Raw genomic sequence first — 119,795 nt, forward strand, 5'->3', positions numbered from 1 at the left:
GGAGATAATACACCAATGCTTAGAAGAGAAAACATTTGAAACACCATAGATATTGAAAGCTGAAGGACACCTTGCAGATGATCTAACTCAGTGTATCTCCAAGTGTGGGACACAAAATGCCTTCAGGTGCTGCCTACTGGCTTGCAAATCATTAAATGAAATGGAATCACATAGTGAAGAAATCAGTCATTTTTCAATTAGTTTTCAGGTTTTTACTTTATCAAAGATAATAACTCAGCTGAGGTAGCCCTTAACAGCCCTCTAACTATTGGTTATTTTAATCAAGAGAGGAGGCCTAGGGCTCAGAGTCTCCAATAGGCAATGGTCTCCTTGTAGCATTTAATAAAATTGTTTTGTTTTCACTGTTTTTTGTTTTTTACCAAGATCTTGGAAAGCAGTATTGATTTTCAATTTGTAATCGTAATATTAAGTTTCTTTTAAAATATATTCATTTAGAAAAAAGAAAATGAGTTCAAAGAACACCTTAGGTAAATAGTGTAAGTGGTACTTCGATGTGGAAAAGAATTACGAAAGTGGTATGCATAATCCTGAAGCTGGGAGAACACTAATCTAATTTGATGAACTTCACACTTGAATTTAAAAACAATGAGAAAGGAATGCCTCGGAGGCTCAGTCAGTTAAGCGTCCAACTTCAGCTCAAGTCACAATCTCATGGTTTGTGAGTTCAAGCCCCACATCAAGCTCTGTGAGCCTTCCTGGGATTCTCTCTCTCCCTCTCTCTGCCCTTCTCCCACTTGGCGCTCTCAAAGCTCTCTCTCAAAATAAATAAACCTTAAAAAATAAACAAATAACAATTTTAAAAATGAAACAAAACGGATGAGAGAGATACGCATGCATGTGGGGTGAACATACACGGTGTTAAGATAAAACATAAACCTGTCACTTGTAGGTAGTATAGGTAGTTAACTCCTCCGAACAGACAGACGCATTTGCAGAAACTGTAAAAGGATGAGGCCATCAGGTTAGAGCTCACAAGCTTCAGTGACACATCTCTTAGGAACCTCTGTTTCTACCTGCATATTCAACCCACAGCATTACCAGAATCAGGGCATTTTTCCACCACTTCCTCCTATAAGACAATCCTTGGGGATTTCCCACCATTTACAGATCTTTCACGCATTTTTTGGTTTGTGACCAGAAAGGATAATCCTATAAGATGAATACAGAAAATTTACATATAGCATTGTATACATTTATAGAATAAATAATGGTAATAAATGGCAATTCAGCATGATCTGGATTAATTCAGATGTTGCCAGGAACTATGGACATACAGTATGCATTTACTCTGAGTCAGCATGCGAGAACTGTAACCATTAATGTAAAATAGCTTTGGTTGAGCTCAACAAATGTTTATTAAATGCCAATAATGTTTAATAAACACCAGGAATTATGCTACGTGTTAAGGAATCATGATCAAAAAGATTCAGGCCCTGCCTTCAAGGCATCCACAGTTGTATAAACTAAGAATGAGCCATAGTATATTTATGAATTTTGTCATAATTTATATAAACAGTTTTACTTTGAATTACTTTATTTAATACTTATAGAAACATTTTGATGAAAGATTTTATTGTCATCTCCATTTTATAGACAAGGAAACTTATGCTTAATCAAGTTGAATTGCCCAAGATCATTATTTGCAGTATTAGTAAGCAACAGAGAAAAGCTTTCAACGCAGGAATCCTGCCTGCATATCAGTACTCTTCTGGCAATATCAGCCACCCAAAATTATTCTTCTCAGATTTCTGCTTCTGGCTGTAATGAAGTAGCATGTGCTCCCGCTGAGAACAACTTGAAAAGCCGGAAAAAATACAAAAACGAAATCTATTTGAAGGCATTAAATCTATTTGACATCATTAGAAAATTGCCTTAACAGCTAGGATTTGAGTACAAGATGACAGAGGGGAGGGAATCTGAAAAATGAGCCCTACCCAACAGAAAAACAATGCAGAAAATCAATGAACCCAAAAGCTTGTTCTAGGGCGGGGCGGGGGGGGGGGGGGGGAAGGGGGATGTGATGCTAAAATTCACAAGTTCCTACCCAAAGTGATGAAGAAAAATATGAAGAGAAGATACAGGTCACCAATATCAGGACTGAAAGAGAAGACATCATTCTAGACCTGAAATACACTAAGGATAGAAGGGTATATTGCTAACAACTTTATGCCAATAAATTTTGACTACTTAGATGAGATGGACACATTCATAGAAAGATACAGATTATCAAAAACTGACAGAACAAAAAACAGAAAACTTGAACAGCCTAGTATCAACTAAAGAAACTTAACTCACTGTTAACAACTTCCAAAAGAAACTCCAGGCCCAGAACACTTCACTGGTGAATTCCATCCAACATCTAAGGAAGAAATAACACCAAACCTACACATACTTTTTCAGAAAACAGACAAAGAAGAAACACCAAATCATTTTAGGAGGCCAGTTTTCTGATTCCGAAACCTGACAAATACATTAAAACCAAATAGAATTATAGAATATTATCCCTCATAGCACAGATGTAAAGTTTAACAAAACATTAGCAAATTTAATCCAATAATTTATATCTAATATATTGGATAATATATACCCTATATTGACAATGGATCATGATCAATGATCTTGGGGATGCAGGTTGGTGTATCATTTAAGTCCCATTCAGAGTCCAGAGTGCTCAAGACCCAATCAGTAGAGAGAAATCACATAGTAACTAAAAGGGAGAAAGTTTGATAGAAAGAGCTACTGATTTCAACAAAGGAGTAACTACAGAGACATAAAGACAATGCTACAGAACGCACTAACCCTGAGGAAAAGTACCCAAGGAAAAACAAGCTTAGAAGAGAGCCTTCATCCCAAGGCTGGGATGCAGACCTAACTGGAAAAGATGTGGTTATAGACTACGGGATGATGAAAAGGTTCTCTGGGTGGCCCAAGTAGTAACTGGTCCACAGGCATCAGACAAGCAAGGAACACACTTCCAAGGTCCGGGTGGGCCAGAGCTGGTGTGTGGGCATGAAGTGTTTGCACTGGGCCATGGTAGGGGCTGAGATGAGAACAAATTAATTCTTTGAAAGTCTAAGTGAAACAAAGACATTTCCAGACCAAAAAAAAAAAAGGTAATTCATTGCCATAGACCAACCTTATAAGAACTATTAAAGGGAATTCTTCAGGAAAAAGAAAAATGATCCCAAACAGACATACAGAATTTAGGAAGGGATTAAGAGCACCAGAAAAGGGAAACATGTAAGTAAACCTAAATGAATGTTGACTGTATGAAGAAAACACTAATATTATCACTACTAATTCTGTCTTGTATCTGTATCAAGTTAAAATGCGTAACAACATAAACATCAAAGGTAGAGGTTATATGTTCCAAGTTCCTGCCGTTATGTGAAAGCATCAATTTATATTAGGTACTAGCAATTAAAAAATAAGTGCAGCAATAATTTCCAGAAATAAAGAAAGTATAAAGAACAAGTTGACTGGAATGATAAAAAAAAAAATTAAGCCAAAAAGTAACAAAGTAAGTAGTAAAATAAAAGCAAGTAATAAAAGAAGAAAAAGGAGCATAAAACAGGTAAGACAAACATTAAGTTGATAGAATTCAAAATATATCAGCAACTGAATTAAGCAGAAATAAATTACTCAATGTAAGAACCAAGATTTTCAAAGTGAAAATGAAATCAAAGCCAACTGTTTCCTACTTTCAAAAAGACACTTTAAACAATAAGGACACAGAAGTTTTAAACATATGGAAAATTATATATCATGAAGACACTAATCAAAACAAAGGTAGTATAACTACCCATATATTAGAAAAGAAGACTTTTATACAGAAAGCATTACTAAAGATAAAGAGTGATATTTCATGAAATAAAAGTGTCCCCTTCTCCTTTCTGTAAGAGTCTGTAAGGCTGAGTATATATAATGATTCTATAACCTGCATCCTCTAATAATTCCTCAATCTCTGCAAACTCCTTTTAACAATGCTAAACTTGTCAACTCTCCAGAATGATTCCTAAATCTGTGCAGCCAGTTTTTCTGTGAGCTGCTCTAAAATCATGTCTTACATAAAGTTGACTTCTAACAGATTGAACAAATCTGAATACAAATAAGAAACTCACCAATATCAGATGACAGGCGGACACACCACTGTCTCTCACTGGAAGCTGTGGAAAGTAAGTTGTAGACTCGTGTCAGTGAGAAGAAGTTCCACCAGCACCTCACCCAGCTTCCCAGGAATCAGCCTAAAGCCAAACTGTACATAGGCTCATAGTAGTCCTTCTACAGTGCTTATCTCCTCAGTGACCGTGGATCTACCAGATACCACAAAGCCCAGGAAATACCTCAATATTCCACGTGGAGCTCAACTAGCAATGGGCAGTCTGGATTGGTCATTTATAGCAGTTATGGCAGGGGATGATTTGTAAATGAGATGTGCTTCTCTCAAAAAAAAAAAGTATTATAGTAAGGTATATATCATGAAAACACGAATTAAAATAAAGGTGGCATGACTATACTAGTATTAGAAAAAAAAGAAGACTTTTAGATAACAGGCATTACTATGGATTAAGAATGGTTTTTCATAAAAATAAAAGTGTCAATACAACACAAAATTATCTATTCTAAAATTGTATGCATCTAATAACACAGTTCAGAAATACATAGAGCAAAACCTGACAGCACTAAAAGAAGAAATAGACAAATCCACAGTTACAATAGATTTTAACTTCATCTCTTAGTAACTTAAAGAATAAACAAGACCTTTTGGGATGAGCACTGGGTGTTGTATGGAAACCAATTTGACAATAAACTTCATATATTGAAAAAAAATTAAAAAATAAAAAAAAGAATAAACAAGAAAAAAATCTGTAAATATATAGAAGATCTAGATAACCTGATTAAGAAACTTCCTATAGTTAACATATACAAAACACAGAACCAAACAATGGCAGAATACTTATTATTTTCAAGGCATAGGGAACACTTATCAAAATTGCCTATATGGTAAGCCATAAAATATGCATTAAAATTTTTCAAATATCAAAATAATTCAGAACGTTTTATGAATTCAGTGGAATTCAGCTAGAAAATAAACAAAAGGTTATCTAGTAAATTCTTCCAAACATTTAAAAGGAAAAAAGAACAAATATTATACGAATTCTTCCAGAGAAAGAAAACCAATGCAAATTTTTAACTAAGTCCTAAAGCCTGCAAAATCTTTATAGCCTAATCTAACAAGGGCATTGTAGGACAATAAAGTAATATGCTAGTATATGGCTCATGAACCTAGAAGCAAAATTCATTTTTAAAGTTAACAAATTTAATCCAGAAAAAAAACATAAGAAGTATAATACATCATGACCAAGTTGGGCTTATTCCAGGATTACAAGTGTTTAACATTCAATTATAATTACCATACTTCACCACATTGACAGAAAAAGAGGGAAAATCATATAATTATCACTATAGATGCAAAAAAAGCACAGTTGATATAATTCAGCACCCATTTATTTCTTATTTTTATTTTTTTAACATTTATTTATGAGACAGAGAGAGACAGAGTATGAACGGAGGAGGGTCCAAGAGAGAGGGAGACACAGAATCGGAAACAGACTCCAGGCTCTGAGCTGTCAGCACAGAGCCCGATGCGGGGCTCAAACTCACGGACAGCAAGATCATGACCTGAGCCGAAGTCGGACGCCCAACCGACTGAGCCACCCAGGCGCCCCTCAGCACCCATTTATTAAGAAAACTCTTAGCTAACTAGAAGGAGCTCTCATAATCTGATAAGGAGGAGTTCACATCTTATTTAAGGTAAAATATTTAAAGCTTTCCTCCTAAGACTGGGAAGAAGACATGAATGTCTATGGTCACCACATCTACTCAATGTTTTAACCAGACAAGAAAAGAAATGGAACAGAAGGGATTTTAAAAAGGCCTAAAATTGTCATTATTTACAAATAACATATTTGTGTATCTAGAAAATAAAAAATAATACACACTTAGTAGAATGAATAAATGAATTTAGCAAGACTGCTGGAAAGAAGATTAATACAGCAAAAATCAATTGTGTTTTCTAGATATCATTAACAACCAATTAGAAAATTTTAAAAAATTAAAGACATCATTTACAATACGAAAAACCTGGTAAGATGTACAAGACTTCTACCCAGAAAACTCCACTAACTTTTAAAAACTAAGGAAGACCCAAATAAATTAAGGAACATACCAAGGTCATGTAATTAAAGACTGAAAATCCATAAACTTGGTATATTTTAATGATGCCAAATCTCCCTAAAATTGACCTACAAAAAAAATCCCAGAAAGTGTTTCTGTGCATATTCACAAGCTATCTAAACTTTATATGAAAATCCAAAGGATCATTAATAGGTAGAATCATTCTCTTTCGTTTCTTAAAGAGAAATAGTAAGAAAGAGAAGTAGAATATATCAAATATCCAAGCTGATGATAAAGCTACAATAATTTGGACAGAATGGGGATTGGTGGAAAGATAGACAAATAGATACATAGAACAAAATAGAGAGTCCAGGGGTGCCTGGGTGGCTCAGTCAGTTAAGCGTCCGACTTTGGCTCAGGTCATGATCTCACGGTTCATGAATTCAAGCCCCACATCGGGCTCTGTGCTGACAGCTCAGAGCCTGGAGCCTGCTTCAGATTCTGTGTCTCCCTTTCTCTCTGCCTCTCCCTGGCTCACCCTCTGTTGCTCTCGCTCTCTCCCAAAAATAAACATTAAAACAAATAATAAAAAAGAGAGAGTCCAGAAACAGATCCTCACATACACAGATACAAAAGTGACACTGACATGCCATGGACAAAGGATGATGTTTTCAATAAATGCTGCTGGATTAACTGGATATCCATATACAGAAAAATGGATCTTGACCTCTGCCCCACACCATTCAAAGTAATGAATTCCAGGAAGATTTTAGATCAAACGAGAGAAGACAATAAAGCTTTAAAAATAGAACATGTAATATCTTCATGCTATTGGGGTGCACAAGGATTTCTTAAACAAAATGCATATTCACCAAATTTCACAATTTTGTTCAACTGGATTATGTTAACATTTTAAAATTCAGGAAAGCAGACAAAATCATTAAGAGAGTAAAAAGGCAAGCCATGGTCAGAAAAGAGGCTTGATACACATCTATCCAGCAAACGGCTCATATCAACAAAAGAATACAATGGACCACCTGGAGGAAGAGTGAGTGAAGACTTGAACAGATACTTCAAGAAAGAGGAGATATCCAAATGCCCACTAATTATATGAAAAGGTGATGATTCTCATTAGCCACTGGAGAAATGGACAGCAAAGCCACAATTACATGCTCACCAGAGTGGCCAAAATTAACATTTTTAAAAATCTGACAATACTGTCATAGATCAGTTTCCCAGGGAAACATATTCTGGCACTTTCAAATTTGTATGCAAGGAGGTTTACTAGGGACTGCTCTTGAAAATATCTATAAATTGTGAGGGAAGTAGGATTGGACAGAGGGGAGAATCCTGCAGTACAGCCCTTCGTTAATCTTGCAAGAAACTTTCAAGTTGGGATGGCCCTTGGAAATTGCCTCTACCCCATCACCATCACCACAGCACCATCACAAACACCACAGATCATTGTACGTGCTACTCCCGGCAGAAGGTGCGTGACCTTGGATGTGGAAACACTCTTTGCCTAAGGGAAATTCACAGATGCACCACCACCATCACCAACAGTTAAGTGAATGAGCACTTTGGTCCCAAAGAAAGGTCTAGGTGGAATACCACAGAATTCCCTATAAACATCAAGTATTGGTAAAGATAGAGAACAACTCATCTCTCACACAGTGCGGATGAGAGTATAGTTTGGTACAGACACATTGGAAACCACCTGGAAATATCTAAGAAAGCTGAACATGCATACTCTATGACCAAACACATACATATTGTACCAAAAGACAGGTACCACAATGTGCCAAGCAGCATTATTTATAATGGTCAAAACTGGAAACAACCCAAATGCCTGTCCACAATATAATGGGTAAATAATTGCCGCACAGTCATACAAAGAACACTATTGCTGTCCAAAACAGCACGGATGAATTTCCCAAATGTAATGTGGATTGAAAGAAGCCAGACCCAATAAAGTGTGAGGTGTGATTTTATAATTGCAAAGTTCAAAGACAGAAAATATATGTTAATAGTAGGTAGGATAATAGGTAGGTAAAGAGTCATTCTCGTGATATGCCCAGCACAGAGGAAGTCGGACCCAATACAAGTCGATGTCTCCAACTCCGGGTCCTGAAAGATACCAGTAATGTGTATGTGGCATTTCCCCCAGCCAGGATAAAATTTTTACATTCCATCTTCCCTAGGCTTCCCTTTATATTAAAACAAATTTTTTTTAATGTTTTATTTATTTTTGAGACAGAGAGAGACAGAGCATGAGCAGGGGAGGGGCAGAGAGAGAGGGAGACACAGAATCGGAAGCAGGCTCCAGGCTCTGAGCTGTCAGCACAAAGGCCGACACAGGGCTTGAACCCACAAACCACGATATCATGACCTGAGCCGAAGTTGGATGCTCAACCGACTGAGCCACCCAGGTGCCCTGGCTTCCCTTTATATTTAACCAGAGGAAGGAAGAAATAATAGAAAAGAGGAAGACACTAGAGTTTTTAGTTTGTCATATGTAGTGTTTCTTTACTTCGTCCAATAAAACTGTAAATATCACTGACGTCATTTTACACCTTAAAAATTATTTTTAAGCTGTAAGAGAAATAAAAGAGAAATGTAAATATAGACATTCCCTATATGAATTTATAATTGTATATAAGCATTAGTGGATTAGGAAGTGGGAGGCTGACATACACGTAAAACACTAAAACGATAATATCAGAAATCATGTGATATTGCACTCAAAATGATCCATAGGCAGAGATGGAGACAGGACATAGTAAGATGCAGTTTTTTGAAGGGGCTGAGCTTAAGAGATTTAGTTGGAGGGGGTGCAGACTGCTAGTTGCTTGCCCAATAGTCATTTTTTATTTCTTATTTAGTAAAAGAGAAAAACCTGATTTTATTTGAGGCCACAATCTGCACAATCATCCCCATTTTCCAGCTTTTCTTACAGCTAGATATGACCAGGTAGCCAAAGCGCCGTATGGCACATCTAAGCAGAGCACAGGATGGAGCGTCTGGGAATATCCTAAAAGGTAACTGACTCAGGGCGCCTGGCGGGGCTCCATCAGTTAAGCGTCCGGCTTCGGCTCTGATTGTGATCTCATGGTTTGCGGGTTTGAGCCCCACGTCGGGCTCTGTGCTGTCAGCTCAGAGCCTGGAGTCTGCTTTGGATTTTGTGTCTGCCTCTCTTTCTGCCCTTCCCCCACTCACCTGCTGTCTCTCTCTTTCTCTTAAAAATAAACATTTAAAAAATTTTTTTAAGTTAAAGGACTCAATAGAGCAGTGTAACTACTCTGCTTTTCCTCACTTCCTTCCTCCTGCTGTCTGGCATATGATAGCTGGCACTCCAGCGGTCACTTTGGACCATGAGGCTAAGATAGCAGAACAGAGAGGAAGAAGGAGCATGGGATCCCAAAGACCATGGAGCTCCAACACAAGCACCAGGCTTTGAACTCCTCCTGAGAGTAAAACAGATGATCTCTACCTCAGGTGTATAGAACTTTCTATTCAGGTATTAAAATAAGGTGTGGACTTAATGGTATGATGGGTCGTACTGGCTCCCAAGAGCCAATTGTTTAATTTTCAGAAACATCTGTGAGTCGGCTGTTAAACACTTCCATTTTAAAAAACAAAGCTATATAGATGTAAAGCTAAATAAATACCCTATTCAAAGGCAATAAATACTCAAAAGCTCACTATGTCCTAATTATTTTTATGGCCTTTTACCATTATCCATGCCCTTGACATTTACATGTGTCTATGTGTATGGTAGAAATACTTCATAAGGTGTCACTGTACATCTCTTCCTAACTCCAAATTCCACGATTTCATGTTGGTAGCTTAAAACTTGCCATGATGGAAGTCTTTGCCCATGGAACCCAGCAAGTGTTAAAAATCAGGGCTGCTTCTTTTTTTCTTTTTCTCTCCCTTTTGTTTTTTGTCTGGAGAACTTGTTGGGAGACACTTGCTAGCATACTACGAGTGAGGTCAATACTATCCCTTGTGATATTGTTCGTAATAGTAAAATCCTGGGGGCGCCTGGGTGGCTCAGTCAGTTAAGCATCTGACTTCAGCTCAGGTCACGATCTCGTGGTCCGTGAGTTCGAGCCCCGTGTCGGGCTCTGGGCTGATGGCTCAGAGCCTGGAGCCTGCTTCCGATTCTGTGTCTCCCTCTCTCTCTGCCCCTCCCCCGTTCATGCTCTATCTCTCTCTGTCTCAAAAATAAATAAACGTTAAAAAAAATAGTAAAATCCTGGAAACAAACCAAAGGTCTGTCAGTAGGAAGCCTGTTAAAAATCTATGGGTATATCCACACAGTATGGTATTCTGTAGCAGTTCAAAGGAATGAGGAAGACTTCTTTATACCAACAACTACACAAAGGACTATTGAATAGAAAAAGGAATGAGCAAGATCTCTGTATCATAATATTGAGTGGGCAACAGAATAAATGGAGAGGAAGCGAGGCTTAGAAAATGTTACCTTTGTGTAACAAAGGGCAGGAGAATAGAAATATATATATTTGTGTATGTTTTCTGAAAAGAAGCAACTGAAGGATAAACCAAGTATCAGTAGATGTCTACAAAGTGTTCCATAGGTTGAGAGGGAGAGGGGACCACGAGTAAAATGAGAATTCTCTGATTATGCTGACTTATAGTTTTGACTGAACTATGTAAATGTTTTACAGACTTTACAATGTATTAGATTTTTGAGGGTACCTGGGTGGCTCAGTCAGTTAAGTGTCCAGCTTCAGCTCAGGTCATGATCTCGTGGTTCATGGGTTCAAGCCTCATGTCGGGCTCTGTGCTGACAGCTCGGAGTCTGGAGCCTGCTTCAGATTCTGTGTCTCCCTCTCTCTGCCCCTTCCCTGCTCATGCTCTGTCTCTTTGTCTCTCTCAAAAATAAATAAAAATGTTAAACATTTTTAAGACAACTTTTTAAAAAATAAAATTTATTAGATTTTTAAAAAAACAACTCCTAAAATTTCAGAACAAATGGAAACCCATGGTCCTAACTGCATATCGAATTGATGTCATAACCACACAGGGAAGATAATTTCTTCAAGTGACTATTACACACAGTAATTTGGCTGCATATATCTCAAGGGATATGTTCTAGGGACAAAAAGAACCAGAAGAAATCTTAAGCTGCATTCAGTGGTCTTATTATTAGAAGTAACGTTTACACATATATATATTTTACTATTACGTGTACATTATAGGATTAGGAAATCAACACTTGAATTAATGTATTTAAGAACCAAGATTTTCAAAATAGTGAAAAAAGTGATATGAGTAAATTGAAGAAGTTTAATCCAAACTCTGTAGTGTTACTTTTGAGTTGGCTCACACACATTAGGATGGCTACTATGAAAACAAACAGAGAGAAACTAACAAGTGTTGGTGAGGATGTGGAGAAACCAGGACCCTTGTACATTGCTGACAGGAACGTAAAATGATCCAGCCAATATCGGAAACACTATGGCAGTTCCTCAAAATATGAGACATAGAACTACCATATAGAATTCCACTTCTGATACGGACACAAAAGAATCAAAAATGGGGACTGGAACAGATATTGACACACCCATGTTCACACCAGCATTATTCACAACCCAAGTGTTTATCAGTGGATGAATGGATAAACAAATACAACGGAATATCATTCAGCTGTAAAAAGGAAAGAATTCGGACACATGCCAACACAGATGACCCTTGAGGATGTTACACTAAGTGAAACAAACCGGTCACAAGAGCACAAACAGCCATAGATACAGAATGTAGAAAGGGGGTTGGTTGCCAGGAGCTGGAGGAAAAAGGAGTGGGGAGTTAGTATTTAATGAGTAGAGTTTCAGTTTAGGAAAGATGGACAGTGGTAATGGTTGCAGAACAGTGTGAATGCATTTAATGCCACAAAACTGCAAATTTAAGAACATACATTTAATTAATTATGAATAGTTTATGATAATAAAAAAATTGGATAGGAAATATCAGTATGAACTCATGATCTGTCTCTTTCTATGAACTATGTATTCCTGAGTGCTGTGCACTAGAAGGCCCAGAAACACTGAGAACCTGCTAGCAATGAGCGACCCCCATCACCAAGACTGTAATTTCTAAATTCTATTCTCCACAAAAAGGAGCCCGGAACCTTTGGAGAAATGGCTGATTCCAGTTCCAGGGCAGGAGATGTATGAGAGGGTCTTGGGACATTTTGCTGATCCAGAAAATAAGAACACAGGTTCTTGCTAAAAACACAGGAGCCAAAATGAAGGGCTCCCATTAGCCAACGATAGGACAATGTCAGCAAGGAAAAGAATCATGACTGTAACCGCCTGAAACCTATAAATCCATGTTTTCTTGGGGATGCCTGGGCGGCTCAAGGGGTTAAAGCGTCTGACTCTTGATCTCAGCTCAGGTCATTATCTCACAATTCATGACACTGAGCCCTGTGTCAGGCTCTGCCCTAACAGCACAGAGTCTGCTTGGGATTCTCTCTCTCTCTCTCTCTCTCTCTCTCTCTCTCTCTCTCTCTCCCTCTCTCTGCTTCTTCCCCGCTCGCACATGCGTGCACTCTCTCTCTCAAAAATAAACAAACATTACAAATAAATCTATCTATCTATCTATCTATCTATCTATCTATGTGTGTGTGTTCATAATATCACTGATTAAAAAAACAAGGAAACAAAACATCATCAGTCGCCCTTGGAGGCTGCTAGCATACCAATGCATGATCGAGAAAAAAACCAATAAAGGGAAAAAATTAACCACAGATCCTGCTTTTTCTGTGCAAACTCTATTTCAGGGTAACCAAGTAGTCGATGAGGTAAAAATTCTTTTTATAGAAGAATTCCAGCAAATGTATTCAGAGGAATGATAGAATTAGAACAAATTAAATAAAATGGTAAGCAACCATCACTAACAGATGCCAAAGCTATATTCAAAAGGTTGATGGTGAATTTATCTCAGATGAATCAGGCTGACATCAGAACACACTGTTCATTCGATTTTAGCATTGCCAACTATCAACTCTCTACATCTAACCACTCTCCTAGAGGAAAACAGTGGACACAGAGAAACGTGAATTTGCCACCATGAAGAAGCAAACAGCCAAATCCAGAATGTGGGGAATTTTGTAGGACAAATGCCCTAGTCCCTTCGACAAACAAATGAGATGGGAGGAGGGAATCTGTTGTAGAAAAGAGACTTTAAAACATTAACAACCCAATGTAATGTGTGGATGCATTTGGATCCTGGTGTCCAGAGTATTGTCCCTGGTTCCAATTTGCCCTGGGGGCCTTCACGGTTGAAATCTGCAGTTGGGAAGACGTATTCTGCCCTTTCTCTTGGCCTCATTAGAGCTGAGGGACATTTACCACAGCCTCCGTCTCTCCTCAGCTGCTGCTAGAAATAAGTAAGCGAGTCTCTGCATCGGGCCAGTTCACATGGGACCTCCCCTCCTCCCCGCCCAAGACTCTGTGGGTCACCTTACACTGTGATGACCAGTCATGGCTCTCAGTTCAGCAGCCCAGCCACCAGGAACCCAGGGTGGCTGGGAACTGAAGCCTCAGATCCTCTCCCTGCCTGACTACCCTTCCTCCCACATCTGTGTTGATGTGGCTGCACCCCAGACTGGTAAGGGATAGCCTGGGAGGCAGCCCCCTAATGGGCAGTTAGGGACAGAACTGCCACCCTGTATTCTCTAACATATACCCCCTTCTTGGACAAAGCCTGGAGAGAGAAAACAGCACCAGCACCTCTCTTACTCTCCCTTTGCCCCCGCCCATATCCCTTGGCCAAAAAGGGGTGAGAGCTTCTTCTAATGCTCCTATGTATTCATCCTGCTGCAACAGAGTGGCAGCTGCTGTAGGGAACAGGGTGTCTCTATTTCCTACACTATAGGAGAATTCTATGAGATGGATCTTCCATGCTGGGGTTTTGGTATTCTCAACGTGGAGATGAAAGAATACGAAACATTCTTTCCCATGATAACAGTCTTTCCTGCTACGTAATCCCACACTTCCGGCAGAAATGGAATGTTAGCACACTTTTTTCTTTAAATTGCTACTGTAACCAATCCTCATCTCCCAAGCATAGCAACACCTTGGCCTAGCAGGGCAAAGAACCTGTGCTCGCACATTAATAACATTGATATTACTACTCTTACACACACACACACACACACACACACACACACACACACAGATTTAAGTGGAATTAAAATACGCATATTTTGGGGCGCCTGGGTGGCGCAGTCGGTTAAGCGTCCGACTTCAGCCAGGTCACGATCTCGCGGTCCGTGATTTCGAGCCCCGCGTCAGGCTCTGGGCTGATGGCTCGGAGCCTGGAGCCTGTTTCCGATTCTGTGTCTCCCTCTCTCTCTGCCCCTCCCCCGTTCATGCTCTGTCTCTCTCTGTCCCAAAAATAAAAAAATAAATAAAAACGCATATTTTAAGTTTCATATTTTTAGGTACACAAATAATAAGTGACTATAGCCTTGTTATAAAAAAACAACTCGCCCACAGTTTTACAACTTACTTTTGCCATTTCAAAACACCTGCATGTTTACCATTTTCCCACGTAACTCACTGTTTTCCTGAAATACGCTTTTCAATACCTGAATGGTGCTCCATTGCTAAGGTATCAAATTGATATTAAGTGTATCTGTGCCTACTTAACCAATCTTTAGCGAATTCACTTTACTATCACGTAGTTTGATTGCTTCCCACCGAGCAGGAATGAACAGCCTTTTTTTGGGTGGGGGGAATTTGTAGAGGTAGAATGATTAAGCTAAAGAATTTAAACACTCTTGATGGAAGATGTTACAAACTGCCTAATTATCCTCAGAAAAGTCATAGCATTTTTTAGGTGTACCAGCACCATGGGACACTGTCCATTTCTGCGAACTTTCCCTAAGTTTCCAATTTATAATATCAAAATTACACATTTTAAGATATTTTCTGTTAAAACACCCTTGTTTAGCTGGCAAACAAATACTGACTTAAATTTTCGTTTCCTCGAGTGCTAATGAGATTGAAAATTTGTTCATGTTTCAAATACGTATTGGCCATTTGTATTTGTTACTTCAAATATTATCTTCAGATGAGGAAATCGAGGTTCGGGGAGGTTAAATGACTTGTTCAAGGACACACAGTTTCTATGTAGCAGATACATTTTTCATATGTAGATATAGAGACACAGAGATAGAGATAGATAGATATAGATAAATATAGATTCTAAAGTGAAATAGAATTGTTCTTCCGTTTGCCAGAGTAGGCAATAAAGCCCATGGGCAAAGTTCTGTTGAATTCGGATCTCAAGGACATCTAAATAATATATAAGTCCCTTCAGGCCAGATCGTCTTTATAAAATATTTCTTAGAGAATTGCTGTGACCGTTTAATGAATTACAGTTCTTCTATCTTTTAATTTATAATTGCGAGATGAATTCAATAAGGAAGAGATTGCTAAAAAGGGCATCTGAATATGCTGACAGCATCCTTCTTACTATCCATCAGTCATGAATGGCCGCACAGCCGTAGATGCTGAAAGAGACTCTGGTCCCCATGACCTCCTTCTCCCCATTACCACAGCATGAGGACAAACCAACCGACTGCATATGTTTTATGATGGTAGAATGCAACCAGCATACTATTTCTAGAGTCGATCAGATGCTGGTGCCTTACTTTTTGTCTCTGAATGCTTTTCATTCCCGTCCTGAGTAATATATAAGTCCGTGCTGTCACCTGATGATGTAACCTTGTATGGAAAAGTCAAAGTCTCTTTTCTGTAATAACTAACAAGAGAGCCCACGAGTCAACAAGTAAGGGGAGAAATAAAGAAAGGAACCATAACAATAAAGGAAATGCCCGCGTTACTTAAATGTTAAAAAAAAAAAAAAAAAGCACACTGACAAAATGTCACATATTAAGAAACGGCCAAAGGATTATATCAGCAGGGTGAAGGGATCTGGGGGGAGGGGAGAGATGTTAATACCTATTGGAGGGGGAAAATCCGAACAATTCTTTCTACGCGGCTTTAAGGTCTTACCCCAGGAGAGTGAAGATTTTGTTCCAAGACCTGAGTGGGTCAAGTTCGCCTGGAGGGAAGGACTTACAAGAAAAATGCCTCCTAACTCTTGTCCAATTTGAGATTATTTGTGTCCATGACTATCACAGGCAATGCAAATAAAGAAATAAAACTTACGCCTTAAGGGTCTCCGATCTCCCCCCTCCCCAAAGTGACGCTTCCTATACCTACAGGTGATGATCTTATCTTTGCCTAAAAGAAGGCAAATAAATCACATTAGGAGCCACCAGCAGCAACGGAGAGTGACCTGAAGAGCTTGACCACTGCCCCATAAAATGTAGGTAGCTTGCATGTGAGCACAACACGTCAGGACAGCCCGGTGGCTCCTGGACGTGGACGGATGGATTCCTGAAGATCTTGCAGAAAGTAACTCAAGCGATGTCGCTGTAACAATTCTGTATTTGTTCCTCATCTAAGAGATGATGGTGTCATGCACAGAGTTGGTGTATTCAGCTTGCACCAGACCGCCTCGTCCACCTTGATTGTCCTCTGACTAAAAGAGAGAACTGAAGGAAGTCAACTAACCTTCTTTTTGCCCCGGATTCCTCAGCTGTAAAACGAAGTCGATGACGACACACGGTATCTCATGTGACTCTTCCTACATTCCCATGAGGGAACAGTAGTCCCTACTACATCCAGTTGTTGGGAGGATCAAAGGAGTTAATCTGTGCAAAGTGGTTGGAAAGGTGCCTGGTACATGCTAAGTGCATTGTGTCTGCTTACTAATTATTTTTTATTGCCAGCTAAAGTGGAATTTCCATGGAACAATAGCATAAACACAGTTTATAATTCACCCGCTTTGAACTTTTGAGATTCTTGACTTTTATTCTTAATGTAGGAGATTTTTATTATTTCAAAATGAGTGTATATACTTTGGTTTTATTCATCTTTCAACATTTAACTACCTTATTTAAAAAAAATTTTTTTAATGTTTATTCATTTTTGAGAGACAGACAGAGCAGAGACAGAGCATGAGCAGGGGAGGGGCAGAGAGCAAAGAAGACAAAGAATCTGAAACAGGCTCCAGGCTCTGAGCTGTCAGCACAGAGCCCAACGCGGGGCTCGAACTCATGGACTGCGAGATCATGACCTGAGCCGAAGTCGGATGCTTAACCGACTGAGCCACCCAGGCGCCCCAATATTGTACTACTTTAAAACTGTGTAACGTACATAAGCATATGTGGCACCTGGGTGGCTCAGTCGGTTAAGCGTCTGAGTCTTGACTTCAGCTCAGGGCATGATTTCACGGTTGTGAGATCGAGCCCCGCGTGCACTGGGCTCCACGCTGAGCACGGAGCCTGTTTGGGCTTCTCTCTCTCTCTCTCTCTCTCTCTCTCTCTCTCTCCCTCTCTCTCTCTCTCTCTCTGCCCCTTGCCTGCTCATGTTCTCTCTTTCTCTCAAAATAAATAAATACACATTAAAAAATAAGCATAAAGCAAGTATGCGCTGTATAGGCGTTAGGTGTGAAAATGTAGATTGAGAGTCCCTTGCAACTTTAATGGGCAATGACTAGTTGTAAATATGCAAGGATTCTCGTGGGTGGGTCCGAAGCAGTTCAGGTGTGGTCCTGACAGGCAGGCCACAAAAGAGAGGGAGTGACAGATGCCTGCTCAGGTGGGCTCCAAGCAAAACTAGCGAAGGTACTTGTGCACCAGGCACTAAAGTCTTTCACACACATTGTCTTCAACTCTTACAAGACCCCCACGAGATACAGAGTATTAATGCCTCCATTTTGCAGATGTAGAAACTGAGACCAAAAAAACTTAAGCAACTTGCTCAGAGTTCCCCAGCTCGTAAGTGGTAGTGCTGGGATTTAAACCTAGTTGTTCTTCAGTACACCTCAAAAAGTCGTGATGTCCAAGAACACCTTTGGTTCTTCCACTGTTTTCTCTCCTGAGGTTCTGTTTATCTCTTAAATACAGCCCTACCCACAACTGTAACGGGCGAGAGTGTGCTCGTGGTAGACGCTTTGGGAAACGCAGAAAGAAAGCAAAAAGATTCGAACCAGGTATTATTCCCACCCGAAGATGACCAGCGTTAAAACTTTGGCATATTTCCTCCTAGGCTTTTTTTCTAAGCACTTGATTGTATTTTATAGGTTTGTTTTAGGTAGCTCTGACCAAATTGTATACACAATTTAATCTTCCTTTTCTCCCCCTCATATTATTGTAACCTGGGCTACGTTGTGCAATTAGACATTGGATACACTTCCTTTCTAGAGGCTGCATAAGGCACGACAGCAGGACAGTCCTGTAATATATTTGCCGTTCCTTTCATGTTGGACATCTGAGTATTTCTAGCTTTTTTATTGTGGGATGAATATCGCTGTCCCCTCTTGCTTGATAGTTTCCCTCCTGACGTTTCCTCAGATCCTCCTCAGGCTCACAATGACCTTGATCTCCCTCTATCCTTCCTTCTCTCAAAATGTACTTTCTGGAAAGGAGCTGACAAAGTCATTCATACTAAAGTGTATGTGGCTCATAAAGCTGAATTAGTGTCTCTTCAAGAATGCTTGCATCAATTTCAGCCAAAGGAATGAAGCTCTAATTGTGGGTTTTTAGTCATCAGATCACCTAGCCGAGGAGCTCTCCCCCCCCCCCCCCCCAATCAGCGAGTAGACTCCAGAATAACAAAAACGTGCAGGGCTTACTTTATGTTAGGAAAGCTGGTGAGAAGGCAGCCTGGAGCTGCGGAGGTGCTGATGTGGGAAAGGAGAGAAAAGAGTTTGTATGAGTGAGGGTGAAATAATGGGGTAGAAGAAGGAAAGAGAACTCGAAAATTCACTTAGCCTCGCAGAAGACATTTGGCACCACTTACCTGGCTTCTCCATCTCCCCTGTTGGCCTTTCCAGCGCATTTGGCCTTAGGGACTGGCCCGCCCACCGTCTCCCAGCACCGCACAGCCGGGCGCTCAGACCTAGTCACTCTGCCGAGGCTCACAGTTCGGGGGCCTTCGGCGGCCACAGAGCCAGTCAAGTTGTAAGAGGGCCCACTCCAAGCCCTGTGTCCACAGACACTCCAATGGGTGCCTCACCGCCGGCTACTCAGAAAGGAGAGTTCATGATACGGGCAGGAGCTGGAGGGGGGGGGGGCGGGGGCAGGTAGAGGTAAGGGTTCCCCACGTCCTGTTCTGCACCCCACTTCACCCCCAGCACCCCCCCCCCGCCCCTCCCGCTAGGGGCTTCAAGCTCTCCAGGCTGGGGGCAGATCCTTGGCTCCGGCGGGGAGCAGAGGGGCCCCACTGCGGGCCTCAGTTTCCCTCAACTCTCCCCACTGGTCAAGGGGGTCGCGGCGCCCAGGGGTCGGCGTGGAGACCTGGGGAGGCGGGGCTGGGCGGGCGGAGGCGCAAACCACAGTGGCTCCGCCCCTCTGGGCCAGGAGGGGAGGAAACCGTGAATCCGAAAAGCTGGTCTGGCAGGACAGAAAAAGAGAGGGAGGGAGGGAGGGAGAGCGAGAGCGAGAGTCCAGGTGCAGCCTGGGCGGGCGTGGCGCTGCGGGCTCCCCGGGACCCCGGGCGCGCGGCGCTCGCCCCCACGCGCAGCCGGCCCGCCGCCCCTCCCTCCTCCCTCCTCCCTCCTCCCTCGCTGGTTGGCCCGCGCGCCGCAGAGCGCGGCGGCGGCAGGAGGAGCTGGGCGCGCCCGACGCGCACGGCCGGCGAGGTGGCCGGGGCTGCGGGCGCGGCGCGCGAGCTCAGGTGGCGGCGACGGTGACAGCGACAGCGACAGCGGCGGCCGCAGCAGCCGGCGCGCACCCGCTCCCCGGCGCGCCCGCGTCCCGCCCCCGCCGCGCCTCCGCCGGTTCCCCGCGCACAATAGCGGCCGCCGCGGCGGCGGCTCCCGGCCCGGGCGCCCGCCATGGGGAAGCCGGCGAGGAAGGGATGCGACTGCAGGCGCTTCCTGAGGAACAACTGGCTGCTGCTGTCCACCGTGGCCGCCGTGGTGCTAGGTGAGCGGCGGGGCGGGTGGGCGGCGCGCGCGCACCCTCCCGCGCCCCCGGCGCCCGGGCCGCGTGCGGGGCCCCACGGGGGCGAGGGTGGCGGGCGAGGCGCCCCCCGGGCCTCGGAGCCGCGCCGGGGCTCCCCCGCGTGCGAGCCGCAGAGCTCCTCGGGGACTCCCGTTTGGGGGCTCCCCGAGCCGCGGGTGCCCGCTTTACCCAAAACGGTCCGAGGGGCTTGGAAGGGGAAGGGGGGCAAGTAGCTCTCGGTTCTTCCCGTTTGGAAGCAAACGTGCTTTATTATGGTTTTAATCCTCTGTGCTTTCCGCGCCCCCCGCTCCCCCCCCCCCCATTTTTTCCTGAACCATGCTGCCGGGACGGGGTTGGAGGGTGGATTACGGTTCTCGGTGGGACTGGAGGAGGCACCTTAACGTCAGGGATGGCCAGGGCCCCGAGGGGAGGGAGGGAGAGGGTGTTGCCGCTCACCCTGGGCCACATTCTTGCCGGAACTCAGGGGGGTGCGGTTATGGCCCCCAGGAGGTCGTTGGGGGAAGAACGATCCGAGAGCCCAGATTCCTCCGTTTCCCACCCTGATATAGCCAGAATAGCCTCCCGGAGCCTCCTTGCTCTCCACATTGCTTTTCTATTGAAAAGAATTTTCAAGTCCTGTTTGCTTGTTTTTAAACAAGGGGGTATTAAAATGATTCACTCCTGACAGATAACTGGACTGAGTTGATGTCTGAGCCATTGCTCAGAGGTATGAGTTGTTCCTATTTAGATGATGAATTTCTGTCCATTTGTCTTACAACTTGGGCTCTGGGCTGCTCCCCATCGGGGATGGAGTCTCCTTTCCTCTCTGAGCTCACACAGGTGCAGACACCCAGCAGGTGAGATTCTTTGGAAGTCCCCATCTTCCCTTTGGAAACAGCTGGGTTTGCTGAAGGGGGGGGGGGGGGGGGGGCGGGGAACAGCGGCTTCTTCCCCAGGGATGCTTCTGGATATCAGAATATTTGGCACTGTGTCCTCCCACTCTTGATGCCCCTCCCCCAGAAACCTGTGGAAGTTATAGAAACCTCAGAGTCAGATTTGCTTCTCCAGAGCCTTGTGCAAAATCAAGTCAGATTTCTAGTAAAGAAGTAACATCCTGAAATTGCCTTAGCAGAGGCCATTTGTGGGAGGAAAGGAGAGAAGCAAGTCTTTCTTACCTGCTTAATTCTGTTTCCCCCAAGGGCCAGTGGCTTAGGGGTTTTTAGGGAAGGTTTTTAAGGGCAGGATACTGCCCCTCTACATTTAAATAAGAAACTACAGAGAGAGGGATTTGATTTCCATGCATCCAGATAGATGCAATATCCTTGTGTGTTTTCCTGGTAATAAGAGTCCAGAATTAATTGTTAAACCCTTTTTAAGGATGGTTACTGGATAACCCAAGGCTGGCATTTCCCTCCCAATTCCTTGGGAGAGTGGAATAATCCTGCCTCTTTAGCCGTAGGATTCTCACCTGGTGAAGAAGTGTTGCACATCGCTGTTCAGTGTACCAATTCACTAGAGGGTGGTTTGGAAAGGATTTTGAGCAGTTGTTCCCTGGCCTTCGGAACCCGTTGCATAAATACATCTTCAGTGTCAAGGGATCACGTGCCCATTTTGCAGATGTGGCCTTTGGCATCAGGGCACTTTCCAACAGTTTTTAATCTGGTTGAGCCCCGGGAGCTTGATTCAGACACTCTTCTGGAGAAAGGGAAACCACCACATAAAAATTTGAAGTGCTCCACTGAAGTCTTTCTGGACTTACTCCTCCAGGAGCAGCACAGGGCAATCCAGAGGGTTTCTGCGCCTGGTCTGAGAAGTGCCAAGCCTAGGGCCACCCCCAGTGTGCCCATCCCTGGAACCCCACCCCCACCCTCTGTCCTGGGATCTTCCTTTTCTTTCTCCAGAGCACTGGGTCTGAGTGCGAATCATACCTCTGTTGGTGTAGTCTGCACTAGCTCAGTTTAACCAGAAAGAAATTCCAGCTAACTTATGACAGTGAGGCTGAGTCCACATATAAACTGAGAGTAAGTTTATTTTTAAAACAGTCTTAATTGTTACAGAAAATCACAAGCATGGTCATGTAGCCTCCTTTCTGGACCTTTTTTAAGAAGAAGAAACTGTTAGGGGTGCCTGGGTGGCTCAGTCGGTTAAGTGCCCGACTTGGGCTCAGGTCATGATCTCACGGTTCGTGGGTTTGAGCCCCGTGTCCGGCTTTGTGCTGAGAGCTCAGAGCCTAGAGCCTGCTTCAAAATCTGTGTGTGTGTATGTCTCTCTCTCTCTCTCTTTGCCCTCCCCCACTTGCACTCAGTCTCTCTCTCAAAACTAAATAAACATTAAAATAATTTTTTTAAAAAAAGAAGAAGAAACTGTTAAATGTATTAACTACCTTGATAGAATGTCCTCTTCTGATTATAGCCATCCAAATGTTTGGTCCCTGCTGTAATTCAGCAGACCTGACACGTTAAGATATTTTGATTATTGAAATGAGGGACGAAGGTTTTTATGAACTAGCTTAAAGCCTCTGGTTTTTCAAGACCTAGGATGTGAGGGGAAATGCAATTAAAGAGCATTCATTTTTTTAAAAAAGAGATGGAAAGGATAAACCATTTTGTTTTGTGCCCCATAGCCTGATTCTCAGTTCACTTAGACAGAAATTCTGAGGGTAGAATTTTTGTGCTCCAAGTGGGAATTCTGTCCAGGCAGAATCACTGTGTGTAAAAACTCTGGGTCAGAGCATTCTGATTCAGGTGATCCAATAATGATCATATCATGTACAGATCTTCCTCCACTTATGATAGGATTAGGTCCCAAATAAGCCCATTGTAAGTTGAAGATATTAAGTATCATAATTGAAAAATGCATTTAATATGCCTAACCTACCAAGCGAGCACCGTGGCTTAGGCTAGCCTAGCTTAAATGTGCTCACAACATTTACCTTAGCCTGCAGTTGGGCAAAATCACCTCACACAAAGCCTGTTTTATAATGTAATTTGTTGAACACGGTACTGAAAGTGAAAAACAGTGGTTGTGGGGTACAGAATGGTCGTGAGCGTATCGGTTGTTTATCTCCGTGAAGGCCTCGCCATCAGAACTGCAGCTTGGCTCCCACTGCCCAGCCCCACGGGGGAGAGAGGATTGTACCACATCTCTCTAGCCCGTGAAAAGATCACAATTCAAAATTTGAAGTCTGATCTCTGCTGAAGAGGCATCACTTCCACACCGATGTAAAGTTGAAAAACCACAAGTGGAATCATCATGAGTCAGGGACCGTGTGTGTAATGTTTTAGATTAAAGCACTCATGAATTGTTCACCCCACTCACAACATAGAGCTTGATCTTTCTGTCCAGGATGTGCTTTATGTCAGTCATTTGAAACACCTGATTTCCACCTTACGGCTTTTCAGGAAAGGAAGTAGATGTTATTTACATGACAGAGCTGGCGAGCTGATTCATGCTGAATAATTTTCTTCAGCGTGCTCAGGAAGCAATCATTTATAGATTCAGATTCCACTGTCTGAAAGGGAGGACAATTCTTTCACGTTATTAGTGATACCCTTGCTCCTTGTCTCCTGCACTAAGCCTCTGGTAGCATACATTTGGCAATGCTAAGTTGAGTCCTGGTAAATGCTCTCTTCCTGCTTCTGTGTGTCTGTGACAGAGCTGGCTGCTGCTCAGGCTGTACCTCACCTGCACAGAGCCTTGTGTGTGGCGATATTCCAGAATGCATATCGTCGTTGATAAAGCTCTTTTGGTCTGGTAGCTACCATGCCTGACGCTGCTGGGCCTTTAATTAGCTCAGCCTGGAATATACCTGCAGCAGCGAACACTTAAACCATTTGTTCATTCAACAGGGACTGTTCTAGGGCCTGGGGCACACAGCACTGAACAAAACAATAAAAACCCTTTTCCTGGTGGAACTTACATTCAAGTGGAGGGAGGTAAATAGAATAAATAGGTTAACTACAACATGGAGTATATTAGATGGTGAGAGCACTCTCCAGTAACATAAAGCTGGGAGGGGGGTGCAGTTTTAAATAGGGACACCCCTCCCCCCCCCCACCCGGGAAGGTAACAACTGACTGCAGACTAAGAAGAGGTGAAGGAACATGTGCTCCAGTGTCTGGGGAGCATCCTGGCTTGTTTGAAAAAGAACAAGAGGCAGGAGGCTAGGAGGGGACAGAGCACTGGGAGACTGCAGGCTCCTCTAAGGACTTTGACTTTTACTGGGAGCTGGGAAGCCATCGAAAGGTTTTGAGCAGAGCTGTGACAGGGTCTGGTTGTATTTTAATCAGCTCGCCCTGGCTGCTGTTTTGACCACAGACTGCAGAGGCAAGGGTGGAAACAGAAGCTGGTTGAGAAGGCTAGTGTGCTTAAGCTACTGTGTATTTGACTTATTATACCTCTCTAATCTCATTTCCATCATGGCTGATGAAATATTAGGAAATACTTGTGAAAAAAGTCAATGACATGGGAATGCAAGCTGGTGCAGCCACTCTGGAAAACAGTATGGAAGTTCCTCAAAAAACTAGAAATAGAATTACCCTACGACCTAGCAATTGCACTACTAGGCATTTATCCACGGGATACAGGTGAGCTGTTTCAAAGGGGCACATGCACCCCCATATTTATAGCATCAGTATCAACAATAGCCAAAGTAGGGAAAGAGCCCAAATGTCCATCAATGGATGAGTGGACACACACACACACAATGGAGTATTACTCGGCAATCAAAAAGAATGAAATCTTGCCATTTGCAACTGTGTGGATAGAACCGGAGGGTATTATGCTAAGTGAAGTTAGTCAGAGAAAGACAAATATCATATGACTTCACTCATATGAGGACTTTAAGAGACAAAAAAGATGAACATAAGGGAAGGGAAGCAAACATAATATAAAAACAGGGAGGGAGATAAAACATAAGAGACTCTTGAATATGGAGAACAAACAGAGGGTTACTGGAGGGGTTGTGGGAGGGGGGATGGGCTAAATGGGTAAGGGGCATTAAGGAATCTACTCCTGAAATCATTGTTGCACTATATGCTAACTAATTTGGATGTAGATTTTAAAAACTTAAAATTAAGACAGCCAATGACTTTGCAAAAATTGCAACTGTAAAGTAGGTATTCTTATATATACAGGCTTACATAGATATAGTTAGAGGTATAGGTAGAGCTATGAGGAAACTATAAAGATCCCTACATGCAGGTGAGGAAACTGAAACTCAACAGTGGAGGACTTAGTCCCGGTCACCTCTGGCTTGCTCCCCGTCTCCCTGTCATACCTGGTCCTTGCCGGCTCTCCTGGGAATCAGAAGTGTGGCTGAGTGACGTATCAGGTGGAAAATAACCTGCACCGTGCACTTTGGTCTGTATTGTCCTTCTCTCCCCCTGAGACTGGGAAGGGGAAGAAACATGCCTCCAGGACTCCGGGAAGGGCGGGTTGTACCCTTGGAAGAACACGTGCTCCAGAGGATCTTGCCGGACTCATCAGCTGGGCTGGTGTCTGCTCTGGGCTCAGACCTACTCAGAGCCTCATGCCTCTGTTCATGAGGCTGCCCGGCTATTCCTCCCACTGCAAAGTCTGCCTCTCCTGCCTTTTAACAGAGAGGCTCGGCATGACTGTAGCAGAGGGTGCGACGGAGGAACACGTTCAACAGAAAGAGCAAGCCTGCTGAGGAGGCAGAGCCAGACCCTGGAGGACCTAGAATGCCACGCCAATGAGTTTGGACACGGTCTGAGGGTTAGGTTGGCAAAGACACGATCAGAGCCGTGCTTGAAGAAGATCATTGAGGCAGATGGGTGTGCAGAATGGATCCCAGGAAGGTAGCCTTGCAGGTGGGCAGGCTACCCAGGGGATTAATGTCCGTGTCCGGCAGGGAGAGAGGGGTCCTGGGCTGCGCAGCAACAATGGGAGTGGAAAAGAAATGACGCTGAACTCTAGATGCTCAGCAGGTTATCCTGATGGAGTATGGCTGAATCTGGTCCTCTAGGGGAAGAAAGTGGCAACCTCTAGCAGGAGAGGGAATCCTAGAAGTGCCACAGGCTTGTTAAGGAACTGTTGTGCTCTCCTCCTGTGCAGAAAGAATATCTGCTGGAGGTGCCTGGGTGGCTCAGTCGGTTGGGCGTCCAACTCTTGATTTTGGCTCGTCGTGATCCCAGGGTCATGGGATCGAGCCCTGCATTGGGCTCTGTGCTCAGCATGGAACCTGCTTAGGATTCCCTGTCCCTCCCCTGCTTTCTCTCTCTCTCTCTAAAATAAAAAACAAACAAAAAAAAAACCCCACAAAAACCAAAAAAAGAAGGAATATCTACTTGTATGTATTATTCTGCAGTTAGAATATATTCTCTCTCTCTCTCTCTCTTTTTTTTTTTTTTTTTGCCTCCTCCACTAATCTGTGAACTTCCTGAACCCATAGCACCTGTGACAATGTCTGGTAGATGCAATACATTTGTTGATTTATTGAACCATTTATGGCCCAGAGAGTAAGACATTGTCCTTGTTTATGGAGTGAATAAATGAGTCCCAAACTTGGTTTGACCCCCATTTCCTCCATAACTTCTCTTCTGCCCACTTTAGCATCCTCCGATCTGCATCAGTGACCCAGATTAACACTTAGTCTACATATGTATCAAGCATGTTAATCTTTTCTTCCTCAAAACTAGGTTTATAGGGGCACCTGGGTGGCTCAGTTGGTTGAGCATCCAGATGTGGTTCAGGTCATGATCTCCGGTTGTGAGTTCAGGCCCCGCATCAGGCCTGCTGCTGTCAGTGTGGGGCCCGTTTCAGATCCTCTGTCTCCCCCCCCTTTCTGTCCCTCCCCCACTCTCTCTCCCTCAAAAATAAACATTAAAAAAAACACAAACACTAGATTATAGACCCCTTGAGGGCAGAATCACTCCTACCACCCCTAACACACACTGGAAGATGAAATGAGACAGTGAAGTAATGAAACTCATGCTTAAGAGCTATGTAAGAAAGTGTACCTGATACTTAAACTCTCTGGGCCTTTGTTTCTTTTTTAATTTTTTTTTAACGTTTATTTTTGAGACAGAGAGAGACAGAGCGTGAACAGGGGAGGGGCAGAGAGAGAGGGAGACACAGAATTGGAAGCAGGCTCCCAGGCTCTGAGCCATCAGCCCAGAGCCCGACGCGGGGCTCAAACTCACGGACCGTGAGATCATGACCCGAGCCGGAGTCGGACCCCCAACCGACTGAGCCACCCAGGCACCCCATGGGCCTTTGTTTCTTATCAGAAAGAAGAGGGGTTCAGATGAGGCAGAGGAGAAAGATTTCATGCACGTGCCAGCTCCCCTTTATAGATAGTAGACTGCCGTGTGTGATATGAATGTTGAACAGAAGAATTGGAAACAGAAGTTCTGCAGTTGATTACTGATGTCTGCCAAGGGCTTAGGAGCAGAGGGTAGGGGCATGTGTGCCACATGCTTGTCGACCTTGGGTTAGAAAATCTCTGAGGTTCCTTCTAACTCTGATCCTGTAGCTCAGATTATACCATCATTCCTCAGTGTATTGCTGGGAGCCACAGGACCTCTTCCATAGGGCACAGGGTGTGAAAAGTCATTAAGGGAGGAGGAAATGACCTTGATGTTGAGTCACATATAAACCTCTGTGAATTGGGTTTAATAATGTAAACTGGGGGTGCCCAGCTGGTTAAATCAGTAGAGGATGCAACTCTTAATCTCAGGGTCCTGAGTTCAAGCCCCACATTGGGCATGGAGGCTACTGTAAAAAAAAAAAAAAAAAAAAAAAAAAAAATAATAATAATAATAATGTAAATTGTATGTGGGACTATAACCTGGGCGGTGTTCCAGGTCAGCATTAGATTACTCAGGAATATGAGGTCTCATAAACTTGTGTTGTTGCTCTATATGCATACATATCTTACATGCATCTGCTTAGTTAAGAACCTTAGAGAGGAGGCCCTTTAGCTGGCTAGAGTTCCACATATTAAAGAATTAAGAGAAGAATTTTGGGCTTTGAATGTCTATGCCTGATGCTTTCATTTTTTAAACCAAATCAGAACCAAGACGAATTTGGGACTCCCTGAACAGATTCTGATTTTTGGTTCTCTGCATGGTGTATACCTCAAGTCTATAAGACCAAAACCCCACCTGAAGTTATGCGAGCCCAGTATTACAAAATGAACCTTTAAAAAGTTATCGCAAGCCTAAGACTCCGCACACCTTGTGTTGTACACATTCTATCTGTAGGGAGGACTTTGAAGGTACATTGCTAACGTCCAGCGAAGGGAAAGATGGTGTGTGTGCTTGTGTGTGTGTCTGTCTGTCTATTCAGTTTTTTTTTTTTCTTTTTAACGTTTATTTATTTTTGAGATAGAGACAGAGCATGAACAGGGGAGGGTCAGAGAGAGGGAGACACAGAATCCAAAACAGGCTCCAGGCTCTGAGCTGTCAGCACAGAGTCCTACGCGGGGCTCGAACTCACGGACCGCGAGATCATGAACTGAGCCGAAGTCGGCCGCCCAGCCGAGTGAGCCACCCGGGCGCCCCTGTCTATTCAGTTTAATAGAAAAGAGAAGGTTGTCTATATTCAGTATCTTGTTAGATACTGGTTAACGTGAGATGTGTTGGGTTTTTTAGTACAAAAAAGTTCTGTAGAATCAAAGTTACCCACCTGTCAAACATTTGAGCAGCAAGCAGAAGAAATAAAGGACACTTGAGGGGTGCCTGGGTGGCTCGGTCGGTTGAGTGTCTGACTTCAGCTCAGGTCATGGTCTCATGGTTTGCGAGCGCGAGCCCCACATCGGGCTCTCTGCTGTCAGCACAGAGCCCACTTCAGATCCTCTGTCTCCCTCTCTCTCTCTGCCCCTCCTCCTCTCTCTGTCTCAAAAATAAATAAACGTAAAAAAATTAAAAAAAAAGAGAGGAAACTTCGCACGAAGACAAGCAATGGGGAAAACTACCGTGTGCCGCATCAGAATACAGTAGCTCGGACGGCTAAAAACCCTGGATGGGTCAGACAAGGTGTAAATAAGTGGGATTAGGAATCAGCTATCGGAGAGCATATGCGTGCTCCCGTGAGCACTTGCTTGTGAAGAAAGGAAGCTTTCCACATTAATTACTTGCGACAACTTGTGATTACCTTTACCAGAGCCGAGCCTCAGTGTAACTGTCCCGTGGGGAGTCCGACCCGCTGGCCTCATGTTCGCCTGGGGACCTGCACATCTCCCCTGTGTGCGTGTTGCTGGAGACCCAGAGTCACGTATACTGTGGGGACTCCAGCACTCTCGAAGAAAACGAATTCATTTTCGATGACATCAAGTGGCCCATTTAAACACCCCGGCAGCGGTGTCTGTTGAAGTAGCAAGTGTTTTCAGTGGTCTTCCCTATTGAGAATGTTAAACATACATCTAATAGCAGAGAATATTGGAGACAGTTACCGTTAAGCCAATAGCTCACTTTGGAGCTATAGTTTAGCTCAGTGGATAGATTTAGAAGGAGCCAATTCATTATACTTGCTGAGGAAACAGCCCAAACTACAACAAAGAGTGCTCTGTTGCCATTAGTACACCCCACAGTAACACCTCTGTTGATGGAAAGGAAGTGTTTCGGTGACTCACTCGTTGCCAGAAATGTTACTACCCTACGTTTGAAAAACATCTGCCAACTGCCTGTTCCATTACCAGAGGTAGAATATATCCTTTCCAGCGAATGCTCCTGCACTTTCCGGGATGGATGGACCTTGTCCCAGCCCACAGGCGCTTCATGCTGTGCGTCCTGTGTTGTTGCGGTCCCAGCCCCGGGCCCGGTTGTGTGAGTTCTGGGCATACGCTCACCCGGAACAAGACCCAGGGCCAGCTCCTCCACACCCAGGCTGAGGTCTCTGTTCCCCCAGCCCTTCTTGGTCTAGGGGTCCCTAACTGTGTCCACAGATAGGACGGCACATCTTCATGTGTCCAGGAAGGGTCCTGACATGAGCATCATGTGACTCTGTGAGGTCCGCATGTTGATGCCAAGTGGTGGCCTCTGGGGCTGGAACTTCCATTCAGAAATGACATAAGCGAGCATCCACGCTATGTGCTTATTCTTATAACTGTTCTGAGACGATTACCTGGGTTCAGTGCTCTCGGGTTTTTAAAACTTCATCTACTTACTCAACTAAGGAGGAAACCCTTCGAGAAGAGCGCTTAAGTGAGATTATACAATCAGATTATCTTTCAACCGCTGTTCTGTTGCTTGAGAGTTACCAGGTTACTTATAATTCAGTAAAGAATGAAGTCAACAAAAAAAAAAATGCATCGTCACCAGAAATATCTAACCATGGAAAGCCCAGTCTCCAAACCTCTTCCCATTCCTAGAAGATAAACTGATTTTGCTCAATTTCTCTGGGTATTTCCTAGACTTAGTTGTCTTCTGATTCCCTTAACCACTTTACGGGTTTCATACAAGATTGCCCAAATTATGAGACAATGAGGGAGACACATTTTCTCCTTTGAAAAGTTACTTCTCTTGTGGTTAACCAAGCCTGCTATTTGCTAATATTTGTCAGAGGGTTACTATGAGTTTTATGCACATTTATTTCTCATTTGACCCTTGATACAATGAGGCAAGAAGTTTACCCTTTTACAGATGAGGAGAAGGAAACTTAAAAGCTTTAAGTCCCGTGGCTGAGGTCATAGTCAAAGCTGGGATTTGCACCCAGGACTGTCCAACTCCCAGTCTAAGGTTCTTTTACCGTTAAGCAGGCTCCTTCCTTCCTAGCAAATCTTGATACACCTAATGGGTAGTTCAAATTATTCTTATAGATTTCACTCTTGTTCAGTATCTAACTAGAGCCTTTCCTCCCATTTCTTCCTCCATGCCTTGCCTGTTTCATGTCTCCTCTTTATCCTGGCCTTAACTTGGGGCAGTCTACAGTGGTTAGCCTTTCCCCCATTCTCCTCCACAAAGCCTTCTATTTGAACTTGTATGCTAGTTGAGCTTGTCTACTGATTGCTTTCCCTGGGTGTGTTGTACTTTGCTGCTCTGATGCCTTTTTATTTTTGCTTTTCAAATTTTTATTTAAAGTATATAGTTAACATGTAGTGTAATATTGATTTCACGACTAGAATTTAGTGATTCCTCACTACATACAACACCCACTGCTCATCCCAACAAGTGCCCTCCTTAATGCCCATCCCCCATTTAGCCCATCCCCCCCACACACCTCCCTTCTAGCCACCCTCAGTTTGCTCTCTCTATTTAGGATTCTCTTATGGTTTGCCTCCCTCTCTGTTTTTATCTTATTTTTCCTTCCCTTCCCCTATGTTCATCTGTTTTGTTTCTTAAATAACACATATGAGTGAAATCATATGGTGTTTGTCTTTCCCTGCCTGACTTGTTTCACTTGGCATAATACTCTCTAGCTTCATCGATGTCAATGCAAATGGCAAGATTTCATTCTTTTTGATGGCTGAGTAATATTCCATTGTGTACATATACTACATCTTCTTTATTCAGTCATCAGTTGGTGGGCATTTGGGCTCTTTCCATCATTTGGCTATTGTTGAGAGGGCTGTAAGCACTGGTGTGCATGTGCCCCTTGGAAACTGTATTTTTGAATCCTTTGGGTAAATTCCTAGCTGTGCTCTTGCTGGGTCATAGGGTAGGTCTATTTTTAATTTTTTGAGGAACCTCCACACTGTCTTCCAGAGCGGCTGCACCAGTTTGCATTCCCACCAGCAATGCAAAAGAGATCCTCTTTCTCCGCATCCTTGCCAACATCTGTTGTTGCCTGAGTTGTTTGTTTTAACCATTCTGACAGGTGTGAGGTGGTATCTCGTCGTGGTTTTGATCTGTATTTTCCTGATGATGGCTGCTCTCATGCTTTTGTTCATGTGTTTCACCTACTGTTATCCTACCCATCCTTGAAGGTGGATCATCTAATTCCCACTTTTCCTGTGTAGACCTCTCTAGCCACCCAGCTGGAGTTAATCTGCCTTCTCTGTGCTCTGGTAACCTTTAATTTATATCCCCAAGTCACACTGCGCTTGCACCCCCTCCCCCCAAACTCTGCCCTGTGGCAGACATCACCAACTACTTACTTACAGCACTCTTTACCACGGAGCTCAGTTATGGCCCCAGAAGCCCCAAAACTATCCTCCAGGCAACCACTGTCAATCAAAGGAAGTTGGCATGTGAGATGAAAAGCGTTGTCTATGATTGGGAAGATCTATTCGTTTAGCCATCGATTAGGAGCTCAATTTAATGGAGCAAGTGTTGATGTTACTGGGGTTCAAGTCTGTGTTTTGTCCCAGAGTGTCAGGCAGTGTGCATGCAAATACAACAGCAGTAGCCCAGGTGGTAAATGCTGCAAGAAAGCTATGTCTCGCCTTGGGCCTCAATAGAAAAGAGGCAGAATTGAGAAGGAATTCTGGAGAAGGCTGGGAATGGCCTAGAGCAGGTGTAGTAGGATTCCTGGGCTGGAAGATTGGAAATATCACAAGCCCAGGTAGAGATAACCATGTGAGTACAAAGGCCCATCTCCAGTCTTACGTCCGATCTCAGTATCGTGTGCAACTACTATGTGAGAAATGTATTGTTGTGTTTTTACAACCTCTCTTTCTTAGCTCATTTTCCTGAGGATAGAAGAAAGTGCTGTCTCATTTGGGTCTGTCACCCTGACAGCATCTAGCTTTGCACCTACTTCATAGAAGATGCCCCCACATCTTTTCTTCACTGAGTTTCTTTAAAGCAGAGGCAAATCCTTGGTGAGCCTCTCTCATGGATCCCCTAGTCAACTGCTTAGTTTTATGGGTTCTTGAGTGAAGACCCTTGGGAACTCCTATCGCACACGTGTCACCCCAAATATACTTTACTTCTAGTTTGGGGATCCCAGAATAAGAGGAAACCTGGCCACTAACAGTGTTGAAGCCATTTTTGTGTGAGCTCCGCATGGCCTCAAAGCTCCCAGACTGGAGGGCATCTCCTCACCTTGAAGAAGGTCCGACCTTTTCAGGAAACCAGCACCAGAACCAGCCTGATCTCCAGGGAGTTCTTTTTTTTTTTTTTTTTTATCTTTTTTTTTTTTAAGGTTTATTTTTGAGAGAGAGACAGAATGTGAGCAAGGAAGGAGCAGAGAAAGAGAGGGAGACAGAATCTGAAGCAGGCTCCAGGCTCCAAGCTGTCAGCAGAGAGCCTGATGCAGGGCTAGAACTCCCAAACCGTGAGATCGTGAGCTGGTCCAAATTTGGCTGAGCCACCCAGGTGCCCCTCCGGGAAGTTCTTTGGACTGATTACAGAAGATCCATCAGATCTCACAGAGTTGGTCATGGCATAAAGCTGAATCAGCCTTGAATGATAGAGCTTTTTTGAAAGTGCTATTTAGCGATTCCTGTCTTTTTGTGCATTTATTTCCAACACACACATCTTTTTACATCCTTGTCCAGATTCTGCCCGTTTCTCTCCCTGTCTGGAGATTATTTTCTTTGATAAGGAATTAACTAGCCTGTCTGTGCTGCCTGTTCCAGTAGACCTTGAGCTTGAGCTGCTTGGATAAACACTAGATTTGGTCATTAAAGAGCCTGAAGATGGGATTTTACTTTTTTTATTGGCAAAAGTTAATTGTCAACCGGGAGATGTAAGAGGTTGGCTCCATTTCTGCTTCCTCTTCATTGATTCCTTTCTTACACCTGGAAAATTTCCTGAGCTTTCATCACATAGAGAAGCTTCTGAGTTCCACGGAGGGATGAATGGCAATGTGACCAGTTCAGAAGTCACACACCCTGAGAAACATGCCCAGGTCTCCTCTGCAACTGGTTTGCCACCTGCGCTGAACATTTGTATTTTCCAGTAATTTCCAACCGGCTTGCTTATTTTGGGGGGAGAAAAAAGTTTGCATCTACTGTTGTGTAAGCAGAAACGATTGAATTGGTTGAATGCTTTTTTAACCTCAAGTAGAATAACCACAGAAGACAGGACTTAGTGACTCCAAGATCTAGAACGCTCAACTTCCCTACTGTAGGGCTGGGCCCCGAGCTTTCTTAGACGTTTGAGAATGCTGCTCAGTGCTCTGGGCTCTGGAGAAAAGGGCTGGTGGATCACAGCAGGTGGGTTTGCAGCTGTGGCTGTTTACTTAGCTTTCCTCTTTCTCCACCTTGACGGGCTTCCCCCATCCCACAGGCACCGTCTGTTGTCCGTGAGAGCAATACGGAGAAAGGGGGCTAAAGAACTTCACAAACATAAAATCTTCTGAGATCCCCAAACTAAACAAAACCCTTAAAGTATTACTGTGAAAAGATGATATTCCCCATGTTTGATTTGGGGGGGGGGGTCTCGGATGGTCATCTTAAATACATTTATAGGTCTTTCCAGACTGTCCGTCTAACCCGTTGTTCTCAAATAAGCTAATACGTGATACTTTATAAACCTGTCAAATGCTTTATAAATGTTTGTTATTGTCTCTTACTGTCGAAGGGAGGGGTGCAAAAGGTGAAATTTGGATCCTGGGTGCAGCATTATTTGTTGAAGACACAGTATCATCTTTGTGTGTTTTCTGGGGCCCTGCTCTCATCCTGTGTGAAAAGGCATCTGGGCTCCTTTTAGTGACTATCTCGCATGTTTAACATTCTAAACATGACTGTTCTTTCCTTTCACAAATAATAATCAAACAAGTTGGCTGTCTTTGCCTTCTTTCTTCAGTGAAGATTAAGAGAAATATCCAAGGTATTTATAGACAGATTCCTGACCCAACCTTTTCACGCAGGGAACCGCTTTCATTTTGAATTAAGAAATACCATAAAATTCTTCAAATGCGTCTTAACTCACTTAAATAAAAGTGAGTATTTCTGTGGTCCTTGTGGGGGTGGGGAAAGATGGTTCAGAATAACAGCTCCGTGGAAGTTAGGGCAGATAGGTAAACAGCAGCGAGGCAGCATGGGGAGGAATCATTAGAGACCGAAGTTCAAGGTGACACATTGTCCAAGCAGAGGTGAGGAACCGCTGAGGAACATCGGGGAGTCCCAGTGACTTAGACTGAGCCTTCTGAGTGCAAGGTTCCTCAAACTGGAAATTCCAGGCTTGGGGCAAGTCTAGAAAATCCAGGCTGGCTGGCTGCCTTCCTTCTGCCAGAGGTCCTTCTCTTTCTCTACTCTCCAATTGCTCATGACTAAAACCAGCAGTGGGGAAGACGGTTGGTTTTCATTTACTCATGGGGAGCAGGCTTTCTGAGATTGTGTAATGAGCCGAGAAGGTGTTTACAGGAGTTGTAAAACTGGTTATGATAGAGAGGTAGTGCCCAGACATCTAGTGTTAAACCTGAGGAAAAGGTGTGTCCCCCAACCAAAGGATCCCAGGGCCTCTCCACACCATACGAGTCCAGGTGAGAGAACTTACGATTCCTTCAGTGACTTGGAGGCCAAGTATCTGCACAGGTACCGAAGAGGAGAGAGAATAGAGTGTAATCACAAGGTGGATGAAGGTCTTCCATAGACATGGCATAAAACCAGCCAAGAGGTGACATCATCCATGAGATTATCAGATATGGTAGAAAATGGGAGATTTTAGGACCCATAAGTCATGTCGTGGATGTCTATTTCAGAAATACCCCGAGCTTACAACTGACATATCTTTGAGGGAGAGAGAGTCTGCTTGTTCCCACATTGAAAGGTTCACCCACAACTGGCCTCTCAGCCAATCATGCCCACTATAGAGACTACATTCCTGGTGGGCTGGTCCTACAATGACCTCATCCTCATTTGAACTCAAGGGGCTCTTTGGACTCCTGGGACCCCAAAACCTTGGAGAAGTCCAGAGGCATAGGAACCAGGCACCCCACTTCACATGGGTGCATTATCATAGCCATTGTCAAAGGAAGACAATCCTACAGGTCACGAGTTCCTAGAGATGCCATATTTATGATGCCCCTCTGGGTTGGATGGCCCTGGACAATGTGGCAGAATTTGTATCCACATTCCTGTGGCCCAGTTGTCACGCCCAGCCAGTCGCGTCCCCTCCGCTATTTTCTCCTGCCTTTTGTAAGTAGGTTTGTTGGGTAAAGAGTACAAAATGCAGTGGCCTCCTGGGCACGTGCAGTGGACGTCAGTTATGCATCCCTGGTTCTGCTCAAGGCAGCAGGTTTGATCAGGTAGCTGTGGAGGGTCAGGCTCGGTGCTGGGGCAGTGGGAGCACAGAAGTGAGCCTGCAGTGGTTATGCGTCAAGAGCTTCAGATGAGGGGATGGGCCGAGACTGAGGTCTGTTAGAGGGGATACTGGATCCCCTGAGAGGTAGCTCAGCAGGGCCAAAGAATAGACTCATTCCTCCTGGGGAGACAGCCCAGCAAAGGCTTTCTGGAGGAGTTAACATTTTAACTAGGTTTTGAGGGGTGAATAGGAGTTCACTAGGCAAAGATAATAACAAAAGTTTTTCCTTAGAGGGGAATCTCTGCAAAAAAGGGCACAAAAAATGGGGCACCTGGGTGGCTCACGGTCATGAGATTGAGATAGGGAGAGAGAGTCCCAAGCAGGCTTGAACTCATGAACCACGAGATCATAACCTTGAACTGAAACCAAGAGTTGGGTGCTTAACCAACTGAGCCACCCAGACACCCCTCAGAAGTATTCAACTGAACAGAACTTAATCGGGGGACACTTACTGAGTTGAGTAGGGTAAGACACCCAGGGCTAATTCCTGTGGAAAGCTCTTTGCTCCTCTAAGCCTGAACAGGCAAGAGGAGGGGACAGTATAACCACAGCCCAGTGAGGGTTGGGGCTGTGGCAGAGGGGCCACACGACAGGACCCATGTGGCCGCAGGAACTCAGCCCCTGCTAGAGCCATGGCAAGGTAGGCAGTAAATAACTCTGACCTCCCTCTCTCTCTGAGATCTACAGCTAGTGCCTCTCCTTGGCTAAACTCAGCCAAAACCAGAGGACAGGGAACCCTGAGTATGCATTTGGTAGAGATCAGCCTCCTGGGATGAGAAGCAGAGCAAGGAAGCACAGAAGTTAAGTCTGAGAGGCAAGTAGAGAATAACCAGCACAGAGCCATATGGCATTGAGTGCTAAAAGGTTTTCTTCGGCCCCGCTTATCTAAAAAAAAGTGTTGAAAAGATACCAGGTCTGTGAATGAGGGCCGAGAAGTAAGTTTGTTACTATACAGCTGCGTGACCATTCTCCTGCCTTGCCCTGCCCCACAGGCCCATCCTCTTGGCCTCCATGTCCAGAGAGCCTTGCCCCCACATCAACCAGCCTTTTTTTTGCATGCAGACGGGCAGCTGTGGTTGACGGTGGAGACACCCAGAATACCAGTGACACCTTCTGCCCCATCTGTAATTTAGGACTCCTCTAACTGGAAGTGACAGAAAATCCAGGTCAAACATGCTTAAGCCAGGAGGGTGGGGAGGGAGTGGAGGGGAGGGTGAAGCATAGAATTTATGGCTCAGATAATTTAAGAGCTCAGAAATAGTAATTGGCTTCAGGTACAGCTGGATACAGGGGTTCAAAAGTACCATCCTGGCCTGTTCTGTCTTCACACACAGTTTCTGCACACCTGTATTCTCACCCTCCCACAAGGCTCCCGTTGGTGCAAGATAGTTGTGAGCACAGCTAAGGGTTTCTATTTCCCTCTTCTCTGCCCAGCAGAAGAGAGAAAGTTTCTGATCCTGTAGTTCAAGCAAGACTCCCTTGCCCAGGCCTGAGCCTCAGGCGGCCCTAATTGGGTCACATACCCATTCCTCAATCAGTCTTGGGATGAAGGGAATGTGATTGGTTGGCGGGGGGCACGGTCACTCCTTATCCCGCGCCGTTTCACCCACTCTGAACTGGTTACAGGTTCAGCTGCACCTAAGACAGACTGAGAGACACAAGGTGTGCTGTCAACAGCAGGGACAATGGATGTCAGGTGGCAGTTACCAGAAATGCCCTGCCTTTTATCTTTTGTGTTCCTAAGCTATTTCCTGAGTGAAGTTAGTACATAATCATAGGTCAAGTTTTATTGAATTCATAGTGCTACAGACACGTTTGAAGTTGTTTAGATATTCACCATACACCTTGAAATTGATGAATTTGGGACAGAAACCACTTTATTTTTTTGATGTTATTTAATTTTTAATTTTTCTTTGGTGTTTATTTTTGAGATAGAATGTGAGCAGGGGAGGGGCAGAGAGAGAGGGAGACACAGAATCTGAAGCAGGCTCCAGGCTCTGAGCTGTCAGCACAGAGCTTGACGTGGGGCTCGAACTCACAAACTGTGAGATCATGACCTGAGCTAAAGTCAGACGCTTAACCGACTGAGCCACCCTGGTGACCCTCTTATTTGTTTTTTGAGAGAGACAGAAAGGGCGAGCAGGGGAGGTTTTACAGAGGGAGAGACAGAATCCCAAGCTGTCTTCAGGCTCTACGCTGTCAGCACAGAGCCTGATGTGGGGTCAAACTCACGAACCATCATGAGATCATGACCTGAGTTGAAGTTGGATACGTAACTGAGTGAGCCACCCAGGCACCCCCAGAAACCCCTTTAAAATCTGAGAGAGGGGGAAAAAAATTAAGCAAGGATGACAGTTGAATTTTTGCTTTAAACTCTTAAATATTCTATTTTATAAAAGCTTACAGTTAATATCATATTTAATGGTAAAAGTCTGAATACTTACCCCCTAAAATCAGGAATAAGGCAAGGATGTTCACTCTTACAGCTCATATTCAATAACTCACTGGGTGCAGAACCAGTGCTATTTCTTGCAGAAATAGGGCAAGAAAAAGAAATAAAAGGCACAGGTTGAAAAGAAAGAAAGAAAACTGCCCCTGTTCACAGGTGACATGATTTTCTGCGTAGGAAGTCCCAGGGAATCTATAAAATAACTCCTAAAACTAATAAATGATTTAGCACATTTGCAGAATACAGAGTTAATTCACAAAAATAATTTTTTTATTAAAAAAATTTTTTTAATGTTTATTTACTTTTGAGAGAGAGAGAGTGCAAGTGGAGAAGAGGCAGAGAGAGAGAAGGAGACAGAAGATCCAAAGCGGCCTCTGTGCTGAGAGCAGAGAGCCTGACACGGTGCTCGAACTCATGAACTGGGAGATCAGGACCTGAGCCAACGTCGGACGCTTCACTGACTGAAGCACCCAGGCACCCCAAAAATCATCTGTTTGATACACTAACAATGTAAAGTTGGAAATAGAAATTATTAAAATATTATTTATAATAGCTCCAAAAATAAAAGATTAAGTATATATTTGACAAAGTATATGTGGAATCTGTAGGCTGAAAATTATAAAACACTAATGAAGAAATTAAAGACCTAAGTAAGTGCAGAGACACACTTGTTAGTGGAGTAGAAGATTCACCACAATAATGATTGAACTCCCCCCACAGTAATGTGATTTATAGATTTAATGCAATTCTGATCAAAATCCCAGCAGTGTTGTTCTTTTGTTTGTTTGTTTGTTTTTGTTTTTTTTTTTTTTGCTACATCAAACAAGAGGATTCTAAACTTTATGTGAAAAAGCAAAGTAGTGGGGCGCCTGGGTGGCTCAGTCGGTTAAGCGTCCGACTTCGGCTCAGGTCATGACCTCACAGTCTGTGGGTTCGAGCCCCGCATCGGGCTCTGGGCTGATGGCTCAGAGCCTGGAGCCTGCTTCCGATTCTGTGTCTCCCTCTCTCTCTGACCCTCCCCCCATTCATGCTCTGTCTCTCTCTCTCTCTCTCTCTCAAAAATAAATAAACATTAAAAAAATTAAAAAAAGCAAAGTAGCTAGAACTACTAAAAACAGTTTTGGAAGTTTTGTTTGTTTGTTTGTTTTGTTTTTTTTGAGAGAGAGAGAGAAAGTACAAGTAGGGGACGGGGGCAGAGGGAGAGGAAAAGACTCTTAAGCAGGCTCCATGCCGAGTGCAGAGCCCGACATGAGGCTCGATCCCAGTACCCTGGGATTATGACCTGAGCCCAAATCAAGAGTTGGATGTTCAACTGACCGAGCCACCCAGGTGCCCCAGAACAATTTTGAAAATAAGAAGGAAGTTTAAAGAATTACACTTTACTATTCTAAGACAGTGATCAAGACACTGTAGTATTGGTGAAGGGAGAGACGCATAGATCAACGAAACAGAATAGAGATCCTGTAAATAGACACATGCAAAAATGCCTGATTAGTTTTTGAAACAAGTGCAAAAGCTATTCCAAGAAGAAATGATAGTCTTGTAAGCAGACGGTACTAGAACGACTGGACACCTTTCTGGCAAAAAAAAAAAAAAAAAAAAAAAAAGAACCTCCATATAAATGGCACATTTTATGCAAACATTGACTCAGAGTGGATCACAGATCTAAAAGAAAAGGGTAGGGGTGCCTGGGTGGCTCAGTCGGTTGAGCATCCGACTTTGGCTCGGGTCATCTCACGGTTCGTGGGTTTGAGCCCCACCTTGGGCTCTGTGCTGACAGCTCGGAGCCTGGAACCTGCTTCTGATTCTGTGTGTCTGTCTCTCTGCCCCTCCCCCACTAGCACTGTGTGTGTGTCTCTCAAAAATAAACAAACATTAAAAAGAAAAGGGTAAAATATAAAACTTATAAGGAAAAAAAACAGAAAAATCTTCATGACCTAGAGTTAGATAAGAGTCCTCAGATATCCAGAGCACAAGTCATAAGAAAAAAAAAGTGGTAAGTTGGACTTTATAAAAATAAAAACTTGTTTTATGAAAGATATTAAGAGAATGGACACATATGAAATCTTCAACTTATACATCTTAAATATATGCAGTTTTTAATTTCAGTTATACTTCTACAAAGCTGGAAAATAAAAGGTAACAATCAACAGACTAGGAGGAAATAATAGATCTGAACTTGTATCCAGAACATATAAAGAATTTTCAGGGGCACCTGAGTGGCTCAGTCGGTTCAACATCTGACTCTTGATTTTGGCTCAGGTCATGATCTCACAGTTTGTGGGATCGAGCCCTATATCGGACTCTGCACTGACAGTGCGGAGCCTGCTTGGGATTCTATCTCTCCCTCTCTCTATGCCCCTCCCCTGCTTTTATGTTCTCTCTGTCTCTCAAAATAAATAAACTTTAAAAAGAGAGTTTTCAAAATTCAAAATTATAAGAAAACAGCCCAGCATTAGAAATGCGCAAAAGATTTGAATGGACACTTCACCAGAGAGGATACACCAATGGCAAACACACAAAAAGATGTTCAGCATTATTAGCCATTAGGGAAATGCAAATTAACTCCGTGTGAGATGGCACTCCATACATACTAAATAGCTAAAATAAAAACACAATAGCAAGTGAGGAGGAGAATGTGGAGTCACTGGTACTCTTACACATTGCTGCTGGGAATGTGAAATGATACAGCCTCTCAAAAAGACAATTTGGCAGTCTCTTATGTAGAGTTCTACATACTCTTACCATATGACCCAGCAGTCCCACTTCTGGGTATATGCCTAGAAGAAAAACTTGTATTCACACAAAAAGTAGTACACACAATGTTTACAGCAACTCTAATCATAATCACTCAAAACAGGAGACAACTTAGATATCCTTCGATGAGTGAATGGATACATACACTACAGTACTTTCATAAGATGTGATCTATTTGGCAAGAAAAAGGAACATACTGTTGACATGGAAGAAACTTAGATGAATCTCAACGGTATTATGCTCAGTGAAGGAAGCCAGTGTCAGAAGGCTGCATAAAGTATATTCTATTCACATGGCATTCTTGCAACAAAACCATAGTGATGTTGAACAGATAAGTGCTTGCCAGACATTAGGATGTGTGCGTGTGTGTGTGTGTCTGTCTATAAAGCTATATAGTATGAGGGAATTCTGTGGGGTGATGGAGCTATTCTATAATCACATCCTAATTTTGGTGGTGGTGGTGGTGGTAAGAATTGTAGTACATGTTAAAAGTCATAGGACTATATGCTAAAAAAAATGATAAACACTGACATACACAAGCCTCAGGGGTCAGATTGGTGCACACAGGTGCATCGTTTGCAAGAGGAGGTCTATGTTTAATGCTGAGGAATTTCTGCTTTCTGGTATGCCATTCCTGTGAAGAGCAAAGCCTCCTGGGGCCTGATGCTGCCCTCATTCCCACCAAGGATGCTAATCTATTGGTTCTGATCACTGTGGGGCGTGGACAGAAAGGGAACCTCTCAGCTCTGTATCTGCCACGCAAGCCAGGACCTGCTGCTTATCTGGCCCCGGGGGCATACATGTCACAGGGATGGTGGAGGAGGTTAGGCTTTGCAAACACCCTTGAGCTGTGTTTTGAAAAATGGCAATGTTTGCTAAAATGGCAAATGGGTAAGGAGGGAAAGCAGACGTGGCAGAGACCACAGCACGGGACGGAACTGAAACACGGCTGGGCTGGGGCTGGACCACGGAGCTTGGGAGCCACTCGTGGTGCGAAAGCATTGAAAAGGCTTTACCCAGGAGAGTGACCCGGCCAGATTTGCTTCTTGCAAAGACCACTCTGGCTTTGGTTCTGAGCATGAATTGGAGGAGAGAAGACAGGAGGCAGGAAGGTGTCAGGAAGCTGAGGAATTAGTCTTGGTGAGAACTGAGGCGGTCCTGAACCAAGGCGGGGTCAGTGAGGTTGGGAGGGAGGGAGAAGGATCAGAGAGCAGTTTAGCCAGTAGAATCAGAACCTGGAGGCTCCTGGGTGCTCTGGACCCATAATGGGACACCAGGTCATCTAGAGTGTCCCCCAAGTAGGCCACTTTGGACCCACACTGCTTCAGGATCTCACGTGTGTCACTTGTCCTGTGGGGTCTCAGGCACGGTATCTTACTTCCTGTGCCTCAGTTTTTCACCTGAAAATGTACCGCATGGAGTTGTAAAGATCCATCAGAGAGAGTTAAACTGAGACCAGCCTTCTGTAAATGTTTGCAGTGACAACACAATTTAGGGAGGTAAGGAAGGAATTCTTCCAGGCACCTATGTCTATGTAACTAATCACTCCCAAACTTAGTAGCTTAAAAAACAATCATATTACCGTCTCTTGTGGTTGAGAGTCAGCGAGGCTCAGCAAAGCAATTTTCTCTTGGGGTTTCTCTTTGTGACAGCAGAGAGATAGTGGCTGGAGCTAGAGTCAAGTGAGGGTCCATCACTTGTCTGCTGCCTGGGGCTCTTCTGGTGTCTCTCCTCTCCTCTTCTCTCTCCTCAACCCAAGCTCCGAAATGAACCACCTTACCATCTTGCGAGACCTTCCCCCCCCCTCCCCCAGCCACCCAAACCATGCATGTGGGATTCTCACTCTTGTCCTGCCTTTGCTGTCTCCCCCTTCTTGATGGAGCTCCTTTTCCAGCCTCCAGCCCAGGAACAGCCTGCTGACTGCCTTATCTCCCTGCTCTGATCTGTCCTGCACACCTCAGGTTTATCTCCAGCCTGGCCGCCTGGGCCTGCCTGTGCTTTGTGCCTGCTCATTATCTCTCCTAATAGCTAATCGTAGTATCTTACTTTATAGGTTAACAGTGGTTCATCCCATATAATCCTGGCAATGAGCTTGTTGATAAGGAAGAGACTTAAGGGTCAGAGAAGTATGCTCTCCTCCCCGGCATTCTGGGCATTTCATGATATTCGATTTTAGTTTCTGTAGTTCCCTACACCACCCCACTGTGGACTGAATGCACTCTTCAGGAAGCACTGTGGGGTCAGACAGACCTGGGTCTCCAGGCTGGCCATGTGACCTTGAGCAAGTTTCCTGACCTTTCTTGTATTACTTTATCTGTAAATTATCTGTGTCTTTATCTGTAAATTAAAGGCTTGTTAGGGGGGCCAGGGTGGCTCAGTCAGTTGAGCGTCTGACTTCGGCTCAGGTCATGATCCCGTGGTTCATGGGTTCAAGCCCCACATCGGGCTCTGTACTGACAGCTCAGAGCCTGGAGCCTCCTTCAAATTCTGTGTCTCCCTCTTCTCTGCTCATCCCCTACTCTCACTCTGTCTCTCAAAAATAAACATTAAAAAAAATTGTTTTTACTAAAAAAATTAAAAATTTAAAAAAAGTGTTAGATTTGAAGATTACAGAAAATAATGGACTATAAAACTGCTTAGGAAAGACTACACTTTCAGGGGTCATTTTTATAGTTTGTTAAAAGTGCTTAGGACAGAGGCATTTGAATGTTTCTTCCCCCTTTTCCTTGGTTATGGGGTGTTTCCCCCACTCTCCTTCGTCCCCAGAAGCAATCCCTGCCTGTTGAATTGTATTCTCACATCAAAGGCTCATCTGAACTTCAGCCTTTCTTAATCCCGGCTAATGGTTATCTCAGGGCGGCCTTGAATTCTTACAACTTTGGGGCAGCTCTCCTGCAGGCCAGCAAGGTCTCTTGTCTGTGATCTCTGTGCCCGCCCCCTCCTGCTTACCCGAATGTGTGGTCTCAGGGGCAGGAGCGCCACCTTCTCACTAGCTTCACCCCGCCTCACTGCCCCTGGTGCTGCACAAAGATGACACTCACAGAACACGTGTAGGACTCAGGGCCACCAGACGCTTCTCGAGGTCATGGTGATGGTGATCGTTTCCCAGTCGTGCGGTATTTGCTGTCCTCTGAGCAAGGTGGCTCTCCCTTGTCTGATTTGTCGTGTTCCTATACCATCTTCAGTGGGAAAACAGGAATGAGAGACAGCTGGGGGGGGCGGGGGGTGCCTGGGTGGCCCGGTCAGTTAAGCGTTGGACTCTTGATTGCAGCTCAGGGCATGATCTCAACAGTTTGTGAGATCGAGCCCTGCACGGGCAGAGCCTGCTTTGGGATTCTCTCTTTTCCTCTCTGTCTACCCCTACACCCCTCACTCTTTCTTCCCCTCCCCTGCTTGCACTCACATGCTCATGCTCTCTAAATTAATTAATTAATTAATTATTTAAAGAGGAAATTGGCTTGTATTTGATGTGACCTCACGGAGTTTACCAATTGTTTTTAAGCTTATTTATTTGTTTGTTTATTTTGAGAGAGAGAGAGAGAGAGAGGATCCTAAGCAGGCTCCACCCCCAGCGCAGACCCCAACCCAGGGCTTCATCTCACGTCCCTGGGATTGGGACTTGAGTCGGATGCTCAACCTACTGAACCATCCAGGTGCCCCTAAGCTTCACATTTAAAAATTGAGTGGTTTCACACCAAGACTCAGATTCTTAGTTTCTCTTCCAAAAACTGAGGAGACGAGGCCACCAAAGACCCTCATTTCCACATGCCAGCGCTGGGCTAGAGCGGTCGGGCCCCCACAGACCCTGAGTCACGCCTAGGTCACTGCTGTTCTGACCCCCTAACCTTGGATGTTTGTGATCTTGGATGTAAACTGAAAAATCATTAAAATGTATTTAAACTCTACATTTAACAACGGATCAGTTCCTCATTTTGATTTTAGGGCAGGTGACTAAGAATCTACAGTGACGGAGGTCCCAAGCCCTGTGCCACCGCCGACCATTTGTCACTGCCGTGGCTGTGGTTTCTTCAACATCAAGGAGCCATCAGTCCCATTCTGTCCATCGGGGAAGAGGGACAAATGTCAGGTCACTGCTTCCACAGTCACCTTTCAACAGTAGTCCCTCCCCTCCCCAAGGAGAAAGGTAGAAGTGACTGGGAAGGCCCACCCTCCCTGAAGGGAGAAGGAAGAAGAGGAAAGGCAGGGGCGGGGGGGAGAGGGGTGCTGGGTGGCTCATTTGGTTGTGTGACCCACTCTTGGTTTCGGTTTAGGTCATGATCTCAAAACTTGTGAGTTGGAGCCCCACGTCAGGCTCTGCATTGGTAGCTCGGGGCCTGCTTGGGATTCTCTGTCTCTCTGTCCCTCCCCTACTCAAGCTCTCTCTTTGTCTCCCTCTCTTTCTCTCTCAAAAATAAACATTAAAAAAAAAAGAGGAAGAGAATCTTGTTCACTTTATAGTTCGTCACATTTAACGCCTCCCCCCCACCCCCCACCGAGACTCAGGTCAGGTATCCTTCCTTCTTGACTGATGACAACACTAAGACACCAAGAGGCTACTGTTTGCACTCTGTCCCAGAGCAAGGACTTAAGTAGTGAGCAGAGTTTGGGTCACTTGTATCTAACTTATGTCACGTTCCCCCTATTCTGTCTGCCCCTTCCTACCATATTCCTGAGACTGGTGTCGGTGGGTATTTACTGGTTTGAAGACAATTAAAAGCTAAACTTAAAATAAAACGTGAGTTTCTGCCAGCTCTAAAGAGAAGTTTCTGTTCAGCCCTGCCCTGGGATTGGGTCCTCCAGGCCTCAGAATTTTCCACTGAAATATCTCTAATTGCATAGTCTTCAAGGAAATAGGACCAAGTGAGAATACGATAAATACACTGCAAAATAAAAACTTCTTCCTCGAAGTTTTTAGGTGAAGCAACCAAAAAGCAAAGTCATGGCAGCTACGTGTGCGGTAGAAATGGAAAGAGATTCCAGATTCCTGAGTCTTCTTTCCCTTATGCTTCTTTGCGTTTGGTTTTTACTTGCACCAGAGTAGAAGTTAATTTGGAAAGCTGTGTTCTGTCTACTTTTGCTGCTGTTTTAACCTGTTGCTCACTTCCTGAGCCTTCCAGCCGAGGGCCAGGCTAATTCCTCTGCATTCCTTATCCCACTTAACCCTCACCTGCAGTCTTGGGAAATCTTACTGCCAATCCCTCTCTGGCTGATAAGAATACTGTATCTTAACAGGTTTAAGTAGCTTACGCAGGTCACACAGCTAGTAACTCTCAGAGCAGAGTCAGCTCCAGATCTGGGTGACATACTCACATGTCCTTTTATTTTTAATTTTTTTAATGTTTATTTATTTTTGAGAGAGAGAGAAACAGAACATGAGCAGGGGAGGGGCAGAGAGAGGGAGACAGAGAATCCGAAGCAGGCTCCAGGCTCCGAGCTGTCGGCACAGAGCCCGACGCGGGGCTCAAACCCACAAGCAGTGAGATCGTGACCTGAGCCGAAGTCAGACGCTTAGCCCATTTTTTTTTTTTAAGTTTGTTTATTTATTTTGACAGTGCATGTGAGTGAGCAGGGAGGGGCAGGCAGAGAAGAGAGAGAATCCCAAGCAGGTTCAGCACTGTCAGTACAGAGCCCAACGTGGAACTTGCAGTCAAGAACTGTGAGATCACGACCTGAGCCAAAACCGTCAGTTGGATACTTACCCAACTGACCCACCCAGGTGCCCCAACATACTCACATATCTGAAATGACCTGTGTCTTCACCTAGACTCTAAACTGCATGAGGACCAGGACCATGATTGTATCATCCAAAGAACTTAGGGAAGTATTTGGATGCAGCTGGTTGTGAGTCATTAATTAATGACCGCTGATTTTTTTCTTGGCCATTAGTTTGATTTTTCCTTTCTTGCAGGGATTTTCAGGTCACGCTGTTCTCAGAATGATCCCGGTTTTCTGTTGATTGTTTTGATTGATTTTTCTACCCTGTAATTGAAAATTAAGCTCCCATACATCTCCTTCGTGGGCTATGATCTGCAGTCTGTAATCACAACTTTTCTTTAAATTGATCATCTTCTTTTGAGCTGTTAATAAACATGTCTGGTTTCATTGGAGGTTTCAAATAGTTATTTCCAGATGGTGAGGCCTTCAGATCTTAGAAGCTCATGCATAGCCTACTAAGTGGAGGTTTGAACAAAATACCACATTTTTGGCAATATTTGTGCTATTAGTATGATGATTAAAAGAAAAAAACAAGTTTCCCTATATTTTTGTCTCTCTTCCACCCCATGAAAAAGCCACCAAATTGTCAGCCAATCAAAATGGAAATGAATCACAGTTAATATTATTATCTGCCTTTCTCTTTTTCTGTTTCTTTTTAAAATCAATTTAGCTTTTGAATGTGTATGTGGGGTTTTTTTTAGTGTTTATTTTTGAGAGAAAGAGAGAGAGTAGGGGAGGGGCAGAGAGTGAGGGAGACACAGAATCTGAAACAGGCTCCAGGTTCTGAGCTGTAAGCACAGAGCCTGGCACGGGGCTCAAATCCATGAACTGTGAGATCATGACCTGAGCCAAAGTCGGAAGCTTAACCGACTGAGCCACTCAGGTGCCCCCCACTTTAATATTCATTTATTTTTAAGAGAGAGAGAGAGCAGGGGAGGGGCAGAGAGGGAGACAGAAAATCTGAAGCAGGCTCCAGGCTCTGAGCTGTCAGCACAGAGCCTGACACGGGGATCAAACCCATGTACTGCGAGATCATGACCTGAGCTGAAGTCGGATGCTCAACTCAGGCACCGCTGTGTATGTGTTTTATTAATTGAGATATACTCCACATAATATAAAATTTAAAAGCAATTCTATGGTTGTTAGTATATTCACTGTGTTGTACAGCCATCACCACTAAAGTAATTTCAGGGCATTTCCAGTCACGCCCCCCAAAAAGAAACCCCATACCTATCCCTCACCCCCATCCTATGGCAGCCACTAATCTGCTTTCTGTCTCTATGGATGTGCCTGTCCTGGATATTTCATATAAATGGGATCATATATAAGATGCAGACTTGGATGTCTGCCTTGCTTCACTGAGCATTAAGTTTTCCAGGTTCATCCAAGTCCTAGTGGGTGTGAGTACTTCAGTTCATAGCTGAGTAATGTCTCATTACCTAGAGATCCCACAGTTTCTCTATCTAGTCATAAGTTCATTGACATTTATTACTTCTCACTTTGGGGCTCTTATGAATAAGGCTGCCATCAACATTTAGGTACAAGTTTTTGTGTAAAGGTATGTTTTAAATTTCCTTGAATCTGTACTTAGTGGAATTCTTGGGTCATGGAGTAACTAGGTTTAACTTTTCAAGGAACTACAGTTTTCCGGGGGGGGGGAGGGGGGGGTGGTGGTCGATGCACTGTTCTACATACCTGCCAACAGTGTAGGAGCGTTCCAATCTCTCCACATCTTCGTCAGCCCATCATTTTCTGTTGTGTTCATTTGCTTTTTGAAGAGCTCCCCCCCCCCCCATCTCGTTGTAATTTCCATTGGACATTTCTCTAACAACTAACAATATTGAACCTCTTTCTATGGGATTAGCAGCCATTTGTGTATCTTCTTTGGAGAAATGTCTATTCAAATCCTTTGCCCATTTTTCAGTTGTTGAGTCTTAAGAGTTGTATGTATACATTCTGGGTACTAGACCCTTATCAGATACATGATTTGTATATCTACGTTTCTTGAATCAATTGCAAAGCAAAATTTTCCAAGAAGATCTGCATTTTGCTGCCATGTTGCGGTCTCTACGAAGCCCTACCTCATATTTGATTATTAGTATCTGGAGCATCACCCGAACTTACATTAAGGTTTGGGGAGATGCCTAGGTGGCTCAGTCTGTTGGGCGGCCAACTTCGGCTCAGGTCATGATCTCAGAGTCTTTGAGTTCGAGCCCTGCGTCAGGCTCTGTGCTGACAGCTCGGAGCCTGGAGCCTGCTTCAGATTCTGGGTCTCCCTCTCTCTCTCTGCCCCTCCCCTGCTCACGTTCTGTCTTTCTCTCTCTAAAATAAATAAACATTTTAAAAAATTAAAAAATTAATTAAGTAAATAAATAAAAATGCTTTTTCTTCTGGTGCCGAGATCCTGAGACTTTTATTGCAGGAACATCCAGAAGTATCAAGAGGAACATACTTTACTTACATTTAGTGCATCTCCTAGGGGCTTTGTACGTCATTGCTTTAACCCTGAAATTTTTTGATAGAATAAAAGGAAGTAATTTTCCACTGAAATAAATATCATAGTCTAAGGGAATAACTTTGTAAGTTTATTTTTAAATTTACATATTTTATGTAATATGTACTTCACATATTTTATGTGAATTTCTCCCCTCCACCTCTGACCCCACTGCTTTCGAGCTCGGCGACCATGACTCCCCTGTGAGAGCCATAACTGTTTTAAGGATTTCATGAGAAAACCTACGACGCGTATATGGCCTCTAGGAATAGCTCACATCGCCTGAGTACTTACTATGTACGGTTTATTCTAAACACTTTACAGATAGTCTCATTTTTTAATCTATCAGTGGCTTTATGGGGTTGGTATTTTATTACACCTGTTGTTACAGATGACAAACTAGAGGCACCGGGGGGGGGGGGGGGGGGGGCGGAGATAAGTATTTGGCCCGAGAGCACACAGCTAATTGGTGAGGCCAGTGTTTGAACACAGATCATCTGACAACAGCCTGCCTCCTAGAGTTGGTGCTGAATTAGTTTCTTCCTTCAAGATGTCTCACATGATTTAACATGCCTCATTTCATCATGTAGATTAAAGGCCCTTTGATTATGCATTACTCTCATCTCTGTTTCCCTCTCGGCCAATGTGTTTCAGGAATTAGGTGGCCTGTAAATGATTGTTGGCTAATTGATCCCATGAGGTTTCACGGCAGTACTTGGAACAGCAGCGAATGTTTTAATATAGCAAGGCTTTCGTATAGCAAGATCTTTCCTGTATTCTGTGGGACTCTCAGCTTTAATCTTCATGAGCTCTCTTATCCATCTTAAAGTGGACATATTGGAAAGAAAAGGAATAAATAATTGGAGGTACTGTAACATCTAATAGTATGGTGGTTGAGCTAATATGAATTAATCCCTACCATCTCAGGCCCAGAAATAGAACACCCTTCTCCATTTCAACATATAGCCAAACCTAAACTCAAAAGAAGTCAAGGAAAATCCTCATGTAACAGCAATTAAAAGGAAACATTTCAAAGCCATAAGTGTAAAAAAAAAAACAAAACAGTGACGTAGTGATGTCAAGGCCTAGACCTAATTATAGGCCTTAATGATGGGAGACAGGGATTTTTATGTCCATATGGGAAAAAGAGCTATGATCTTGGACCATATGAGTGAAGGAGCTAGAGTCTTATCAGACCTCTGTGTAAAGCCTGGATTCTCAAAATTTGGCCCTATACTTTAGCCTTGTGTCGGGCTCCGTGTTGACAGCTCAGCGCCTAGAGCCTGCTTCAGATTCTGTCTCCCTCTCTCTGCCCCTCTTGTGCTAGCATGCGTTTTCTCTCCCTCTGTCTCTCTCTCTCTCTCTCTCTCTCTCTCTCTCAAATATAAAATAAAACATTAATAAAAATAAAAATTAGTCCTATGCTTGAAAAGAATACCAGAAAAATTCTACCCAGTGGTTTAGGAAAACCTCAGGAAAGCTTGCCATCTGGCCATGGCTGTGAGTAACCAGGAAAGAGGGGCACCTATGAAAAATTAAAATGCACACTTAACTGGGTGTGTGATCTGAATTTACACCACCACAGAATGCCACTTCCTAAACTGAAAAACTAATAGGAGAACTGTCCCAGTGGTCTTGAAACTCCAAATCCCCAAGAGAAGTAGGTATCCTACTCCAAGAAAGCCACCCCCCTCCCCAAAAGAGAAATCCACAGTCAAAAATTATAAATCGCACAAGGAAATGACACAAGTTAATATACACACTACAAGCAAGAGAATGCATATTCCAAATATTGGAGATAATACAGCAATCTGAAATAATACTAAGTGTGTTTAAAATGATTAATGAGAGTGGCTCCTGGGTGACCCAGTTAAGCATCCAACTTCGGCTCGGGTCATGATCTTGCGGTTCATAAGTTTGAGCCCCACTTCAGGCTCTGTGCTGATGGCCTGGAACCTGCTTCGGATTCTGTGTCTCCCTCTCTAGCCCTCTTCTGCGCTCGCTCTCTCTCTCGCTCGCTCAAAGAACAAACATTTTTTTAAAAGTTTTAAAATAATTAAAAAGAAACAGATGAAGACAAACCATAAAAGACTCTTAAATACAGAGAACAAACGGAGAGTTGCTGGCAGGGTGTTGGGTGGGGGGATGGGCTAAATGGATGATGGGCATTAAGGAGGGTACTTGTTGGGATGAGCACTGGGTGTTATATGTAAGTGATGAATCACTAAATTCTACTCCTGAAGCCATTATTACACTATGTTAACTAACTTGGATTTAAATTAAACAAAGATAACAAAAAATCAAAACAAGCAAAAAGAAATAGCTGAGTAAAAACTTGGAAATAGAAGGATACTCTGAAGAGGATACAGTAAGTTCCAGAAATTAGAAACTTGGCGGATGAGTGAAATACCAAGTAAGTGCGACCCATGTCAAGATGGATAAGCTGGAAAGCAGGTACGAGAAAATCAGTCAGAATGAATGCATCACAGAGATAAGGAATATTAAAAAGCCCCCAAATCCTCATATATTTGGATACCTGTGAGCATATTTTTAGATAATTTACAGTTCTAAGAAGAAATCACAATAGTGATTGGAAGACATTTAGAACTAACAAGTTATTACTATATAATAACTTAGAGAACACAAACAGAATTTAGAAGAAAATGTAAATTCTTACATGCATATATAGAAAACAGACATGCTAATGTGCTAAGCAGTCAACTCACAAACCTATTCTAAAACAAAAATTCTAAAAAATTTTCTAAAAAAAAATTCTAAAAAACATGGAACAAAATCATTGGGTAAGAGCAGAGTTTAATGGTACAGAAAACAAAAGCAAAATAGTGTGGTATGGAGTACTAAACAGCACATAGTTAGGATGGATGTACCTGTGTTAATATGAATAGGTCTCAAACATAGAGTGAAAACATCTCAAAAGGAAAAGGCAGGCTTCAAAAGACTGTATCCAGACTCATCCTGCATAAGTCAAATTTTCAAACACATAACAAATGATATTACATACTTTAATGGATAGAGACCTACAGAAAAAGCTGTTATGGACCCTCAACAAAATCAGCTTTCTCCCTGAGCCAGACTGAATTCTTAATGGTAGGTGGTGGACAAATAGGGAGGTATGATTCAGTGTAAACTATCATCATTATTGACAAAGCACAGACCACATTTCCTGTTGACAGGGGACAGATCCATCCATGAAGGAAACTGTTTATCATTTGCATTAATAACAACATTGTATTCTTTTCTTAACTCCTCCCCCTCAGGTCCTCTGCACTCAGTACTTGGCATATAATTAGATATTAATAACTGCATACTTGTTTTTGCTTTTTCTTGAACTTAGATACTACAAAGAATGCAATTAATGTACTTTCCTCCCTTGAGCCTGAAAATGTGCGGTAACTCAAGCCTTTGTGTCATAATTTCTGCTTGTCCCCTTTGGTTGTCGGGAAAAGTCACTAACATTCAACAAAATTGTCTGCAATTGAAACGTGTAACAGTTGGGCAGTGGTCAAGAAGCACGTGCCTCCAAAGCGGTATTATCCAGCGCTTAAAACAGATGGTGCGTAGCGTGAGAAATTGCCTATGATACAATGTTAAAGGAGAAATACCAAACACAAAACAAAACTGCTTGTGTGCTGTATAATACAGATGAACTTTGAAAACGTACTAAGTGAAAGAATGCAGACACACATGCCATGGTATCAGTCAGGGTTCTCCTGAGACACAGGATCCCCTGTGTATACCTCCATGAGACTTATTTTAAGGAATAGGCTCGCATAACCGTGGGTTCCGTGCAAGTCTGGAATCCAGAGGGTCGGCCAGCAGCTGGGGCAGGGCGTTGGACCTGCTGTCTTGAGGCAGAAATCCTTCTCCTTGTTTTTGCTCATCAGCCTCAGCTGATGGGATGAGACCACCTAGATTATCAAGGGTTATCTTTAGTTAAAGTGAACTAATTGTAGGTGTTAGCCACGTCTGCAGAATACCTTCCCAGCCACACCTAGATCGGTGTTTTCCTGAGTGACTAGTTCTACAGCCTGGCCAAGATAACACGTAAGACTAACCATCACAGCCTCATGTTATAGGATTCCATTGATAGGGAATGTCCAGAAACGGCAGATCACAGAAAGAGGTTAGTGGTTGCCAGGGGCTGGGAGAAGGGGGGTTGGAGAGTGGCCGCTAGTGGGTAAGCCTCATGGAAATATTCTCGAATGAGATAGTGGTGATGGTTGCCCAACATTGTGAATATACTAAAAACCCCTGAGTTGTACATTTTAAAGATGATAAATTTTATATGAATTTTCTCTCAATAAAAAATTGCCCCCAAGCCCTGACATTATACAGCCATTAGGTCATGATCTCACAGTTCGTGAGTTCAAGCCCCACATCAGGCTCTGTGCTGACAGCTCAGAGCCTGGAGCCTGCTTCAGATTCTGTGTCTCCCTCTCTCTCTGCTCCTCCCCTGCTCACACACTGTCTCTCTCTCTCTCAAAAATAAAGATATAAAAAAAATTTTTTTTTTAATTACAAGATATAGGGGCGCCTGAGTGGCTCAGTTGGCTAAGTGTCCAAATCTTGGTTTCGACTTAGGTCGGGGATTTGAGCCCCACATCGGGTTCTGCGCTGGCAGCACAGAGCCTGCTTGGGACTTTGTCTCTCCCTCTCTTTCTGCCCCTCCCCTGCTCACTGACTTTCTCTCTCAAATAAATAAACTTAAAAAAATTACATGAGAATTCACTTGAAGGGCTTAGCACAGAGTCTGACATAAAGCATGTACTCAGAAATTGTTAGGCATTATGTTACGATTAACCTTAATTGTATACCGAGAAATGAAAACAGCTTCACTTTGCATATATTTGAGTTGGTGAGATTGGGAGTGAATTTCCGAACTCACTATTTCCAGTAGAACTGTGATAATATGGCTTGTGCAGTAAATACATTTTTTTAAGGGTTTAAAAATAAAGTCTTACAGAGGCATCTCTGTGGAGCCAAAGTTCACATAAAGAGCTCGCATTGATGGAGCGCCCCAGCTCCAAAGAAGATGAGAAAGGGGTACAGATACATTTCAGTGGAAGGACGGACAGAGAAACCGTCCTCGCATCTATTCAGTGTGTGCACATAGTCATTTGTTAATAACTGTACTCATTCCATACTTTTTCTTTTCTGGTTGTTAGCGTTCATCTTAGATTAGCTCCCAAAGGGCAAGAAGGCGCATTGCGAATTTCCCTAATAGGGTGTGTAGCGTGATGGCATGGCTGATAACTATTTCAGTGATAATTAAAAATATTTTTTCCTCTGCCAATAGTTCTTATTTAATCAAGCCGAAATCAGTCTGTGTACCAGAGAACTATTCTGGGGCTTTGATTAAAAAGCCACAGAAGATTTTAATCTCTTTTCTCTGAAAATACCCTAAAAACAGGAACAATGCTGTTTTCATAAATCTGACTCAAATGCCATTCAACTGCTCTCCCTGAATTAATTTTCATACCTACAGAAAAACCCACGTGTGCAGAAAAACGAAGGCTGGATAAAACCTGGAAAATGGGGGCCAGGGGGAGGATATGTTGGTTTAAGTCATTATGTGTGACTTTTATTTTGATTTCTAGAATTATTTCTTTCTAAACAAATTTTTTTAATGTTTATTTTTTAAGAGAGAGGGAGAGAGACAGAGTGTGAATGAGGGAGGGGCAGAGAGAGAGGGAGACCCAGAATCCGAAGCAGGCTCCAGGCTTTGAGCTGCCAGCACAGAGCCCGACTTGGGGCTCGAACCCACAAACCGTGAGAACATGACCTGAGCCGAAGTCAGACGCTTAACTGACTGAGCCACCCAGGCGCCCCTCTAGAATTATTTCATGAACAATAATTTTGTATAAGCTTAGAGTGAAAAGAATCACCCCATTTCTTCCACGGTAGGCTACTGGACGGGCAGCTCTTTGAGACGCCATGAACTTGAAAAAGAAACCGGTAGCCGAGGTCTTAATTGTCTTCCCCCCTAGTTTCTTCCATTCTTCTTACGGATGCACTTAGCATAAAAAGTGGGGAAGGCCCGGCCAGCTGTAGGAGCTAATGTAATGGTCATATGAGCCCATTTTAAAGCTGAGGATACCAAGGCTCAGAGGTTATCACAGCATCTTGAGCATTAGAAGGGACCTTGAAGGCATCTCATCCAAGCCTTTTGCCCTGAGGGGAGAGGTTAAAATTGTGGCCCAAGTTACACAGCTTGTAAGTTGGTGGAGCCAGAACTCGAACCTTTTGTTCTAACATGGTGTTCCTCCCCAGCTGCCTCACTACTTGCTTGGGATCTTCTTGCCTTTGTGAGGGGAAGCTGCCCAAGAATGAGTTCCTGGTAATTTCTGGGGCTGCAGAGGTCCTGATGACAGTTCTACCCTTGGGCTCCCTTGTCGGCCCTGCCAAAGGCCTCGGTAGAGCTATACCTACCATTCAAGGACGTTCTTGACCTTCCCCTTCCATAGTTTGGGAGTTGCCCAGCCAGGTGGGTCTGACCTACCTCCAGGTGGGCTCTTATTCTCGGCAGACTTTGACTTTGGAGACCTCTCTGAGCTCTTGAATCCAGTCCAAGATTCTGGCTCTGGATAAGGGTAGAGAAGGATTGTGCCCTGTGATATCCTGACCTCATCTTGGATCCTGGAAATTCTGACTGTGATTTTTCTTACCAGGCATCCGGTTTTTCCAGACTGCTTTGAGACCAAGATAAAACATACCCATTTACAAGGTGTAGGTCCTGGCTGAGGTTCTTCACCAGCTACTTCTTACCCCTGAGGGTCCCGGGGTGACATCTCTGGCCCAGGGTTCATCTCTCAACTGCTTCTCCAGGTCTTGATTGGTATTTATAATCCCCTCCTTTTTCAGGAAGGAAGGAAGGAAGGAAAGAAGGAAGGAAGGAAGGAAGGAAGGAAGGAAGGAAGGAAGGAAGGAAGGAAGGAAGGAAGGAAGGAGAGGGGAAGGAGGAAAGAAGGAGAGAGGGAAGGAAGGAAGAGAAGGGAGAGAGAAAAGGAGGGAAGGAAGGAAGGTGAAGGGAAGGGAGAGAGGGAGGAAGGAAGAAGTTAGAATTTGTGATACTCAACTTTAAGAACATACTTGACAGAAAGTTTTCATGACTAAATATAGTAACCTTTTTGTGGTGATCATCACCTCTGACAGCTTTGACATGGCTTTTTGTGGACTCTTATCTCTCCCATAAAAACCCCCATCTGGATAAAGGCTGAAAAACAGCAAGTGTATTCCTTTCTAATTTCCCCGCATTTATTTGAGGTGGAAATGATTAGAGGCACAGTTAATCACTAGTAATATAAACCCTAAAATTGGAGCTCATGGGGTTCTTTTGCTATTCAACAGAGTGCTTCTGTGGCTGTTTTTTGAGCACAAGACACATCTCCTTTCTTTTTACATACAGAGCCTTCTTTGACGTACAAGCCAAACATTTACTGGAGACAGCCTGAATAGTATGAGAGAGAATGTCTGTTTGTTTTTGTTTTTGTTTTTTTTTTAAAAAACACTGGATCCTACAGGGTATCCTTACAGTGTAAAAGAGGTAGGTTTCATATAGAACAGTGGAACATAGGCAATTTATGAAGTAGGAAGTGAGCACAACAGGTTTTTTTCAATTTGCTTAAAATATTTTGAATCCTTGGCATTCTTAACTATTCAGGAGTCTCTAGCCCTGGGTTTTGAAATATGAACCAAGGAGGGTTGATACTGAAGTTGTGTGTGTGTGTGTGTGTGTGTGTGTGTCTGGGCAGTAATATGAGAAATGTTTGTGTATGTTTGTTCCAAAAATATTTTAAAATGGCTGATCAGAAATACATTCAGAAATGCTTGCACAAAATAGATCAAGACAGAGGTGGAATTTGTAGGAAAATAAAATTAAACCAGCGATAAGGTTGCTATGCAGATATTCCGTGTGGGGTTATTTTATTTGGCCTGCTAACCGCTGCGGGAAGTACAGCAGAATTTAAATGAAGACTAGTATTGATTATAATTCACATCTCTTTTCATTGACCTAGAGTTAACTGTGCCCACGCAACTATAAACTTTCACAGACTAATTATCTGAGTTTGTAAAGGAGCATATCCAGTGATCTCCTCCTTGACTCTTTCTGCCCTTTGTCATTTTATTTCCAATTAACATATCACCCTAGAAGGTGGATGGAGGAAAAGAGATGTACAAATCATCCCAGCCCATCTTATCTCTTGGTTTAAAAAAGAGAGGGGTGGAGGGGAATGGGGCTCCTAGCTGGTGACTCTTGATCTCAGGGTTGTGAGTTCGAGCCCCATGTTGGGCATAGAAATTGCTAAAAAATAATAATAATAAATGTAAAAAAAAATAAAAAATGAGGGGTTGGGAAAGGGCAAAGTGTGGGAGTGGGAAAGAGGCAGTTAGATGTTAGGACCGTTTGAAATTTGTGATTCATAGTTACCAAAGCAGCACAAGAAAAGAATTCATATAGACACCTATGAAGGCAAGCTTTCAGAGAAGGTGCACTTAACCCTTGAACAACACAGGTTTGAACTGTGCAGGTACATTTACACACATTGTTTTGTGGGGGTTTTTGTTTTTTGTTTTTTTCAGTAAATACAGTCCAACACTGTAAATGTATTTTCTCTTCCTTACAACTTTTTTTTTTTTAATTTTTATATTTGAGAGAGAGATAGCCAGATCACATGCAAGCAGGGGAGGGGCAGAGAGAGAGGGAGACAAAGAATCTGAAGCAGGCTCCAGGCTCTGAGCTGTCAGCACAGAGCCCAAAGCAGGGCTTGAACTCACAAGCAGTGAGATCATGACCTGAACCGAAGTTGGACACTTAATGGACTGAACCACCCAGGCACCCCATGACTTTCTTAATAACGTATTTCTCTAAATCACTTTATGATAACAATACAGTATACAATACACATAACATACAAAATACGTGTTAATTGACTGTTTTTGTTTATCAGTAAGGCTTCCAGTCAACAGCAGGCTGTTAGTAGTTACGTTTTTTGTGGAAACAGAAGTTATACGTGCATTTTCAAATGTGTGAGGGTTGGCGCCCCAGACCCCAGCATTGTTCAGGTGTCCACTGAATAACATTTCTTGATTTTGAACATTTTCCGACACTCACATAATTATAAGCCTCAGTGTCCACAATACTCAGATTCAGTAGCCTCTCGATTAGACCAATTTGGACACATTGTTATCTACAAATTACTAGAAAGGATTGGGGTGCCTCGGTGGCTCAGTTGGTTAAGCGTCCAACTTAGGCTCAGGTCGTGATCTCACGGTTTGTGGGTTCGAGCCCCGCGTTGGGCTCTGTGCTGACAGATCGGAGCCTGGAGCCTGTTTCAGATTCTGTGTCTCCCTCTCTCTGCCCTCCCCCACTCATGCTCTGTCTCTCTCTGTCTCTTAGAAATGAATAAATGTTAAAAAAAAAATGTAGACATAACTAAAAGGGATTCAGAGAGCCTTAGACAACACATTTGTTCAACAATGTGTGAATATATCAAACCAAGAGAACATTATGCTATTAAAATTACAGAAGATGCATAAACAAGGAGTATCATAAAAACTACCACGAGAAGAGTATATATGAGGAAATGAGAAAAATGAACACTGGTATGTAAACTATAAAACCTAGGACACCTAAGCTGCCTCGCTGGCTGAGTTAGTAGAGCATGTGAGTCGTGATCTCAGGGTCATGAGTTTGAGCCCCTGGTTGGCGGAAGAGGTTACTTTAAAAAACAAACGAATAAGTAAAATGTAAAATACCTAAGGTGGACCAAGAATAAGGGGAGTGTGTAAAAACAAAATAATTATATTGGGTTGAGTAAAATGATGAATTTCGTTTCCTGCCCAGAAGGATTTGGGACGTTTTGTCATTATAATAAATATAATTGAAGGAGGAAAGAGAGAAAACCAAAAGCTTTCAAGTGAAGAATATATTTTACAGAATTACGGAATAAATGTGTACTTTTTATTGATTAAAATGTTTGTTTTTTAAGCGTCAAATTTACAGACTCATGGAAGGTCATCTAAACTATTTTAAATGCCATTAAAATGTGGGGGTCTTTGGCGGGTATTTTTCCATAGAAATGCATACAGGAGAACTCAATGCTATTCCTCTTTTCTTTTTTCTGATCTTGTTTCTCTTAGGGATTGCCATCGGCGTCTTGGTTCGAGAATACAGCAAGCTGTCTAGTCTGGAGAAGTTCTACTTTGCTTTTCCCGGGGAAATTCTAATGAGGATGCTGAAACTCATCATTTTGCCGTTAATTATATCCAGCATGATTACAGGTACCTTGAGAAAACTGATGGTTCTCTGTGATTATTTAAGGAGCTGTCTCTTAAGTTGTGCTTTTCTAATTATGAAAAAAATTGAAATGCATTTGATGTATCTCACGCATCTCTCTCTCTCTCTCTCTCTCTCTCTCTCTCTCTCTCTGCTTACTTGGAAAGTATATATTGGCTTGAGTGGGAATATTTCATTACTCACAAAGTGCCACTGCTCTACCTAGGGCACTGTCCACCATAGCTTACAGCTTCATTTGGCCGGCCATGGGTTGTCTTGTGAGGAAGATGCCATTTTCTTTTTTCTTTTTTTTTTTTTAATATTTATTTATTATTTTTGAGAGAGAGGGTGAGCAGGGGAGGGGCAGGGAGAGAGGGGGGGACAGAGGATACGAAACGGGCTCTGGCCCAACAGCAGAGAGCCCATTGTGGGGCTTGAACTCAACGAACTGTGAGATCATGATCTGAGCCGAAGTCAGACGCTCAGCCGCCTCAGCCACCCAGGTGCCCCGCAAGATGCCATTTTCAAACATACTATAAATAACACTCTATCCAGGACACAGAAGTAAAACAAAAACAAAACAAAACAAAACAACATATTTGGCCACTGAAATGTCAACCATTGTCCCCAGGCGAAATGTGGTTGTCAGTTTTGAAATTGTTTTTGGTAGTTCACTCATCTGTTTCCCACCTGCAGCCGTCCTAGCCCCCCCTCCACCCACCCTGGGCAGCTGCCCTCGGAGTCTCTCTGCCTTCCCCGCTGGGCTTCTACTCCTCCGCATACCTGCCCTTGAAAACTCACAGCCGCATGCTGCGGGAAACGTTTCATTATGGGTTTGCACTGCATTTTAACAGCCTGGCATTTTCACATCTGAACTTGTGACACAGTTGGCTTTGGAAATGCTTTCTCCCTTAGTGGCCATTCTCTTGCAAGGTCCCTCTAAAGAGCAGGCTTCCCGCTGGAGGTGGAGAGTAATTTGGCTTACAGAAATGTCATTTGTGTGGGTGTGGTGAGCTTCTCAGTGCATTCCAGAGTCTCTCGTACTTACCTTCGTTCTGGCAATAGGTAAAATGTGGCCCGCCCCTCACTAGTATTGTCTGCTTGAAAAAATTTAGGTTTTATGTAACCGCGCAGTTAGGAATCTTGACGTGTCCTTTTCCAGAACATTTTTCCCCATTGCCACTACGACAGCCTGGGGCTTATCTATGGGGAGCCCTGGATGTTAGCCTTGGGTGGGGGCAGGGGGCAGGATCTGCTGTGCCCAGCTATAGATACGGCTTTTGAACTTTTCAAGTGCCAAACTCCAGTCACATTAGAATCTCCTGGTCTGGGTGTTCTTGGTTTATTACCAGCCTAAAAAGAGTGTTTAATTATTTGTATGTATGTATTTAATTGTGTTTTGAAACGCCCGGCTTCTTTTAGGCCCTGGCAGCCTGAGGGCCAAATCAGCAGGCCAGTGTGTTGTACCATGTATTGTTTATCTGTTCAACTTTAAGTTAGTGTGAGCATCTGAAACTTGCAAGATTTCACGTAGGCATCTGGATTTCTGGCTTCCTCTGAAAAGAATTAAGATCACAAAACACTGGACCCCTGTACCACCCCCCCCACCCCCCGCCCCAAGACCAACAGTGATCTGGAGCTAAGAGACAGCTACTCTATTTAGTTTGAAGCTAATACGTTTGAGGATACCGCAGCCCCCCTACCCTATCATCTGACACCTTGTCCATGGTGCTCATTTACCTGCTGGCCCAGTAGATGTTGCCTTTATCACCCCTTAGAATTTTCTCAGCATCGAAATTCTAAATCTCTTCTGAGGCTCCTTTGAAAAGATGATGAGAGCTTTGGACTCTCTCCCAAGAAAAACATTCACAGTTAAACATATAATACTATGCTTGGCAATGCACTTGCACAAGGTACATAAATCACTTGATGATCAATACCACTGAAAACTTGGGTCTGTGGAGGAATGTATGGAAAGTTGATCCAAATTAGGCAGCAAATCCAAGACTCGTGGGTTAAACCGGGTTTCAGAAGAAGAGGTAAAAATACATGTGTGAATATACTAGTATAATATGTGATGTTTGAAATATGTATCAGTTTTGGCAGTCAACATCTAGTGGTATTTTTGCAGTCGGGCTGTTTTGTGTGCTAGCTCAGTTTTGCAGATAATCTAGGAAAATAATTTGCAACCCTCAGCACTCTGCTCACCACGTAGCCCAGCTGCTTTTTGAAGCTGTATCACAGGTCTGGACATTTAAAAAAAAAATGTTTTTAAATGTTTATCTATTTTTGAGAGAGCACAAGCAGGGAGGGGCAGAGAGAGAGGGAGACATAGAATCTGAAGCAGGCTCCAGGCTCTGAGCTGTCAGCACAGAGCCCAAAGCAGGGCTTGAACTCAGGAACCTTGAGATCATGACCTGAGCCAAAGTCGGACATTTATCCAACTGAGCCACCCAGGCACCCCCTTAACATTTCTACATTTTTCCTTTACCAAACCGCTGGCAATTAAGAGCAAAAGAGCGCAGAACCGCTACCCCATTCTGTTGTCCTGAGCAACAAAATAGTCAAAAGATTCAAAGGACATGAACCAAGCAGGATGGAAACAGTGATCTCATATTCATGGTTTAAATTGTCAGATTAAGGTAATATGACTAGCGCGGGCAAGGTTGTGGGAAAACAGGCTCATTCATACATTTTCAGTTTGGAACAAATTTGGTGGGGGGCAACTTGGAACATGTTCTGATCTCTCTACTTTGTAATTCTGCTTCTCAGAATTTCTCGTAAATAATCAGATATGTTCAAAGATTTAGGTACAAGGATGTTCATGGTAGCATTACTTTTATAATGGGGGTAAATTATAAGTAGTCTCACTGGAAGTTATACACCTAAGCTATGAGTCTACAACTATTAAAAACCTTGTCTTGGAAACATTTAATGACATGTGGATATGTTCTAACACGGTGTAAAATAGGAAAATAAAACAAATTACACAATAGGATGTTGTATACAATCCAAATTTTATTAAAATTTATGTGCATTTTTAAAAGTTGGGATGAAAACCAAATAGTTAATAGCAGTTAGATATGGATAGTAAGAAAACATGACTCATTGCCCTTCCTTTACATTTTCAAGGTGAATACGTGTTTGTTTTCTTAAAAACTTATTTTTTTTTTGTTTTATTTCTTATATTTGAGAGACAGAACATGAGCAGGGGAGGGTCAGAGAGAGAGGGAGACACAGAAGGTGAAGCAGGCTCCAGGCTCCTAGCTGTCAGCACAGAGCCTGAGGTGGGGCTTGAACTCAAGAACCTGGAGATCGTGACCTGAGCCAAAGTCCGATGCTTAACCAACTGAGCCACCCAGGCACCCTTTTGTTCGTTATTTTTGTTTGGTTGGTTTTGCATTTTCTTTCTCTCTTCTTCCCTCTCTCTCTCCCTCTCCTTCTCTCCCTTTCCCCCTCTCCCACTGTCTCCCAGAGTGGGATGGGTTCTGCTCTGTGTCCCACAGCTCTGTTCCCAGCACCTGTAGCTCTGCACCACCTTTTCCGTGGTGCGTGGTCCTTCCTCCAAACCCTGCGGTGGTCCTCTGCCTCCCCAGTTCAGCACAGAGCCAGGAGTAGAGGATGGCTGTGGAAATGCACAGGAGGAGCAGTTTTCACATTTTAGAAGCCTTTATAAATGCAGCGGACCAATAGCTTATTTTATACACTTATTAGGACAAAGAAAGATGCTTGTTGGAAGCTGGGGAGAGTTAAATGGATGTCCTAAGGACACACACATTAGAGATAGAAACAAAATTGAGCCTACGATTAGTAATCTGTGCTTCTGCATAAAGGAAACTCTCTTGATGGATTAACACATAGGAAAATTAAAAAAAAAAAAACAAACCCTCTGCCATGAAAGCCTCCGCTGACATAAAAATAGTTCATAGCTATTTTTTTTTTTTAAACAGAAGCATCCTTTTTCATGTAATGAATGAGGGTAATATGTCACATTAATCGGGGAAATTTGAATATAGGCTTAGATGGTACCAAGAAATTATTGATAATTTTGTTAGTGGTGATAACGGCATTTTAGTTATGTAAGAAAATGTCCTTTTTAATGCATATGGAATTATGCAGGGATAGAATGACAGAATGTCTAGAATTTAGTTAAAACAGGAAAAAAAGAGAAAAGGCACAGTAGATGTAATCTCAAGGCATTTTTAGAGACAGGCAGTGTAGGCACTAACAGAATCCTTCCTGTAATTGACATTCTGAGGATCATGCTCCTCTGGGTGTGCAGAATATCTGTTTGGGCCCCCTTAACGTTTAGGTTTCTAAGCTGTGCTTGTATCAAACCACTGGGGAATTAGCAAGAGAATTGTGGTTCTGGAAAGTCCTGGTCCAGGTCTCACCACCAGTGAGTTTAAATTCAGAGCACATTTTCTTGAATACACAGATGATGATGACCTAGGCCTCCCATGACCAGCGCAGGAAAGGGAACGGCCCCTCAACCCGTCTCCCAGGGGTTCCCTGAGCATCATTCCAAGATGGCACCTTAGCTGTGCTCAGGATGAGACCCCCATCCTTTCCACTGCAGCCTCTTGGCCGCCGCCACTGGGCCAGAAGTGCTCTGCCGGTCACAGCTGCCTCCTCTGGTGTCTCCAGTGACTGCGGCCACACCTCTGACCCTGAGGAACTCTCCTTTTGCTCCTCTCTCCTAAGATAGGAGTGAGAATTCTTCACAGGCTGTTCCTTGGGACAAAGCTTTATGGAAGTTTGGGGAATGAAAGTAGGTGAAACACCAACAGTGCCATCCGGCCTCTCTCTTAAGAGGGAGGCCTTAAGAGGTCTGCCCCGTTGCTCAGCTGCCAGCCCGTCCCTCCACATGATGTTCCAGGCGTTGCCATCCCCCGACACGAGGCTTTGAGAAGGAAAAATTTCACCATCACATAGGTCTTCCTGCCCCAGCCCGGAAGCAAACCAAGTGGAAACCCTCGTTGTGGGTGCAAAGCGGTGATTTGCCTTGTGGACCCCATCAGGACACTCACTCCAGAATGGATACCATACACACCTGCTGGGTTGGGGCTTACCCACCCAACCTGCAGGACGTGGGAGTCTGTCCGGGTTGGGCTGCGTTGAGTCCATGCCACTGCCGGTGCAGTTCATCCTGAGAGCAAGATGCTTACTCCTGCCTGTTCCTGTGGCACCTTACTCTGGATTTCCTCCAAATGTTGGCTCCTCAGAAGCACCCACACTGTACTTTGTCCTGTGGGGTTGCAGTCCAGTACATTGCAAATTTATACCAAGCCAAGAAAACTCCCTCCTTTCCCTCCATCCCAAACCACTGAGTCTCTGGGTCTTAGCACTGATTTCACCTCTTGGACAAATTATGTACCAAACATGAGACTTTGGTAGAGAGCACCTGCATTCTGTATGTCGATGAACCTTCCCCTTTTGACAAGAGTGCTGGTTGAGTATTGGATTTACGTCTGTGGGAAGCTTCTTCAAGGATAAACGGAAGACTCCACCCTTCAGCGATTAAACAAAAGAAAAAAGAAAAAAAAAAAACTTGTTTCAAACTTTAAATGGTTGTCACTCCAGCAGCCCCTATACGTCAGGACTTCAAATTTTTAGGGCTTGATCTCCACTCTAAGGCCTGAAGTTTTCCACTACTTTTTAACCAAGAAGAAAAAAAAAAAAACCTTATAGAGGTTTAGATATAAACAATATTTATTAAACAGCAGTCAGATGTAAAATACACATCAAGTAGGGATCTGCACACTTTTTTTGGTAAAAGGCCAGATAATGAATATTTTAAGCTTTTCGAGCCACATGTTCTCTGTCCAGCTTCCCAACTGGCTGCCACGGAAAATCACCCGTCAACAATATGTAAGTGATGGGCATGGCTGTGTGCCAAAAATGCATTTATTTGCAATAACAGGAGGCCAGCCAGCAGCTGGCCAAGATAAAGGATAAGGCGAGATTCTAACTCTCAAGGTACAGTGCAGTTGAGGTGGAATCCTGGTGGCAAAATAAACCAGCATGGCAAGGAAATACTGCTATCAATCAGTGAGTGAAATTCCCCGAAGAGGCAGTGAGGCATGGAGCTGGGAGCAGGGTAAGTGAAGTCGGTCAAGGTTTTTGGAGATGACTATTTAAAAAAAATTTTTTTAATGTTTATTCCTTTTTGAGGGAGAGAGACAGAGCGCAAGTGAATTAGGGGCAGAGAGGGAGAGACAGTGAGACACAGAATCTGAAACAGGCTCCAGGCTGTAAGCCGTCAGCACAGAGCCCGATGGGGTCTCGAACTCAAAAGCTGTGAGATCCAGACCTGAGCCGAAGTCGGACGCTCAACCAACTGAGCCACCCAGGTGCCCCAGAGATGCCTATTTTTGAAATTCAGGCTTTGCAGGAGAGAACACGTTGGATTGGGTGGGCTGGGGAAGGCTTTTTTTTTTTTAAGCGATGTATTCATTTACTCGTAAGCAGCTGTGAACCTGGGTACTATCCCGTGTCCTCCGATGGAAAGAACCAGGCCATGTCCCCCCCTCCCTGAAACGGGGTTTGATTAAATTCAACATTAGTTAACCCCACCTGCGTGAAAACAGATAAACAGAAAACTATACCCGTGAGAGGGTGGGGTTCCTGCCACTCACCCGTTCATGCATCCTGGGACTTCTGGCCAGGTCTGTGAGTCCCCTTGTGGCCAAGAAGGTGGAGGAGTGGAAAATGCACATGTCACTTGGTTGTACAGTTTGCCGTGGGGGATCTAAGAGCATTTAATGTCAGCTTCTGCTGGTGGGAGTGCAGGGAGTATCGGTGCTCTTTTGGAACCATTGGTGGCTTCTTAGTTTCATCTCTAGAAACTTGCCATTTCAAGGTGCCCTTTAAACTTACAATTCCATGCTGGGGAAGGCAAGGTCGTAGCCCCAAACCATACAGGCCACGAATGAACTTCTTGCCTTATTTGCAACATCTGTAACCACTGGATTCTGCCTGAATTTAAGTGCTTTTTTTTTTAACCTTCCCAAGCCTTGTTAGGGAACCGAGAAAATAAGATGAGCTAAGCAGCTTTGTACACATGAATTAAGCATTTTCCTAAGATCATCAGGAAATTCATGTTGAGTTAGAGCACAGCTACTGAAGCTAGAGGACTTCCTGTATTAATTTGATGTCTCCATTGCCTTTTCTGCAAAGAAGAAAGGGGCACCTGATGTATAAGGAATGGAGTCCCCACAATGAGCATGCCATTTGCCACAATAATAAAATGAAACATGCAAGCCGTGTCAGTCTAATTCTGAGCTAGTGAAGCTGGAGAATCAACCATGAATGAGCTTGACTTCTGCCTCTGCTGTTACTACACTGGCTCACAGCTCCACTCAACTCTAAGTTAACCTGTTGTGTTTTTTTTTTTAATTTTTTTACGTTTATTTATTATTGAGAGACAGAGCATGAGCATGGGAGGGGCAGAGAGAGGAGGAGACACAGAATTTGAAGCAGGCTCCAGGCTCCGAGCTGTCAGCACAGACCCCGACGTGGGGCTCAAACCCACAAACTGTGAGATCATGACCTAAGCCAAAGTCGGACACTTAACCAACGGAGCCACCCAGGCGCCCCAACCTGATTTTGTTTCTTAAAAAAAGGAGTGAAAAACCATGCAGGGATTCTAAGAAGCCTCCTATATGTTGAATGCGTGGACCTGGGATTCCACCCCTTCCTTCCTTCCTTCCTTCCTTCCTTCCTTCCTTCCTTCCTTCCTTCCTTTCTTCCTTCCATCCATCTATCCATTCATCCATCCATCCATCCATCCATCCATCCATCCATCCATCTGTCCGTCTTCAATGTCCCAGGCTCTGTGCTAGGCACACATGATACAGATAAGTCCTGTTCCAGCAAGGGAGAGTGAATACATTGTAATGTGGTATGTTAAGTGCTTTGGGAGAATGAGGACACTGGGGTGGAGTTTTGAAGAAAAGATAAGAATCCAATGAAGGGGGTAGGGGCTCCAGGCAGAAGAAAACAGCAGCTTGCATGGCACATTGCCAGGACACTGAGGCTTTGAGCAGAATGCTGGGCACATGAGGAAGAGGAGTGGATTGGAAAGATGAGCAGGTGCTTCGTCAGGGGTCTGTCTAGGCACGGGGAAGGAAGTGACAGCAGTGACAGCCAGAAGTGCTGTTCTCTGCAAAAGAACACCCTGATCAAGCATCAGGTGGGGAAGTATTAAACAAAACAAAACACAGTGACACTTGTTAAAGGTAGTAAGGCCGACTTTATTCGGGACCATCATGATAGGTGGGGATGCTGCGTGGTCCGATTTCGCAGTGGGGGAGAGAGATGGGGCTCAACTCTATCAGCAAGTGAGAATTGATAGCCAAGGAGCAGGGTAGGGGGATCAGTGGATGGAAATTTATGAGGAGGAAACATCAGGGGTAAGGGGGATTCTAGCTAAACCAACCTAGTAGGATTCTTGCTGAAGGCAGGCCAGGGTGACCAGACAGGCTGGGGAGGGGGGGGGGGGGGGCGGAGGGGGAGCCTGATCAGGTACGGAATGTGATCAGATATGAGGATTCTGGTTAAACCGACTTAGCACAGTTCTTATGAAAACTAGATTTTGCAGGAAAATACACAGATGGGCGTAGAGGTTCAGGAGCCTGACAAAGTGTGGTCAAACAAAGAAGTCTGTCAGTACCGATCCTAGAGGGGCAGGAGAGTCTAGTGGTTAAGCATACCAGACTGCCTCGATGTGAATCCTGGCTCTGCCATTTGGTAGCTGTGCAACCTGGACACTCAGCTGTAAAACAGGGAAATAGTAGTACTATGTCATGGCATGCCTGCTACCGTCAGAAGTTTCTAGAAAGTCCCGGCATTGGCATGACAAGCTATTAGAGTTGAGACGCACAGATGAAAGTACATATGATGGATTTCATTCTGGAAAGGAAAACACATAAAAAGACTTACTGTTTGTAAAACACTAGGGTGTAACGTTCACCAGCATGCAAGTGGCTTCTACCCAGAATCCTGAGCTACCAATTTTATAAGGAGGAGAAGCAAAAAGCTCAATAATAATTAGGTTGTAGTTAAAAAAAAACAAAAAAAAAAACCAAAAAAACGAGACTTTTCACGGAGCTGTTAGCCATCCCGATGTCAAAGCACTCGTATGGACTTTGAAGAGAATAGCTGAGTCCCTCAGATCCTCTGGAATGTGTTTAATGCCCTTCCTGAACCATAAGCCTCCTATAAACGCTCGTGAGGTCTTCTGGAAAACTGGTCCCAACTACAAACAGCACCAAGGTCTGTGGTATAAAAAATGTTGGAAACAGCCCCCTGGATGGCTGAAGACCAGGAGACCAGCATGCTGCTTCGTGACACATTTTGAACATCAAATGTGGACCTCCTGACGGAGGCTGCCAAAGTGACCTTTAGTTGGTTCTGACCGAGGGCCACTTTATCTTGTTAACTTCACAGAGTAGTCTAGGGTGGTGATGTAACCTATCTTCAGGGAGTTCTTTGTATTGATGCCTCTTAGAAAAATAGATGTCATGGGCAAGGCGTGCACAGAAATATATTTTGTATGCCCCCTCTGCCTCTTCTCTTCCCCTGTCACAGCCCAGGAGGATTAATCCAGGCTGCAGAGATGGCCCTGTGTCCTGGAATAACAAAGCGAGATCATAGCCAGCCTTGTTTACCCTAGAGAATGTGTTCATTTAGTCCTCGTAGCAACCCAAAGAAGTAGGAAGGGAGGTGGAACCTTATGTCCATTTTCAGAGATGAGGGCAGTTCCAAGGACTGTTCCAAGATCACACAGATCATAAGGGCAGCACCAGGGACTGGTACAGCATTCCATTCTGGGACATTCTGCTGTCCAGGGACCAGAGAGAGGGGCCTGGGGCAGGCAACCATACCTAACTAGCTTACTCATTCAACCAGCACGTTTATCAAGCTCCTCCTACGTGCTGGGCACTGGCTATGCTTTGGTGAACACGCAGCTATCTGGGTCTCCTGCCCTCCAGGGAGCTCACTCTAGTGCAAAAGATGGTGTGTAAATAAATAATGAGCCCAGTGACAAAAATTGTGAAAGGTGATGTGAGCAGGGTGTCAGATGAGGAAAACAGAGGAGGCTGGTTTAGCCTGATAACTCAGGGAAGGACCCCAAGGAAAAGACTTGAAGGTAGACAAGTGAGGAGTAGGGGACGGCAGTCAGGCAGAGGGAGGCACCCACCAAGCGTGGCAGGGAGCTCAGTCTGCTCCCGGGGGATGGGGCTGGAGCACTAAGCAGGAAGGTAGCCCCGGCTGGGCTGGGCAGGCGGGCTCCCTGGGGACAGGGTCTCTTCAGCCAGGGTGAAGATCTTCCAGTTGATCATCAGTGTCCTTGGAGGTTATACCAGAGTGTGAAATGGCCTGGTGGGTGCTCTTTTGCACCCGTGTGATGAACGAATACAGAAGGATTCTGGAGAAAGTGAGGGAACAGGTGAGCTAACTCTTGCTAAGTGCCTTCCATTTGATTAGCCCCGCCCCTCAGATCATTTTTCATTTAGCAACAGTGGAGGCTGTCTACTGAGTGCAGATTAAGTTCTAGGCACTGTACCAGGTAGGTTATACGTACTGTTTCTAATCTTCACGGCAGCCATGCAAGATGAGATCGTCCACTTTGCTCCTCGCAATTAACCCTGTAGGAGGTAGAGGCATTGAAAAGCTGCATTTTTATAGATGGAGAAACGGGAGTCTGGGAGGAAAAGGCTGGGCTGTGATTGGAGCCTGTGCTGTTGTTCTCCATGCTGGTGATAGAGGGGTAGGAGTCCTCGGCATAATAGGGTTTTAACTCCTATGCAGCAGTGAGTTTCTTGGATGTTGTGTCCATTCCCAATTGTGAAGTGCCCACAAATGCCAGACCAAAAACACCTTCCAATAATGGAGTTAATTTTGACACCTTAATGACAAGGTGGGGAGAGATTGTCACGAAAACTTTGTTCTCCAGTGGGTGGTAGCTTAATCAGTGAGCCCTCGCAGGAGTCTTTTGCCCTTGGGTGTTTATTTTTAAAACGTGCTATTGTTTAGCCCGCTGCGACTGCTTCCTTTGTAGTGTTTTTATAAAAGGTTCTAAAAGATTATTACAGCTCTGGCCAGGAGCCAGTATCCCCAGCTCATCAGAGCCTCCTCCCAAGGTAAAAAAAAAAAAAAAAAAAAAAAAAGCAAGTGTGCTGTCTCAAAGAGCTAGCAGGTCCCCCTAACTTCCAAGGACGACTCGGGATAGTATCCCTGTTTCTAGGCCATAGTCCAGCCTCAGAACTGGTTTGAAAGGACAGTGGTGGACTCACTGGAAACCGGACTTGTTAAGGAAATAAAAATGCAGTGTTGAAAATTCAAAACTAAATTGATGTTTAACTCATTAAAGTTAAACCGCTTGTTAAGGGTGGTAGGGTGGACTTTATTCGGGACCACCATGGCAGGTGTGGGGACCCCTGCAGTGGGATTTTGCATTGGTAGGAGAGATGGGGCTCAAGTCTGAATATAGCATCGCAAGAGGGAATTGGTCGCCAAGGAAGAGGATGGGGTGGGGGGGTCAGTGGGTGGAAAGTCACTAAGAAGGAACATCAGGGGTACTGGGGCATTCTAGCCAACTGAGCTAACAGGATTCTTGCTGGGAGGCAGGCCAGGGTGCCCAGGTGCCACCTGGGAGACGGTGGAGGATGGGGAAGCTACCAGAGGTGGAAGGTGGGGTTCTGGCAAAACTAACTTAGCAAAGTTCTTGCTAAACCTGGATTTGGCAAGAAGTACACAGATGGGCCCAGGAGAAGGTTCGGGAGCCCGACTAAAGTGCGGTCAAGCAAAGAATCTTTGTCTGAATCCTGCTCATCTTTTTCTGCCCAGTTCAGATGCTGTCTGCCATATCACCTCAGCTCAGGGACACCTCTGACTCCTCTAGAAGCCGTGGTGCCCATCCCCTGTGCCAGCACTCTGCAAACGTCCCATGTCTTTTTTTTTTTCTTTTTGTAATCCAAGTTACTTACACGTAGTGTAATAATGATTTCAGGAGTGGAATTTGGTGATCCATCACTTACAGAATAACACCCAGTGCTCATCCCAACAAGGGCCCTCCTCAGTGCCCATCTCCCAGTTAGCCCAGCCCCCCACCCACCTCCCCTGCAGCAACCCTCAGTTTGTTCTCTGTATTTAAGAGTCTCTTAGGCTTTGCCTCCCCGTTTTTGTCTTATTTTTCCTTCCCTTTCCTTAAGTTCATCTGTTTTGTTTCTTAAGTTCCACATATGAGTGAAATCATATGATAATCTGTCTTTCTGTAACCGACTAATTTCGCTTAGCAGAATACCCTCTAGTTCCGTCCACATGGTTGCAAATGGCAAGATTTCATTCTTTCTGGTCACCGAGTAATATTCCACTGTGTATATACACCACATCGTCTTTATCCATTCATCAGTCGATCGACGTTTGGACTCTTTCCATACTTTGGCTATTGTCAGTAGTTCTATAAACATTGGGGTGCATGTGCCCCTGGAATCAGCATTTTTGTATCCTTTGTGTAAATACCTAGTAGTGCAATTGCTGGGTCAGAGGGCAGTTCTGTTTTTAATTTTTCGAGGAACCTCCATACTGTTTTCCAGAGTGGCTGCACCAGTTTGCATTCCCACCAGCAGTGCAAAAGAGATCCTCTCTCTCTGCATCCTCGCCAACATCTGTTGTTGCCTGAGTTGTTAATTTTAGCCATTCTGACAGGGGTGAGGTACTATCTCATTGTGGTTTTGATTTGTGTTTCCCTGATGATGAGTGATGTCGAGCATCTTTTCATGCAAAGCATCCAGTCTCTTAAATGGATGGGAGAGATCCAGTTTTTTTAAATTTCCAGTCTGTCACAGATCAGTAACCTTTGTAGACTATAATAAAAATGAATTATGAGGGAAAGATATAAAAAAATGCTAGCCCTACTTTTGTGATTATATTTCACAAACTTGAAGTCCGTGTTCAATTACTGTTAACATCTTTAAACCCTTACCTCTGGCTTCTGTACAGACCCCATCACACCTGCCTTGTGACGTGTTAGTGTGCAGGCCCCTCTCACCTGTCAGTTCCCAGAGGTGGGTGGCTGCTCCCAGAAGAAACAAGATCTGGGAATGAACCACAAAGAGAGGCAACCAGGCTTTGCCAGGCATGAGGCATGGCCTGAAAGGGATCAAGGTGGCTATTGAGATTTGACAGTAAAGCCCCGGGATAAAGTACGGTGATATCCCACCTGTTTGGGAGGAAAGTGGCCATGCCATTTGACCTTTTCCCCAGTAAGTGACGGGACTGTTTTCTTAACTGCTATGTCATGCTGCCTCTTATCCACGTGCTACAAAATTCTAGACCGGTGCTGCCTCCCAGAATGTTCTCTGTGTGTGCCATCCATTGCAGTAGGCACGAGCTTCGTGTGGCCAGGGAGCACTTGAGATGTGGCAGGTGTGACCGAGGAGTGATGGAGAGGTGCTGTCTCCAGAGTCTAACATCTGGAGTAAGGTACCATTCTGGGACATCCGTTGAGCCAGACCACATGTTCTCAGCAGGAGCAAAATTGCTCCCAAGGCAGCAAAGGCCAAGTTTTTGGGATAAGGGGAGCAATGTACTCTTTTTATGCAAAGAGCACATGTATACATTTAGTACCTAAACAGTGTCCTGTAGTATTGAAAGATCATGGGACAGGTGTCTAAAAAGCTGGGGGAGGGGCGCCTGGGTGGCTCAGTCGGTTAAGCGTCCGACTTCAGCTCAGGTCACGATCTCGCGGTCCGTGAGTTCGAGCCCCGCGTCGGGCTCTGGGCTGACGGCTCAGAGCCTGGAGCCTGCTTCCGATTCTGTGTCTCCCTCTCTCTCTGCCCCTCCCCCGTTCATGCTCTGTCTCTCTCTGTCTCAAAAATAAATAAACGTTAAAAAAAATTAAAAAAAAAAAAAGCTGGGGGAGGGGCAGGGAGAGCACACAAAGATGAGGGGACATGAGAGGCAGAGAAGCACTAAGATACTAGGTACTAGTACTAAGTACTAAGATACTAGTACTAAGATACTAAGATACTACCTCACGTGGAGGTAGGTCACATATAAAAAGTGTTTTTGTTGGTCTCCCTGGGAACTGAACCAAACTGCCCCGTACAAGTGGTTTCTAAGGAGACTACCTGCCGAGCTCCTAATCACTGCCACAGGGTGAATCTCTGAAGTGGGCTCACTCTGTAAGGAAGGAACTACCTGTACAAAGATGCAGTTCTTTCTGAGGGAAAGCATCAAATACAAAATTCTTTTTGTCTTTTTAGGTTTTATTGATTTGTTTTGAGAGAGAAAAGCATGAGCGGGGGAGGGACAGAGAGAGGGACGAAGAGAATCCCAAGCGGGCTCCACAGTGTCCGTGCAGAGCCTGACGCGGGGCTCGAACTCACAAACCGTGAGATCGTGACCTAAGCCGCAATCATGCGTCGGACACTTAACGACCGAGCTACCCAGGTGCCCCCACACTAGCCAGATCCCAAGCGCACCTGCCACAGGTAGCTTGTGGTCACTACAACAGAAGCACACAGAGGAAGCACTTCACCATGAAGGTTCCGTGAGGCAGCACTGGTCTAGAATTTCACAGCACGTGGATAGAGCCAGTGTGAGAGAGTGGTTAAGAATATGGCCTGTGGGGGCGCCTGGGTGGCGCAGTCGGTTAGGCGTCCGACTTCAGCCAGGTCACGATCTCGCGGTCCGTGAGTTCGAGCCCCGCGTCAGGCTCTGGGCTGATGGCTCGGCTCGGAGCCTGGAGCCTGTTTCTGATTCTGTGTCTCCCTCTCTCTCTGCCCCTCCCCCGTTCATGCTCTGTCTCTCTCTGTCCCAAAAATAAATAAAAAACGTTGAAAAAAAAAATTTTTTAAAAGAATATGGCCTGTGGCAGTCGGTTAAGCGTCCGACTTCAGCCAGGTCACGATCTCGCGGTCTGTGAGTTCGAGCCCCGCGTCAGGCTCTGGGCTGACGGCTCGGAGTCTGGAGCCTGTTTCTGATTCTGTGTCTCCCTCTCTCTCTGCCCTTCCCCCGTTCATGCTCTGTCTCTCTCTGTCCCAAAAATAAAATAAAAAACGTTGGAAAAAAAAAAAAAAAAAAGAATATGGCCTGTGGGGGCGCCTGGGTGGCGCAGTCGGTTAAGCGGCCGACTTCAGCCAGGTCACGATCTCGCGTCTGTGAGTTCGAGCCCCGCGTCGGGCTCTGTGCTGACAGCTCGGAGCCTGGAGCCTGTTTCCAATTCTGTGTCTCCCTCTCTCTCTGCCCCTCCCCCATTCATGCTCTGTGTCTCTCTGTCCCAAAAATAAATAAAAAACATTGAAAAAAAAATTTTTTTTTTAAATAAAAAAAAAAAAGAATATGGCCTGTGGGGTCGAGTCTGGATTGGGATCCCAGCGTCCCCACCAAATGGCGAGGGATAAAGGAGGTGACGCATTCCACGTGTACCACTGTGCACGACACAGTGTGTATGGTCACTGTCATTTTGATTAGAATTAAGCCTCAGCATCATTGCTATTATTAGCAGGTGGGGTGTATAGACTATCCAGACAAGCTTTCCATGTTCAAGTTAAGTTCAGGAATGTTCCGGTGACTTGTGGAGGTTTTCAAAACAGGCTGTTGCCCTACGTATGTTCCCAGCCTCTGTGGTGGCCCATCACCTCTACCCCTGGCACCACATGATAAATGGTCCAAGGGCCTGGAATTGGGGGGCCAGCCCTGCCCCTCATCAGTGATGGCTGGAGAGGTAGAAGGGTAACTCTAGAGGTAAAATGTACAGAAGTACAGTTGTTGGTTCAAATACATTTCTGGTTTGTTTTTTTTTTAATGTGTGGTTTTTTTGTTTTTTGTTTTGAGAGAGAGCATGAGTGGGGGAGGGACAGAGAGAGAGGGAGGCATAGAATCCAAAGCAGGCTCCAGGCTCCGAGCTGTCAGCACAGAGCCTGACATGGGGCTCGAAGCTGCACACCGCAAGATCGTGACACGAGCCCAAGTCGGACGCTTAGCCGACTGAGCCCCCCAGGCGCCCCTTGAGTTACATCTCTGATCTGTCCAGGAGAATTATAGGACTAAGGTAGATTTGAGGAACGGGAAGTAAAGCCCTTCCCAAAGTAACTACAATACAATCGCTGTCCTCCAGCAGAGGGGAGCTGGCAGACTGCTTTAGGGGATGTATTTGTTTAAGATACTTCCCACCAAGAATCTCATTATTATGAAGCCTTTTATTGCCAGCTGGGTCCTGGAATAGAAGCAGAGGCAGCAGCCCATGGCCAAATCATTAAGACAAATTAAGACATATTAGCATATGCTGGAAACAATTACCTACATAGATTTAATTTGTTTCACTGCTGGAAGAAAACCCCGAGAGGGCACAAAACACATACCCAAGAACAGTTCTGCAGCTCCCCTCTGAGCCTGTCACTCGTCCGTACCTTCGGGGCTGGGAGCTGCTGAATTTAGACATCGACTCGAGGACGAGACATCTGAAAATACATCCTCGTTTGGACCAGGGTTCCATGGGCTTGTACAGGTTATGTGGAGTTTTGTGGAATTGGTGATTTTGTTTTTTAAAATCAACCATTGGTATAAATAATTATTTTGATTGTTTATGAAAATAATGCACAGAGCTCTAAAATGGAATATTCAAGCACAGTTTTATATTCATATAATATACTTAGCAAACTTACATATTTTGCATTATTATTTGCTCTTTTTTTAAATTTTTTTTATGTTTTTTTATTTTTGAGAGAGAGAGAGACAGAGTGTGAGCAGGGGAGGGGCCGAGAGAGAGGGAGACACAGAATCCTAAGCAGGCTTCAGGCTCTGAGCTGTCAGCACAGAGCCCAACGCGGGGCTCGAACCCACGCAAGAATGGTGAGATCATGACCTGAGCCGAAGTCGGCCGCTTAACTGCCTGAACCACCCGGACGCCCCCGTTTGCCCTTTTTTTTAAGAGACTGAAGCTCTAAATAGGAAATCGTTCATTCATTAATGAATTGTGGCCTTTGGTGTCTCCTGATTGTTGTCGTCGTTGCTACTATTTCTTGAAGAGTCGTTATTTTTAATCGTCTTACCACAAGGAGAAGAAAGTCTTCTCGGCACACCAGAGTGCATTTTTCCCAGAGAGAATAGAACCCAGCATCGGGCTTTTTCTAGAATGTGTCTGTTGCGATATGCCCCTCACATGGGAATGACAGTCTTGTCCCAGGGGCTGGTGAATGGGCCCTTCCAACATCCTGAGGTGCTCGCTAAGTTGGCCAGAACCCCTTCTCTCAAAATATTAGCTTCCAGAGGAGCAACCAGCAGCCAGAAGAATGGCATGTTTGCAGTGGGAGCCGATTTGTCCTGTCATCGTGGCGATGACCAGCTTCCTTCCAGATTGGTCCTGCACATCGATTATGTACAATTATATGTGAGAAGCACAAGTCCCACCTGAGAAAAATAGGCGAGGCTTTTATAGTGTGAGGAGTGAAAACAAAAGCCACCTGTGCCTGCCACAACCCCCCAGTTTACTACCTTCTCCTTGGGTCACCTCACAACAGCTCCTCATCTTTCCCGCCACCCTGCACTTCAGGCTTTGCTAACAGTTAAGGCACAAGTCACACGTGTTGAAGATTCAAGAAGTCATTTTCTGTGATGATTGTTTGATTCATAATGTGATTCTTGTTTTGGAAACAGGGCAGGGTAGAGCCTGAAATGTTCCCCTTTTTTTTTTTTATAATTTTTTTTTAATGTTTATTATTTTTGAGAGAGAGAGAGAGGGAGAGGGAGTAGGGGAGGGGGAGAGAGAGAGGGAGACACAGAATCCGAAGCAGGCTCCTGGCTCTGAGCACAGAGCATAGAGCCAGATGTGTGCTTAAACTCACTGATGGCGATATCATGACCTGAGCCGAAGTTGGACGCTCAACCGACTGAGCCACCCAGGCGCCCCTGAAACCTTCCAATGACAGCGTGCTGAAAGATGGTCTGGTTGCTTCACCACTTACCTGTCTTCCACATAGTAGCTATCCAGTCAACCGCGTCATTTGTCTCCATTTATAGGGGCATCTTCAATGGAAGGCAAGGGTTTCTAGCAAGAAGGGATGTGTGCCTCCCCCTCTAGGGCTATGGTTGGCATTCTAGACAGCCTTTCCCCTTCCGGACTACATCCAGTCATTTTATAGGCCACCCAACACCATTTGAGACTACAGCTAACAGTGTGGCCCTAGGTCTCTTCAATAAGAAATTTAAAAATTGGAAAATTTTTTTTTATATCCTACCTCTTTAAAATGGATATTTTAAGTTGTCTCACAATCAGAGCCATACACAATAAGGCTGTTAACATAGAAGCAATTTGGAAATCATGAAAAGAAGGAGAAAATGTGCTGGCCAGGATAAATAATGAAAGTACTGTGATTTAGTATTGAAGTTGGCCCTGAGACTATCTTAAAGCTCCAACAGTAAGTGGATGATTAAATACATTATGGTACAGTCACAGAACAGAAGATTATGTGGCCATTAAAATTCCTCCTGAAGAATTTGTAATAAGAAAATGCTTATAATACAGTATTGAGAAGAGAGGATCAAAAACTATAGAATTCACTCAGCTATGTTTACAAAAAAGAAAAAATATTGACAGGAAATTTTTCAGAATATCAACTATGACTGATGGAGTGATTTTTATTTTCCTTTTTTCAGACTACTGTATCAAACACATTATTACTTTCATAGTCACCCATAAAAGTTATCTTGGGTGCCTGCGTGGTTTAGTTGGTTAAGTGTCCAACCGTGGCTCAGGTCCTTACCTCGTGGTTCATGAGTTCAAGTCCCACATCGGGCTCTCTGCTGTCAGCACAGAGCCCACTTTAGATCCTCTGTCCTCCTCTCTCTCTACCCCTTCCTCACTCTCTCAAAAATAAATAAACATTTTTGAAAAAAAAAAAAATAATAAAATAAATAAATAAATAAATAAACATTTCTTTTAAAAAGTTAACCTTTTTGGCCGACTCTGAGCTTCCTGGCAGAAAAGGCAGAAAGGGAAACAATCACGAGTTTTACAGTATTCATTACGTGATGAAAAGAACTCTCCGTTCTTCAAGATAAAGTTTTTTTCTGGATACTGAATTCCAGAAGGGGTTTATCCTGAAGGCTGTGGAGTGATGTGATGTACAATCCTCGAGATTCTCTGAGCAGATGCGGAAGGGGAGCTCCTGTCTCGTGACCAGCCCCACGAGGCACTGGCCACGGGCTGAGGTGGCGGGATTATGGGGAAGGGGCGCCTGCACCTCACCCCTCTTCCGTCTCCATTCTGTGTTGGCAGTCTTGAAGCCCTTCCTTTGCCCGTTGCGTCTCATGCGAGATGGGCCTAGCAGTTGGCAGAGGACAGCCCTCAGCCCTTCATTTCACACCTTGAGGATTGAATGACCACCAGGCCTGGAAATCCGTCTTTTAAAAATCAGCGTGATTTGGGGCGCCTGGGTGGCTCAGTCGGTTGAGCGTCCGACTTCAGCTCAGGTCACAATCTCACGGTTCGTGAGTTCGAGCCCTGCGTCGGGCTCTGGGCTGACGGCTCAGAGCCTGGAGCCTGCTTCCGATTCTGTGTCTCCCTCTCTCTCTGCCCCTCCCCCGTTCATGCTCTGTCTCTGTCTCAAAAATAAATAAAACGTTAAAAAAAATAAAAATAAATAAATAAATAAATAAATAAATAAATAAATAAATAAAAATCAGCGTAATTTGGGGCTTCTGGGTGGCTCAGTCAGTTGAGTGTCTGACTCTTGATTTCAGCTCAGAGCATGATCCCAGGGTTGTGGGATCGAGCCCCATGTCAGGCTCTGTGCTAGGCATGGAGCCTGCTTAAGATTCTGTCTCCCTCTCTCCTTCTCTGTCTCCCTCTGCCCCTCTCCCATTTACACACACTCTCTCTCTCTCTCACTCTGAAATAAAATTAAAAATGGACAAAAATGTCATTTGACTTCTCCCCCCTCGCAGGTGTTGCTGCCCTGGATTCCAGCGTATCTGGGAAAATTGGTCTGCGTGCCGTCATCTATTATTTCTGTACCACGATCATTGCTGTGATTCTAGGTAAAACCTCTTTCTGATTCCTTATTCTTCTGTAGAATTGTGACTCTTCCTTTAAAAGTAGTTGGGCTTTTTTTTTAATGTGGTTTTTTTTTTGTAATTCAGAAAGTAATATTGTCAAATTACCACGAACCTTTTGGGCTTCAGGTCTACACAACACCTTTTCTATGAAGAAAATATAATACTGACTCAAGTTCAGCCATGGTGCTGCTCATTAATGCCCCTAGCAAGAAACAGGGTGACAGTTCTGTGCCTTTATTAGAAGGAAGTGAAGCCAAGAGCTTCTGTCATAGTGGAGTTGAGTCTAATGGTGAAGTATTTCCAAAAAGGTAACATTTCAGTGCATCTCAAATGGCACGTGGTAGTGAGAGCTCACAGCAACTTGCCAAGTATAAATTCCACTTGAAAAAGGGAGAACGTTCTGATAAGGGAATATAGCTGCTCTCGGACCTCTGGCATTCTTTTACGAAGAGAGTGCGGCCCATCCTTTGTGACCTGGCGTTTTAAGGATGCCCTGCGTGGGAAGAGAGGACTGGATGGTACTCAGATGTTGCAGCCGCGTGACCCTGCCACTCTGCATTAAGAGACTGTTGGGATGAGGTGAGGCAGTGGGGCTGGTAGGCCGGGCACCTGGGAGGGCCTGAACCCTGCCTTAAACCAAAGCCGCGCCTCCTCAGAAGGTTCGTGAGGGAAGCGCACATGAAGGAAAAAGCGGGTGTGTGTCTCTCCTGCCAGGTCGAGTGGAAAGAGGGGACCACACCCACCTTGTCTTTGTATTGCCCACCGACTCCTCCCACCTGCGAAACCTACCTGCTCTGGTCCTGATGCCCTGCCCACTGTGGATCGGCGTTGCCCTTGGGAGGAGTGATAAAGGACACAGAGACTTTCTTCTTCACCCCCTCCAGTCAGGCAGCCTCTAATGACTTGGGGTGTACTCCAGCCTCCCGCCTCTGCTTGGACACCTCAGAGGACAAGAACCCATTACCTCCAGGGACCAAAATGGTGCCCTCAGATACCCACCCCCTCCGTTGAGACGTGCCTTACAGCAAGAACTGTCTCCCCCTGTAACACCTGTTTGTCCTCCTTCCACCCCCTGAGAGTCACAGGGAACACTATTTTTCTTAACCCTGACCCTTTTTTGGATTATACAACAGCCTTCCAGATATCTGAAGGCTTGTAGTATGAAAGGAAGTTAGGGCTTGTTTTGTATGAGCCTCTGGAAAATAACCAGCATCTGTGGATAAAAGTTACATAAAGATATTGAATGGCTTGAAAATGAACTGAGTTGGAAAATGAATCACCCTCACCCCAACCCCTGCCTAGGCTGATCTCATAAGCTAAAGAAAAGAAAATAGAATGTTCTCATCAGCAAGGGTTTCCAGAAGCAATTCTGGAATGCAGCCTCTTCATTTACATTTAAAAAAAAAAAAAAAAGTGGGAAGAGTTCCTTCTTCATTTAATGGAAAAGTAATCAAGGCTGCTTGGAGGTCCCAGCTGAGGCTCAGCATTTTGGCCTGACCGTGGAGTCCTCCTTCTGGTTTTGACTGGTGCCACTATGCCTACTGGTTCTAAGAAGGCTACACCAGGGGTGCCAGGTGTTCTGGAAGGTTCTTAATGCTCTGTGGTGCTCTCTTGGGCCGCAGGCATCGTGCTGGTGGTGAGCATCAAGCCTGGTGTGACCCAGAAAGTGGATGAGATTGACAGGACAGGAAGCAGCCCTGAAGTCAGTACGGTGGATGCCATGTTGGATCTGATCAGGTGAGTGTTTTGCCAGTGGGGCAGACCCCTAGGCATGCCGCCTGTGATACTGTGGCCACAGAGGACCACAGCTTGCTTTAATGCACTGCTGTGGCTGTCTTGAAATGGCCGATAGTTTTTGAATCATTGCGTGTTTTCATTTTGCCCTGGACCTCAAAATTGCATAGCCAGTCCTGCTCGCCAAGCCATGGTTCCAAGAGTGGGAAGAGAGTCTCCTCTGTCAGGATTTAGGATGGACAGAGAAGCAGAAAATACAGTTATTGCACTAAGATGCTGGGCTGCGTTGGGGGGTCAGCTCTGAAGCACACTTGAAGAAATACCTTCTTTTTTAATTTTTTTTTTTAACATTTATTTTCAAGAGAGAGCGACAGACTGTGAGCAGGGGAGGGGCAGAGAGAGAGGGAGACACAGAATCCAAAGCAGGCTCCAGGCTCTGAGCTGTCAGCACAGAGCCCAACAAGGGTCTCAAACCCATGAACCGCAAGATCATGACCTGAGCTGAAGTTGGATGCTTAACCGACTGAGCCACCCAGGCGCCCCAAGAAATACATTTTTTAATTGCACCGGAGAAGCCCTCTTCTCAGAAGCAATCAGGGCTGGGAACTGGTCAGTTACTTTTAAGATAGCAGAGCAGAGAATCATTAAAAAATGACACAGGTACACATTATATATTTTGTGGACACAAAATTTAAATGTGTTTATTTGCCAGTTTTTGATGTAGGGCCAAAACCTTTTCTTTGAGCGTGTCAGTTGACTGTGATTCTGTATCATTTTTCTTGCACCTGTTGTGCTTGTAAAGGCATGGTGTACAATTTCCAGGTTCAGTTTTCACGAAGTACACAACAAAATCCTTAGAAACTATAAAGAATGCTGAGTGCCACATCCTGCCAGTTTTTCTTTCCATTTCTGCGGACGCCCCTTACCTAATTTACCCACAGAAATTTTAGTCACTGGCTTCGGTCGAGTTTCGAAGCATTGAGTTTAGTTTTGATGAGAAACCACACCTTCCATCTCACACTCCCATTTCACTGACTCACATCATTTTTAATTCAGTCATTATGCTGATATTCTCATTTGGCATAAAGAATTTGGGAACAGATGCCCCGGACTCTCGGTAGGCATACTTTCTCGTCAATGAAAACAGAAGCGTACAGAATATTAAAGGAGTCTCTTGACTGGGAGTGTCCACCTGCCAATGCATTGTTTCACCGAGGACAGCGAGCGTACCAATTACTCAGTGACTCAGCTGAGTGATGGTTGTGTGAGAGAACTTTCTAGACTCGGTTGAAGCTCAGCGGGGGAAAAAAATCTTAATGCAAGGAAGTATTTTGCAAAGGAGAAACCAGATTCTTCTCACCTTCACCCATGCGTTGGGTGTGACAAAAACAAAACACTTGTGCTGTAACGTGACACTGTTTTTCATGTCTCCAACAGGAATATGTTCCCGGAGAACCTTGTCCAAGCCTGTTTTCAGCAGGTAAGAACAACGACTTTTGCCTTCAGATTGCTGTACTCTTCGCTTTACTGATTAGAATCGTTGTTCCCTGCTGTGACCCAGGAAGTGGAATGAGCACATAAAAAATGGCAGGAAACCCACCCTCGAGTGTGAATGTGGAGCAAATCGCAGGTGCCTCTGGGCTTCAGGTCCCAGAGAAGTCCCTGTTGTTACTGACCCCGCTGCTCCCTTTCCGTGACACGTTCTTGTCCCCAAGAGAGCTCAGATGAAGCCATCAGGAACCTGTCGAACAAAGAGTGTTTAAAAATGTGGGCTCTTGTGCCTGTGTTTTTGAGAACCACGTGATATTTGTGGAGACGCTTAGGCTGTCTCCAGATGCAGGCACTGAAAAAGCAACCCTCCGACTCCCTGTTCCTTTCTCCCTCGTGTTGGGAGAGCGGTATCGAACCCACACGGGTGGTGGGTGTTCCCGGTGTTCGGTCTTTTCCTTAATCACTACACACCCGTTGCTGACCCTCCGGCTCCCCGGCGATGTAACAAAGCCGTGATTTTTTTCCTCTAGGAAAGTTGAACAATCTCTTCACTCCCATTTCCTTACAGCCCTTTTCTCTTGTTTATCTGTGCACTTAAGACAGCTGAGTCTATCACAAACTGCCGAATTCATTTACATAAATTACATGAACAGAGACCTCTGTGTGTACCAACAAAAATGGCAATGAAGTTGTTCCCTGCCGACCTCCGAGAGGCACAGAACCACCTCTGTTTCAAGGGTGCCTTTGCGGCTCAGCCACAGTGGTCATTTGTAAGGTTCTTGATGTTGGCAGTGTCTCGAAGGAGTGACATTTATGCCTGGTGTCGTGGTATACTAGCTCTTTCTTAAACCTCTCTGCTGAAGCCTTGCAGGACCAAACAGAGCCAAAGGAAGGGAATTCAACAGAAATCTCACTCATGGACTAGCCCTAAAGGGACTGTTGCTGCTGGAATAACCATCTACTTCTTGATGTTTATTAAAGTCAGGGTGACTACAGTTACCCAAGTAATGAGGTGTTCCTCCCAGATTAAAAATGAGAAACGAATAAACAAATAGAAACAAAATGATTGATAAGATCGCTGTAAGAGTCTGTCTGTCAAAGCACCTCCAAATAAAACCTGTACTTTCGGGGCACCTGGGTGGCTGAGTCAGTTAAGCTTCCCACTTTGGCTTAGGTCATGATCTCATGGTTTGTGGGTTCGAGCCACGCATCGGGCTCTGTTCTGATGGCTCAGAGCCTGGAGCCTGCTTCACATTGTGTCTCCCTCTCCCTCTGCCCCTCCCCTGCTCATGCTCTGTCTTTCTCAAAAATAAACATTTAAGAAAACAACAACCCAAACTTTCTTTCCCATTGTTGCCCTGTTAATCTTTTACTATGAAAGACAACATTCTGACATCACTGAATGGTGGCCATGGGAATCAGGGTTTGGATTTTATGGTCTCACTTTGGCTTCCCAAACCTCATGGGAGGTACTATCAAAATCTGTAACCGAGAGAGGTGACAGAGGCAGAAGGCTTCAGTGGCACTCAGTTAGCCAGAGTCACATATTCCCATGGTTTAGACTCAGGTGCTTGAAAAACTCTTATTTTGTTTGTTTCTTTGGTCTTTTTTTCCCCTCCAATGTGCAGTATAAAACCAAGCGTGAAGAAGTGAATACTCCCAGTGAGCCCGGGATGAACATGACCCAAGCATCTGTCACAGCCATCATGACAACTGCCATTTCCAAGGTACCTTGTTGCCTGCACCCCTTCTCCCCCCCGCCCCCGCCCCAGGCAGGCGCTGAGTCATGGAGCAAGCAGGAGACAGAGATACAGTCGGTCCTCATTACTTGCGAATTCGTCTTCTGGCTAAAATGTGTTTGCCCCCCCAGAATCAACACAACGCTCTGACGTCATTTGCAGACAAAGAGCGGTGAAAAGTTTAAGTCGCCCAATGCACACATGGCCCTCTGAGGCTGAACAAGGCTAAGCCCTTTTTTTTTTTAATAGGCTCCACACCCAATGTGGGGTTTGAACTCACAACCCTGAAATCAAGAGTCACGTGCTCCACCGACGGAGCCATCCAGGCACCCCAAGCTCTGCCTTCTTGTTTCAGCTCTCTTATTGTAAACAAGTGTCCTTTGAGTAGCATGTTTATGCCACATTTTTCATGTCTCTGTGCTTTTCCATGGTGATTTTACTGTTTAAAACATCCCCCAAGCATAATGTTGCAGTGTTGTCAGTGGTTCTGAGGCCGAGAAGGCTGTAGTGTCCCGTATGGAAAATTATATGTGTGTTAGATCAGCTTCATTCAGGCTGAGGGTGTCGGTTGTGACTTCAGTGTTAATGACTCAGTAATACACATTACATATTTATGTGTTTCTGAACAGAAACACCTACAGCAAGGTTATATGCTGATTATCTGATGAAAATGTTGTGAACCCTGGTTCCCCGGAACCTGACCTTATATTTCCCCTGGGAGCAAGGATTCAGTATTTGCTAACTCACTGTTGGTGGGTGGCACTTTGTAAAACGTAACCACCAGGCATTACGAGAAGCCTCTGAACCACCCAGAGAAGAGGGTGAGCCCCATTGCGTCTACACTCTCCACTACTCCATTGAGTTGAGTTGGGCACCTCTTGCTTTAGAGTTGCAAGACCACCTAAATATGGAATACAAGGCCACGTTGCTTCTCCAAAACTCTCCGCCCAGATGTGATTCGGGGTCCGGAGTTTTCCACTCTCGACGGGCCATGCGGCGCAGGCACTGTGTGTCATGCAACTCAATTCAGTGGGGTTGGGAAGCACCCTCCAGGACAGAGGACGTCAGTATGCCTGCAGCAGAACGCCCTGCCAGGTAAAGAGGAATAAACCACAAGCAGCCTCACCTCAGTTCTGCCACCAGGAGTTCGCCATCCAATTATGAATAAAATCCATTAGGTTTTGAGAGCGGTTGGCATTTCAGCTTTGGAGATGAGACTGTGTGGGCCCGAAGCAGTAAATCTGTAGTCCTAGAGGTTTCTGCTGAGCGTTCTCTGCCCCCACCCAGAAGGGAACGATTTAAGGAAGAAAGAAATGTTTGGTAGACTTGGTTCAAATCAGAGAGACCACGGTTGGCTCCAGCTTCCTGCTGCAGGAAACATTAAGTCCTCCGACTGGCTCTGTGGCCCTCCATGGCCGGGCTCCTCCCTGGTTTCCCGGCTCCCTTCCCAGTGGCCTTTTCTCTTTCCCATCCAGACCCACCTCCTCAGTTACTCCTTATTCCTGCCTTTCCACGTGGTTCCGAAAAGATTGTTTTTTTTTAATTGTTTTTTTTTAACGTTTATTTATTTTTGAGACAGAGAGAGACAGAGCATGAACAGGGGAGGATCAGAGAGAGAGGGAGACACAGAATCTGAAACAGGCTTCAGGCTCTGAGCGGTCAGCACAGAGCCCAACGCGGGGCTCGAACTCACGGACTGTGAGATCATGACCTGAGCCGAAGTCGGACACTTAACTGACTGAGCCACCCAGGCGCCCCCCAAAAAGATTTTTTTGAGCACTCCCTGTGAGCCAGGCCCTGCTGGGCATTGGGATGACAGTGGTACAAAGACAGACATGGCTTGTGCCCTCATGTGACGAGTGATGAGTAGTGCAATAGGGAAGGACAGGGTGCTTACTCCAGGGCTTTTAACAGAGAGGCTTAAATTAGTTTGGGGGCCATAAAGGATGAGTGGAATTCTCCAGGCAGGGTGCAGCGGCCTGGGGATGACTTTGGCCTCTGCTTATGCCATGTTTCTGGTGTTGGCCTTCATCTCTTGGCTGCCCCTACCGCTCAGGCTTAGCTTTCCCTAACCGCCGGTGCCCCCAGTCAATCTCCGCCCGAGGCCTGTAACTTGACCGCGCAGTTAATTACACACCCTCCCGCTACCATTGGTTTGTTTTTCTCACGGTTAATCTTATCTGTCTAGCTGTATTTTAAGACTTCTAAGTCACCAATGCAGTCAGCACACTCTAGCTGCTCGATAAATATGAGTTTGAGCATATCAGATGATAAGTAAAAAATGGCACCCCAGTAACTTATCAACCATATATAATACATTATAAACCTGGCTTGCGGCACTCAGATCATGTTATCTCCCTGTGAAATCTCTCAGTGAAATCTCACGCTGCACCACTCAGATGAGGTTGTGTCTCAGCATATCTCATGCTGTTCTTACTCAGGATAAGATAATGAAATGGCTTATAGTAGCTGGTATTTGGTTAATATTTATATCTCTACAATCCTGTTGGTCATCCAGGATCAGAGGCGGTAAAGAATGCGCCTGTGTTTTACTATCATGATACAACAGATAGTAAAATGTCCTAAAAATGTTCACCCTGCTAAATATTTTGCAGTTCCTGCATTATTAATTCCTCTCTTTTTCACACAGACTCCAAATGTAGCTAGTAGTTAGAATAACTCTGAAAAGCACCTCAAATCTACAATTCTTACTAAAAATGTAAGATATCCCAGTTGGTTCGAGCCCCACATGAGGCTCCCTGCTGACCGCTCAGAGCCTGGAGCCTGCTTCAGATTCTGTCTCCCTCTCTCTCTGCCCCTCCCCTGGTTGTGCTCTGTTTCTCTCTCTCTCTCTCTCTCTCTAAAAAATGAATAAACATTAAGAAAAATTTTTAATATAAGACATCCCAGAATAAGACATCTTCAAAAGAAATCTTCAAGTTTGGATTTTTTGAGAGACAAAGAGAAAAAAAAAATCACTTTAAAGTTCAGCGGCAGATGGTGGGGGCAGTAAAAACTTGGGTTGTTTTTTTTTTCTTTTTGTCCCCAAGTATGGTGGCCTTTGGTGGATTACTAGTTCAGTAGGTGTGGCCGTCGTATCTTCCCATTTCGGGGCCTCTGCTCTCCAGCAGCATTCTAATCACGCATCCATATCTCTTGGTTTTGACCCACAGAACAAAACAAAGGAATACAAAGTCGTAGGCATGTATTCAGACGGCATAAACGTCCTGGGCTTGATTGTCTTTTGCCTCGTCTTTGGACTTGTCATTGGAAAAATGGGAGAGAAAGGACAGATTCTGGTGGATTTCTTCACTGCTCTGAGTGATGCAACCATGAAAATCGTCCAGATCATTATGTGGTGAGCAGATGCCTGTTAATGCCATCCTGCTTCTCCTGACAGTTGCCCCCTCAAAATTGGAGTAAAGAAGCCTAGGAAGGGTGAACATAGAATATCAAGACACTAGAGCATTCAGTAACTATGTGTATTACGTGGGAGTTAGTTCACTAACAAGAATCTAGGTTTTAGCTATTGTCTTTTCTGCCAAAGCCCTTGATCGTCTTACACCCAACCAGCATTCATCTAAGAAATAACTCTTTTTTTAATTAATTTATTTTGAGAGAGAGAGAGTGAGGGTGGGGAAGAGAGGGAGAGAGGGAATCCCAAGCAGGCTTCATGCTGTCAGCACAGGGCCCCACATGGGGCTCGAACTCACAAACCGTGAGATCCTGAGCTGAAATCAACAGTCAGATGCTTAACCAATTGAGCCACCCAGGCGTCCCTCTAAGAAATAACTCTTAAATTAAGGATTTGAGGGGCGCCTGGATGGCTCAGTTAAGTGTCCAGCTTCAGCTCAGGTCATGATCTCATAGTTTGTGGGTTAGAGCCCCGCATCATGCTCTGTGCTGACAGCCTGCTTTGGATTCTGTGTCTCCCTCTCTCTCTGACCCTCCCCCACTCACACTCTGTCTCTCTCTCTCTCAAGAATAAATATTTTTAAAATTTTTCTTTAATTAAAGATTTGAAAGGGTTCTTTGCACATCACAACACAAGGTGCTTTCCTTGTTAGGCCCCGTGCATAAGTGATGTTCAAAATTCTTGCAACTGGTACAGCACAGGCCCTAATCCATCCAGATGAAAACTACCATTTGGGTCAGCATACCAGTGGCATCACCCTGTCCCTGGAGAGGCCAAACTCCAACTTTTCTAGGTGATCCCTGCCCCACTTATATTGAGTTGTTTCAACATTATGGACTCTGAAGTGTAGACAGTGACAGTGACTCAAAGGGTTTCGTGATTTCAGCCACTTACTCCCGCTGAACCTCACCTTCATCATCTGCAAAAAAGGATAATAGAAATCTGCCCCTAGATTTGGGAGAAGTGCATCAAGGGAAATGATGCACGTCAAATACTTAACCCAATACAAGGCACGTAATGAGAGCTCTGCAAACAGGGCTGTTCTGACCACTTCTACTACTAATCATATTGCTCTGTGGCTGACACTGCCTCCTGGGGAACAAGATGACTGAGGCCAGGAAGAGCATGGGGGCCATATCTGGGGGATCAGGCAAAAACGAGATCTGCCGTTGTGACTGTTAGCAGGACGTATGTGTACCGGGAGTGAGGCATGGGCTATGCACTCATTTAACCACACGTTCTTGTCGAGTCTGCTCATCTAGGGTGGCTGAGGTGGGTAGGATTTAAGACACATGTGCGGGTGCTGAAACCTGGCGCCAGGGGTCCACCAGGGACTGAGGCCGAAACTTTGGCTTTATCGTGTAGCAGGTGTGCTTCCCAGCTGAGCACACGTGCCAGGCCAAGGTGCGTGCCCCGGCCCGTTTCCTCCCCAGCGATCCCACCTTGAAAAGACACCAGATGACAGAAGTGTCTTTGCTATGCTTGCTTTCTAGTTACATGCCACTTGGCATTTTGTTCCTGATTGCCGGGAAGATCATAGAGGTTGAAGACTGGGAAATATTCCGCAAGCTGGGCCTTTACATGGCCACCGTCCTGAGTGGGTACGTCCGACTCCAGGGAGGAAGCAGCCAACTTCTTTTGGGCCAACGGACTGGTGCCGAGAAGCTGCCTTTTGGTTAAAATCGGCTTCTCCCCTGTGCAGGGAAAGATGGTTGAGAGATAAGAGAGCAGGGGGAGGAGGGCTGCCCTTTAACAGCTGTACTGGAGGAGGATCCCACTGTGCTACTTGCCAGATCTCGGCAGAACAGCCTGGACCATGGTTTGTTGCTGCCTTTATTAGTTGTGTTAAAATCATTTTTTAAAATGAGCAAGACCCACTGGTAGCCTCTCTTGGCGTTCACTTCTTCAAGGATGGAAACTCACCAAACTAGTAGGAATGGCCCACAGGTACCCCAGCCCCAAGAAAGACATTAGGCAGGGCCTACGTGGAAGGAGACTTGAGCCAGTCGGAAGGGATGGCTGGTTGGTCCCAGCCCTGCAGGTGGGGCCGGGCACCACTGCCACACCATGCATCATCCAAGTGTCAGGGAGCATGCTGGGAAACTCTTCCAGCTGGGAGGTACTGTGTAAAAGCTGGAAGGCAGCAGGGGACAGGTCGTTTGCATATTTATTGCAGCCCAGTCATTGGCTCCTTAAGGGCAGGTATGGTGGATAAGTTAGGAATGCTGGCCCCGGATATCTAGCAGGAACAGGATTCGTCACAGGTGTTAAGAAACACGGACCAAGGGAATGAATAAGTATCATCAGATTGACTCGCACAGGTCAGTAGCCCCCAGACGCCCAACTTGAGCAATGAGCTCACCTGCTGGAAGGCAGGTGCACTGGGGAGCTTATCTGTCTTTACCAAAAGCACCGCCCTGCCAGCCAGCAAGAAGAAGCCTGGGTTCCTCCAGTGTGAGGGCCATTGTCAAATCTCAGGGCCCCAGTGGTAAGGCAGCAGGGCCATCTACCCTTCTCGAGGACAGGGCCTGGGTCCAGGCAGTCATTTGGCCGAGTTTTATTATACTGAGCCATTTTCTAACACAGTTCTGGTTTCTGTTCTCTCGCCCTACCTTGGTTTTTAACAGAAACTCAGCTTCTCATAGTTCTTAGCCACAAGCTCTATGTGAAGACCCTCAAGATGGACCTTCAGGATCTGTATTAACAATGATCACTTCTTATTGTTTTCAGCTTTGAATAACTGATCTGTAAACGCTTTACGTGGACACTATATGGCATCTGCTGGATTGGTCCCATTTTTTAGGCCCCCTGTTTTGTGTAACCTATATATCTCAGTGTGAAATAAGGAATAGTTTTGGAAGGCAAGAATAACAAAGAAAAGAGGGTCAGTCCTGAAGTAGGTGGAAGGAGACTCCACCAGTATGACTGGAGGAGAGCAGGGACTTCCTCCTTACCACAGCCTGCCTGGCCTACTAGATGGTGGGCACCATCCAGCAGGACAGCAGTGGTCCAGGGAATAGACGGGCTGAGTGCTATGATAAGGGCCTATGGTAGAGGTTTGTGCAGAGCCACAAACCTACGACAGAGGAAAGGGTCTGCCCAACCTGGGAAGGTAAAGGAAGGCTTCCTGGAGGAGAGGGACCTTTTGCTGAGTCTTAGAGGAGGGATAAGAATTCAGCAGCAGCAGCAGGTGAAAGCATTTTAGCACCTGTTGGCAGAAATAGCTTGTACAAAAGCTTGGCGGCATGATGTAAGTGTTGTGTGAGCTCTGAAATGTGGATTCAGCTACTGGCTTCACCGCCGACTTTGACAAGATACTTCGTTTGCTAAGTGAATGTCCTCACCCTCACTGCCGGAATGGAGACCTGCCCTACCTCTGATTTTCTTTTGGGTCATAATGCAAATCAAATGATATATCATGAGTAAAAAAGCTGTTTGAAAAAAAGGATTAATATGAGGAGGTGGTGTCATCTAAGAATCTGCTTCTTTGACTTGTTTCCAGGCTGGCAATCCACTCCATCGTCATTCTCCCACTGATCTATTTCATAGTCGTTCGGAAGAACCCTTTCCGGTTCGCCATGGGAATGGCCCAGGCTCTTCTGACGGCTCTCATGATCTCTTCCAGGTAAATGTACGAGGAGTGTGTGGAGGACGTCTCTGGGCTGCAGAGACTAATCAGCTCTTACTGGCTGCGGCTGAGAGCTGTACGGGCCACTTGTGAAGCTGACCAAGCACCGGCCACAGCTTGTCCTTCTGTAGCTAGCTTTAACTCCAGGAAGGACCTCTGTCTTCTCCCCCTGCGCATCCTGGAGCATATTGCTTCACCCTACTGCATATTCCCTGCCCTCATGGCATGGCCTGCAGCCCAGAAGGGGTTTATGGTGTAACTCAGAGAATGGCCGACACAGCACGTTCCCACTCCTGGACCTGCCCAGAGTGCCAGCATGCTTTGGGCTCTTGGTTTAGTTTCGGGAATAGAAGCGTCTCTTCAGGCAGGGATTGAGCACCAGCATTCCTAGACCATACGTTCCTTTCTCTCTTTTTTTAATTTTTTTTTAATGTTTATTTCTGAGAGAGAGAGTGTGTGAGCAGGGCAGGAGCAGAGAGAGAGGCAGACACAGAATTCAAAGCAGGCTCCAGGCTCTGAGCTGTCAGCACAGAGCCCAACACGGGACTCAAACTCACAAACCGTGAGACCGTGAGATCGTGACCTGAGCCGAAGTCGGACGCTCAACCGACTGAGCCACCCAGGCGCCCCGACCCCTTTCTCTTTTTATCACACAGTTCGGCCACACTGCCTGTCACTTTCCGCTGTGCTGAAGAAAAGAACCAGGTGGACAAGAGGATCACTAGGTTTGTGCTGCCCGTCGGGGCTACCATTAACATGGATGGGACTGCGCTCTACGAAGCGGTGGCGGCTGTGTTTATCGCACAGTTGAATGACCTGGACTTGGGCATCGGGCAGATCATCACTATCAGGTAGGGCGCGAGGCCACGCTTACTTTCATTTCTGTTACTGGAATTGTGGCAGGTGAAAGTCATCTGAAGGGAGCTCACGAATGGTCCACTGGTGGATTGATTTTCTTGGTCTAAAGTCCCTTCCCAAGATTAAACACATTACCAGAAGTGGAATCGTAGTGTGGAAGGTTTCTGCTTCAGGGTCTGAATACCCAAAGGTATCACTGTTCTCAGTTCAGTGCACCCACTAGGTGCTAGGCACACAGTAGGTGCCAAGGATTCAAGATTGAATAAGGGCCAGGCCCTGCTTTCAGGGGGTCCCCAGTAGGTAAGGGAGATAGATATCTAAATAAATGCTGAGTGGTGTGATAAGGGCTCTAGTGGAGGTCTGAGGGGACACAGAAGGCACCAAAGAAGGAAGGGAAGGTGATGAGAGGCTTCCTGGAAGAGGAAAAAGCTTAGCTAAGTCTTAGAAGAGGAGTAAGAATTTAGTAGGAGAAGGAACCTAAGAGCACTTGGGATAAAAGGACTAGCATGGGCAGGGGTTTGTGATGTAACCATGGCCTAGTTACAGAGTTCAGACTATTGGATGTGGCTACATAAAGAGAACAATGTGGAGAACACAGAGAAACGAGTGGACAGGGATCATCTCATGAAAGGCTTTGTGAGAGGCGCTCATGGAGGGGCTCAGTCTTTCATAATATGGGCAAATTTGCATTTTTAAAAGCTAACTTTGTGATACGGTGGGTAGACTGGGTGGATGGACAGGAGTTAGCTGGAGGACTAGCTAGGAGACCACCACAGGAGTCCAAGTAAGGAATTAAAAGGCCTCCATCCAGGCACTGGCCCTGAGGATGGAGAAGGGCTTCCAAATTCAAGGGGCATCAGTGGATTCAGAGTGAGGGACGGGGGAAGGTTAGGATGACCTCCAGGGTTGGTGGATGCTTCTGGACTGATGAATGGCGCTCACCAGAACAGGCACTAGTGGAAGAGAAGTGTCGGTGGGAAGACAAAGAGCTTACGCTGTTTGTCACGTTGAATTTGAAATACCTTTAAGACATCCAGGTAGAACTCTGCAGTGAGAAACGTGGTCTTGACTTCAGATAAGGAAGTCGGACTCATCAGCTGGAGGGTGGTCACCAAGCACATGGGTCACGAGTCAGTCAGTCATCCGTGTTCGAGTCTCAGCTTCACCATGATTAGCTGTGACCTTGGCCAAGTTACTTGAATTCTCTAAGCTTCTATTTCCTCACCTATAAAATGAGGATAATAAGAGTACCTACATTTTATGCAAGTGGTGGTAATTAAGTCAGTGCATACAAAATGCTTAGAATGGTGTATATGTAGTGAGCCCTCAGGAGATGTTGAGACGGTTAGGAGGGCATTACATAGGGAAGGTTTGTGCAGAAAAGAGAAGGACTAAGGACTGAGCCCTAGAAAATCCTCATATTAGAGGCAGGCAGAGAGGGGAGAACCAAGAGGGAGACCAAGAAGGAACAGAAAGGGAGGAGGAGAGGGGCACCTGGGTGGCTCAGTTGGTTAGACTTCTGACTTCTGCTCAGGTCATGTCTCGCAGTTCATGAGTTCAAGCCCCGCATCGGGCTCTGTGCTGACAGCTCAGAGCCTGGAGCCTGCTTTGGATTCTGTGTCTCCCTCTATCTCTGCCCCTCCCCTCCTCACACTCTGTCTCTCCCTCCCTTTCTCCCTCCCTCGGAGATAAATGAACATTTAAAAAAAAAAAAAAGAAAAAATTTTAAAAAAGAATAAAAGTAGGAGAGCCACAAATCTTGCCCTGAAACCTAGAGAGGACAGATTTCCAAGCAGAGAATTCTACTCAGGTGAAGACCGATATTGTCTGCTCAAGTAGATACTGCAAATGCCACTCGTGAATTTTTCCATAGTTGGTTCTCTGAAACAGCACCGTTCAAGATGGTAGCCGCTAGCCACACACACACAGGTTGGACGGAACGGACACAGAAGGTTCCATCAGTACAGAAATAAGTTCCGCCATTATGGAAAATTTTGCTGGACTGCGCTGCTTGGAAGGGATGGATTGGGTTGAAAGTTAATCTGGAGACTTTTATGAAGTGTACAGTGGGAGTTTCCAACTAAACCAGGTCCCTACGCGAGGTGGACTCTGACCTTGCCGAGTTAACTCACTGCTGCAACCCCAGCACTTGGCACAGGCATAAACTCCAGGCATAAAATAAGTTCCGAGAATGTTCTTATACGGTATTTTTTTTCTAATTTTTTTTAATGTTTATTTTTGAGAGAGACAGAGTGTGAGCAGGGGAAGGGCAGAGACAGAGGGAGACACAGAATCCAAAGCAGGCTCCAGGCTCTGAACTGTCAGCACAGAGCCTGATGCAGGGCCCAAACCCACGAACCGCGAGATCATGACCTGAGCCGAAGTGAACGCTTAACCGACTGAGCCACCCAGGCGCCCCTAATACAGTATATTTTTAAATTTTCCCCAGCCCTAAATCATAAAGTATTTATTGCCATTTGCTCGGCGTTAACTGAAGACCGGTACAAAGTGGACCATTTGGCACATCAGCTGGGAGGCAATACCGATGCTGCCTGGCCTGTAAAAAGTGTCCGAGGCTTAAGAAGCTTGAGCCCAAAGAGCTAGAGTGAAGTCCTGTGGTTGGAACAGCAATGAGTGTGTTAAAATTGAAACCTTGAGTCACGTCTGAGAAAGCTCCGCAGCCACCTGTGGTCCAGTGGTTGTGACTCTGGCCATTCCCAGCAGACTTTCCAACTCCCTCATCCTGGCCTGTGGCACCCAGTCTGCATTGGACTGATTTCCAAGCAGTGGAAAGCGCCCGTTCTTTTGGGCATTTGCCACTTTGTGATGAAGTCCACACACCCCCTCAGTCTTAACATTTCCTAGATATTTCTAACCTTGTTTTTTTTTTTTTTTTAAACTGACTGCTAGAGAAGTAAACTTTGGGTCTAGAGGCTAAATAATTCACATCAAAACCTCTTGCCCTGCTCTAGTGTTGTGTGTGGGTTTTTTTGAGATTTCATTTGTAAACAATCTCCATATCCAACATGGGGCTTGAACTCACGACCCCCCAGATCAAGAGTCACACGCTCCACTGACTGAGCCAGCCATGCATCCCTTGTATTCTTCAGGCAGAATTGCCGATAAGTAACCACCGGCCCGTAGCCAACAACCACAACTGTGAAGCCCAGAGTAATCATTGACCTAAAATTTAAAACCCTCTCTGGCTCTGCCTGGGACAGAATGAAATAAGAAACATGATTTTTCCCTTGACAAGTTACAGTTGTGGCTCATGTGGCTGACGGTTAAAGAGATCCCATAGTTCATCTCTTTTCTGTGGTGCTTTTGGGCTGGACATCGAGGAAACATATGCACCATCCGCCCAAAACAAACCCTTTTGTGGTTTTATCATAATAGTCACTAATCAAAGGTTATACCTGATTGAAGATGGGGCAAATATTCTTGTAACAGAAGAGAATTACTGGATTTGGGGCCTTCAAAGAGCTTAGAGGGGAAAAGGAGCCATAGGGGCAATAATAGTGATTGTTTTGTGTTAGCAGTAATACGAATACTGATGGCAGCTAAATAGCAGAAATGGCATTGGGTTTTTTTTTATCTTAGAGTGTGTGTGAGCAAGGGGGGGGGAGGGGGGGGTGCATGCAGAGAGAGAGGGCTCCAGGCAGGCTCCACACTCAGCTCGATCCCAGTCCCACAAACCTGGGATCATGACCTGAGCTGAAATCAAGAGTCTGACACATAACCGAGCCACCCAGGGGCCCCAGAGATGCCATCAGTTTTTAAGCATCTGCTGTATCCTGGTGCTCATACTGGATGCCCTTCCTATATTACCTCATTTAATCTTCTTGGAGCCCTGCAAGGGAGACAGTCTCCCCATCCTCCGGGCAAGAACTGAGATCCGGAGGGAACTTGCCTAAGGACACACTGTGAGTGAAAACAGCCGAGGCAGGTCTTGTTGTTTTTTAATGTTTGTTTATTTTTGAGGGGTGTGGGGGAGGGGCAGAGAGAGAGGGAGAATCCGAAGCAGGCTCTGTGCTGTCAGCACAGAGCCCAGCGCAGAGCTCAAACCCATGAACCGTGAGATTATGACCTGAGCTTGAAGTCAGACGCTCAACTGACTGAGCCACCAGGCCCCCCAGAGCCAGGTCTTCTTGACGCTAAAACGCATGCTGGCTTCAGTTCACACCCCAGACCCCGCCTGTCTGGAGACCTAAGTGCCGGTCCAAAAACTAGATCAATGCTAGGAAAGTACTTTCTACTGATGGTTATTGTGTGTTCTTCTGTGAAAACCCTTTAAAGTCAAAGTAGAATATATTCAAGCCGAAGGAATACGTTTTTATATTTTTTACCCCATCTGAAGATTTATAATTCCCAGTCTCAGACCAAAGCCAAGTCAAATGGCCAAAGTTTAGGAAGCAAGGTCAAGGCTCAAGGGCAGAGTTTTCTTTGACCAGGCGGGTTTTGAGCCCACCGATATATTCAGTTTAAATATTTTCAACCAGGGGCGCCTGGGTGGCGCAGTCGGTTAAGCGTCCGACTTCAGCCAGGTCACGATCTCGCGGTCCGTGAGTTCGAGCCCCGCGTCAGGCTCTGGGCTAATGGCTCGGAGCCTGGAGCCTGTTTCCGATTCTGTGTCTCCCTCTCTCTCTGCCCCTCCCCCGTTCATGCTCTGTCTCTCTCTGTCCCAAAAATAAATAAAAAACGTTGAAAAAAAAATTTTTTTTAATATTTTCAACCAGCATTGACATAAACTTGGGTTTTCCAAAGAGTACTTAAGTCAGAAGAGATCTAAAGGATTATGTAGGCCTGAAACTTTTAGAGGAATTGGGACAGCCCCAGAAATCTCTCATTTACTGTAAATTGGTGGCCACAGCCCCTGGAGGAAAACACACTTGTCAAAGAATGCTGGCCTGTGTTTGACCTTACCCTCGAACTGAGCTGTCAGCACAGAGCCTGACGCGGGGCTCGAACTCACGAACCGCAAGATCATGACCTGAGCTGAAGTCGGACACTCAACCGACTTCATGACCTGAGCTGAAGTCGGACACTTCAACCCAGGTGCCCCGTACTGTTTTTTTTTTTAATGTTTTGTTTTTTTTTTTTTGTGTGTGTGTGTGTGTGTGTGTTTTTTTTGAGAGAGAGAGAGAGTGTGAACAGGGGAGGGGCAGAGAGAGGGAGATCCAGAATCCAAAGCAGGCTCCAGGTTCTGAGCTGTCAGCATGGAGCCTGACTCGGGGCTCGAACTCATGAACTGTGAGATCATGACCTGAGCTGAAGTCGGACACTCAACCGACTGAGCCACCCAGGCACCCCAGGGATTCTTCTAGTTTAAATGGACTGTTTCTACATCTTCCCCCTTTCAACCCACTGGCTTCCTTGGACTAAGGATGAGAACATGTGTCCAGAAAGTACAGTGGGTGTCCTGTCAAGCTCATTCAGATTCAGGGACTTTTCAGGGCATGGTTTCCTCCAAAATGACCAGACTTAAATAAGGATGATACTGTTGACAAAAAATGGCACATTCCAAAGAGAGGACTCCCTAGCACCACATTTTACCTGCCCAAGCGGGATCTTTTTAGACTTTGTGTTTTTTTTTTAATTTTAGAGAGAGAGCGAGCACATGAGCAGGGAAGAGGGGCAGAGTGGGGGAGAGGGAGAGAATCTTAAGCAGGCTCCATGCTCCGCACAGAGCCTGACACAGGGCTTGATCCCATGACCCTGGGATCATGACCTGAACTGAAATCAAGTCAGACACTCAACCAACTGAGTCATCCAGGCTCCCCATAAGAGGGGTCTTTTTAAATATGTCATAAGGAAGTTCACTTAGCTGCCTCCCCTCGTTCCAGACCCCTCTTCCTTTTGCAGCAAGTGCATCCACTGGCCAAAGGAGCAGTCAGGAATAAACGCTTGTATCTTGCACAGGAAGCATGGTTGGTTCTCAGTTCAGTGCCCTATCAGGCAGCTCCCAGAAGCCAAGAGTCTCATGATGTCAAGAAAGTGCATAAAACATGCTTGACCACAGCCTCATTCCTTTGTCTTTCCTGGAAATACCCTTGCCATCCACCCGGACCACCCTCCCTTTGACCATCCTCCAAGGCAACGTAAATTCCTGGCACATATGAGATGCCAGTTGATGACTGGCTGGGTGAACAGATGGACGAAGGGAGAAAGAAGGCAGGCAGCGAGGTAATTGGCACTTATGGAAGGGGATGGACACACGGATAGGTAGCTGATGCCTTCCACAAACACCCCAGGTGGTAAAACTCTCGCCTTCCTCTTGAATAGCCCTCTTGCTCATTTTCTGAGCGCACTCAGGCAGCTCGTCTCCTTTTCCTTCCGTTAGAGAGACTTGCCGTGTCTCCCCGCGGAAGGAGATGGACTTCTCTCGGTCCCCCACCGCTCCCTAACGAGGCAGAGCTGATGCTCAGCAGAGAACAGATCCTGACCGGCCAATGTGGGGGGAACACGGCCGTAACAGCCATTGGGACTAAAGGTTCCAGGCCAGGGGCCCTGAAGGGAGACACAGGTGTCTAACTCCTTTTCGGCTCGTGTGTTTTGGCTGCAGTGTCACGGCCACGGCCGCCAGCATCGGAGCCGCGGGGGTGCCGCAGGCCGGCCTGGTGACCATGGTGATCGTGCTGAGTGCCGTGGGCCTGCCCGCCGAGGACGTCACCCTCATCATTGCTGTCGACTGGCTCCTGTGAGTTGGCATAAATGCGCTGCCTCTGCCGGCTGGGGAGGTGGGCTTCCCCGCCCTGCAGAACCTGCAGTCTGTCATCATTCTGTCCTCAGATTGCCACTGCCTCATGAGCCATCCGTTGCTGCTTCAGTTTCCCTCTGGCCAGGCCATCTGATAAAACGTGCTTAAAAATTAACTCCTCATAACTTGCGGCAGTGATTTTAAAAGGCCAGTGATCTCCATTAGCTTGTTTTACCTGGAGGATGGGTGTGGGGGGTGGGAGGAGATCCACATAGAATGATAAGGTGAAGACAGAGTCACAAGTATTCCAAACCCCATAGGCCACCCTCGCCTATCCCGGCCCGGGGTCAGCGTCATAGGTGTAGAAGCGCCTGGTTTGAAGTCAACCCGTCTTCCCGAGATCTTCAACATCATCAGGGGCCATGGTAGGAGCTGTGGGGGAAAGACCAGCTTGAGTTTGAATCGCTGTTCAGTGTCTCAACAGCTTTTTGACCTCGAGGATGTCCCTTAGCTTCTCAGAGGCCCAGTTGTGTTATCCGTGAGATGGGACAGATTCTGTGCATTTCATTAGGTTGTGCGGGGTCTGAGTGGGCTCATGTGACCAGCGTGTCTAGAACAGTGTCTGGTGGGCAGCATTTGCCCAATAAATGGCAGGTTTTCTTATCATTAGAATGATTTGGAACATTTGCATTGTAACTCTCTAGCACACGTGCATGCATGGACACACGCACAGAGGGCTGACGAACACAGCAGAAATTCTGGGCAAGGTCGTGCCTTGTGTGACCTCCCCACGGTTCAGGTTGGAACGAGCCTGGTCCCCAGCTTTATCTTGGTACCCGCTTTGTGCATCGGTCTCGCTCTGTCCCCTGGCCCTCAGGGGCGAGTGTAGCTGCGTATTGAGCCTTTACTCGGAACCAGCCCAGGGTTACCGGGGAGTCCGGCACTGTGTGGTTTGCAAACAGCAGCTGAGATGGTGAAGACAGTCACGCCCTGGAAGGCCCAGGCTCCTGCCCCGGGGAAGGTGTGCCATGGGGGCCCCCCTCAGCAGCTGGCTGTGTCCCCCAGCCCCAGCGGAGGTGGCCCCTTTCTTGCCAAGATACGCCACCCCTGAAGCAAGTACTTCTCGTTTTCCTTCTAGTGACCATGGTGGATTTGTAGTTGTCTCCTTTGCCCGATTCTTCTGGAACTAGTGACCTTCACTTCCAAGACACCCAGAGAAGCCAAAGGTCCAGTGTGATCCATGGAATAAAAAGACTCTAGTTGGTTCATACCAGGGTCTGGTTCATTCCATGGCCTCGTTCTGAATCGCAGGAGGGCACCCAGATGCGGAGGTCTGTTCTGCAGGTGTAGTTCTCACAGAAGTAGTCACGTGCACAGTTCCCACCAGCAGTGCTCCAGTGTTCTGTCACCAGGGCGCCTTCCTGCCACAGGGTCCTCTCCAAGCTCGGGGTTATGGCCGGCCGGGGGTGTCATAAGGAGAAAGCCGCTCCTCGGCTGACCTCTGTTTTCTGACCCTATGTCCCTGCTGGCTTGCTTCTAGAGGGACCCGGTGGCGCAGAAAAACGACTACACCAGGGACACACAAACGCACAGGAACACTTGGAGGCACACACATACACACACTCCCCCTTTGGCAGAAACACCACCCACAGGGTCCTCTCACCTTAGCTGAGACAGATCCGGGAAATGCCCCAAGACGGAGGTTAGGAGTGAGAGGCTCACTCAATTCTGAGCCTCCCTCGGCTCCCCCAAAATATTTGTAAAGACTCTCTTCACGCTTCTTGGGGAGGAGAGGAGGGAATTTGGGGAAACTGGTGCTGGGCTTACGAGGGTCCGTTGTGACTTATTGGGAGCACACGCCCAGGGAACCTGGTTACTCATTCTGTACTTTCATGAGCCACCTTCTGCCCTAGACCTGTGAGGAGAGAAGCCTCCCATCCAGCCACGAGGATGGCACTCTCTGCATCTGCTTAATTCGTACCTGAACGCTCCAGTGGCAAATGGAAATGAAATCTGGGCCTCCTGTCTGACTCCCCCTCTCTCTTCCCCAGGGATCGGTTCAGGACCATGGTGAACGTCCTCGGTGATGCGTTCGGGACGGGCATTGTGGAGAAGCTCTCCAAGAAGGAACTGGAGCAAATGGATGTTTCATCTGAAGTCAACATCGTGAACCCCTTTGCCTTGGAATCCACAATACTGGATAACGAAAACTCAGACACCAAGAAGTCCTACGTCAACGGAGGCTTTGCGGTAGACAAGTCCGACAGCATCTCATTCACCCAGACCTCACAGTTCTAGAACCCCTGGCTTCATAGGACCAGGAACGAGGAAGGACAGCTCCCTGAGAGTCATCTCTTAGCAAATTCAAACATTCAATAAGGAGAAGAAACACACTGATGGCCAGTTGTACATTTGATTTGATATATAGACCTCCAGATTATTTTCTATATTTGGGTTCACCGCTTTTGCTCTCCAGGTGGGGTACCATGAAAGAAAACAGATTAAAAGGAAAGCTGTATTGTCTGCAATGTAAAAATTCTATGAGAAAGTTTGGAAGTAGGTAGAGTAGTAACTATTGGATTAGGTAATGGGTGTGGAAGAAAACTTGCTTTCTCATACGCAGTCCAGTGTTTGGGTTTTTTTTAAAAAAGACTCCTTAATTACAAATTTTTACTCAAGCTTTCTATTGGCATGGATTTCCTTTGACTTCTCACATTTTTATAGATTATAATGCATGTAAATACTACCACTGCTGCCCCCCCCCATTTAATGTGCCAAATTGTCCATTTTTAACTCATCTCCAGCCAACGTCAAAGAAACCATTTTGAAGGAAAACAGACCAGCACAGTTCTGCAATAACAGTTTCAAGACGGGTGAGGGGTGTTGCAGGAAGGGAGAAGGGTTCTTTTTTCAATGTACTGTATTGGAACACTGGTAACTAGTAACCCAGTGTTCAGTATAGAGCTAGATATATATATAGATATGTATATATTTATTATTTTCATATAAGTTGCCAGACAGAGATCAGAATTGAACTGTCAATGGGAAATAAAGAGCTCTCCTTGTACTTGAATAATAACTACGATTTCAATCCAGATCTGCTTTGGGGCTTATCCCAACTCCTCTCTCAGGAGCACGAGAATGAAAAATTGTATTGTCCGTTCCACGTCTGTGTACCAGCCTCATAGCAGACATGTATTATGGTGATACAGTAAGGTGGCCGTTCATCTACAACTTCTAGACTCTACTGCTGGGAAGGAATCCATATCGGCTCTATATAAGATAGTATGAAGATATGTCACTCACATAAGGCTGGATGTGTTTTTATCCAACTGGAAGGCTTCATTCTTCCAAGGTCAGTTACACCCACTCAAAAAATGACGGTTCTTTGCCATTTCGTACCTATCAGGGCCCAAACAACAGTGGCAAACTACCAGCTAAATTGTACTTTAATATGGTTTTGGTGGAACAAGTCACCCTGGTCGGAAAAGCACTGTCCTTACCCTGGATTGTTGCAGAGTAAGTCCACGAGTTGATCCCCACAGCACGAAATGTTGGTATCCGTGGTTCAGGGAAATTCTTCCATTGTATCAAACTTGTCTCCTCCTGAAGGGACGATTGTCCTAACGTAATCTTGTCACCTCGGCCCTGCTTAATTAAAATTCATGTCCTGTCATTCTTCTAATTTATGAAGATAGCTTATTAAAAAGTCTGTGCTTCAGCACTCATCTTGTAAATAACACTGAACAGAAAAACTTGTATTTACAATGAGATCCAGAATAATCCTGTTTCTGCAGTATTGAGTAGCCAGTTTAAGCCTGCGCTTTTCTATCGAAGAAACCAGAAACTGTCCCAAAGGTACAGGAAAAGTAAATAAATGCTCAGTGTTGACCACCTGTCCCTGAAATCTACAAGAGAATGATACTGGATTGTCATGTAAACACCGCAGATATGGACCAGGACTGATTCCATGTGCGTTTTAAATTGCAAATACTGGGGGTGTTCACTGGAGGTAAATCTATCAACGCAACTGTATTCATAACTTATCTCAGGCCCGAGAGGTCCTACCCCCTTGGCCGTTTGTCTCCGACTGGAGGCACTCAAGTTGGCAGAGCTGTTCGTGAACTGTAGGTCATCCTCATTTTGGAGTGAGTTTGTAACCAGCCTCTTAACACACTGTGCTGTTAACTCATAAAAAGAAACCAATGTTCCATTTCAGTCTCAATAAATACTTCCGTCATTCTTTCTTCCCCCGCCTTATTCTTCCTTTATCTTTTATCTCACTCAGGTGGGGCGTGGGAAGGTGGAGACAGATTGTAAACGGATTATTGTTTTCAAAACTGTTTATGCTCGAGAATGAAAAAGCCGGGCTTGAGGAAAAGTAATCTTGGGGCGCCTGGGTGGCGCAGTCGGTTAAGCGTCCGACTTCAGCCAGGTCACGATCTCCCGGTCCGTGAGTTCGAGCCCCGCGTCAGGCTCTGGGCTGATGGCTCGGAGCCTGGAGCCTGTTTCCGATTCTGTGTCTCCCTCTCTCTCTGCCCCTCCCCCGTTCATGCTCTGTCTCTCTCTGTCCCAAAAATAAATTAAAAACGTTGAAAAAAAAAATAAAAAATAAATAAAAATAAAAATAAAAAAAAGAAAAGTAATCTGATTCTTCATGTGAATCAGTGGGGATGATAAGGCTGAAATGCAGTGCCATAGGTTATAAATAGTTCGTCCATATTTTATGGCTGAGATGGAGAAGGTGTGATTTGGCCAGAAATTACTATACTGGGAGGTGGTCTTATCTCAATATGATGGCGACCTGGTTTCACTGAAGGACCATTCCTGCCCTCAGAAATGGGACTATAGACTACAAATGTTGTATTCGGGGAGGTCGTGCCCGGAACCTGAGTCACGACAGGGTTCTGCTGGTGCCCTTGCTAGCAGTCTGTGATAGCAAACAAATGGACAACCAACCCCCTAGGCCCTACTGAGGGAGGGCAGTGTCTCACAGAAATGTTTGTCATTGCAAACATTAGTCTGTGGCCAGACTAATTCAGAGTAGTTTCCTTCTTGAGGCAACATTAGATAAAAACACCCAACACATCACTTAGAGATTTGCTTGGAAGATTAAGTGTACTTGAGCAGGACCCCCAATGACTTGGTTCTTGCCCAAAGTCTACTCCTATACAGAGGGATGGTGTTATCAGCTCTAATAAACGACTATTTCTCAACAAACCATTGGACGAGGCCCTCTATTAAAAACACACCCCATTCTTAGAATAGCTTGAGAAAACTGTGTTTGGCTTATAATCAGGCAGTGGGCCGGCAATGGTGTTGGCTTTGCAGATGTTAAGAATCTTCCCTTCTGGAACGGAAAGAGGAAATGGTCATGCAGAGCCTTGACATGATGCCAAGCAGACACAATTTGCCAAGCAACTATTCTGTATTTTCTAACTGCCCAGCAAGCGATCACAGAGCCCAGTGAGACTGCTTTAAGCATTAGATGAGAAAATAGACGGAATGCACGTAGCACATGAAACGTTTCATAAAAGCTAGTGCCTCCTGCCAAAAAGTCCTGTACACCCTCGTCCCCCACTTACATGGGTCACCCACAGACATCCAACTGACATGACCGAAAATTATAGTTTTCACCACTTGGCCTTACCTGGGTTATTAGAACAAACAGTAAATCCAACCTAGTGAAACTTAATAAGCAACCCCCATTCTATAAAGGGAAGCTCTTTCTGAAAATGGGACATTTTCACTTAAACAGTATAAGACCTAGAATATTGCCTCTTTCCTAAAAGATCATGTGGCAGGAGGGGGGTGGCTCAGTCAAGCGTCCAACTCTTGATTTCTGCTCAGATCACGATCTCACTGTTGGTAGGTTCGAGACCCCTGTCTGGCTCTGCACTGACAGCATGGAACCTGCTTGGGATTCTCTCTCTCCCTCCCTCCCTCTCTGCACCTCTCCCCTCAAAATAAGTAAACTTAATTTTTTTTTATGTTTATTTTTGAGAGACAGAGCATGAATGGGGGGGGGGGGGGGGGTAGAGAGAAAGGGAGACACAGAATCCGAAACAGGCTCCAGGCTCTGAGCTGTCAGCACAGAGCCTGACGTGGGGCTTGAACTCACGAACCGCGAGATCATGACCTGAGCTGAAGTCGGGCGCTTAACCGACTGAGCCACCCAGGAGCCCCAAAATAAGTAAACTTAAAAAAAAAAAAATCACATGGGGCTTAAGTAAAAACAATGGTTGGCAATCTTTTTTTCTGTGAGACACGCAGAGGGCTTTGAAGTGCTCAGGCTTCGTGTGTGAGGCTAAGAAGCACATTCACAGAGCACACCCCTTCACGTGTTCTGAAATCAAAGTACAACGTGAAGTTCACTTTTGCCATCTTGGTCCATAAATCTCATGTAACTGTCCCCACCTGCCGGAAGTAGACTTTGTTCTGGGCCCCACACGGGGCTTAACATCCCCTCCTGTGCTGGCAGGTACGCCTCCCTCCCTGCAATCTTAGATCTTTTAAGTGAAAGCCATAGAATATAAACCAGAAGGAGGCCTTGTGAAATTAGCTTTGGGAACAACATGTGGATCTGTATACATTGAGTTAGGTGCTGCATTTCAGCGTATGAAGTTACTGACCATGGGTGGGAGATGCCTGGGGACATTGCTCTACGTGAGGCCACAACTCTTAAGCGCTAAGATCTAACCACACCCCTGATGCACCATTTCTTCTCTCACTGGGAAAATCCAGGGCCGCGCGTGATTTGGAGGACGTCTCTGGGATTACTGAGACACTCCAGGTTTCGTCTACAAATCTCCACTTTGCCAATTGTATCACGAGGTTCCGCACAGGTATCAGTAAACCCCCAAAGCCCAGATGAAATCAGTATCCCTTTTGTTATTCTCGTTGGAGGAAAGGGGAAGGAAAAGCGTCGACCTCCTCTAGACACGGTTCCCTGATCTCTAGGGGGCCTCACTAGCCTGGAGCTCCAAGCCCTGGCCTCGGGGAGTGCAATCAGGTGTTAGTACCTAGGGAGAAAAGTGCCCTTTATCAAAAGATGGAGGCAAGGAAGTCGTGAAAGTAATATACAGAATCAACCAAACTCCTGAGCGGTAGTGTCTGGATCCCAGCCCCCCCACCCCCACCCCATTTTCCCTCAAGAAGCTGACTTTTCCTGACACATTAGTGGCTCTGGTAGCTGCCGTTCCTCCGAGACTCAGGACAGCTATCAGCCAGGTTATGAGGACGTTGCATCCTCCTCCCTCATTTCAGGGCATTTAGAGAATGCCAAGTTGCCTCCTCTGGGAATTTCAGTCAGAGGTCTGGCCGCCAGGGGAAGAAATGAGGGTCTGAGGTCCTGCCTCATCTCCTCCGGGCCCTGCAGAGAAAGGCCTGTTTTCCAGGGTGAGGATAAGACCCACTGAAACGAATGGAGTGCTTGGTCCCAGCGGGGGCGCAGGAGAAAGGGCACCATTGCTTCATTGCAAACATGCTTTGTTTCATTTTAGGGGCACCGCCTTCTTCACAAAGTGCTGAAGGCACGTGCATTTGAAACATGACTTTGATCTTCCACCAAGCATACAAATGTAATTTTCATTTAAGGAGTGTTTGTGTTTCCGAGGTCGTCTGCTTAGCTCGGCAAGAATAATGAGAGCCCAGCAGCAAGGCTTGCCTGAGCCGAAGACTCCCGGGAGGGGAAAATGTTTCTCCAGAATGAACCGGTGGATACTGAAACGTCCAGGTCCTAGGAACATGGGTGGGCCTGTCACATGTCAGAAAAGTGCTACTATGTAACTCCTACCTAAGTTATTAATAAAGCAGCACCGGGAGGGGAGCAAGAGGAAGGCCAGCTTGATCTTCCCCCAACACCTGGCTTTTTGTCTTCCCAGCACAGCAAATTGGCTTTAATTCCCTGGGTTTAGACGCTAGTCCCGCCATTTCCTAATTTCACCAGAAAAGTTAAGACGGACAAGAATGTGTCAACTTCACATTAAGCACACACAAACTCAAAGCTCTTTCGCCAGGTCAGGAGGCGCCAGTGCGAAAAACATGCCACCTGTAGTCCATGAGAAAACCAGAAAAGCAAACAAGGCTGACCCAGGCTACAAGGATACTGAGTCTGCCTTTCTGGCAAGAAGGAAAAGTTTGCTCGAATACCATTCCAGGAATACCATTCCAGGCAGCCAGCCACCTATCTGATTCTTTTTTTTTTTTTTCTTTTAATGCTTATTTATTATTTAGAGACAGAGACGGCGAGAGAGAGAGAGCAGGGGAGGGGCGGGGGAGGGGGGGGGCAGAGGATCCAGAGCAGGTTCTGCGCTAACAGCAGAGAGCCTGATGCAGGGCTTGAACTCAAAACTGTGAGATCTCAACCTGAGCTGAAGTCGGATGCTAAAGCGGCTGAGCCACGCAGGTGCCCCGGCACATACTCTGTTCTTGGGTGTCACCACCTTCCATAAAGATGACACTCAAAGTCAAGTAACAGTCCAGTTTCTTTCAAGATGTTGGCCCAGCTGCTGCAGGCACCAAGGGAGTTTTCTCCCGCCAGGATGAGTGCAGCCAGGATGGCTGTCGGGGCGCCAGGAGAACAGCACACGGGAAGCTCGCTTTTGTTTACTGGACAGATGTTTGCACAGCAGTTACTGCGTGGCAAGCCCCGTTCTTAGCACCTGACATATGTTGACTCATTTAACCTCAACAACATCATGAAGTAGGTAGTGTTGTTACCCCCTTTCTAAAGAGGAGGAAACTGCTACAAGATGTTCACTTGCCTGGGACCACAGCTGAGCTCACACAGCAATCTGGCTCCAGTATAGACATTCTTTTTTGTTTTTAACTTCTGTTTGTTTTTGAGAGAGAGAGAGAGAGTGTGTGTGTGTGAGCAGGGGAGGGGCAGAGAGGGAGGGAGGCAGAATCCAAAGCAGGCTCCAGGCTCCGAGCTGTCAGCACAGAGCCCAGTGCAGGGCTTGAACCCACAAGCCGTGAGATCATGACCCGAGCTGGAGTCAGATGCTTAACCAACTGAGGTGCCCCAAAGTGTCAACATTCTTGACCAGACACTGACAGCCAGAGAAGGCCAGGAAGCTAGAGTATTAATTCTAACTCAACTTTGGGTGGCCTAAAATTTTCAAGACAACTTACAGTCATTGTTTACCCTTACCAAGTGTGAACTGTGTGCCTGGCACACTCCTAAATGTTTTACACGCTTAATGGCATTTATCCTTCTCAACACTCCTATCAAGCAGGTATTATTTTCCTACTTTTCCATTTTCCAGATAAGGGAACTGTGGCTCAGAGAGATGAAGTGATCTGCCCAAGTTCACACAGCTGGGACTCAAACCGGATTCCAGAGCCTGTGTTCCTAACCATTGAGGGGGTGCCTCAAAGTGTCTAAAAAAAAATCCATGCAAATGGAAAGCAAGGGTAATCAAAAACCTCCCAGCATGGGCAAGTCCAGATCTAGATGGCTTCACTAGTGAATTCTACCAAACATGTAAAGAATACCAATCCTTTCCAAAGGATACAAAAATACTGATTCGAAGGGACACGTGCACCCTGATGTTTATAGCAGCACTATCAGTCACAGCAAAAATATGGAAAGAGCCCAAATGTCCATCAATTGATGAATGAATGAGGAGGATGTGAGGTATATTTTTACAATGGAGTATTACTCAGGCATGAAAAAAATAAAACTTGGGGCACCTGTGGGGCTCAGTCGGTTGAGCGTCCAACTCTCGATTTCGGCTCAGGCTATGACCCCAGGGTCATGGGATTGAGCCCCGCGGCTCCTTCATGCTGCTTAAGATTCTCTCTCTCTCCCTCTGCCCTTCTCCCCTGCTCACACACATTCTCTCAAAATATAAATAGATTTTAAAAAGAATGATATCTTGCCATTTGCGACAATGTGCATGGAGCTAGTGTATTATGCTAAGTGAAATAAGTCAGGCAGAGAAAGATATATATGATTTCACTCATATGTGGAATTTAAGAACCAAAACAGATAAACATACAAGGGAAAAAAAAGAAAGGCAAACCATAAAACACACTCTGAACTATAGAGAACAAACTGAGAATTGCAGGAGGGGAGGTTGTGGGGAGATGGGCTAAATGGGTGACGGACATTGAGGAGGGCACTTGTCGGGATGAGCACTGGGTGTCATATGTAAGTGACGAATCTCTAAATTCGACACCTGAAACTAATATTACACTACACGTAAACGAACTCAAATTTAAATAAAAACTTGAAACAATTAAAAAAAAAGTTTTTAAGATTACAAATGCTTCTCAAACTCTTCCAAAGAATAGAAGAGATAACACTTTCAAACTCATTTTCCAAGGCCAGCATGACCCAGAAATCAGAGGCAGACAAGAACATTGCAAGAAAAGTATAGGCCAGTGTTTCTGATGAACACAGATGCAAAAATCCTCAGATAAACATCATAGGATCGTCTCAATAGATGCAGAAAAAATATTCGACAAAATTCAACATCCTTTCATGATTAACTCTCAACATATACAGAAGGAACATCTGTGTTCCTTATACAGAAGGAACACATACCGCTTCCATATACAGAAGCCCATAGCTAACATCATACTCAATGGTGAAAACCTCAGTTTTTCTTGTAAGATCAGGAATAAGATAAGGATGCCCACTATCCCCACTTTTTTTCAACACAGTATAAAAAATCTTAGATAAGAGCCTAAATGTCCATCAACTGATGAATGGATAAAGAAATTGTGGTTTATATACACAATGGAATACTACGTGGCAATGAGAAAAAAATGAAATATGGCCCTTTGTAGCAACGTGGATGGAACTGGAGAGTGTGATGCTAAGTGAAATAAGCCATACAGAGAAAGACAGATACCATATGGTTTCACTCTTATGTGGATCCTGAGAAACATAACAGAAACCCATGGGGGAGGGGAAGGAGAAAAAAAAAAAAAAAAGAGGTTAGAGTGGGAGAGAGCCAAAGCATAAGAGACTGTTAAAAACTGAGAACAAACTGAGGGTTGATGGGGGGTGGGAGGGAGGGCAGGGTGGGTGATGGGTATTGAGGAGGGCACCTTTTGGGATGAGCACTGGGTGTTGTATGGAAACCAATTTGACAGTAAATTTCATATATTAAAAAATAAAAAATAAAAATAAAAGAAAAAGAAAAAGAAAAAAAGAAAAATAAAGAAAAATAAATAAATAAATAAATAAAATAAAAAAATCTTAGAGCAATGAGGCAAGGAAAAGAAATAAAAGGCATCCAAATCAGAAAGGAAGAAGTTAAATTGTCTTTCTTTGCAAATGACATATAATGTATAGAAAACCCAAAAGACACTGCCAAAAACTGTTAGAATAAACAGATTCAGCAAAGCTTCAGGACATAAAATCAATACACAAAAATCAGTTGGGTTTCTACAGACTAACCACAAATTATTAGAAAAAGAAATTAAGAAAATTCTATTTATGCTAGCATCAAAAAGAATAAAACAAAAAAAAAACCAAAAAAACAAAACAAACAAACAAAAGAATAAAACACTTAGGAATAAATCTCACCAAGAAAGTATAAGACCTGGACTCTGAATACTAAAACGCTGATGAAACAGGGCGACTGGGTGGCTCAAATGGTTGAGCGTCTGACTTTGGCTCCGATCATGATCTCATGGTTCGTGGGTCCGAGCCCGGTGTCAGGCTCTGTGCTGACAGCTCAGAGCTTGCTTCAGATTCTGTGTGTGTCTCTCTCTCTGCCCCTCCCCCACCTGTGCTCTCTCTCTCAAAAATAAACATTTAAAAAAATAAATAAATGAATGAAAAAAGAAAACACTGATGAAAGAAATTGCAAGAGACATAAACAAATGGAAAGATACTCCAGGCTCACAGATTGGAAGAATTAGGATTTTAAAATGTCCATACAACCCAAAGCTTTCTATAGATTTAACCAAATTCCTATCAAAATTCCAATGTATTTTTTTTAGAAATAGAAATCACAATCTTTCATTTCTATATGGAAACAAAAAAAAAAAAACCCAAATAATCAAAGCAATCTTGAAAAAGGAAAAGAAAGACGGAGTCCTCACACTTCTTGATTTCAAATAATATTACAAAGCCATAGTAATCAAAAAAGTATGTTATTGGCATAAAAATAAACACGGGGGTCAATGAAACCAAAGAGGGGGCCCAGAAGTGACCCCATGCATATATGTTCAATTAATTGTTGACAAAGGAGCAAAGAATATACAATGAGGAAAAAATAGTCTCCTCGATAAATGGTGCTGGGAAACCCGGACGTTGACACGCAACGGAATGAAGCTGGAACCCTAACGTACACCCCACACAAAAATCAGCTCAAGATGGATGAGGGACTTGAATGTAAGGCCTGAAACTGTCAAACTGCTAGGAGCAACCGTAGGGGAAAAGCTGTACCCATCCTGGCAATGAGTTTTTCAGAGTTGACACCAAAAGTGAAGGTTAAAGCAAAAATAAACAAGCGGGACAACATCAAACTAAAAATCTTCTTCAGAGCAAAAGAAACCATCCATGAAATGAAAAGGCAATGTATGCATGGGAGGAGACACGCCATCTGTCCATAAGGGGTTCATAATCACAGCACACAAGACTTCCCACAACTCAACAGCCAAAAAGAACCCAACTTAAGAATGGGCAAAGGAACTACCAGGTATTTTATCCAAAGGATACAAAAATGCTGATTCCAAGGGGCACATGCACCCCAAGGTTTATAGCAGGCATTATCAACAACAGCCAAATCACGGAAAGAGCCCAAATGTCCATTGATGAATGGATAAAGAAGTGTGTGTGTGTGTGTGTGTGTGTGTGTGTGTGTGTGATGGAATACTACTCGGCAATCAAAAAGAATGAAGTCTTGTCATTTGCAACAACATGGATGGAACTAGAGTGTATTATGCTAAACAAAATAAGTCAATCAGAGGAAGATAAATATCATATGATTTCACTCATATGTGGAATTTATGAAACAAAATAGATGAATATAGGGGAAGGGAAGGAAAAATAAGATAGAGAGAGGGAGGCAAATCATAAGAGACTATTTTTTTTTTAATTTTTTTTATTTATTTTTGAGAGAGTGACAGAGCATGAACAGGGGAGGGGCAGAGAGAGAAGGAGACACAGAATCTGAAACAGGCTCCAGGCTCTGAGCAGTCAGCACAGAGCCCGACGCGGGGCTCGAACTCACGGACCGTGAGATCATGACCTGAGCCGAAGTCGGACGCCTAACCGACCGAGCCACTCAGGCGCCCCATAAGAGACTCTTAAAAGAGAACAAACTGAGGGGGGTTGCTGGAGGGGTGTTGGGTGGGGGTGGGGGCTAAATGGGTGATGGGCATTAAGGAGGGCACCTGTTGGGATGAGCACTGGGTGTTATCTGTAGGTGATGAATCACTAAATTCTACTCCTGAAATCATTACTATACCATATGTTAACTAACTTGGATTTAAATAAAATTTAATTAAAAAAAAAAATGGGCAAAGGATCTGAGTAGACATTTTCCAAAAAGAAGCTATTCAAACGGTCAGTTGGTGCATGAAAAGGTGCTCAACATCACTAATCATCGGAGAAATGAAAATCAAAACCACAAAGAGATGTCACTTCATATCCACTAGTATGTCTATTATCAAAGAGAAGAGAGAACAATTCCTGGTGAGGATATGGAGAGAAGGGAGCCCTCTCGCACTGTTGATGGGATGTCAATGGTGCAGCCACTGTGGAAAACGATATGGAGGCTCCTCAAGAAATTAAAAATAGAATTACCATAAGATCCAGCGATCCCATTTCAGGACACGTATCCAAAGGAAATGAAATCACTATTTCAGAAAGATATGCAACTCCCAGGTTCATCGCAGCACAATTCGCAATAGCCAAGATGTGAAAACAACCTAAATGTCCACTGATGATGGATGAGTGGATAAAACGAATGTGATACCTACACAAGGCAGAATGTCACTCAATCTTAAAAACAAAAATCCTGCCATTTGCAACAACATGGATGAACCTGGAGGGCAGTCTGCTGTGAAAGAAGCCAAAGAGAGAAAGAAAAATACACTGCATCGTATCACTTGTATGTGCAATCAGAAGAAAAAAAAAAGTCAAATTCACAGAAACAGAGTAGAATGGTGGTTTCCAGGGGCTGTGGGGTGGGGGGAGGAGGGAAGGGTCGGTAAACAGGTACAAACTCTCATCTAATGTACAACACGGGGACTATACTTGACTGTACTGTATAATGGACATTTACCGAGAGTAAGTACATGAGGTGAAGGATGTACTCATTAACTCAGTGGTGTGAATCCTTTCACCATGTATACGTATATCAAACTATCACACTGTACGCTTTAAATACATCACAATTTTGTCAATTATATCTCAATAAAGCTGGAAAAAAACCACCTGCAATGTAAAAAGGCAATGCATGATGGTATCCGATCGCCACCTCTTTAAAAGTTATCACTTTTTATTATTTAATGTTTATGTTTGGGAGAGCGCAAATGGGGGAGGGGCAGAGAGAAGGGGACAGAGGAGCCGAAGCGGGGTCTGCGCTCACAGTCTGACAGCAGCGAGCCCAATGTGGGGCTCGAACTCACGAACCGCGAAGATCATGACTGGAGCCGAAGTCAGGTGCTTAACCGACTGAGCCACCCAGGCGCCCCACTCCGGCATCTGTTTAAACTGAGCTTACCCAAAAATCAACCTTGTCAATTCTTTTGTAGTCTGTCTTTTCAAAACTGGGTATCGTGGTTTCAAGATCGTGGTTTCAAGATCGTGGTTTATTTCCACTGAAACCTAGGATGATAACAATGTCTCCCTTCTTTGACCTCAAAGGGTTTGAAGTTGCAAGGCAGGTCTACAGAGGCTCATTCATGTATTTAAATCCTTCCGCTTTGTGGGGGGGGGGGGCGCATCAGGTTGAGGGAGCCCCTGAGCGACAGCGCTGCCTCTTTATGAAGTGAGCAGCCCGAGGCTGAGCCTCTGTTCAGACGTGCTAACTGGCCATGTGCATCCCTCCGTCTTCTCTTCCCACGTAATTCCTGAATGAGCAACACGTATCCTGATAATCCTCTAAAGTCTATTTACCACAATGACACCTTCACAATAGGAAGAATATGCACCAGTAACAAGAACCCACACCTGAATCCAAGAGGAGCCCCGCGCCCCCCCCCATTGCCTCTCAGCACCCACTCCACAGCATAATCCCAAGTGTTCCCTGCTCTGGCCCTATTGCCAAACACACACCATGGGTGGGGGGGGGGGGGGGTTGGGAATCCCTCCCCAAAAGCTTTGACTTGGCCTCCTCTTTTATTTAGTCCTGAGTTCATCTCACTCAGGTCACATATCTATACAAATCTATGAAATAAAGGCTACTGTGTCCTTATGTCGGCACAGTAATTACTCTCTCAATCAATACTTTATTCCTGATGATTAAATAATCCCACCTTCACTTCACAACTCAGCCAAGGCCAGCCGGTTCTTTCTTACAGGAGCCAGTCTCCCCCTCCCTGCACCCCACGCAGCATTAAAGCACCGTTAAAATAAGTTGCCTGATTATGTCTTCCTGATGTTTAATGGCCCCTTTCTTCTCTATGACCCTCCCACCCTGTCCAGATTCTATTGTCCTAATTTTCAGACTTCTTCAATGGCTTTGTCATGGCCTCCCTGCTGCCAGCCTCCACCCACCTGCTGAACCACCTGCCTCCAGCTTCTGCCCACCCCCAAACCACCCTGAACAAGGACCATCAGATTAACAGTCTGCTTTCTCATCCCCAAATTCTAATGGCTTCTGTCTATAGCACAAAGTCTAAAATACCGAGTCTAACATTTAAAATACTTTAGAAGATATCCCTAGAGGATGTTTCCCCCTTCTTCTCCATACACATACCTTTCATCAGATTCCAATTTCCTTTTTCCAAACCTCTTCTCTACCTGGTCTTCCTATTCCTTAGTGTCAAAAAATAAATTATTGGGCCTCAGCCCCAAGACCTCATTATTTCTAACCTATTCTTTCTTTACCTCAGAGGCCTTAGAAAAGTCACAGTATCTTGGTCCATAATCAGATACTACCTTATTAATTTAATATGAGATATGATTATGACATAATAAAATTGAGTTCCACAAACTATGGATGATAACTGAGTATCATTATTCAATGTTCTTTTAAAAACATTTTTTTAATGTTTTTATTTTTGAGACAGAGACAGAGCATGAGCAGGGGAGGGGCAGAGAGAGGGGGACACACAGAATCTGAAACGGGCTCCAGGCTCTGAGCTGTCAGCACAGAGCCCGACATGGGGCTCAAACTCACGGACCGTGAGATCATGACCTGAGCCGAAGTCGGACGCTCAAGCGACTGAGCCACCCAGGCGCCCCTCAATAGTCTTAAATACAAGTCAAAACAGGTGGCTGTGGGCAAGATTCAGCTTCAGATCAGCTTTATGTGACCATAGAGCATTTTGTTGTTTTAGATTTGAACTTCAAAGATTGAAAAAAAAAAAAATGTGAATGCCTTGCAGGAGGTGGAGGGCATCAACTTTCACTGTCCACTTCACCCAGTCCCCATCACACACGGTTGTTTCAAACCCCACTGCTTCCGGGCTGGTCCTGAAGACACGGGAGGTTGTAACACATTTTGAGAGTCACGTTTGCAACATCTCACTGCCCTGGGGAGTCCAGAGACTCCGGGAGGGCACAGGATGGGTCTTATACTCGTTACATAGCTCACCCCTGCCCCTCCCCCCATCCCCAGGGCACAATACACTACTGAGCCCACAGTAGGAGCTTAATACAAATTGAGTGATTCCATAGGAGTCGGTGGAATCGATGCAGTGAACTGTCAGGGCTGGGAGACGGCGTGAATCAATGAACGAAGGACGTCATCAGTGGCCCACGCTGAACCTCCCCTAGGCAACGACAAATGAACTTTCGTGGCACAGAGCTCCTTGTCCGTGAATCCAGCACTTGCAGGGAGCAACATCGCCCGGTACCCATGGTCTGTCCCTGAAAGGCATCCCACTGAAACAGGTGTGGTAATAATCTCAGTTCAAGAAAACCAGTTTAAGTTAAGTGTCAGTTCCCGGAGGAAAAGGAACAGGGATATTTAGTTGGCGACAGGCGAAGGGAGCTGGCTTCCTAAAAAGGCTCATAACAAACATCATATTCCAGTGACCGGAAATAAGACCAGACAGCATCTCCTGGTTACAAGAAGTGGTTAACCTCATTCCAACTTCTGGCGAGAGACCTTAGCTGCCCTGTCACTCTACGGAAAGGTTCTGAGTTCCTTTTGGTCTAACCCCTTAGGTTGTATTATCCGGTATGCACAAGCCTCAGGGACAATCAGGTGACAGCCAATAGGGTGGCGGAAAGCGGGAGAAAGAATACGAGGTTTAGAGACGAGACGGACCAGGGTTTGGAAACTGGCTGTGACAGTCTAGCTTCTCCGAGCCTCGGTATCCTTAGCAAAAGAAAGTGGGGGGAGACCTAACACCTTCCTCAAATAACTCAATGAGGTGCAAATAAACAGCTGGCACCTGCTGAGACTTATTTTGTGCCGGCAACTGATCGAAAGCGCTTTAAATGTGTTAACTCATCTGCCTACAACACTTAACGTTTTCAAGTAGCTGTTGTAACTGCCTCCTTTACGCACAGAAGGACCCTGAGACAGAGTTCTAAGCCACTTTTTGCCCAAGTCAGTCACGCGGTAAATGGCAGAAGCCGTTCAAATGCAGGTGTTCTCCCTGCAGATGCCTCACGAGAGTGCCCTTGGGAGCAATTGATCTAGCACGGGCAAACTGAGGCACTAAACGAATGAATGAAAAAACGCCAAGAGGGGCGCCTAGATGGCTCGGTCGGGTAGGCCGGACTGTTGATTTCAGCTCAGGTCATGATCTCACAGTTTGTGAGTTCCAGCCCCACGTAGGGCTCCGTGCAGAGAGCGCAGAACTTGCTTGGGATTTTCTGTCTCCTCTCTCTCCGCCCCTCCCCTGCTCACATTTTCTCTCTCAAGAAAAAATTTTAAAAGAGAGAGAGAGAGAGAGAGAGAGAGAAAAGAGAGCAGGCAGGAAGAAGGGAAAAAAGCTTTATTATATCTCTTTACTGGAATCCCAAGTATTCCAAAGTTAGATGGTAAGGTCTTTACGTGACTACTGCCCTCGGGGCACCTGGGTGGCTCAGCTGGTTAAGCATCCAACTTCTCCTCAGATCATGATCTTGAGGTTTTTGAGTTTGAGCCCCACATCCGGCTGTCTGCTGTTCTCACAGAGCCTACTTCAGATCCTCTGTTCCCCTCTCTCTCTGCCCCTACCCTGCTTGCTTGCTCTCTAACATAAATTTTTTTTAATTTTTTTATTTATTTTTGAGACAGAGAGAGACAGAGCATGAACGGGGGAGGGGCAGAGAGAGAGGGAGACACAGAATTGGAAGCAGGCTCCAGGCTCCGAGCCATCAGCCCAGAGCCCGACACGGGGCTCGAAACCCATGGACCGCGAGATCGTGACCTGAGCCGAAGTCGGACGCTTAACCGACTGAGCCACCCAGGCGCCCCTCTAACATAAATTTTTTAAAGCTTTAAAAAAATGGGGCACATGGGTGGCTCAGTCGGTTAAGCGTCCGACTTCAGCTCAGGTCATGATCTCACAGTTCATGAGTTTGAGTCTCCCATCCGGCTCCCTGCTGACAGCTCAGAGCCTGGAGCCTGTTTCGGATTCTGTGTCTCCCTCTCTCTCTGCCCCTCCCCTGCTTATGCTCTGTCTCTCTGTCTCAAAAATAAATAAAAACATGAAAAAAAAATTTTTTTTTAAACTGTTGCCCTTGTCCTGGCCTCCTCTGTGGAAGGAACTAGACTAAATCACCCTCCACACCCGTCCAACCTAAGCAGGACACAGCCTGGCTGGTTCAGAAGCATCCTGACCACTCACAAGCCAAAGGCTCAAGACAACCTGTGTACTTCAACTCTCCGACCTCAGAGCAAACTCTCCACCTTGCTAGAGGTCTCTCTTCCTCCTCTTCCCTTTAAAGTCCTAATCCTGATGACTGGGCGGTCTCACAGCCCCCAGATCCCCTTCGCCACATCTGGGGCAGACACGGTGGCCCTCAGTGCTGTCACCTTGGAGTTCTGGTGTCGAAATGAAGATTCCCCACCCCCCCACCCCATGTGACCCTCCCACACAAAGCACAGCCCGCCGTACATTATGTTTATTGTCCCTCTTGGTGGAGGCAAAGCTGTGGTCACCACAGAGCCCCAGAGAGCAAATGAGGCCCAGCGGGTGATTCTTACAGGTACATGAGGAAAATGGATATTATATCATGGGCTACAGGGTGCTTTTAAAATAAAGACAAGGAAAACACGTACTTACGGGGGTGCCGGAGGATCACTGTAAAAGGCACAGAACCCGAAGGGAAAATTTCAGCCTGGGAGCTCCTCACTCTGCCGAAGAAGCTTCGACAACCTATCCATCTGGGAAATGACCCATCTGCACCGAGGAAAAGTTCTTGTCCTCGGCCCGACCTTGCTTTTGCCAAATTTCCTAGCTCTGAGGGCGAAAGTAAGCACTGGCTCTTTCCTCTGATGAGCAAAATAACTACAGCTGCGCCTGGGCCCAGTGCAGAGGGGCCGATGGGAGCAGACCCAAGGGGCGGGGGTGAAGAGGAGCAGGCCCAAGGAGCAGGGTGGGGGGACTGCGGGTGAACAGGGGGTGCACCTCCTCTGTCGGCAGGGCTCCCGGGACCTGGGAAGAGAGGAGGGGGTCCTCGCCAAGAATTGCAAGTCCCCAGGGAATGCTGGGTTGGGTCATCTATTCAGAGAAGCACAGCTGTGCTGGAAGATTCATCCGTCACACGTGGGCCAGAGCGCTTTCCTCGGGCTGCCCGCACGGAGGCCAGAGGGCTCTGTTAATGGAATAATCGAGTAGAGTCACGGCCATTATGAGCAGCACTCAGGGGCCAGGTCAACCTGCATGCATAACTCATCAATCCTCTGCGGTTCCCGGTATAAAAGCAACCACCTTCTATGTCAAACACACCATGTACACTCTCATCTTTAAAAT

At 45.1% G+C, this 119,795-nt stretch overlaps 1 protein-coding gene and 1 non-coding gene across 2 annotated transcripts; both read left to right on the top strand.

Moving 5' to 3' along the window:
* The first annotated feature begins 19,765 nt into the window (after positions 1-19,765).
* SLC1A1 (solute carrier family 1 member 1) lies at positions 19,766-103,996 on the top strand. Its single transcript, XM_058695821.1, has 12 exons — positions 19,766-20,233; positions 59,982-60,122; positions 80,074-80,166; positions 81,807-81,921; positions 83,356-83,398; positions 85,038-85,136; positions 88,322-88,506; positions 90,057-90,164; positions 92,066-92,188; positions 92,848-93,042; positions 99,612-99,746; positions 101,798-103,996. The coding sequence occupies exons 1-12, from the start codon at positions 20,143-20,145 to the stop codon at positions 102,042-102,044; spliced, it is 1,575 nt and encodes a 524-aa protein (XP_058551804.1). The 5' UTR covers positions 19,766-20,142; the 3' UTR covers positions 102,045-103,996.
* Positions 40,541-40,622, top strand: TRNAQ-UUG (transfer RNA glutamine (anticodon UUG)). The gene has a single exon. It is a non-coding gene; the product is annotated as a tRNA-Gln (tRNA).
* Positions 103,997-119,795: the final 15,799 nt, after the last annotated feature.

Source organism: Neofelis nebulosa, chromosome 12, assembly GCF_028018385.1.
Source record: "Neofelis nebulosa isolate mNeoNeb1 chromosome 12, mNeoNeb1.pri, whole genome shotgun sequence".
Lineage (NCBI taxonomy): Eukaryota > Metazoa > Chordata > Mammalia > Carnivora > Felidae > Neofelis > Neofelis nebulosa.

Coding starts and splice junctions, on each gene's coding strand:
- SLC1A1 (XM_058695821.1), top strand. CDS start 20,143: ATGGGGAAGCCGGCGAGGAAGGGATGCGACTGCAGGCGCTTCCTGAGG. Junction 90,165..92,065: donor ATGGCCACCGTCCTGAGTGG/GTACGTCCGACT, acceptor ACTTGTTTCCAG/GCTGGCAATCCACTCCATCG. Junction 99,747..101,797: donor ATTGCTGTCGACTGGCTCCT/GTGAGTTGGCAT, acceptor TCTCTTCCCCAG/GGATCGGTTCAGGACCATGG.